Source organism: Phascolarctos cinereus, unplaced genomic scaffold, assembly GCF_003287225.1.
Source record: "Phascolarctos cinereus isolate Bilbo 61053 unplaced genomic scaffold, phaCin_HiC Scaffold_726;HRSCAF=1367, whole genome shotgun sequence".
Classification (NCBI taxonomy): domain Eukaryota; kingdom Metazoa; phylum Chordata; class Mammalia; order Diprotodontia; family Phascolarctidae; genus Phascolarctos; species Phascolarctos cinereus.
In genome coordinates this window covers 419,217,025-419,352,044 of record NW_027556098.1, presented here as the reverse complement: position 1 = coordinate 419,352,044, position 135,020 = coordinate 419,217,025, and the positions used below count along the sequence as shown (strand labels likewise).

At 43.5% G+C, this 135,020-nt stretch overlaps 3 protein-coding genes across 3 annotated transcripts; all 3 read left to right on the top strand.

The window, feature by feature from the left end:
• The first annotated feature begins 26,178 nt into the window (after positions 1–26,178).
• On the top strand, positions 26,179–45,966 carry LOC110219869 (uncharacterized). The gene is made up of 5 exons (XM_078146265.1): positions 26,179–26,310; positions 26,415–26,619; positions 30,568–30,737; positions 41,515–42,024; positions 45,163–45,966. The coding sequence occupies exons 1-5, from the start codon at positions 26,179–26,181 to the stop codon at positions 45,862–45,864; spliced, it is 1,719 nt and encodes a 572-aa protein (XP_078002391.1). The 3' UTR covers positions 45,865–45,966.
• A 10,622-nt stretch (positions 45,967–56,588) lies between these two features.
• On the top strand, positions 56,589–61,623 carry CABP5 (calcium binding protein 5). The gene is made up of 6 exons (XM_021003792.2): positions 56,589–57,122; positions 57,941–57,971; positions 58,475–58,618; positions 60,294–60,403; positions 61,019–61,166; positions 61,598–61,623. The coding sequence occupies exons 1-6, from the start codon at positions 57,060–57,062 to the stop codon at positions 61,621–61,623; spliced, it is 522 nt and encodes a 173-aa protein (XP_020859451.1). The 5' UTR covers positions 56,589–57,059.
• A 54,009-nt stretch (positions 61,624–115,632) lies between these two features.
• Positions 115,633–118,992, top strand: LOC110219870 (binder of sperm protein homolog 2-like). Its single transcript, XM_078146264.1, has 5 exons — positions 115,633–115,702; positions 115,806–115,841; positions 116,948–117,088; positions 117,931–118,117; positions 118,980–118,992. Exons 1-5 carry the CDS (start codon positions 115,633–115,635, stop codon positions 118,990–118,992), a joined length of 447 nt encoding a protein of 148 aa, XP_078002390.1.
• The last annotated feature ends 16,028 nt before the right edge of the window (positions 118,993–135,020 follow it).

Here is a 135,020-nt window from a genome sequence, read left to right as displayed (position 1 = left end):
GACTCCATCCAGAGCTAGGTTACCCTAAATTCCAATGAGGTGTTGCTGCTAGGACCATGGGCTTGATGCTTTAGGGTAGAATTCACCTAGGTTAGATTCTGTTCACGTTCTAAACAGAAGTAAGGTCTTCTGGTTGGGTGGGGTCTTGCCCCAGATTGAGGAGCATGTTCCTTGAGGATTTGGGCAATCTCATCTATCAGCAATGTCCTTCAGAGACTGACTGACTGACCAATAAGGGCTGGTTCTTGAATGAGGAAAAAAGGGAAAAAAACCTTAAATTGAATTTAATAATTGGTTATTAAGATAATCAAAAATAATTTCAGCTGGACATTAAAGAAAATCCCAGAGAAAAAAATTCTGGTACCAGATGGATTTAAAAGTGAATTCTATCAAACAATCAATAATTCCAATATATTATAAATTGTTTGTGAAATAGAGAAAGAAAAGATCTTCCCAAACACTTTCTATGAGGCAAACATGGTCTTGATACTTAAATTAGGGAGCAAGAAAGTAGAGAGATGAAACTGTAGATCACTATCTGTAATGGATATTGATTTAAAATTATTGAACAAAATTTCAGGCAAGGGGCATGTAGCTACATATCTTAATGATTAGAAACCATGACCAGGTTGGATTTATACCAAGAATGTGGGATTGCTCTAATATTAGAAAACTATAAATATAATAGATCATCTTAATAATGAAAACAATAATATCGCATGATTATGTAGGCACAGAAAAAGCTTTCCAAAATATAATGCTCCTTTATATTAAAAACATGGCAATACATCTACTAAAATGCAAAGATCTACTTAAGAGCAGAGGAAGAATAGAAGAATAATAGTAGTTAGTGATTGCCTTCCCAGGGGGTAATTAGAGCTGTTGGTTGATCTGATAACAATTAAGAAACCTATTATATTCTTGAGGGCATGTATCCAAGGTAATTCAGAGAATCTCCACTTATCAAAATGAGTAACAAATATCTATTTTTGGTGATTCATATGGACAGAATTAGTAGTACCAGAAGGCAACTAAGAAATATTGTCAATGCCTATGAACTCTTTGGCAAGAAACTGAATATTATAGGGTGTGGATTGTGTTTTCCTTACTGTTGCCTATTAAAGGAAAAGGGTGCAGAAGAGAAAATTGAATTTGGGAAGTGAACACCTGAGCAAGAATGGGGTATCTGAGATGGGATTTGGATTTCTGGATCACAGTTTATAATACAAGATTGAAAGATTTCTGACCAGAGGTAGAGTGCACCTAACCAAGGTTGGTAAGAATGTATTGGCCAGATAGCTTGTGAATCTAATCAAAAGGCTTGAAACTAAAAAGAATTGGAGGGGAGACTGCCTATTTATATTCTCTCTGTTAGCTAATGTACAGAGTAACCTCAAAGAAGGAAGAAGAATGGTGGCTGAGACACTCAATTTGCAAGAGACCAAAGATGTGGCCTTAAGTGCCTTTACTCGTAGGCTAATTCAAGGCCTAAGTCAATTTTTACTTCAAAGACGTAACGGAGTTAGTGGGAAGATACCCATTCCTGGACCATAGTTCAGAATGGCTATAATATTCAAGAGAAACAAGATAGATGGGGTGGGGTGGCATTGTATATTAGGAAGGTACACTCATGTGAGGAAATTTAGGAACCAGAGGGAGAAGCATGATGTCGAGTATTTGGGTGAAGGTCAGAGGAGGGACAGATAGAAGTGATTTTTATTGGAATCTGCTACAGACCACCTGTACAGAAAGAAGAACTAGATGAGGAATTTGTGAAGCAGGTTACAAGCCTGGCACAGAAGAATGGCGTAGTAGTGATGGGGTACTTCCATTACCCAGATATTTGTCTGGTGTACTCTTCTTTCCTCTCTCCACCTGTCCCTTTGTCTCCATGTCTCTTTTTCTCTCACTGTTTTTCTCTTTCTCTCCGCCGAAAGCAGAGCAGGTAATAACTTGATGCATCTTAGTGACAATTCCCTCCTTCAAAAGATAGCAAAGGGAAATTCTCTTCTGGACCTGATTTTCACTGTCAGGTAGGATTTGGTTTTGAGGGTAGAAGAGAACATTCCATTGTAGTGTTTGTGATAGGGGAAATGGAACCTGGGTGTTGAGGTTAGACATACACACTCAGTTTTATGAAAACTGACTCAGGGAGTTCAGAAGAAAGGTAATTATGATCCCATGCAATAATGTGTCTCAGGGGAGGTCAGCCCAAGAGAGATATGATTTGCTCTAGAAATTCTCAAGACTCAAAGGGAACCAATTTTGCTGAGGAGGAAAAGTGAGATTAATATGAAGAGACCAGTCTATATGCACAGAAAACCTGCACACCAATTTAGATTTTTAAAAATTTATTGCTTTTTAAAAAAAATAGCATTTATATAATTATCTCTGCTCCCACTCCCCTTTGTAACAAAAACGGTTAAGCAAGTGAAACTGACACACTTCCACATCCCAAAACCCCATCAACCTGTGAAAAAACATGTTTTATGAGTCTTCTGATTAATATTAGTTATTTACCTTAACCTGAATTTTTTTTTTAGTATTTTTCTTTCCATGAAACATGTCTCTTGATTCTGCTTTCTTCACTCTACATAAGTTCATACAAATCTTCCCTAGTTTCTGTTTCTTACGCAAAAAGAACCCACATGGGGCTTTCCCTCACCTCAATCCTTCTTTGACCTCATTTTGTTACATGCCTTATAGTAGACAGAGAGATGAATCAAAGGGTTCAAATAGTTTAGTGACTTTTCTCGAAAGTTCCAAATTGTTGTAATGGTTGGACCAGTGCAAGACTCCGCCACAAGTATGTATTAAGTGCTCCTGTCTTAAACAGCATCATTGCTTTTTTGTGTGTTTGCGATTTAATGTGAGTTGAAATCAGTATTGTTAAATGGTCATTTCTCGTAAGTGATTTCCTGCAATATTTTGTTTGTTAATAGCATTTCTTAATTCTGAAGATCATTTGTTCCTATCTTTTGAACACTTAGCTAGGAAATGGCTCTTATCTCATATTTTTGTATCAGTTTCCTATAGCTGATTTTATTCTGTTATTTAAGCTATTTTTCCCAATCTAGTTTCTTTTCATTTTGTTTGTACACACGTGTTTTCATTTTATACCTCTATCCTTTGGTTTATAATTCTCCTACTTATAACTGTGAAACTTTTCATTCTCCTGATCTCACACAATTATATGGGTGTTATTTTTTTTTAAATAGTAGGCTGAGAATCCATTTGGAACTTGTGGAAATAAATGCTGATCTAAACATTTTCTGCCAAACATATGATCAGTTTTCTTAGTAGTTTTTGTCAAATAAGGAGGGTCATGGTTTCAAAAATAGGTACTGAATGGATGGCCAGCATCAACTTTAAAAGTTATTACCAGAGTGGTGTTAAGGTGGGAATTGAAGCATCTCATTCCGGAAGTGAGAAAAGAAGTATAGCTGTGGAAATATATGTGGCAGCAATGGGCCTATATCATAAGACCTGGAAAGAAAGGTTCATTCTGGTTTTGAGAGTTTGGACTTAATGAAATGGTTTTGGAAAAATTATAATGCTCACTGTCCAGTTTCAAGTAGGATGCTTTCCACATCAAGCCTGCTGTTCTCAATATAGGGCTGGTACAACCATATAGATAAGAAGCTTAAAATGAGATACTGGTTTGGAGCATGGGTGAGCTCTTCCACAATGATGCATTTGAGGAGAATTTCCTTCTTGTACATTTCTGAAAGCTTATGGGAAACTTCACAGAAATAGGTAGTGGGCCATGTATGGAAAAGGGGTGTTTGATAATTTCCATTTCCATGATGGTAATTTTCTAGGTTACAAATTCCTTTAGTGGTTGATGTTAGCTTTTCCATTTTCACCTGTATGTTAGCTGTCCATGACTTTAGCGCCCATGATCCAGCCTGGCGCAGGCCGGAGAAAGTTCAAAGTAAAATCCCACCAATTTAGATTTTAAAAAGGCATGTACAGACGATAGAAGCAAGGCCAGCTAGCTGAGTGTGAACACAAGTGTGGCACACTCACACTGACACACAGTGTCAGGAATGCTAGGGCTCAGAATGAGCAAAGACTTTCAAAGGAAGTAAAGGGCAACAAAAAATGTTCTTACAAGAGTTATATTAAAAGAAGCATCAAAGAAAGGACAGGACCTTTGGCTGGGGTGGATGGGGGGGGCCATGACAACTGATAACAGACAAGGCAGAGATGCCTAATTCTGCTTCAGTTTCTGTTTCCCCTGCAAAGGGGAATTAGATTCATTAGGAATGACTGAATTGTTCAGCCCAGACCCACTGGGCATTAGTTGATGCCCAAGATAAGTAAGGAGATAGTAAGAGATTATTTAACAGATTATTCTAGTAATCTGGTCCAAATGATCTCCATCTTTGGGTCCTGAACAAAGCACCTAGCAGATGTGGTTGCTGAGCCACTGTCTGATTGACATTTAAACCCTCAATCACATAGAAAGATTGTCATACACTTGATCTCGCTGTTGCCCACAAACGTACCACCTGCAAGTTCTAGAATTCTAACATCCCCCTATCTGACCACTGGATGCTGACATTTCACTTCTTTCTCTCTTCTTTCCCTTACAAAACCCTACAAAACCTTAGTCCACACCATGGCCTTCAATCCCTTGGCCCTTCAAGTGCTTTCCAGGCCATCTCCCCTGCACTAGCCACTCTAGTTTTCTCCCCGTTTTGACCCTTTGGTGAGCCAATCCAACTCTCCACTGTCCTCCTTTCTTGAGTCCAAAGCCCTCATACCACATTTCTGATTACACCCAGGTAAGCCTCAATGGATGACTCCTGTTTGCTCCTACACACATGCTGCTGAATGAAGATGAAGAAAACCATGCAACTCTTCTGACTGGTTCCACTACAAATTTATGTTACCCAATTTCAACTAAGCCCTCACTGCTATTAAGCAATCCTATTATATCTCCCTTACCAACTGACTATCTCACTCTCTGCAAGAGCACAACCTCCCATGGTTCCCCTCCTTCCACTCTTAGCTGAGAAACTTGCCTTGTATCTTTAAATTTTTCAAAAATTTATTTATATATTTTAGCATTCTTTTCTTTTTAAATTTTGAGTTCCAAATTCTCTCCCCTTCCTCCCACCATCTTCCTCACTTACTGAAAAGCAAATAATATTGTAACAATTATATACACAAAATAATAGAAAACATATTTCCACATTAGCCATATTGCAAAAAAGCAAGAGAAATAAAGTGAGAAAATTATGCTTTGGGTTTTCACTCAGAGTACCTCATTTCTCTCTCTAGAGATGGAGAATATTTTTTCACTATGAGTTTGTTGGAATTGTTTTGGATAATTATGTTCAGCGTAGCCAAGTCTTTCATAGTCGATCATCATTACAACATTGCTGTTACTGTGCACAATCATCTCTCAGTTCTTCTCACTTTACTCTCCATCATTTCATATCATTCTTGCTATATTTTTTTCTGAAGCCCCCCCTTGTTATTTCTTACAGCATAATAGTACTCTGTTACAATCATATGCCACAACTTTCAGATCTATATTGGAAGGGTCCAAAATCCTCATTTTACAAAATGGGAAACTGAGCCCTGGAGAGCACTGGGCACTTTACATTTAAGTCAAATATGGAGTCAACGACAGAGCTAATTCTAAAACTAGAGTTTACTGACTTTAAGTCAGGGTGTTTTTTCACTACATGATGAAGCCACACCAAGATTTGGGGCATTCCTCTCACTCAGCTCTCTTTCTGGTCATCTGTTGCTCTCCTCGGAGAGCTTTGGATATGAGTGCAGGTTTGTTATTTGGGGGCCCCTGATCTAGGAGGGTTCATACTGTCTTCAATTACTCCCTAGTTTGGAGGACAAAGCCTCTGCACTTGTGGACTCTTACATAATCCCAGTTTGGTATAGGCAGAGGAAAGAGTTTGAGGAGAGGTTAAGTGGAAATAGGAAAATTTAAGTCCATGGAGAGGAAATTTTGATAGCCTGAATGGGGGAGCAAAGGTGAGATGTCAGAGTTCAGCTATGCTTTTGAATATGTAGGAGAAAAGCCCAAATAACTTCAGACATCTCATTTTAAACACTTGAAGAGCTTCCCAGAGGGAAGGTCTTGGCCCTTTCCTCTCAGTCTTCCATCCAATGAGTCGGGCCAGGATCCATGAAGGGATTCTTGAAAACTGATTTATGGGTGCCTGAGCTCCCTCCCTTGCCCTACTGAGAGTCAGCTGAATCCTTAGGAATGGGATTTTCCCATGGTCTGGTCCCATCCACTCTGGTCAATAGGTACGGTGTCCTCAAAGGGTCAGGGGATTCATCATTATCACTCCACAGCAAAAGACAGAGTCTTGGAAGACCTTAAAAAGACTGACCACCCAGAGCTTTCCATTGGGAGAAAAGTTCACCATTGTCATTTCTGACAATGAGAAGAGCTTCATCAAAGACTTAGTGGAGGATAGTAAGTGTTATTCCTTCTACAGTGGCAAGGCCCTATCCTGGGAGTGGAGACAAGGGTGGCAGCATCAATACTGCCCTGTCTCCAGCTTCAGTGTGCCAACATGTTCCCTGAAAGGTAGGTATTTGGAGCAGGAGAAGTATCCTGCCCCAGATACTGAGCTGGAAGGACCATCTAAGAATGCCTTGTCCAACCCCCTCATTTTTCAGAGGTGGAGACAGGGGATATTTAGACCCAGAGAATGCTTGGAATTGACTCACCAGAAATCACAGAACTAGACTAAAATGTCCTGAGATCATAGCATGCATAGGTTCAGGGGACCTTGATGATCATCTAGTCCAATGCTCTCATATTAAAGATGAGAAAACAGGCCAATATAGAAGAGACTTGCTCAAGACCATACTGGTAATCATGAACAGAGGTGGTATTTAAACATGGACCTTCTGAGTCCATTTCATATGTCTTTCTGGCATAACACCCTCTTTGTTCTCTCTTGTTCCTTGCCCCTTACTGATGTCACCCCTCAACTCTGACCTCAACTTTTCTTTCCCTTACGAAGCTTCCTCCCTTCGTTTAGAACATGGACAATCCAACAGACTTTGTGGACATGGACATGGGGAAGTACCACCAACTTTCTTTATCAGCATGGTAATGGATCCCTTCAGAATCTCTGAATATCAGGATTAAAAGGGACCTCAGAAATCCCCGATCTGACCCCTATCTGAGCAGGTCATCTAGCCTGTGCTCAAATACCTGCAGGGAGGAAGTGAGGAGCTTCCTACCTCCCAAAGCATTCACTGTTGAATGAATCTCATTGATTGAAATTCTTCTTTACATGAAATAAATATCTGCTTCTTTTCAATTTCCTTCCCCTTCCACCACCACCCTCCATTCCTGGTTCTGCCTTTTGGGGCCAAGCAGAAACATCCCAATTGATTTTCCCCATGATACTCCTTCGTATATTCAAGAATAGGGGACATGTTCTCCAATTCTCCTCCAAGCCTTCCTTAGGCCTTGAAGAATGAAAGGCCAGAAGGTGTAACTAAGGGAGTCTGAAAGGGGATATGGGAACAGCCATCCAATAGCTTTCATGAGTTAGTAGAAGAGAGGATATCTCTGAGTGATTGTGGATAAGGCTGGAGAAAGCTTAGGGATTGATTGACCATAGTCTCTGGGCTCTATTGGGAAGGGTTCATAAGAGGATCTCTGATCTGTTTTTTTTTCCAGAAGATATCAAGAACAAGCCTCCAGAAGGTATGAAGAATGCTGGCCTGTCCATCACCTCTCCCTCTCCCTTGGTTCTCCCCCCTCCCCCTAGTGTGGGACACCCAACTCACCCTTTCCTTTGATTTCAGTGAAGGGGATCCATTTGAGGTGATGGGAAGGGCATTTCCCCTGCCTCCCAAAGACCCCAATCAAAAGCTAACAAGCTATCCAAGAAAGAGTCCCAGATTGGAATACAAGAGACCTATGTTCTAGTCTCTGAAGCATTATATGTGACTTTGGGCCAGTACTTTCCCCTCTCTGGTTGGCCTCGGTTTCCTCCTCTGGAAAATGAAGTGGTGGAGGAAGGCTTGAGGATCTCTAGAAGCTCTTAAGTCTCCAGAGCCCTCAGGTGGGAGGCAAAATGGGTCTGTGGCCCCTCTTTGCAGACCATTAAGGCCACAGAAGAATACAGCAATGTCCATGGCATCCTATGGTGGATGTGGCTAAGCTCATTCGAGAAGCTGAGGCTCCCTCTGACTTCTATGACTTTGAAGGAGAGAAGGGGCCTGTGGTCATACTCTGCTTGATCCCAGAGGGGAGAATAAAGAACTGTGGGTGAAAGTTTGTAGAGGGGGAATTTAAGCTAGAAGGAAGTATTTGCCAACAGGGTCTGTGCTAAAATGTGATGTACTGTCCTGAATGCAGCGAATTCTCCATTACTGAGAGTATATGTATATGTGTGTATGAATGTGTGTATGCATATATGTGTGTATGTATGTGTGTATGCATATATGTGTGTATATATGTATGTATGTGTATATATATGTATATATATATATATATTTTATATATATATATAATATATATGTATATATTATATATATGTATATATATATTTTATATATATATAATAATATATATGTATATATATATAATATATATGTATATATATATATTTTATATATATATATATATATATTTATTTATATAATTTACCCCAAAATTACATGGTTTTTTTGTGGCCTGAAGCAGATTAAAATTTAATTGGGAAACATTTAACAAAATAAATAAAGGCACAATTAAACATAGATAACATCATACTTTAAAACCAAATCAATATGTGGGCTTGTAGGGATGCTTATAAAGGGTTTAATGGTCTTGTTTCTGTTTGAATTTGGTACCACTGCACTATATCACTGGCTCTGTAGGAGTAGTAATGATAATAATAATATACATTTTCATAGTGTTCTATAGCTTTTAAAGCACCTTCACTTATATCATCTCATGATCCTTACAGCATTAACTTTTCTCAAGCAATAGTATTATACTTTGTTTGTCAGAGGCAGTGCAGCACTCTGGAAAGAACATCTTAGGTTTGCCACTTATTTGTGCTTTTGTGACCTTGGGCAAGTAATTTAACTTGTCTGGCTTCAGTTTACTTGCCCGTAAAATGAGAAAGTTGAACTAGAGGATCAATGAGATTTCTGATGCTATATCTATTATCCTATAATTTTATCTCTCCTTTATACTTGACCACATAATTCTTAAAAATTCTATCCCCCTAAAAATTGGGGACTTTCATGATTATTTCATGATTATGAAATATTTGGTCAAATTTGCAGATATTGCAGAACTACATAAAAGGGAACTATATACCAAAATTACATGTTAAAACAATTTTAACTTTTTTTTTTAAAGGCTTTGAGTTCCAAATTCTATGCCCCCCTCCCCTTGAGACAGTAAGGAATCAGATATAGGTTATACATGTGAAGTCATATAAAACACTTCCGTATTAGTTCTTTTGTACAAGAAGACCCAAATGAAAAAAAAAGAATGAAAGAAAATGAAAACAGTATATACTTCATTCTGTATTCAAACACTATCAGTTCTTTCTGTGGAGGCAGATATTGTGCTTCACCATTAGTTTTTTGAGATTGTCTTAGGTCATCGTATTGCAGAGAATAGCTAAGTCATTCACAGTCCTCATCATACAATACTGATGTTACTGTGTACACTGTTTTCCTGGCTCTGCTCACTTCACTTTGCATCAGTTGATATAAATCTTTCCAGGGTTTTCCGATATTAACCTGCTTGTCATTTTTTTAATAGCATAATAACATACCCCAGCTTGTTTAACCATTCATCAAATGATGGGCATCCCTTTGATTTCCAATTCTTAGGCACCACAAAAAGCTGCTATAAATATTTTTACAAATAGATCCCCCCCCACCTTTTCTTGATGTCTTTGGGATACAGACATAGGAGTGCTATTGCCGGATCAAAGGGTACGCACAGTTTTATAGCCCTTTGGGCGTAGTTCCAAATTGTTCTCCAGAACAGTTGGATGAGTGTTGAGAGTCTTTGTTGTTGTTGTTCATCCTTTGCTGTGGAAGAGGACCATGATCGAAGGAAGGTGATGCCATGACTTGCAAGTGAATTGGATTTAAGTCAGGGAGGACTGTCCAACTCACTTTCTCCTCCAGAGCTATCTGGATCCAGTGGCAAGGTATACATATCAGGAAGACTGGAGATGACCCTGATGCGGTGGGAGATCTTGGCCTTTTTAGGTCAAGGTCTTTCGTGAGTCTCAGTTTGAGTGAGGCAATGCCTATTCAGTGATTAAAGCTAGGTAAGAAATGAGGTAAAAATGGCTTCTTTGACCTAGTTAAAAAAACATCAGTCTGGGAAAGGAAGACTCTCAGGGTTCCTGGCCAAAACAGAAATAAGCTGCCAGGGCCCAAACAATGGCCATTAAGTGGGGCTTAAGCTGAGACCTGTTGTTGGACAATCAAAGAGAGCAGGAGTGAATTGGGTTTAACTCATGGTCCTTGAGAAAAAAAAATCTAGCCTGCAAACCTCAAGATATATCTTGAGCTTATAGCAATAAGAATTTACATTCTTTTTGGCTGAGGACCTGCAAGTAAGTGTCTGATACCCTATGTGGGCAGAGGGAAAGGAAAGGAAAGGAAGGGGAAGGAAGGGAAAGGAAGGGGAAGGAAGGGGAAGGAAGGGGAAGGAAGGGGATGGAAGGGAAGGAAGGGAAAGGAAGGGGAAGGAAGGGAAGGAAGGGATGGAAGGGGAAGGAAGGGGAAGGAAGGGAAAGGAAGGGAAAGGAAGGGGAAGGAAGGGAAGGAAGGGGAAGGAAGGGGAAGGAAGGAGATGGAAGGGAAGGAAGGGGATGGAAGGGAAAGGAAGGGGAAGAAGGAGATGGAAGGGAAGGAAGGGATGGAAGGGGAAGGAAGGGAAAGAAGGAGATGGAGGGGAAGGAAGGGGATGGAAGGGGAAGGAAGGGGAAGGAAGGGAAGGAAGGGGAAGGAAGGGGAAGGAAGGGAAAGAAGGGGAAGGAAGGGAAGGAAGGGGATGGAAGGGGAAGGAAGGGGAAAGAAGGGGAAGGAAGGAAAGGAAGGGAAGGAAGGGGAAGGAAGGGATGGAAGGGAAGGAAGGGGAATGAAGGAAGGAAGGGGAAGGAAGGGGAAGAAGGAAAGGAAGAGGAAGGAAGGGGATGGAAGGGAAGGAAGGGAATGAAGGAAGGAAGGGGAAGGAAAGGAAGAAGGGGAGAAAAGAAGGGAAGGAGGGGAAGGAAGGGGAAGGAAGGGGAAGGAAGGGATGGAAGGGGAAGGAAGGGGAAGGAAGGGGAAGGAAGGGATGGAAGGGGAAGGAAGGGAAAGGAAGGGGAAGGAAGGGGAAGGAAGGAAGGGGAAGGAAGGGAAAGGAAGGGGAAGGAAGGGAAAGGAAGGGGAAGGAAAGGGAAGGAAGGGGAGGAAGGGAAGGAAAGGAAAGGAAGAAGAAGGAAGGAGACAGGGAGGGAGCTGTGTTGCCCAACCTGAACTGGCCAATTGGGTCCCCAGTGGGCCAGCTCATGCTACTCAAGGTTGTTGTTTGTCTTTCATTCTCAAAGGGATGCCCATAATTTGGTGAATGGTTAAACAAGCTGGGGTATATTATTATGCTATAAAAAATGATGAGCAAGATAATTTAGGAAAGCCCTGGAAAGATTTACATGAACTGATGCAAAGTGAAGTAAGCACTGGTCCTGAAGTCAAGAGGACCTGAGTTCAAATCCAGCCTCAGACACATAACACTTACTAGCTGTGTGGCCCTGGGCAAGTCACTTAACCCAATTGCCTCACCAAAAAAAAAGAATCTTTAAGTTAAAATGGAATGATTGTGTTTAAGAGACATTAAAGGGGAGAGTTCTCTGTGATTTGGGAAGAAAGAGTATCTCTGAGGTCCCACATCCTGTGATCCTGGTTCTTTGGGCTGCCATGAAGACAAGGTTCCAGAGCCAGGTCTCAGGACTCTTTTCTGAGTATTTCTCTCTTTATAAAGAGGGGGCAGTCCAGAACTGGATGCTTGATAACATCAAAGTCCTCTGTCTCTTTTCATGTTAGCAGTCATCAGTGAGATGAATACAAGATGTTCCACCTTTAAAACTATTCTGGTAAGCAAGTTTGTCAGTTGTTGGAGTACCCTAGGGCAAATGTCAGGAACACAAGGAGAAGATTATGAAAAAGAGCCATGCCCTGGCCTGCCTGGTGGCTTCTGCCAGGTGAGAGTCCTACCTGCAGAGGCTGTCCCCAGCGCGCCTGCTAGTCTTTGTGACCCTTTGATCTGTCACTTATTTGCCTGTTCAAGATGTGCCACTCTTGGTTAATTGTCTTCTCGGTCTCAGGGAACGTATCTGTGTCCTATTTAAACCCCTCTCCTCCCCAGCATCTCGTGCTCTGGCTCACTTCTCTATGTCACACTATTTGACCTGTACTGCCTCTAGTCCCAATACCAATAAATTGTGGGCTTTGCCCCAAGAATTGTAGTTTTCCATCCTGCCGCTGCACTTGATTCTAATGCAAGAATCCTTAGAATAAAGGAATTAAAAAGCATTTGCTACACGCTATGTACCAGTCAGTATGCTAAGCACTGGGGACACAAACACAAAAGACGATAGTTCCTGCCCTCATTCTTAGCTGTTTTTATGGCAGGTTCATAATGCATTTCCTGGGTCCTGTGGGAACAGTTTTTGAGCTGATTGTCTTAAGTCTTAAGGGTCATTGTGCCTTGTAATTATTCAGTGGGGTACATAACCAGAGTTAGCAGGGTAGGAACAGGAGTGCAGTATCTGGTTTGGTTAGAGAAGCACAGGAATTCAGGAACTGTTCGCATACGGGGAGATTTTGATGGATGGCTTTAGGCAGCAACACGTTAGCTTTCAGGTCCTTGGGAAATAAGGTGAGCTCCAACAAATCTAAATGGTTATTGATTAATATGAAAATCACAAATCCCTCAGTGAACACCTACTGCTGGTCAAAGCAATACATTCTGCCAGAGGGTGAGATCATCTAGAGTGCAAAAGATCGTTGTTATGCCAAGCTTAGGGCACAGCCTGCTTGCTGGGCCTTAGCTCTGGGAAACAGGGTATCTCTAAATACCTTGACATCTTCCCCTTTTGGCCAAAGGGGAGTAGGTCGGAAAGAACCCCTATCTTTCTAGCCAATAAATGAGAGGCAGGTATAAGTCAAGATGCCATGAGAGGCTGGTTGGTCCAGCATGAGATGCTGCTCAGGGGTTTAGTTCCTTGAGGGGACTTATTAGGGATGTGTGTCTAAAGTATCACTGCTAGCTAGTGTTTGCTTGCAAGCAGAAAAGAGACGGCGGCCAAGAATGTAGATGGAGAAAATGCCAACGCATGCTTGAATCAGGGTCTTGGTGGTTGGGCACATAACTACACACCCACAAGTTAGCAGCTGTGGGAGTAGTCAGAAGGACCTGGCAGATGCCCTTAGAAACAATGATTGAGTGCTGCTTAGTTACATTGTCAGGTAGAGATCACATTGCGTAGAGGGTTCACAATGGACTAGCTCTGAGAAGGCAGATTTACATGTCAGGAAGGTAACCAAGAGAACTTAAACATCATCATCAAATCCCATCTAACAGAGGCATGGAGCTAACCCAACATTCTCTTAGCCTGAGGTGGGCTGAAGCTGGAACAGAGCAGTTATGAACCTTCCGGTCTGTGGAGGCTACAGCCAAAAGAACAGGCAGGAAAAGTTGGTTAGGGGAACAGAGCATGCAGAAAGGGCAGTCCTAGATGTTTCATGTAGTTATCTGGTCCCTGGATATCTTTTCTTAGACAATATGTTTTATCCTCAGGGCAACTCTAAACGGGGCTCTGCTTCTCTGGTTATCAGTACTATATTTGTCTCATAAAAGGAGCTTGGTAAGATCCTTTCCTTGCCAATTATTCCAAATAATTTATTTAATATTGAAATTAGTTGATCTTTAAATGTCTGATAGGATTCACTTTTAAATCTGTCTGATCCTAGTGCTTCTTCTTAGGAAGCTCATTTATGGCCTGTTCTTCTGCCTTTTAAAATGATCAGACAGATTCTTTTAAAATGGGAAAATAATTTCATTTTCTGTACCATTGTCAATACAATTTATCTGTAAAATCCAATTAATCATTAATTAATAAATCCTTAATCCAATTTTGAGAACTTATTATTAAAACATACTCAAAGCCTGAATTTCCATGATAGATACATTTTGGAAGTTAGTCATATACCTCTGTATATAGTTCTTAGAGAAAACAGTTTAGTCCTATTACTTTTCTCAAAATTTGTTATTCCATTGGTCTAATCATTTCCCCTTAGGAGGATATCATCCTTATGTTATAATTTGACCACAAATATAGGCTAAAATTGTAAGATGTTCATTCTTGAATCCTATTATAGTAATTCAGAGATGTTCCAGTATCAATTTATTATTTAACAGATTTAGTATTGTACTTACAAAACATCTTGATTATCGAAATTTGCTGTAGAAGGTAAAAAGAAGGACATAGTTATAACAACGTCATTTATCTTAACAGGAGGAAAAGCTCTCTTAGCTCTGTTTGATTCCAGGCATGAATCATATCTGACAGCCAATTGAGTAGTCACAGGCAAGGCTTAGGATTAACCAGATGGGGAATTTTCCTTTTCAGGAAGGAAATAGCACAATGGGGAAATAGAGTCAGGAGGAGCATACCTAAGTCAGAAGTTGTCTCAAAACCTTTCCCAGGAGTAGATATTCACCTTTAGCAATTCACAGATTGCATCACATACCATTTTCTACTATTGGCTTCATGACAATTGAGACAATTATCCCAATAACAAAAGCTCAAAACAATAATGAATTACAATCCCAGGAATTTTTACCTTGAACAGCAAAATTTCACTAACTACAACCTATGTTTGAATATCTTTCCTGTTGTTTCCCTAACAGTTAACATTTCGTTAACACTGGGGCTTCAGACACACACTAAATACCTGATAGTTGAGTCATCATTAATATGTTGAAGCTACATCTTTAAACCACCTTACACTTTCATAATAGCCAAGATTTTCAAATTAAGATTTACTGTCATAGTAAATATTATTATTACTAATAGTAGCAATATTACCTGTTTTATAACAAAACATACCTCATCAAATATTTAACAGTTTTCAAATATCCAATTTTTTTCACACACTTTTAAAAGTCCAATTCATGTATAATAATATCTTGATTTAAAGGGAATTTTTATTTAACAGCATTTCTATTTTATGATGGTCTCTCAAATTTCACAATATAGATTTAGAAATACAATACAATTTAGAAATACAATAATAACACAAACAATAAACTTCAGATGATATCAATTGCATTTCCAAATTATCGTATACAAAAATTATTGATCTTATGACCTTTGGCATTTTAAAAGCACTTTAGAGTTATCAGGCATGGAACAATTACATTCAATTAAAGAAATAATGTAGTGTTTGGCATATGCCAGTCCCTGTGTTAAGCACTTTTACAATCATTATATTATTGTGATCTCACAACAACAACCCTGGGAGCTGGGTACCATTATTATTTTTCTCTTTACAGATCAGGAAACTGGGGCAAACAGAGATAAGGTAACTTGCCTAAGATTATACAGCTAATAAGTTTCTGCAACCAGAACAGAGAAGGATGGGCTCACCAAGGGCAGAGGCTGGCTGACTCACCCACTTTGTCTGCCATGCTAGGTCCTGCCAGGGGCACCTGGACCTTCCTAGGTAGGAGCTGGGCAGGGCCTGTTGAGGGCTAGGCCTGCCCTAGACACTGACTGATTAGGCTTTGGGGGTGGGGTGTGGCCGAGGGTACTGGGGTAGCTGGTGCCAAGACCTTCCCATTGGTGGTAGGGCAAAGCGAATTCTGGCCACGGGGCCTGACCTCTCCCCCCCCCCCCACAGGTGTGCTGCAGGAGGTGCTGGGGCTGGGTGTACAGATATACTGCATCTGGCTGATTCCCCCTGGCTTGCCTAGAGGTGCAGGCTGCAGGATGCCCAGGGGCACAGGGCTGTTATGTCCACTGCCAGTGTGGGGACCCAATGTGGCTGCTGCTTCCCCCCCCTCCCCATTCCAAGGTGTGGCAGAACATTATTCAAGTTTCCCTACTTTCTGCAGCAATCTCTTTTCTTAATCTGATCTGAGATGAGAGGGGTTAACAGAAAGACATGGGCTATATGGTCTTACTAGCAATCCCCACAATTGAGATATTCTCATGACTCTGGGGCAGTGGAGTGGGGAAGGCAGAAGGGTTTATAATTGAGAGTATGGCATCAGTGTCAACAAGAGCAGACACCTCCTGCCCCTTCATGAGCAAGGAGACATCTCCAATAGGAGTCATGGGAATAATGGGCATGGTCTGAATATCCCCTCTCCAGAACTGTGTCATGCTGTGTGGTTGGGGTTGTGGGGAGGGTCTTTTAATGCTTTCTGAGGTGCCTTCACTTTCTTCAGCATCTACCCTAGCCTTTATTCTACATTCTGTCTTCCAGTGGCCAGGTTTCTAAACAAACTCCTAGCTTACATCTCTTGTTGATTAAGGGGACCATGCTTTCCTTTCCCAATGGTACAGAAGGCACTTGTGGATCAGTTTCATACTCTTCCACTATCTGTGGCCTTAAGGGGGAACCTAATGTTAGAATGTTGACAATCAGAAAATCAGCTTAATTTGTTTAGAGATGGACAGGTGAACATTATTAACAAAATAAGATAAAAACTGACAAGTCAAGGAAGGGTAATAAGAGGTTGCTATAAAATGGAAATCATTGACCTATTTTTTTTCCCTTCATTCTTTTCATTCTGGGATTACTACTCAAGTAGCTTTCCTTCATGGCCCTAGAACAATGAGTCTATTAATATTACCAACTACTTAAAAAAACTTTTATAAGATTTAATCCTTATTTTTCCTTAAAATAAATTCTACAGAGTGGTACCTCCAAACTTACTAAGATGTTTCAGAAGGGAATAAGTTCCTGGAATTACTCCAAAATCTCAGGAGTTCTCTCTCTTATGATATTAAAATGATTAATTTCTAACCTTCTTAATGATTAATCTCCAAACCTCCAGAATCTGCTAACACGGTTTTAGTGGTTCTACAAACTTTGGTATCTGACTTTATTTCTGTAATTCCAACTTGGACAAATGTTGAAATGACAGAAAAAAGTGTCTCACAGTATTTTCTCTTTTCTTTCTTACAACCTAATCTCCTGTGGAAAGCCTAAAGCGGGAGCTAGTTCTGCTATTAAGAATCTCACAGTCTATTTAAATGAGGGAGTCAACATGCAAACAGTTATGCACAACAGGATTTAGACTTGAGAAGTTGGAGGTAATCTCAGAGGGAAGGCACCAACATCAAGGGAGATCAGAAAAGGCTTCTTGAAGAAGGTAGGACCTTAGTTGGAAGCTGAAGGAAGCCAGAGATGTTAGAAAGCAGAAAGGGAGAGGGGTTCATGGAGGACAGCCAGAGAAAATTCCCAGAGTGGGGAGGAGTGTCTAGCGTGAGGAACAGCAAGGAGACCAGCATCACTGCATTGAAGTATATTTTTGGGTAGAGTGGAATGAGTAAGAGACGTGGAAGGGGGAATGGCTTATAAAGTGCCCTAAAAACTAAACAGAAGATTTTCTACTGGATCCTGGAGGCAATAGGGAGCCACAGGAGTTTATTGAGTAAAGGGGTGACATAGTCAGATTTGTACTTCAGGAAGATCACTTTGACAAACGAATGGAAGATGGACAGGAGTGGGGAGAGACTTGAGTTAGGGAGACCAGCCAGCAGGTTATTACAATAGTCAAGGAGGGAGGATGTGAGGGTCTGTGCTTGGGTGGTGGTAGTGTCAAAGGAGAGAAGGAGGGCATATATAAGAGATATTACAAAGATAGAAATGACAGGAATTGAAAATTTATTGGATATGGGGAAACGAGAGAGAGAGAGAGAGAGAGAGAGAGAGAGAGAGAGAGAGAGAGAGAGAGAGAGAGTAAAGAACTAAGGATGACACCTAGATTTCAAGACTGGGTGCCTCAGAGGATGATGGTACCCTCTACGGTAATAGGGAAATTAGGAAGAGGAGAGGGTTTGTGGGGGAGACGTGAGTTCAATTTTTGACGTGTTGTTAAGTTGTCTGTAAGACATTCAGTTTGAAATGTTCAACAGGAAGTTGGAGATGGGAGCCTGGAAGTCAAGAGAGAGATCAGGGCTGGACAAAAAAATCTGAGAGTCATCTGCATAGTGATGATAGTTGAAACCATGAAAGTGGATGAAAGTAACAACTGAAATAGTATAGAGGTGAAGGGAAGAGTACAGAGCCTTGGGAGACACCTGCTGTTAACAGGAATGACCTGTATGAGAATCCAGCAAAGGAAACTGAGAAGGAATGGTCAGCTAGGTAGGAGGAAAGAGTAGTGTCACAAAAATCTGGAAAAAAAGCGAGTATCAAAGAGAAAAGTGTGAATGACAATGTCAAGAGCAGAGAGGTCAGGAAGGATGAGTATTGATAAAAAGCCATTAGATTTGGCAGCTAAGTAATCACTGGTAGCTTTGGAAAGAGCAGTTTTAGCTGAGCGGTCAGGTCAGAAGCTGGAATGAAGATAATTAAGAAAGGAATGACAGAACAAGACAAGGAGGCATTAACTGTAGACAGCCTTCCTTAGAAGTTTATCTACAAAAGGGAGACCAGATATCAGATGATATATTGCCAGGGGAGGTGAATGGATCATGTTAGGGTTTTTTTTTTTTAAGGAAGAGGGACACATGAGTATGTTTCTAAATAATAGGGAATGAGCCAGTAGACAATGAGATATTGAAGATCAGTGAGGGGGGATGGTAGAGGGGGCAATCTTCTGGAGAAGATGGGATGGAATAGGATCACCTCTATGAGTAGAAGGGTTGGCCTTGCCAGATAGGCTTAGCTGTTAGAGTTATTACTCTCTAACTGGGGCCATCATCACGAGTCATTCATGTTTCATGACCACCATTCCAAGGGCAGAAATACAACACACTTGGGACTGTTAGCTCTTGAGTCTAAGCCTGTTGCAATCCCCAGTGGTTTTATCAGCAATAAATCAGACAATAAGCAGGCATTTATAAAGAGCCTCAGTGACTGTCTTGCTGGCTTCCCCTGACATTTGAACCTGTCAAAGATAAAAAGGTCACCACCTGGACAATTCCATCTCAGGGTTCTTATTCACTTAAGATCAGGAAAGAGTGAACATAAAAGAAATAGAGGCAGCTGTGTGCTTACAGCTTGTGGCTGAGATGGGTGGATGCAGAGGACCCCATCTCTTCATTCTCAAGCTTCAAAGCTGGAAGAAGAAGAGGAGGTAGGGGATAAGTATAGTCCATTCAATTCCAGACCATGTGGTCTCTTGGACCGGACCCAGGTAGAAAATATCTGTGCATGCGGTAGGGGTGGTCCTCACAGCCCAGCACACCATCATTACACTAAAGCCCTCTGAAGCTGAAGTATTAGCCCTTAATTATGGTGGTGGGGGGAGGGGGAGAGGGAGGGTAAAGAGTCCTTATACTCTCTATGTGGATACAAAAGCAAATTCTTGGAGTGCCCCTTCTACCAGACAGGCTGGGAATACTATACTTTTCTAAACAAAAAAATCTCATAGCAAAGGGGAGATGAAAAGAAAAAGATGGAGACCCATGCGGAGATACAGCAGATGATGGACCTTTCTGACAGAAACAGACAGATAGACAGAGACAGAGAGAAACAGAGATAAAGAGACAGTGAGAAGAGACAGAGAGAGAAGAGAGGAAGAGACAGAGAAAGAGAGAGAGACAGAGACAGAGAGACACAGAGAAATGGAGATGGAGACAGAGATAAAGAGAGAGTGAGAAGAGACAGAGAGAAGAGAGGAAGAGACAGAGAAAGAGAGACAGAGACAGAGACAGAGAGACACAGAGAGAGAGAGAGAGAGAGAGAGAGAGAGAGAGGCAGACTACTTACCTTCCATGTACTTTCTATACGTCTTGTTCACACCTAGTTATTTTATATGTTGTCTCCTCCATCAGAATGTGGGCAGGCACCATTTTTGATTTCCTTTGTGCGAGTGCCTAGCACAATGCCTGGCACATAGTAAGTGCTTAATAAATGTTTATTTCCTGACTTGTGGGCCATACAAAATGTGGCAGCTTTTCACAATTGTTCACAATCATGAACAGTTCCAAACAAAATAATACATAAATAAACAGGAAAAGCAGTGATAGATTTATCAGAGGCCGAGACACAGACACTTTGAACAGGAAAGACAAGGGAGTGGGGAGGAAGAGAATAAGCACTGATGTAGTGCCTGCTGTGTGTCAGGCACTGTGCTAAGCATGCCTACTAATATCATCTCATTTGCTCCTCGTGACAACCCTGGAAGGTAGGCATTGTTATTATTCATTTTACATTTGAGGAGACAGAGAAGCAGAGGTTAAGTGACTTGCCCAGGTCACACTGCTAGTACATGTATGAGCCTGGATTTGAACTCAGGTTTTTCTGACTCCAGGACCAGTGCTCTATCCCCTGAGTCTCTGGTAGCCAGTGGGACAGACTCAAACAATCAATAAACATGTGTTAAGGCTTATTATGTGCTGTAATAAGTGCTAAAGATACAAAACCCAAAACAAACAAACAAACAAAAAGGTAAAAGAAGCTCACATCATAATTTAGGAGAAAACAATCCATTGTTAATTTATATTTTGTGTAAGGGAAGGGAGATTCATTGTTCATGTCTAGGCCTTGCCAGTATAATTAAAATGACAGTACTACATACATTGATTTACAAATCTAATTTTATACTAGTCAAACCATTAAAAAGTTATTTTCTAGAATAAATGGACAAATGAAAGAATAATTGATTAAGTGCTTGTTGCTAGGGGCTGAGGAGACAAATACAAAAGCAAAGCAGTCCTACAATTATTTGGCAAGTTAGTAGTTAGAAACGTGTCAACAAACTTTCCCAGAATGGTTTGGAGACTAGCCCAGAGCAGGGCACAGCGTCAACGCAGGGTGAGTGAGAGATCTTAGGTGAAGATGGGGCTTATTTTGGCTATCCAAGGGCTGCCTTATCTATAGGTCACAGGATTCTGTCCCTTCCTCTTTGGACCTTAGTCTGGAGAAGTTAGGAGTAAGACAGGCAAGCAGGGGATGGTGTTCTAGGCTCTCCCTTGGTTCTCACAGGCTATATATCCTGGATGGTCAATGAAGGCAGAATATTTCCATGCTGGAAGGAATGCATAAAATAGACATCCTTGCATCTCCTCTCCCCTTGTTGCACTGAAGAGAAAAACCAAGGAGCATGGAGGGAAGGGGAAAGACTTGCCCCATGTCACAGAATGAGAGGGTGGCAGATTTGCACTCCAATTCAGGTCTGGCTTCCAGCCCAGCTCTCTCTCTCTGATTCAAAGAGTCTTCAGATCAAAGTGAACCACAGTGACTTCAAAAGCCTAATGATGTAATGTGCCTCCTACTGATTGGCAGAGAGGTCATAGACTAGAGATGGAGGAGACATACATTCTGAGACAGAGCCAATATATTGATCTGTTTTGCTGGATTGTGAGAACGTGCGTGTGTGTGTGTTAGTGGGTAGAATATCTCTTATGACTCATTACTGAGTCTTTATCAGTCCTCTCTCACATTGGCAGTACCTTATCAGAAAAAGTGACTTCCCCAGGGCAATCCCCAGGGTTGGGCCTCTTCCTGGTGAAGTGGCTTACGAGCTTAGAAACACTTCTGACTCCCACTTTAGCTGGATCCTGCTCTTAGCCAGCGGTGGACAGGGAGCCAAAGCCAGCTTTGGTCAGCCAAGTTGAAGGGATAGTGAATGGGGCCACAGGGGAGCAGAGCAATCCACTCCATTCAGGAGCACTGGCTGAATTGCTTTGATCATGGTTCAAGGCTGCAGAACTGGAGTGAGGTTGGGTGGAAGTTGCCAAGGGGACAGCTGGAGAGTAGCCAGCAAAGTGAAGCATGGCTGGGCAAAAATGACATAAAATTCATCTGTAGGGGGTGGGGGGCAAAGGTCAAGATTTAATGTGAAATGATGAAAACAGTAGTGATGAATGTGTCCTGCTTTCAGTATCCACATTGTTCTTCAGGATGGGTAATCATTTCTGGCACATGAAGAAAATGTGAGATGTCCATAATGCCTTCCCTACTTTTTATGATGAGGAGAAAAGTTTCAAGAGTTTTTCATTCACCCATGCTTTCTTTTTTTCTTGATACATTTTATTTTTACATCATATTCATCTTTGAATATATATTCCACTCAATTCTCAGTGAGCCTTTCCTTACAACGAAGATTAAAAAAGAAAAAGAGAACCCCCCCCAACAAAATAGCTCTGCACAGCCAACCAATGTATCAACTGTGTCTGACAGTCTATGCAATGTAGCCACACCCACACCCCATTTCTCCCCACTTCTGCCATGCAGGGAGGAGCAATGCCTTTTCTCAACTCAGCCTGGGCTGGGCTTAGTCATAATTATGCAAATTCAATTTCATTTATTTTGTGATTTACATCATTGTATATACTTTTTTTTCCTGTATCTGCTTACTTCCATCTTCGTCAGTTCATGTTTTCCCATAATTCTCTTAATCCTTCTAGATCATCATTTCTTACAGCACAATAATGTTCTATTGCATTCACATACCCCAACATGTTTAGCCAATTGATTGGCACCTACTCCCATTCACCCCTCCTAGTTCTTTGCCAAAAGTACTGCTATTTGTATTATGGTGAACATGGGGGTCTCACTTTCTGTCTTTCATCTCCTTAGGAAGTATATGACAAGCATTGAGATTGATGGGTCAAAGGGGATGGACATTTCAGTAGCTTTTAAAAAGTAATTCCAAATTGCTATCCAGAATGCTTGTACTGATTTGTAGCTCCAGTAGCAGTGTATTAGTGTATCTGTCTTTTTCACAGCCTCCAACACTAATTATATCCTTCTGTCATTTTGGCTAGGTGTGAAGTAGAACATTAGAGTTGTTCTACTTTGCCTCTCTTTCATTATTAAAGATTTGGAGCAATCTTTCATAAGTCTGCCTATTCATTGCAATTGCATTTCCTTGTTTGAGGTAACCTTTTGCTCATATACTTTAACAATTATCCATTAGAAAATGGTTCTTGGTCTTATATTTGTGAGTTAATTCATATACATATATATAAAATTCATACATATACACATAAAGTATATCAGACCTTTACTATATATATTTGATTCAAAGATTTTTTCCCAATTGATAATTTCCCTTATTATCCTAGCTATTTTGATCTTGTTCATGCAAAAGCCTTCCAATTTTATGTAAATGAAATTTCCCATTTATTTTTGTGTTCTCCTCTATTACTTGTTTTGTACAGGATTTCTCCTGTAGTCATAGTTATGCAAGATCATTCCCTACATTTTCACTTATTCATTCATCTATTCATATGTTTGAGCATTTATTCATTCATTTATTTATTTATTTATTTATTCATTTATTTATTTAATTATTTATTTTTGTGAGGCAATTGGGGTTAAGGGACTTGCCCAGAGTCACACAGCTACTGAGTGCTATGTGTCTAAGGCCCGATATGAACTCAGGTCTTCCTGACTCCATAGCTGGTGCTCTATCCACCGCACCATCAAGCTGCCCTTACTTTTTTATTTTTTAAGAGTAATTTGTCAGTTGATAAGCATTTATTAAGTTCCTACTATGTTCCAGGCACTGTGCTAAGTATTGGGGATACAAAGAGGGACAAGAGACAGTCCTTGCCCTCAATGAACTCAATCACAATCTAATGGGGGAGAAAACATGCAAAAAACTATGCATGAACAAGCTACATATACAAAAAATAGGTAATAATTAACAGAGGGAAGGCAGTAGAATTGAGAGGGTTCATGTAGAAGATGGGATTTAATAGTTGGGATCTGAAAGATTTGAAAGAAGTCAGTGAAATCAGGAGATGGAGAAGAGGGAGCAGAGTGTTCCAGGCATGGAGACAGCTAGAGAAAATGCCCTGAGCTGAGATAGAATGCACCAGGTTAAAAAACAAAACAAAACAAAAACAAACAAAACCCCCAAACTACCAGGAGGTTAGTGTCAGTGGATTGCAGCTTATGGGGGGGGGTATGGGTATGGATGTAAGGTGTAAGAAGACTGAAAAGGAGAAGGGGGCTAGGTTATGAAGGGCTTTGAACACCAAACAGAGGATTTTGCATTTCATACTGGAGGCGACAGGGAGCCACTGGAGCTTTTTGAGTGGGAGAGACAGGGTGTGTGTGACCTGCTCAGATTTCCACTTTAGGAAAATCACTTTAGTGACTAAATGAAGAATGGAGAGAGACTTGAGGTGATGAGGGCCTACACCAGAGTGGTGGCAGTAACAGGGGAGAGAAGGGCATATTTGGGAGATATCAAAAAGGTGAAATCGAAGGCTTGACAACAACTTGGATATGGTGAGGTGAGAAAGAGTGAGGTATCCAGGATGACTCCTGGGTGGCAAGTCTGAGGCACTGGGAAGGTGGGTGCCCTTTACAGTAATAGGGAAGGTTGGAGGGGTGGAAGGTTTGGGGGGGGGTAAGATAATGAGTTCAATTTTGGACACATTGAGTTTACAGTGGTTCAGTGAATGCAGTCCCAGGCCTGTGCTCAAGAAGACCTGAGTTAAAATCTGGCCTGACCCTTATTAGTTGTGTGACCTTGGAGAAATCAATTAACCCATTTGCCTCTGTTTCCTCATCTCTAAAAGGGGATCATAGTACCTATATCCCACGGTTGTTTTTGAGGATCAAATGAGATATTTGTAAAAGAATGCTTAATACAGTGCCTGGCACACAGCACTATATGTCAATTGTTATTATTGTTATCATATCTACTAGACATCCAGTTTCAGATGTCTGAAATAGTTGGAGAAGTGAGAGTGGATGTTAGTAGAGAGGTTAGACCTAGATAGGGAGATTTCAGAATCATGATAATTATGTCCATTGGAGCTGATGAGATCACCAAGCGAGGTGGTTTAGAGGGAGAAGACAGGAGGGGCCAGGACAGAGCCCATGGTTACAAGGGGTGATCTGGATGAGGATCCTTCCAGCAAGGGAGGTAGAGGAGTGGTCAGACAGGTAGGAGGAGATCCTGAAGGAGAGAGTGATTGACAGCATCAAAGGCAACTGAGAGGATAAGAAGAACGAGCGAGAAAAGTCCGCTGGATCTGGCGACTAGGAGATCATCGGTCATTTTGCAGAGGGGGGAATGATGAGGCTGGAAGACAGATTTTAGAGGGTTAAAAGGAGAGTGAGAGGAAAATAACTAGCTCCTGATTGGAGAAGGTCTTGTCAAGAGCCAGATACAGGAAGACAGTTAAGTGGGTTTTTTCTGAGGATGAGGAAGACAGGGATATGTTTGGAGGTAGTACAGAAGGAGCCACCAGACAAGGGCTATGACCTTTTGCCATCAAAGTCAAGTATCTATCTGGAACATGTTGAAGAAATGTGCTACAATTTGTTGGCCTAATTTTTGAAGTGCTTTCCAGTTTCCCCAGCAATTCTTGTAATACAGGAAGTGTTCACTTTAGACTGGGGATGCTCAACCTTTTTTTTCTTTTGGTGATGTGGACTCTTTTATCAGCCTGGTGAAGCCTATGAACCCCTTCTCGGAACAACGCCACATTTCATTTAGAGATGAATGAAAATAAAGACGTACATTTCTGCTCTCTCCACAGACCCCAGGTTAAGGGTGCCTGCTACTAGTTCAAGGTCTTAGTTTGCCCGCCATCATTCTCCCTATCAGATTCTAGAATTCTCTTCTTGACTCAAGAGACTGTCAGATTCTGTACTGGTATCCCCAGCGCTTAGGGCAACAGTACTTAATGAATGCTTTTAAATTAGATTTGACTGTTTCTCATTCTTGCTTACCTAGTCTAGTCTACTCATCTACTTTATTAATGGCCCGAGGAGTTTGATGGTGACTGATTTTCAGTGTCATTTGAGGTCTGAAAGTGCCATTTCTCTTTCATTCCTATCATGTATATACACGTATATGTGCATATATGTATGCATACGTACCTATACCAATATATGTAGCTGTATCTATGTCTCTTCTATATCCTTTGAGATTCTAGATCCTGAGGTCCTCCAAGCATTTGAATAGTGCCATCTCGAGCCTCAGTTTCCCCATTTGTAATGGGGGGGAAGGTGACCTCGATGATCTCTAAGCTCTTTCCGATTCCGCATTCTATTATTCTGAAATCCCTTCTCCGCCTGGGCCTCAATTTCCCCATCGATAGAACAGGACTGGGCTGCCCTCGAGGACGTCTACGCGTCACCGACCTCGAGGTCCATTAACCAGTGACAGGTGAACCTGTCTGACGCTCCTGCACCGAAGCGGATGCGCCTGCGCACTGGCCCAGCTCCACGCTCTCAGTCCCCCGCCCGCCTAGAGCCATTGCTCGCATGCGCCTTGCGATCCCGCCGGGCCGGCGCACTGCAGTTCCAGTCACGTGGTGCTGTTAAGGCGAGCCGGGGAAAGCGGAAGTGTGGGCTGGCTAGAGAAGGGGGGGGGTCGTAGCGATTTGAGGGGGCCGCCGGACGGATGTGAAGGGCCGAAAAGGGGGGGTGAGGAGCAAGCTGGCGGCCACGGCTCCGGTGAGTCCGTCGCTCGGAGCCTCAGCCTTTCTCAATGGGCGCCACCCCTCACACAGATGGGAGGGCTTTTTCTGGGCCGAGGCCAGTGCCGGGAGTGGGCGAGACCATCTTCTCTGCAGGGGGGCGGGCGCGTGCGCCTGTACTGGGGAAGACCACTGTCCCGGAGTCGCGGGGGTGGGGCGCGGAGTGTGGAACCGAACCAATGAATGAGCAGGACGGGGTGGGCGCGCCCATTGGCTGGGGGGAGTGAAGGGAAAGGGACCAGTCGGGGGGGGGGTGAGGGCGTAGAAACCATTGTGTAAACGGGGTGGGGAAGTGAAGGCAGAGCTTCTGGGTACGTGGTGGGGCGCTGGACCTCCCCCTCCTCTTCCCCCCCTGTGAAATGCTGCCTAAGTGCGTCAGCGGGCCTGTGGAGGGGCGGGTCTTGGTGTGCAAGGATCGCTGGGTGGGATATTTCCATATATGGAAGTCGGTGGGCGGGGATCATTGCGGGACGGGGGGGGGGGTTGGGAGAGACCATTGTGGGCGTAGGGGGAGGGCACACCGCTTTTTACCCAGGAGTTAACTGAGACTCAACAGAGGGGAAGCTGGAAGGAAGGGGTGTTTTAAAGTTTGCAAGACGGGTTAGGAGTCTTCTTTACTGTGACCCATTTTACAGATGAGTAAACTGAAGCCCAGGAAGATGATATAACTTGCCCCAGATCTCACATCTGTTTAACATCAGGGACAGGATTCGAACCTAGGTCTCCTGGGATCATGGCTCTAGAACCAGGTCGGGTGGGGGGTGGGGGTAACAAGTCTCCCTTACATTACAAAGTAGGGGAGGCCACACAGGCAGGGAGTCAGTAAACACTGATTAAGTGCCTACTGTGTGCTAGGTGCCCAGGATACAAAAAGAGGCAGAGGACAGCCTCTGCCCTTTAGGAGCTTACAATCTAATGGCATGAAATAGCAGGGGTGGATTTGAACCCAGGGCCTCTGCCTTTCCCCAGTTCCCCCTCTCCAGTCAAGTCGACAGACATTGATTAAACACCTGCTGTGTGCGAGGTTGTGGCAAGGAAACCCAAGCAGCCGCCCTGTGTCTAGGGCCTGGCACACACTAGGTGCTCAGGAAGGAAGGCAGGAGCAGCCTTCCCGCTGGCATTCTCTGCCTCGTCCTCCCAGTTGCTGGAGGTCCCCATGCTTGGTCCTGCGGCCGTAGAAGGGAGGAGCAAAGACAAGCCAGGGTCCTGATCTGTGGCCGTCCCTCTGCCCATCCATCGCATTAACAGCCACAGTCTGCAGGCGTATCATCATCATCCCCACTTTTTGGATGAAGAAACTGAGGCTCGGATGCCTTGCCCTGGATCAGGAGTCTGACGAGTGTCAGAAGCTGAACTTGAACTGGGTGGGGGGCAGCACTCTGTGCCCCGTGGTGCCCCTAGCTGCCGTGCACAGGTTGCTACCGAGAAGGGACCTGAATCCGCCCTCTGTGGGAGTGGGGGGCCCATTGTACAGACTAGGTGCGAGGCCTGGGGTCCAGCCTACCCTGCCCTGACACTTCCTGGCCTCAGTTTCCTCCTCTGTTGAGTGGGGCTCATGACACCTGCAGGACCCACTCCTGTGTGGGGAGTGCTGCGTGACAGATGCGGGTGCATCGGTCCTCCAGGGCCACATCCACACAGGTCTTGTTCCACTGCTGATTGATTGTGATGAAATGTAGTCACTGAAGGTGCCCAGGGGGACTCCAGGCTGGGAGGAGTCTTCCCCCAGGGGTCCCTCCTGCTGCTTTGACGGCTGCCCCAGTCATACACACATGGGAGAGGGGCGGGTTCCGGCAGGTGGAGTCCAGCCCAGAGCACTGTGGAGAATCAGGCAGAGCTGCTGGGGGGCGGAGCTTTAGGTTACAGGGCTTCATGGAAGGTACTGGGGGACCCTGAGAGCTGCGGAAGGGCTGTCACCTGGGACAGGGACTAGACTAGACTGTTTGGGCCAAGAGGGCGGCACCAGCAGCATTGGGGTTGGGCAGGTGTGGACTGAGGCAGACTGACCTGACCACGGAGCTGTCCGAGAGTAGCCTGGCCTATCCTGCTGGTGCTTGCATGGCAGGCCACCGAGATTCTTGTTCCAGTCTGGGTCACAGTAGGGGCTTGCTGCTGGGAGGTTGTAAGATCTGGGGGAGGGGCCAGGTAGTCCAAGTGGGAAGAAGGAAGAATGAGCAGGGTGTGGGTCAGTCAGAGATGGCCCAGCTGAGGACCGTGGCAAGAGAAGATGGTGGCATCGGAAGGAGCAGGGGTTGGCTTCCCAAGCACAACACTGTCAGGTGCCTTGCCGCCTGGCCTCTGGGCCAAAGATGAAACGAGTCCCCGCCCTAAAGGAGCTCATCTCTGTTGGGAGATTCTGCTGTGGATGGAGACGTGGGCCAGGCCCCCACAGAGGAGGCTGGAGCTGGGCCAGGCTCATCAACGAGAGCTCCAAGGGGCTCCAGAGGGGAGAAAGCGGGCCTGGAAGAGTGAGGGGACATGTCCAAAGGACTGGGTGCCCTGAGTAAACCTGGCACTTCCCTGTCCAGAGGCGTGTGCTCTGCCCTGGCCTTTGGGCGGCTCCTCCTGCGTCCTGAGCTCCAAGGACAGCTGGAGAGGTCCCAGGTCTCTGAGGGTCTTCAGTTGAGGCTGGGGTGGCCTGGTACTGGGACCAGAGTGGCTCAGGACAGGCCTTATGGAGGGAGGCCCTGCTCAGGTCACACCTCCCTTGATGGGGCCCTGGATCCTAGGGCTGGCTGGCCCATACTCGTCATCATTGCTTGGCCATCCCAGGGGAACATGGTGGGCTTCCATGTGTAAGAGGCCCCAGAGGAACAGACCAGTAGTAGTGTGGGGGGGGGAGCGTCATGGGCGTTGGGGGGGTCAGAATCAGACCTCAGCTGGAAGGGCCCACCCGGGCCCTGGGCCCTACCCTTCCCTAACCTAGAACCCTTCTCCAATCCTGGCTCACCCAGCCATCGCTTTAGAGCTGGAAGGGGCAGAGGGGCCATCTAGCCTCTGGTCAGAGGCCTCCAGAGGGTGGGGTCCCAAGGCAGAGGCAGAAGGATGTGCAGAGATCTCTGGGCCAAAGATGACGTTTCTTAGCCGCATGACCAGGGCATGCTGCTCCTTTCAAGCCTCAGTCTCCTCATGAGGAAAATGGGGGTAATAATAGCCTCATGACCACCTTTTCTGGGATGCAGCATTATCTGGGAAGTTTTTTGCAAGCCTTCCATACTGTGGAAGGTTCCACTCCTGTTGCCTACACCCAGTTAGGACCTGGGGTCAGCCCTTTGTGTGTGGGGCAGCTGGGGAGGGTAGAATGCTGGAGGCTGCAGGACTGGGTGGGTCTGGGGGTGGTCAGGGGCGTGGATTTCCAGAGAAGTGAGGGGCAGCTTTTTTGCGGGTGGGCTCTTTGGAAGGGGAATCAAAGTAATGACTGAGATCCATACGAAGGGAAGAGCCGAGGCGAGGCCCAGCTGCTGCCGGCGCTGGAGAGACCACGCTGAGATGGACGGAGGGCTGGGGAATGAAGGGAGCTGTCATACTAGGGTCACTGTGAGGGGGAGCAGGAGCCCTCCATGGTGCACAGGGAGGCTTCCTGGGGCAGAGGCCCTTGCGTCCTGCCCGCTTCAGGCTACAACAGGGGAGCAGCTGCGGCCCAGAGAGGGGCAGAAACCTGTCCTCCCCAGTTGTGCCCCAGGGCCTCCAAGTGCTGTTCCTTCCGTGTCTTCTCTGAGGCGCTTCATTCCTTCCCTGGCTCCCCAGACTCCTCATTCCTGTCTTCCCAGGCCTGAGCCATCCCCAGCGAGGGCTTCAGGCCTGTTCCTGGACAAACCCTCCTTTTCCTGACCCCTTCCTCCAGGTGGCCTTCTGGGTTTCATTCTGCCTGCCTTTACCTGCTTCTAGCCCCCTCTAGGATTCAGATTTCTCTTCTCTCTTGCAGACATGGAGTATGACTCCACGGGCCAGTGCAGACAGCTCAGGGAAGGTGTGAGCGCTCTACTACCCTGCCGGTCATCTTGGAGGCATCACCCCATGAAGGAAGCAGGTCCCCTGGACACCACTCCTGGCCAGAAGAAGGGCTCTGGGGCCCTGGAGGCCCTGAAGGCCATGGTAGGTGAGAGGTAACTTTGCTATTCGTTCCCATCCTGGCCTTGGCCGGGTCCAGGGGTATACATTCCCATTTACAGGTCCTGTGTGGGACAGAGTCTTGGGAAAGGTGAAGCTTGGAGAGGAGGGGGACTTTCCCAGGGTCACATAGGTAGTGGAAAGTAGGGTCAGGATTAGAACTCAGAGCTTGGCTTCTGGGAATCTAGTCTAGTCCAGCAAACCTTAATGAAGTACCTACTGTGTGTAAGGTATGGTGGGCACAAAGACAAGTGGAAAAATTGTGCCCTTGAGGAGCGTTTATATCATCATCATTGCTAACGTGGCGCCTACTGTGTGCCAGGCACTGTGCTAAGCACTTTACAGTTATCTCATTGATCCTCACAACAACTGTGGGAGATAAGAGCTTTTATCATCCCCATTTTACAGATGAAGAAACTGTCCCAGGTTTATGCAGCTAGTTAAGTGAGGCCAGATTAGAAATCAGGTCTTCCTGACTGAGGACTGTTGTGCCGCTTAGCTGGGAAGTCAAGCTGTAACCAGACCAGCAAGGCCATGGAGATTTGGGGCATTGGCACCAACCAAGGGGAAGAGGCAGGAGCAGCTTCCTGTTAGGAGTGGGGAGTGAGCTGAGAAAGCATCCCAGGCATGGGGACAGAGCCAAGCAGGGGTCTGGAGGCAGGAGAATGACTCCAGTGTAGAGGAAGAGCCCATGGTCTGGCACAGAATTTGTGAAGGGCACCAGGGCATGAGGCCAAAAAGGCAGGAAGGGGCCAGGGTATAGGGAGCTGTGAAGGGCCACCCAAGGACTTTGTATTGATCCGAGAAGCAACAGGGAGCTGTGGGAGACCCTTGAGCAGGGCAGTGGCTTGGTCAGATGTGAGCACTGTGGAATCATCCTGGTGGCTGAGGGAGGGTGGGTCAGAGGGGAGGTTGAGTGCTGGGAGACCAGGAGAAGGCTGTTGGGGTCAGAGTGGCACCAGGGCAGTGGCCGAGTCAGAAGAGAGGAGGGACTTGGCTGGGAGGGACAGGGGTGACGCCTGGCTTCTGAGGCTGAGTGCCTGAAGGGTGATAGTGCCATTGACGTTCATAGGGAAGTTAGGAAGACAAGAGGCTTTGGGAGGAAAGATCATGAGATCAGTTTTGGACACGATGAGTTCAGTATGTTTGTGGGCCATCCATTGCAAGATGCCCAGTAGACAGTTGGAGATGTGAGACCGGAGGTTAGGAGAGAGGTCAGGGCTGGACGAGGAGGTCTGAGAGTTGAACCTATGGGAGCTGATAAGATCACAAGCAGAAGAGGACTGAGGGAGGAGAGAAGAGGGCTTAGGACTGGGGGCCTCCTACAGTTAGTGGCCATGCCCTGGAGGACGAGTTAGCTGAGAGGACTGAGGAGGAGTGGTCAGACACACAGGAGAAGCAGGAGAGAGCGGGCCATCAAATCTCAAGAGAAGATGGCAATTGATCGTGTCAGAGGGTCAAGAGGTACGAGGACGGAGAGACCATTGGTCACTTTGGAGATAACAGTTCATCTCAATGATGAGGTCAGAAGAGAGATCGTGGAGCACTGAGGGGAGGGAAAGAGAGAGAAAGAGGGAGAGAGAGAAAGAGGGAGAGAGAAGGAGAGAGAGGGAGGGAGAGAGAGGAAGAGAGAGAGAGACAGAGAGAGAGAGAGAGACAGAGAGAGAGAGAGAGGAGAGGGAGAGGGAGAGGAGAGAGAGGGGAGAGAGAGAGAGAGGGGGAGAGAGAAAAAGAGACAGAGAAGAGAGAGGGAGAGGAGAGAGGGAGAGAGACAGAGACGAGGCAGAGACAGAGAGAGGGAGAGGGAGAGGGAGAGGAAGAGAGAGGGAGAGGGAGAGGGAGAGAGAGGGAGACAGAGAGAGACAGAGAGAGAGAGATAGAGGGAGAGAGAGGGAGAGAGAGAGAGAGACAGAGGGAGAGAGAGAGGAGGGAGAGGGAGAGACAGAGAGACAGAAGAGAGAGAGGAGAGGGAGAGAGGGAGAGAGACAAGAGAGAGACAGAGGAGAGGGGAGAGGGAGAGGAAGAGAGAGGGAGAGAGAGAGAGGGAGAGAGACAGAGAGAGGACAGAGGGAGACAGAGGGAGAAGAGAGAGAGAGGGAGAGAGAGAGAGGGAGAGGGAGAGAGAAACAAAGAGACAGAGAAAGAGAGAGGGAGAGGGAGAGAGGGAGAGAGACAGAGACGAGACAGAACAGAGAGAGGGAGAGGGAGAGGGAGAGGAAGAGAGAGGAGAGGGAGAGGGAGAGAGGGAAGAGAGAGAGAGAGAGAGAGATAGAGGGAGAGAGGAGAGAGAGAGAGAGACAGAGGGAGAGAGAGAGAGGGAGAGGGAGAGAGACAGAGACAGAGACAGAGAAAGAGAGAGGGAGAGGGAGAGAGGGAGAGAGACAGAGACCGAGACAGAGACAGAGAGAGGAGAGGGAGAGGAGAGGAAGAGAGAGGGAGAGAGACAGAGACCGAGACAGAGACAGAGAGAGGAGAGGGAGAGAGAGAGGGAGAGAGAGAGAGACAGAGAGACAGAGACAGAGAGAGACAGAGGGAGAGGAGGGAGAGAGAGAGAGAGAGAGAGGAGAGAGAAAGAGAGAGAGAGAGAGACAGAGAGAGAGAGAGAGAGAGAGAGAGAGAGAGAGACAGAGAGAGAGAGAGGAGAGGGAGAGAGAGAGAGACAAAGAGACAGAGAAGGAGAGAGGGAGAGAGACAGAGACCGAGACAGAGACAGAGACAGGAAGGAGAAGGATGGAGGGGTGGGGGAGGAGATGCCGATTTCAGGTGGCTTTCTCAGAGTGTAGCCAAGAAGCAGGGAAGAGGTGTGCAATGGCAGCTAGCAGGGTTGGATGGGGTAAGGGAGGGTTTTCTGAGGATAGGGGAGACACAGATATGGTTGCAGGCAGTGAGGAAGCCACCAGTAGAGAGGGAAAGATGAATGGTAAGTGAACCAGTAGGGAGAGGGGCTAGTGCTCCAAAGGAGGCGGCATGGGGTGGGACCACTTTGTTTAGGCCTGTTTAGGCATTTGCCTTGGCTAGAAAGGCCACTTCATCATGAGACTGGCAGAAAAGGATGTGGGGGAAGGCATCTGAACCATGTGAAATGAGGAGGAGGGGAGAAGATCAGCTCTTGGTGAATGGCCTCCAGTTTTTCAGTGAAATTGGAGGTGAGGTTCTCAGCTGAGGGGGTGGGAAGAGGGGAGCCTTGGGAGGTTTGAGGAGGATGCAAAGGCTTGGGACAGCTGTTGTGGTGGGTGGGATAGTGAACAGATTAGAACAGGGGTTGGCAGACTTCTGCAGACGAAATCCAGCCACCACCTATTATTGTATAGTCCCTGATACAATAGTCAATTGCGATAAAAAATAATAAAATTCTGTTTAAAAATATAAAGATCATTCTTCGCTTGGGAAATAGACAAGAACTGGGAGACAGACCACTGGCCACGGTTTGCCAGCCTCTGGCTTAGAGATCTGACAGAGGCTTGCCTTGTGCAGTGAGGGCCCAGTTCAGTAGCATCTGAATAGGGGTGAAGGCAGCCCGTGGTGGGAGGGACGCAAGGCTGAGGCTTGTCAGGGCAAGATTAGCAATAGGCTAAGGGAACAGGGGACTCGAGACAAGAGGACAGTGATGAGTTGAAGTGATTCCCCAAGCGGTCAAGATGGAGAAAGGAGGCGAGTGTAGCCATTGCAGTGGTGATGGTCTGGAAAGAACCAAGGGGTGGAGGGATTGAGGTCAAGGTGAGGACAAAGAACGGCATTAGGAGTTGTAAAGTAGAGATAAAGATGGAATTATAAAATGGTGGGATCACAGGAGGGGATTTCAGAGTTCACGAACACTTGTGTGTGGCTGAGGTGAGGTGGAGCAGGAGGTCATTGAGGAACTGGCCGGTTATCAGTATGCAGGCTGAAGTCTCCTAGTATGAGGAGAGTTGGGAAGGAGACACTGAGCCAGATACAGCTCACTGAGGAAGAAAGGAGAAGGTCCTGAGGGCTGGTAGATAGCAGCCGTGGGAATCTTAATTTGGTAAAAAATATGGACTGAATGAACCTCAGAGGAGGAGAGTCTACTGAGTGACCAGGTGAGGCTGCAGGTGGTAGTGGGGAGCAAGGAGCATTCCGATCCCCCACCGTGACAAGTCAAGCTTCTCTTCTGCTCTGTTTGTAGTCCAAGGTGCGGGTTGGTAAGGAATGACTGCTGATAGGACAGAGGAGCAGGGGATTCTAGGGTGAGGATTAGGAATGGGGCTGGGTCTGTGTGTCTGCTTTTCTGTCTGTTGGGAGAAAGGAGAAGCTGAGGAAGAGTGGACGATAGCTGCAGAGCGGGGAGGATGACAACCAGGCCCTTCTTGTCGAGGGCTGCTCGTTACTCGTTTTGTTTCTGCTTTCTCTCCCAAGGAGAGGGCTCTTTGCCTTGGAAGGAAAGATCGGAAATGCCCACCTGGCCTTGTGAGGAGCTCGAGTCAGAGAGCTGCCCATTGCCGTGAAGGAACCCAAGTCCTCGGCTGGTGCAGCAGCTTGATCACAAGTCCTGCTTTCTTGTATTCATCTGAGGCAGAGGGAAGTTTGTTCCAGTCCCTCGATTTTGTGCTGTCTTTATTGTCTATTATATCTTTAATTTTTCAGTTATGTTTCTTACAAGTAGCACATTGTGGGCTTTGTTTTCTTATCTAATTGTCACTCTTGTTTTGTTGGGTTATTTAATCCATTTCTATTTAAAGTTATCAGAATTAGGTTTATATCTTCCTCCATTTGTCTCTAATATATTTTTTTTCTGAATTAGGATTTTCTCTCATTTCCTCTGTAAAGACTATTTTTTTCTCCTTCAATTATTTTAGCTTAATCCTGTGTTAAAGCAGCCCTGTTCTCCTTGGCTCTCTTCCTCAAACCCTCAAGCCCCTGCCCCACTCCTGGTTGTTATCCCCTTCCCTAGTTTTGACTAACATAATTAGTTTCTTTTAATCTTCCCCTCTTTTTTCTCTGTTAGATAAAATCTTTCTCCCCTTTCCTCCCCTTAAACTAATTTTCTTTTAGGTTTTAAAATTCATGTTCTGCCTGTTTTTCTAAGAAGGATTTCTTTGCTCTATTCTCTTTATTATTTCCCTTCCCTTTCTGTGGCTACTAGTCTTTCACCCTTTGATTAACGATGCTAACACTCATTTAGTCCTTTCTTAGTCTCTGTCTTTCTCATGGAAATTAAACCTGCGAAGGCACCTCATCTGAGTTCCCTCTTCTAAACCGTTTCTATGAGATTGTCTTGGTGATCTTACCCCAGTCCCATTTATGTGTTGTGCCTCTCTTTTAGATAAACCAGTTACTGTAGTTCATAGAGAAGATATTGCTCTGTGCTAGGCATTTTTCTTTGTCTCTAATTGTGCAGTTCAACATTAACCTTTGTTCTTCCTATGCCAGTTTTTTCTCCATGGTAATTTTTTTTTGTTGCCATTTTCCATGAAATCATTTCCCTAAGTCCAGGCACTCCCACTCTTCTGTGTGCCGGTTGTTCCCAGGAGCTCTGATTTCTGTCCTTCTGAGGCAGGATGAGTGGAGTCTCTAAGCACCAAAGCCCCACAGATTATACCGACTGTAAGATCCCCATCTCCGTGTCTCTTCCCCCATGGTATAGCCTTCTTCAGTGGGATCCCTTCCCACTATCGGTTCAAGGTTCCTGCCTTCCTTTCCCCCGTTTCAATCCCTTTGCCTCTTTGCCTGTTCTCTGATAGACTTTCTTTTTTTCTGAGAAACTACAGAAGTTTTTTCTCTTCATTGTTAGACTAGATCACATTCTCCTCTATCTTTTTCACCTCTCCCCTTTTATGCTTCCTCCCATTCTGTAATTTAGTCCCATGAAAATCACTGATTCCCTTGTAGACAGAGTGTTGGGAGGCTTTGCCCATGACATTTTGGGTCTCTTTCTCCACCACCACTTCTGTTTGACTCCTGCTTTCATCCTTGTCTTCCTGTGGAATTTTTAGGAGGAAATTTCTCAGTGGGCTCCCTGATGTTATTTTGTTTTTGTTTTCGTTAATTTCACAAGTATATTTCCCTTTTTGTTTATTTTTTCTTTTTTTAACCCCAGGGTAATTTATTTCATTATCTGTGCCTTCCTTGTACCTTGCTATATTTGTTTACTTTTCTTTTATTTCTGTTGTTAAGCAGACAATTTGTTTGGGTCTGGTTTTCCTCATTGGAATGTATCAGATGTTCCTTTTTACTGAATATCTACCTTTTTCATGAATGGTTAGCTTCAGGGCTCATTACCTTGAGCTGCATCTGGAGTGCCTTTGCTCTTCTGACACATCATATTCCATTCCCTCTTGCAGTTTCTGGTGCGCGCAGAATAGTTTTGTTACTTGAATTTCCTTTCTTTTATATTTGAAGGTCTTTTCCCCTGGTCAATTGCAAAACGTATTGTTTGGCATTGGAATTATTCAATTTAACCACTGCTTGTCTTAGAGTTTGCAGTATAGGGTTGGTTTGTTTTTCTAGAGGTGACTGTGGATTCTTTCACTTGGCGGTTTGTTTTCTGTGTTCAGAGGTTCTGGGAAGTTTTCTCATATTGTGTGCTGCATTGTGCTGTTCCGGTTTTTTGACTTGTATGTATCATGTTTTCTTCTTATGCTGCTGCTTTCTTTTTGTCTTCTTCCAGATTGTCCTTCACTTCTTGCATTCGCATTCCCAGTCAGTGGTTTTCTCTTGTTTGTTTTTTCAGTAACGTTAGCCACCGAGGAGTCAGGTTTTTCAGTGCTGTCTTTTATTCCTGCTGTGCAGGCCAGACATTCTGCTTTTACAGTTCTGATTCCCCAGCCTTCCAGGGATTCCTCAGGAGGCTAGACCTCCTTACCTGTTGATTCATTTTCCTTTGTCAGCAACATTAATTAATAACTATCTGGACTTTTTAGCTGTTCTTAATATCTTTCCTCTTGGTTTATTTATTTTTGTCACTTTCAGTTTTATTTGTTTTGACATTAATACATTTGCAGATTACTTCCACTTTGGGAGATATCTTTCATAATGAAGCAAAACAGTAAGTAAAACTAAAAACCATGGTGACCTCATCTGAAAGTGCATGCACCATTTCACATATGTAGCACCGCCCCCCACTTCTCCTATTTTAAAAAAGTTAACAGAAATATATTTTCTTTCACTTCTACCTTCCCATCCCATTGAATAAAAAAAAATTTCTGTGATAAATATGCAGAATCAAGGAAGCAAATTCCTCCAGTGGCTGTACACAAAAATATATGTTTCATTCCCACCCTAAATCCTTCATCTCTCTGACATGGATAGCGTGTTTCATTATCATTTCTCTGTAATCTTGAATGGTCATTGCACGTCATGGTATTGGTCAGAGTACTGCACAGCTTTTTTTTTTTACCATATTGTTGTCAGTGTGTAAATTATTTCCCTGCTTCTGCTCATCGCATTGTTTAAATTTTAGTTTAAAAAGTCCTCAAAATTGTTCAGTTTTAAATGTTGATGTTTAGAGTCTAAATTGTCCTGGTTTCACGCCCCCTCTGCATCAGTTCATACAAGTCTTTTTGTATCTTTTGAAACCCCGTTTCTTCATTTCTTATGGCACAGTAGTGACCCATCACATTCACATACTGCCACTTATTCAGCCATGTCCCTGTTGACAAGCATCCCCTTAATTTCCAGTTTTTTGCCATCTCAAAAAGAGCTGTTATGAATATGTTTTGTACAAGTCGGACCTTTTTCTCTGTCATTTGTCTTTTATGGGCCTAGGCCTAGCAGTGGTACAGCTGGGTACCATTCCATGTTGTTCCCTTGAATGACCGTGCCCATTCACAGCTCCGCCAGGAGTGCATCATTGTTCCTGATTTCCCACAGTCCCTCCAACATTTACCATTTGCCTTTTTGATCATCTTTGCCCCTTGGATGGGTATGTTAGAAAAATCTGAAACAAAAATCTACTACAGTGAGTGAGTGAAGGAAAGTCTTTATTACGCTTCTCGTGAGAGAAGCGGGCACAATGCACTTTAGTAGCACGCGGGCACTGGTTCAGTGGTAGAATCAACTTTTAAACCGTTAGTAAGATCCATACTCCACCCATCAGGGCTCCTAGTTCATTTGAGTTATACCCTTCCTGGACAGCCCATCACATGTTCGCCCATGTTCTGTTAACTCTGCCCACTTCATGGGTCCCATGTTCAAAAATGGTGGCTATCTCTGCCCTTGGGATGTGTCAGTTCTTATTCAATAAGCTTATTAAGCAAGCACAGTGGAGAAAAGCCTTTGCCCTATCAAGGCCTCATCCTTGAACCCGACTGGTTGCAACTGGCTTAGCCTCTAGGGTTCTTTCTTAAGGAACTAGTTGTTTATAGAAAAGTTTGGAGTACTTTCTGATTGGTTGAGGGACTGTCCACAAGATCTTGGAATTTCTTATCCTGCTGTGGCAGTCTAACCCTAAAATCTTTCTTACAGGTATGGGAGCAGGGACTCTTTTTGCCTTCCTTCACGTCCCCAGCACTTAGCCCAGTGCCTGGCACATAGCAGGCCCCTAAAAAGTGTTTGCTGACTGAGTCTGCTTTACCTTCCTGGGGTTCTTGGTATCCTGTGGAAGCAGCTGAATCACCTTGTCTCTTTTGTGGCTAGAGAAAGGGTCTTGGCCTTCATCTTCTTGAGCACGTGTCCCAGAAGTCATATTCAAGTCTTTAGATCAGAGCCCCCTAAATCTAGAGCCAGAAGGGGGTCTCAGATGGCATTCAGGCAATTCCCTCATTTCACAGATGGGAAAACTGAGGCCTTCTAAAGGGAACAGACTTGCCTGAGGTCACACATAGTCGGTGACAGAGCTGGGACTCAGGTCTTCTCCAAAGCCAAATCCAGTATGAATTCTGCCTTTGGGTGCCGAATGAAAGACCAAATGGGGGAGATGACTGAGGCACTGCCAGTGGCCTCTGAAAGGTCATGGAGATGGCGAAGGGCAGGGTGGAGCGAGTGAGTTTCACTTCAGTTCTTGTGGAGATCCTCTGACGTAGGATCAAAGGGGAGGGACAGTATAGCATCATGGATAGGGAGCTGGCCTTGCAGTCAGGAGGAGCTGGGTTCAAGTCCTCTGCCCGTCCTGTCCCGTCCAGATGGTCCTGGGCAAGTCACTTCAGTGCCCCTGGCAGTGAAGGAGCTGGTCTGAAGCCCTTCCTGCCAAGTTCCCCTAGGCTGATGCGCTCACAGGTCAGGTTTGAAAAAAGACGTTCTGTGAAGGATGGTTGTGAGCACCCATTTACAAAAGCCAGCAGCAGGGCTCCCTCAGGATCCGGGGAGGCCACACGAATCTCATCGTGTGCTTGCGTGATCTAGGGAAGGGACGGGAATAAGCATTGATTAAGCACCCTGCTGTGCCATTCAAGGGAATGCTATTGTGTAGTTTGCCTAATCAGGACTGGAAAAGCTCTTAATTAACCACAATGCTGGGGCATATTAGAGCAGCAAAACTTAATAGAGATAAATAGAAAGGTATTTTCTTGGGTTCAGAAAGTCAGCTTCACAGGTACATAATGGGGAGCCTTGACAATCCAGCAGACTGCAAATTCAGTGTGTCAATCAACAAACATTGATTAAGCACCTTCTGTGTGCCAGTCACTGTGCTGAGTGATGAGGCTACCGAGACCAAAAACAAAGGAGCTGAAGGTCTGGCTGACAATAGGGTGGGCTCCTGTCGAGGGGCGTAGGGCTGGGCCCGTGGTGCTCTGTCCCGGCAGCTGCCTCCATAGCAGGGGCCCAGTCCTCGTGCCCTCTTCTTCTTTTCTCCTCTACCTCTGTCTTCACAGAAGTACAGAGTTAGAGAGAGGCAGAGCAGCGGGGCAGCCCTCCAAAGCCATCTCGTCAAAGTCTCTTCCACAGCCTATGGGCCCCATGAGCACCAGCATCTTGGCCTTTGGGGATGGCTCATGTCCTTCTCTGAACCTGCCTCCCTCCCTGCTGCCATGCTTTGCTGCCACTTCTACCTTCTGGGGCCCTTAATAGGTTAGGTCAACAAGCATTTATTAAGCATCTACTACATGCCAGGCACCGTATTGAGTTCTGGGGACACAGAGAAAGGCAGAAAACAGCCCCTGCCCACAAGGAGCTCATACAAACAAGATCTGCAGAGGACCAATAAAAAATAATTAAGAAAATGAAAGCACAGAAATTAAAATTGGTAAAGAAGGCGAGAGGCTGGGGCTTGAAGGAAGCCAGGGGAGCGAGCAGGCAGAGGCAATGAGGGAGAAAATTCTAGTTGTGGGAGACAGCAAAAAAAAACCCAGAGCCAGGAGATGGAGGGGCTGGGGTCACTGGATGGAAAAGGACAGTACATGTTGGGGAGGGAGGCAGAAGGAGGCTGGAGAGCTGGGAGGGGCTTTCAGTGCCAAACAGCACTTCGTATTTGGTCCTGGAGGTGATGTAGGGGGTTGACATGTTGAGGAGGGGGTGACTGCACTTTGGTGGCTGAAGGGAGGATGGACTGGAGTGGGGAGGGCCCACAGCTATCGCAGTGGTCAGGCTGTGAGGTGACTGGGCCTGCAAGAGAACAGTGGGGGCGGTGCAAGAGGAGAGAAGGGGGTATATTTTGAGAGGTGCTGCAGAGGTGACACCATCAGGCCTTGGCACCAGCTTGGCTATGAGGTGAAAGATAGTGAGGAGTCCAGGAGGACTCCTAGGAGGGTGGGGGTGCCCTCAAGAGTCACAATAACGTTTTTGTCCTTGGCTTTCCCAGGGACTTGGGTGGACTGACTCTCTGGCCTGTTTCGGATTTCATTTAAGCCACAGTTTCTTCCTTTCCCAGGAGCCTAAAGTGTCCCCAAAGGAAGAGGAGGAACAGCCAGTGGCAGCAGTGGAGCCAGAGCGGGAGGCTGGTTCCATCCGGGGCCTGGTCCATCTCATTAGTGATGATGGGGTCCACTCTACAGCCCGTCTCGTCCGAGGCAGGACAGTGGCCGCCACTACCAGGGTTGTGGCTGAGGCTTCTGGAGAGGCCCCGGCAGAGGAGGAAGAGGCTGAAGCAGAGGCAGAGGAAGAGGAAGAGTCAGAGGCAGCCCTGCCCGGCTCCCGGGAGGGCCTCATGGAGGGTAAGCGGTTCCTCTGTGTAGCCTGTGGCAAACACTTCAAGCGGGCGTGGGAGCTGTTCAGCCATGAGGTCGTCCACAAGTCAGCTCGGCCCTTCCGCTGTGACCTGTGTGATGCCGCCTTCAAGCGTCATTCTGATTTCAAGAGTCACGGGCTGGTCCACAGTGAGGAGCGGCCCCATACCTGTGAGGCCTGCGGCAAGGGCTTTAAGAGAGCCAGCAACCTGCGGGTAAGCCAGGGGAGAAGGGGGACAGGAGAGCTGGGAGGGAGTGAGAGAAGATGAAAGAGAGAGAAAGGCAAAGAGGAGGTGCTGGGGAAAGAGAGGGAAGGAGACACATTGAGAAAGAGAAGATGGTGAAGCGGGGGGGAAGAATAGAGCAGAAGGGGATGTGGTGGAGAAGACATTGGGGAGGGGAGGAGGAAGAGGAGACATTGAGAAAGAAGATGGTGAACAGGGAAGGAAAGATTAGAGGTTTGGAAAGGAGGAGGGAGGAGAAGGGGAGATGTGGAGAAGACGGGGAGGAGGAGAGGGTGGGCAGACAGGCTGGACATGGAAGGAGGGAGGTCAGTTCTCTCCCTGTGTCCCTCCAAGGTCATCATTCCTGCTCTGGTCTCATTTTCCTCCTTTCACAGACTTGATCCTAGGGTTGGCCAGGTAAACTTATACCCTGTCCTCTTTTCCTGAATCCCTTGCCCCCTCGTCCTCTCAGAAGCCACGCCTTGCCAAGCCCTGGCGTGGGTTACCGTCACCATCTGTCTTCCCTGTTCCTAATGCTGAACTATTGGGTAAAGTCGAACAGCTGTGCTGACCACAAACACTCACTGTCATCTTCACTGAGCTCCTCCTGCTTCTCCTCGTTCTCTGTCCCTTCCCAGCCCAGAGGATGACGAGGCCCTTCAGGCCAAAAGTAGCCGGTGACCCCATTTCCTGCCCTCTCCTCAAGGAGCTTGCCTCTTTAATCATTTTCCCCTCCTGTCTTTCATCCATATTAAAATTCTCTTTAGCTATTGCCTGCTTACAGATATGCCCAGTTCTCTCCCGGCTTTAGAAAAGCTTCCCTTTCTCAAGACACCCCTTCAAGTCCTTGTCATATATTTCTCCCAAACTCCGGTCGGTTATTACTGACTTGCTGCTGGGTGTCGCTCATCCGTAGCTGTCTTGAGCTCAGCACTTCTAAGGTGGAACTCATCATTTATTCTTTGAGATGTACCCTTCCTCGAGTTTACCCCCGCCCTCCTTCAAGTCGCCTGGGCTCCTGATGACTTTTATTTACTTCCCACGGCCAATGAGCTGTGAAGTCTTTGATTCTTCTTCTTCATTATCTCTCAACCATCTTGCACAGGACCAGGGCTCAGCTTCAGACCCACTCTAGCTCATTCTCTGAGCAGCTGCCAAAGCCACTGTTCCTAAAGCACATGTGTGACCACGTTACTCCCTTGCTCAAGAATGCCCAGTGGCTCCCTACTGCCCCCAGCGCCAAAAACAGACTTTTCAGCCTGACATGTAAAGCCCTTCCCAATATGGTGACCACCTACCTTTCTAATCTTCTTTCACACTGTTCCTGGCCTTTACTCTTGGTTTTAGGCACACAGACCTACCAGCTACCTGTCCCCTCTTCACAACATTCCCTTTCCTTCTCTTGGTCTCATGCCTCTGAAATGCTCTCCCTTCTCCTCACCTCTACCTCTTAGATTCCCTAGCTTCCTTCGGAATACAACCCTGGTGCCTCCTGCATGAAGGTCTTTCCTGATCTCTCATCCATCTTGAAATTAAGCAATCTTGTACATAAAGTAAATATTTTATATGTGTTTGCATATTTATATAAAGCACAGTAGGGTCAACCACACTTATTTGTAGGTCACCCCTTATCCTGCTTCTTGACTCATTCCCATATTTCCTATTATTATCCCAAGCTCTATAGCAGGGCTCCCCAACCTATTTTTGTTCAGTACCATTTGGCTTTTCAGTAAACCTTTCCCTTTCCTCTGCTCAGTGTGAAAAGAAGCATATTCTAGTGTCTACTATGCATTTGCACATAAGAAACAAAAAGAGATTACTTTTTATTCTCTAAGGATAATCCCAACATTTTATAATTTCACTAGTTGGAATAAAATTCAGAGTTTCTAGAATATTTCAATAGAATAATTTAGTTATTTACCTATCTTCCCCAGGTTCCCTTGACAAACTTCTCATACATTCTGCATATCCCTGATTGGGAATGCCAGGGGTATTTTGGGATATTTTCTTTATCATTATTAATAAAATTTCAACACGTTTCTCACAAATTAGATTTCATTTCCATCCCAAATTCATGAAATATTATTTATTTAATAAACCAAAGGACTTTCCCAAATAGTAATTACTCATACTTCCTTTTAAACCAAATCAGTTGTGTGTGATTAAATAAATGTTAACATTACTAAATATAAAATTTATCAGTAAATGAAATCAATAATATACAGAAGCACGGTAATTGTTTATAGTATTTTGGCCATGAGAAAAGTCACAGCCAGAGTCGCCTCAAATCCTCACTGTTAAAGCAGATGACTGATTTCTCTTCACTGCTGGAAACCTGAAGCCACCGTTCAGCTCTTCAGATACTGATTAAAGCTTCTCAAGAAGCCTCTTCCTATTTCTTCTCGAGAGTTAAATTCAGTGTCTTCGGAAACGTTATATTAGTCATTTTTCCCTCCCTTTAGCCAGCACAAAAAAATTCTTTCTAGTATACACTAAGTGCTAATTCCTCAGACTCTTTACAGAAAAAAATGCCCCCATAACATAAATGTTAAGACAGTTCTCACAAGAAAAAGTTTATCCTTTCTTCTCTTTGTCCTCCCCCCAGTTTATCTCACAAATCTTCTAAATCCAATATAACAACACACGCAGTCTCCCGATTTCCTCGCAGCAGGGTGTTTTCAATGTAGCGCCTAAACGTCAGGTTCAGATGTTTCATCCACGACACTGTATTTGGCTCCTAAAGATCCAGTGGTAACAGTATCCGTGGTGGCCGGAAGAGCCCCGCGGGCCGGCACCGCATCTGGTTTTGCATTCTCTTAGCCGCTCCTCTCGCTCTCCCAGAGCGATAAGATCCCCCGGCTCTTACAAAATGCTGGGCACGCGGGATGCACTTAATAAATACTCGCTCAACGAAACTGATGAGTTGACTTGAATTGAGAAGGCCAAGGGTAGGAACAGAGGGGGCCGTGTGGAGAAAAGTGAGACGGGAGGGAGGGAGAGCAGGGGGCGAAGCGGGCGGGGGGGCGAGTAAAGGGGGAAGCAGGGAGCGGCGGGAGGGGGGCGCAGGCCAGGCAGCTCCGCTGCGAGCGCCCCGTCAGCTCCGCCCTCTCCTCCCCTCCCCTCCCCCAGGAGCACCGCCGCATCCACACCGGCCAGCGGCCCTTCCCCTGCCCGGCCTGTCCGAAACGCTTCAAGTCGCCCTACGAGCTGCAGCGGCACTCCTCGCAGCACGCCTCGGCGCGGCCCTTCGCCTGCCCGGACTGCAGCAAGGCCTTCGCGGCTGCGCCCGCGCTGCTGCTGCACCGGCGCCAGCACTGCGAGGACAAGCCCCACGCGTGCGGCGCGTGTGGCAAGCGCTTCACGTACGGCCACAGCCTGCGCGTGCACGAGCGCGTGCACACCGGGGCGCGGCCCTTCGCCTGCCCGCTGTGCGCCAAGGCCTTCAAGCAGTCCAACGCGCTCACCTCGCACCGCCGCGTGCACTCGGGCGAGCGCCCGTACCCGTGCGCCACGTGCGGCAAGGCCTTCAAGCAGTCGTCCTACCTGGCGGTGCACCAGCGCTCGCACACCGGCGAACGGCCCTATGCCTGCTCCACGTGCGGCAAGGCCTTTGCCCGGCCTTCGCTGCTCGTGCAGCACGGCCGGGTGCACAGCCCGGCCCACCCTTTCAGCTGCCGCTACTGCCCCAAGCTCTTCAAGGACGTGGCGCACCGCGCTGTGCACGAGAAGGTGCACGCCGGAGACGCGCCTTACAACTTCCACGTCTGCGGCGAGGCCTTCACCCACCCCAGCAGCCTGCTGCAGCACGGGAAGGTGCACAGTGATGGCTGAGGCCTGCGGAGGGAGTGCGAAGGACAAGAGGAGGGAAAGGACCCCGCCCCTTGACGGAAGGACAGCCAGCATGCCGAGGCCCCGTGGCAACGGCTGGAGGTGGCCCAGGCCCGATGGACAGACCTCCCCCCGGAGGGCTGCAGTGCAAGGGAGGCTGCCTGCCTGGGTGGTACCTGTAGAGGTGGTGGTGGGTGCGGTGTGGCCTAGCTGAAGATCTTCCAGAATGTGAGCAATAGGCCCCAGCATCCGGCAGCTGTGGGTTTGCCAGGGTTTGGTCCTTCCAGGAAATGGGGAGAGGAACGAGTAGTTGGGTCTTCAAGCAGGTCCTACTTTATGGGGGACCCAAGGAAGACTGGAGGTGCCCTTCCAGAGCTGTTAGCATGGCCTTTGTGGAATCTAAGGGTGGAACGAGGAAGTGGCAGGGCCCCCGCTACGTTTGGACCCCAGGCTTCTGCCACACTGCTGCACACATGGGCTTTCACCGATCATCCTGGAAGCCCCAGTGTGTCCAAAGTGCAGGAGGACCGTGTTTGGGAACTGTGGAAATGGGAATACTGGAGCATGTAGGGATGGAGTGAAAGGGACTAGTCAGGAGGCAGGGCCAGCTGCTGGGGGCATCATTTCATGGAAGGGTCTAGGCTAGATGTTGTGGGCGAAATGATTCCTTCCCTTCCTTTCCTGTTCACCCCATATCTGTGTTCCCTGGGTGATACAGGGATAATGCATTGAATGACCTCTCTATTCTGTGGGAAACCCGACGGGAATGCTATTGGGACTTTTGGGAAGCTAACAACGGTCCCAGAGTGTCTGGAGTGGAGGAGTGGGGAATACCATGTTAGTCCAGGAACGACTTGTACCGGCTCCCAATGCCATTCTGGGTTAGGGTGGGAGGGGCCAAGTGAAGACCCCACCCCCACCCCTTTCCCCTGCTGACAGCGGGGCAGTGTAAAAGTAGGTGGAGGGTATTGGCTTGTTTAGGAGGGAAGAGGTGTAAAGGAGCATTTCAGGTGTGGGAGAGGTTGACAAGACTGTCCCTCTGCCTCTGAAACAGGTGGGGATGTTTCCCCCCAGCAGGGCCCGGCATCAGCCCAGCCCTTTGGCCCACTTCCTTTGTCTCATGAAGTGTTTGAAGGACTGTCCCGTGGAAGAGAGATGGGCTTGTTGTGTTGGCTGCAGAGGGGCAGGCTGAGAGTGGTGGGCAGAAGCTGCACAGAAAAAAGGAGAGGCTTGATAGCACTTAGCAGAGTCAGTGGGGTGGCTCTCTCCCTGTCACTGGCCCCAGCCTTTCCTGCTTCTCAAGACAATGGAGAGGGAAAATGGCAAAGACATCACCACTCACAGCCCCTTCACACCCAAACTACTTAAGGTGACTTGCCCAGGGTCACACAGCTAGTAAGTGTTATGTGTCTAAGGCTGGATTTGAACTTGGATCTTTTTGACTCCAAGGCTAGTGCTCCATCCACTGTGCCATCTAGCTGCCCCGAATATATACTGCAGTTGTGAAATCTCTCCCTAACTCTTCCCACTCCCACCTCACCTCCACCGCAGCTGTCTTTCTCTGCCTCTTTCTCACTTTCTCTCTCTGTCACCTCCTCTCTGTCTCTTCCCTCTCTTGTTACCCTTTTTACATTGCATTTGAATAATGAAGCAGAGGTTAATCATGCAGTAGCTACTCACCTTTCTCTTAGAAAACCAGATTTTGAAACAAATGGGAAACAGGAAGCAAGCAGACTTTTAAGAAACAAAGTGACAGGGGCAGCTAGGTGGTGCAGTGGATAGAGCACCGGCCCTGAAGTCAGGAGGACCTGAGTTCAAATCTGGCCTCAGACCAATCACTTGACACTTACTAGCTATGTGACCCTGGGCAGGTCACTTAACCCCAATTGCCTTAAAAAAAAAGAAACCAAGTGACAGACACATGTTCACGTGAGGAGAATCAGGGTGAAAGGAAGGGTGTGAAGAATTGCCATCCTTGGCCTCAGCAGCTTTGGCAGCCTCCATACCTGCTCTGTGCCTCTGGCTCTTAGCTCAGTAGTGCTGTCCCTGTCCTGGGGTTCTCAAGGCTGGTATTCCCTCTCTACTGTTTCCTGGTGGGCTCCTTGAAGTCCCAGCCTTTCCTTTTGCAAAGCTTTGGCTGTTTGGACTCCCACCTCCACACCCAGAGCCTGTGGTGGGAAGGACTGTCAGAGTTCCATCAGCCAACATCCTAGGCAGAAGGCAGAAGAGAGGAACCCTGGAGGATTTCCATCTTGGCCAGCAGGAGTTCAGTGGCCATATCTCCTTGGCATCCCCCAAAGATGCTACTTAAGGAAAACCTTCCAAGCAATTAGAGCTGTCCATCATGGGAAGAACCAGAAGACCTGGGCTCAACACTTCTTTTGGAGTCAGTTCTGCACATCATCTTTGGCTGGTCACCTCCCCTCTGTGGGCCCAGGGGTCTGCATCTGTGATGTGAGCGTATTGGACTAGGTGGACTCCAAGGTACACAATAGGTGTCAAAAAATACAGAGTGAAAGGAAGAGAGAGAGAGAGGGAGACAGAGACACACACAGAGAGAAGGAGAAAGGGAGGAGAGACACAGAGAGAAGGAGAGACAGACACAAAAAGAGGGATAGACCCAGAGACAGAGACGGACACAGAGAGAGAAGGAGAAAGGGAGAGGAGACACACAGAGGGAGATAGACAGAGAGTGAAAGAGAAAGGGAGAGGAGATGTGTGCATACACAGAGACAGAAACAAACACGGAGGAGAAAAGGAGAGGAGACACACACGTACACACACAGACAGATAGAAGGAGAAAGGGAAAGGAGACACAGAGACAGACACAGAGAAGGAGAAAAGGAAAGGAGACAGAGACAGACACAGAAAAGAAGGAGAAAGGGAAAGGAGACACAAACAGAGACACAGAGAGAAGGAGAAAGGGAAAGGAGACAGACAGACACAGAAGAAGAAAGTGAGAGGGGACACACAGGGAGACAGACGCAGAGAGAAGAAAGTGAGAGGAGGCACACAGACAGTGAGAAGGAGAAAGGGAAAGGAGACACAGAGACAGACACAAGGAGAAAGGGAGAGGAGACACAAACAGAGACAGACACAAAAGGAGAAAGGGAAAGGAGACACAGACAGACACAGAGAGAAGGAAAAAGGGAGAGGAGACACACAGGGAGACAGTGAGAAAGAGAAAGGGAAAGGAGACACAGGGAGACAGTGAGAAGGAGAAAGGGAAAGGAGACAAGAAGAAAGGGAGAGGACAGACACAGAGAGAAGGAGAAAAGGAAAGGGGAGACAGACAGAGAGAAGGAGAAAGGGAAAGGAGACACAAACAGAGACAGGCACAGAAGAAGAAAGTGAGAGGAGACACACAGGGAGACACACAGAGAAGAAGAAAGTGAGAGGAGGCACACAGGGAGAAAGACAGTGAGAAGGAGAAAGGGAAAGGAGACACAGACAGACACAGAGAGAAGGAGAAAGGGAAAGGAGACACAAACAGAGGCAGAGAGAAGGAGAAGGGAAAGGAGACACAAACAGAGACAGACACAGAAGGAGAAAGGGAAAGGAGGCACAAACAGAGACAGACAGAGAGAAGGAGAAAGGGAAGGGAGACAGAAGAAAAAAATGAGAGGAGACACACAGGGAGACAGACACAGAGAGAAGAAGAAAGGGAGAGGAGACACAGTGAGAAGGAGAAAGGGAAAGGAGACACAGACACACACACACACACACACACAGCATTTATAATATTAAGCACTTAATTATGTGCCAGGCATGTGATGGAAATGCACATACAAGCAAAGCAAGATATTCTGCCCACAAGGAGCCAACATTTTAATGGGGGAAAACAAAGAGGAGTTAGTTGGATTAGAGAGGCAGAATTCTTGTGTCAGCATGGCTTGGAGTTGGTTGAAGACTCGTTTCCAAAGGAGGTAAAGTTCTAATGGGGAAGAGGTTGGGGATGCAAAAAATTGTGTTACTCCCATCGATGTCCACAAGAAATCCACTTTGGATCATCATTGTGAAGGAAATACAGAAGGTGACTCTAAGAGGTGAGAACACCACCCAGAGTTGAGGGGTGGGGTCATCAGCCATGAAAATCAGGGCTAGAGAAGCCATCAGGGTTGTTGGAAAGAACATATCATCAGGAATCAAAACATCGGGGCTTGACTTCTGGCTGTATAATGGGGGGGGGGGAGTGGTTTGTCAGAGTTCCACGGGCCTAACGGTAGAGAGAGGAACCCTGGAGGATTTCTGTCCTGGCCAGCAGGAGTCCAGTGACTCCTGCTTCCCAGTCCCAAAGATTTCTTAACCAAATAGTCCCTGCAATAATAAGACTTCTGTGGAAATTGGGCAGGTTGCTGATGTCCCTGAGCCTCAGTGTCTTTCTCTAAAAAAAAAAAAATTGAACTAGCTGGTCTCAGGTACTTCCCAGCTGAGAATCCCATCACCCCATGACTTTCCAGGCCAGCATCTTCCATTGTCTGGGTCTTGGCGTACCTTTTTGTGAAAGGGCAGGTGAGATATTTCCATTTCATCCTTCCAGCTCTGGATGTGTCTCCTTCCCCCTCCCAGCTTCAAAGCACATGCTACCTTTCTTTATCACAGCCTTGATGGGTTATTTCTCTTACTGGGACACTCTGGGGCCAAGTCTGGATGGTGAGGTCAGCCAGCACCAGCCTCCTACAGGAATCATAGCGAGTTAGTCTTTGGGACCCATTAACCTAACCTGAGGTGTGCCAACCCCAGAGACCCATTCTTGGCTCTGCCAGAGAGTTTGAGTGGGGGTGACTGCCCTACACTAGTCTCTACATGGCAGAAGTCAGTACCCAGGATAGCTCAGAGGAAGAGGGACAGAAGTCTGGCTCCAGGGCTTACACCCCTGGGGGATTGTCCCTTGGGTCTAGGAGTATGGCTGAATGCAGTGCATTAGAAAGAACCCTGGTTTGGGAGTCAGAGAATTTGGGTTCAAATCCTACCTCTTCCACCTGTTCCCTGTGTCACCTCAGGCAGATGATTGAAAATTTCCCTCATTTTCCTTCTCTAGGAAGGAGGGGATTGGTGAAACTCACTGTCCTCTGAGGTCCCTGTGATCTGATGACCTGTGACCTAACTCTCCAGCCTCACTCTGTCAGCTTATTCATGAACCCTCTTTCCATCCCACTGGGACTGGGTACGTGCTGGGTTAACACTCTGTGCCAGGGACTCTGACAGCAGAGCAGTACTCCCCCTACCCCTGAACCAGGAGCTTCTAATAGTGGGCTCCACATCTCCCCACTCAGACTTGGTGTACCTTTTTGTTCATGACCAGGACTTTCCTCAAGGTGAACCAGAGGTTCCCCAAAGGTGGTGGTCAGACTTCACTCAGTTTGTGGGTGTCTCGTGGTGGGACAATAGTGGGAAGTTCCAGAGGGAGAGGCAATGGGGTGGGGTTGAGGTTGGTCTGTGCAGTGGAAACCTCGGGTTGAGTCCTTGATTTGCCTGATGCTGAGTGACTTTGGCCAAAACACTTTTCATCCCAGGGCCTTAGTTCTCCCTTTGCAATGTGAACATTTTTTAAGCTAGGCAATGTGGTTAAGTGACTTTCCCAGGGTCACATAGCTGGTGAGTGTTAGGTGTCTGAGACTGGATTTGAACTCAGGTCTTCCTGAATCCAGGGCTGTTGCCCTATCCACTGCACCACCTAGCTGCCCCACAATATGAACATTTCTAACGATCCTTCTGGTTATAGACAGCAAATGTATTTTAAGCACCTACTATGTGCTAGTCACTGTGCTAAGTGCTGAGGATACAAATATAAGCAAAAAGTTCTTATACAGAAGGAGCTTGCATTTTAATTGTGGAAGACAACACCTACAAGGGAGCTTAAAAGTGTGTGTGTGTGTGTGTGTGTGTGTGTGTGTGTGTGAGAGAGAGAGAGAGAGAGAGAGAGAGAGAGAGAGAGAGAGAGAGAGAGAGAGAGAGAGAGAGAGAGAGATCCCTGAACAGAAGGCTACGGGCAAAGTCTATAGACTGAACATGGCCAGGAGGGGAATGATGCACAGTGAGCCAAGTCTGTCCTAAAAATGAGGATCCAGAAAGAACTCACCATTGGGAATCAAGGGACCAGAGATGAGGGATGTTGCAGGGTGAGAATAGCCTCAGATCCTGCGGGAATTCCAGGACGAGAAGACAGCGATCTTGGTGGCAAAGTTCAGAGTATCAGAAGCACAGCTGCAGAGCTGGGAGTGAATGAATTCTTGCTCTGCTGTCCTAAGGCAACTGGAAGAGTGGTCTCTGTCCATGGTGCTTAATGCCTCCCATTCATGTCCCCACTCCAGACAACCAGACTAACCATGCCCACTGATTAGCTTGAATGAGAGAAGAAAGGCTTTGTTGCTAACAGACAACAAGCATGTTTCAAGCACCTGCTATGGGCCATCCACTGTGCTAGCAGTGTTAGAAAGCCCCACTCTTCCCCAAAGACTCTTCCCTGGCCTGCCGCTCTGCTACCAGCCCTCATCCGCAGGGCCACTTTATCTCCCAGATTTACCCCAAATGCTGAGTTTGATAGTTTTTTTAGCTATTGCATTATAGGAGGAGGAGGCAATCACAGGGGAGGGGAGAGGTTGCCCTTGGATCTCTGAGTACCAATTTTGTCCTGAGGTAAGGAAGAAGACTTCCTAACTTCCTAAAACTAGATCAAAATTGAACAAGCTGCCCTGGGAGGTGCTAGGTGGCCTCTTCCTAGAGGTCTTCAAGCAAAGAATGGATGGTCGCTTGTTGGAGATAGAAAGAGGCTTCTGTTTAAGTGCAGAATGGATTAGTGGCCTCAGAATTCCTTCAAACATTGACAGTCTAATTCCATGAAAGGACAGATCACTGATATGACCTTTATGCCTTTATGCCTTCCTTTCCTTGAGTTGAATCTCCTTTTCTGGCCTAACCATACTGCTTAAGGGGCCTAGAGGGATGGCAGGTCCCCTGAGGTAGTCTCTTGAGGATTACAGATCAGGTCAGAGCCATGGATTGAATCTGCCATTGTAAACCTGTCTTGGAGAAGATGTAATGAGAGTCTTTATGCCTTTATACCTCCATCTCCTGTGAGGTGGAGAGATGATGGCTGGCCTGGAATCAGAAAGGACTTGGTCCCCCCAACTCCATGGAAGTCTCCTGAGATACTCCCATCTGATTAGAGGGTAAATTTGGTCTAAGGAGACCCATTTTATACCCCCAGGGCTTCCAATCTGTCTTTCCAATCCCAAAGATTTCTTAACCAAACGAGGGGTGTGATGATCTCCCCAAATAAAATAAATTATTTTGTTTACATGAAGAATGGAAGTAACCAACTGGCAAAACCAAAACCAAAACCAAAACCAAAACTTTGCATCACTCATCTCTGATATGGGTCTGGCAGCCAAGATTGTTAGGGAACGAGTGAATAAAAGAGTAAGAAGCATTTCCTCAGTGGAAAAATTCTCAGCACCAAAGTCCTCGACCCTGTGTCAAACCAGTATGATTTATTTAATGGAAGTGACGTTAGAGGAGATGCACTACTGTTTGATTGGCCATCATACACCGAGGACCACAGAGGCCTTCTGTCTGACTTGGAGCTGAAATGCTCACATATGCTGTCTCCCCACGGTGGGCTGTGAGCGCAGTGAGGGCAGAGTCGGCTGGCTTTTCTATCTCTGGTGCTTAGTGCAGCGCTAGAGTGGATTTGGGGGAGCTTAAAGCTGCGTGTTGAGAGCTGACATATCTGACTCCATTTCATCCTACATTTGCCCCTTGTTGCTAAGTGAAGCCTTAGCCTGTGCTGCAGGGGCAGCTTAAAGCAAGCTGTCTTCTTTGATATTTCCCTTCCTCTAATTACTGGGTGACTGAATTGGAGGACTCAGAGGACTTTGAGAGTTGAACTAATTGGCTTCTCTTTATCTTAACTGATAAATGAGGTGTTGTTCTCTTTGAATTAGTGGGAATGGCATTGCTAACAAGGACACTTTCCTTCTCTTGTAATTAGTGATAAACATCCTCTCTACTGATCAACAAATATGTCTCCTAGTTCATTACTCTTCTTTGGCTCTAGTAAGCACTGGGGATATGAAGACAGGCGAAAGGTAGTCCGTGCTTTCAAGGACCTTGAAATCTCATGCGGGAAACTATGCTAACACCAATGTACAAACCAGCTATACACAGAAATTGTGGGCAGGGGAAGCAAGGAGAACCTTCTAGGCCCAGAAAAGTGTTAGCATCCATACATGATGGAGGAAACCAAGTCCTACTGAACAGAAAGGAGCTGTCTCAGGCAGCAGGGGATGGAGCTAGGTCAAGGGCCTTACTCCCATCCTCATACAGCTGCTGGCTTTTACTCCAAGGGCTGGTCATTGAAATACCCTCGTATCGGCTCCTCTGACCCAGTTAAGTGGTTAGAACTGGTCCCTGCTAAGGTCAGGGCTAGCTGCCACTGCTGTCTTGGCTCCCATAAGATCCAAACCTTATGATTCTCTGTGCAGTCCTGAGTGACAAGGCTAGCCCGCACTCCCAAACACCAGTATTACAAGTTCTTCCCTCTTCACCTTGTGCCTTCCAAACTCAGAGTCCCAGGAGAGAAAGACACAAAAGCTAGAGGAGACAGCAAGATACAGAGAGGGACAAGGAAATGAGGATATAGGGAATTACAAAATGAAACGTGTAAAAAATCCAGACATAGCCTAAAAGAGTCAAAAGAGACAAAGTGATGCAAGAAGACAGAACAGCCTGAGGAAACAGAGCTAAATCAGTCAAGCAATACATCGTGTACTTATTAAACACCGTCTGTGTGTGAGGCACTGTGCTGCATGCTGGGAATACGAAGAGAAGAGTGAAATAATTCCTGCCTGCAAGGAGTATACGTTCTGTGAGGGAGACAGCATCTACATCTGGAAGTGTATATATACTGAACAAGTCCAAAATCAATGCAAGATAGTTTAGGGGGGGAGAGAACTAGCAGTTGGAGAGTCAATTGAGGCTTCTCTTAGGTGGTGATTGACTTTTTGTGGTAGCAAAGAATTGGAAACAAAGTCGATGACAATGGGTTGGGAAATGGCTAGTAAACTGGCTGAGGAATGCAATGCAGTATTACTGTGCTATGAGAAATGATGACTGATGAACAGAGAGGTGCATGGAAAGACTTGTGTGAATGGATGCAACAAGTCAGTAGAATCAGGGAGGCAATATACAACAATCTCAATGGAAAGAACAATGTCAGCAAAGCAGTTGAAACTGAATCTTGAAAAATTCTGATAAACTTATCCCTAAAAGAAGAAATATGAGAAGGCACTTCTTGTCAGAGATGGAGGACTTTGGAGGTGGAACCCTCTCCCCATCTCTGCCTCCTGGCTTTCCTGACCTTCTTCAAGTCTCAGCTGAAGTCCCACATTCTACAGGAAACCTTTTTTGGTCCTACTTAACCTCAATGCTTTCTCTGTCTTGATCATCTTTGATTTCTTCTGTACGTATCCTGTTTCTACATAATTGCTTGCATATTGCACCCCCAGGGGGCTCCCTGAAAGCAGAGGGATTTTGGGGGACTTTTTATTGTGTTCCCAGTGCTTAGCACAGCGCCCAACACATTGTACTTGATGAAGAAACGCTTCTTGACTTAGATCCCACCTTGTTGTGTCAGACATTTTTGATATGTTGGAGAAGGAGAAAGGGAAAAAAGAAACATTTATGTAACCCCTACCATGTTCCAGGCACTGTATCAAATGCTTTTACAAATATTACTGTATTTGATTCTCACAACAACCCTGGGAGGCAGGTACTGTTATCTCCATTTCACAGATAAGTAAACTGAGGCAACAGGTTAAGTGATTTGCTTAAGGTCACGTAGCTAGTAAGTATCCAAGTGTGCATTTGAACTCAGGTCTTCCTGAGTCCAGTCCCAGAGCCCTTTGCACTGAGCTACCAGCAGCTTCCATGTTACTTGGTTTTACAAAAATTTCCCTCTTCCTCTTTTAAAAATTCTTTATCATAAAAGAGATGGCTTTCTGCTGGGGGATCAAGTAAGAAATGTGGGTCATATAGAAACAAAAGTTATCAATAAAATTTTAGAAATGAATATGATGCTTTATCTGAGTCTTGGAAGTCTTAGGAAGTGTGTGTGGGGGAGTACAAATATGGGAGACAGCCTGTGTGAAGGCACTGGGGACTCTAGCCATCTAGTCTAGTCCCTTAATTTTATAGATGAAGAAACTGAGGTTCAGATAGATAAACAAGGAATCATGGGGGGAGAGGGAGAGAGAGAGATGGAGAGGGGAGAGGGGGGAGAGAGAGAGACGGACAGACAGACAGAGAGACAGAGACAGAGAGAGACAGAGAGAGAGATCCTTACAGGAGACAGGGACAAAGATACCAAAGAGGCAAAGAAACAGAGAGAACCAGAAGTGACAGACAAATATAGAGATGCAAAGAAATAGAGGAAATAGAGTGACAAATGGACCAATAGGGAGAAAAGGACCAATATCAGCATCTCTATTTCTGGATGGAACATCTGGCTCACTGTGTCTATCTGTCTATCGCAACAACTGCCCCTGAAGAGGTCTAAGATGCCCATGCCATAGGATATCTGGTCAATGAGGTCATATTGTATAGGCAGGAAAACTGAAGCTATACAAAGTCAGCCCATGACCTTCTTAGGATGATTTGATGAGGCCATGCCCCTGGCTCTTCACTTACGGTGTCCCTCATGCCAAGTCATAATCGCTCTGCCCAGGAATTCCCTGCCACAAATCTGTTCTGGGGATGAGCCAAACTGGGATGACTTCCTGCCTTGAAGCAGATGGAGAGGCCAGGCCCACCTGTCTCTCTCCTCCTCCCCCAGGCCCCAGGGGAGCCTGGGTCCCAGCTGTCACCCTTCTCCCCCCTCTCCCACGCCAGGAGAAACTGGGTCCCAGCTGTCACCCACTGGATTCAGAGACTAAGACTGAACAGAGACAGAAGCAGAGACAGAGATAGAACAGACTGAGAGAAAAGAGATAAAGAGGAACAGAGAAAGAGTGAGAGATATACAGAAACAGACAGATTGACCCACCAGAAGACAAAGCAGACAGACAGCAAAGAGGATATCCAGAAACTCAAGGGGGGAAAAACGCAAGAGAGAGATAGGGAACCATAAAGAGGCAAGAAGAGGGTTGTGAGCTGTGGGGCCTCCACAAGATCCTGGATCCTGCTCCCTCTTAGGCCCCATGCAGTTCCCCATGGGACCAGCTTGCATCTTCCTGAGGAAAGGGATTGCGGAGAAGCAGAGGGTGAGGAATGGATGGGGAAAGAAGAAGGAGGGAAGGGAGAGAAGATAGAAGGGGATGGCATATAGATTTGGAAATGGAAGGCACCTCCAAGGCCATCTCATCTAGCCCCTTCATTTTATAGATGAAGAAACTGAGGCTTAGCTAGATAAAATGAAATATTTGTAAAGAGCTTTGCAAATCCTAAAGCACTATATACATGCTCAATATTATTAATGGAAAAAAAACTTGGCTGGGGTCTTATAGGTGGTGGGTAAGAGAGGTGAGATTTGGTCTCAGGTCCCCGGATCTTGCCCCTGTTTCATGCTGGAAGGGGATGGAAGAACTCAAGAAGAGAAAGGAGAAAGAAGGAGGTAGACAAGAGGAAAGGCTAGAAGAGAAGTAAAGTTTAAGAAAGCATGAGGAAGAGAACAGAGGAAGGAGGAGAAAGCAGCTAGAAGGAGCTGGAAGGTTAGAAGAAGCAGGAGGAGGAAGAAGAAAGTTGAAGGAAGGAGGTGAAAGAAGAAAGTAGGTGGATGGGATGTTGGGGAGAAATTCTCATCCAGGTGAAGGAAGAGAAAGGAAATGGAAGGGGAGAGAAGGAAGAGATTGTCAAGGAAGGAATAGGAAAGAGCAGTCGGGGGTGGGGCAGAGGCTGAATGAGCGCAGAGAGAGGGGTTGCCAGGGGCAGCCAGGAAAGAGGGTATGAGACTGTATGAATGGCCGCCAGCTCCCTCTTTCAGGACCCTGGAGAGAGCCCTGAGGGTCACTGAGTAATCCTGAAGAGGGCCACTCTTGTCCCTGCCTCTCCCCATCATTCTTTCCTCTTGTACCTTCTTCAGGATCGTCCACTAGGACCCGATGAGATTGAAGGTAACCTCCTCCTCCTCCTCCTCCCTCCCCTGCAGACCCTCTGAGGCAGTTCCACCAGACCCTATTCTACTGCCATATCCTCCTCACTCCTACTCTAACAGTGCCCTCAAGGAAACTAATTCTTGTGATAGCAATCTCTACCCCTAGTGTCCCCAAACTCAATCTCTCCTGGTACTTTCAAGTTCCTACTTATTTCTTCATTGATGGTTTTGAGATCTACCCATCTATTTCCCCAGCGATTTCAAGGCCTCCAATTTCAGCAATTTTCCGTCCCTGTTTACCCCCATCCATCTCTCCATGGCAGTGTCAGGAATTCCCAACATTCTTCCATTGGTTCCAGGAATCCCACCCTTGCTCACCCCTGGCTAGTTTTCAGCAAGGCCTCTTTCAGAGGCCAAGTCCTGTTCCCAGAGGCTTTCCCAGGAGGGGATCTAGCTTTCCCACACTTTGGTGGTTTACAGGCTCCTCATAATCCCCTTCCTGCTTCCCTGCCTTTTTCCTAGAGCTTCGGGAAGCCTTCCATGAGTTTGACAAGGATCGAGATGGTTTCATCTCCTGCAAGGACCTGGGGAACCTGATGAGGACCATGGGCTACATGCCCACTGAGATGGAGCTGGCAGAGCTGGGACAGCAGATCCGAATGAACCGTGAGGGTTGGGGTGTGGCAGGGGAAGATGGGGAGGGCTAAAGACAGAATGATGATGCTAACACCTTACGTTTCTACAGCTCTCAAGGTTTTCAAAGTGTTTTCCTATCAGTAGGCAATGCAAGTATGGTTTTCACCATTTGACAGACAGGGAAACAGATTCTGTGAGAGAAGTGGTTTACCCAGGGGCACATAATGTGGAATGGAAGAGCTGAGATTCAAACCCAGGCTTTTTGAATTGGAGTGAAGGTTTCTTTCTGTGACTTGAGGAAGAGAGGTCAATAGGTCAAGGAAGTAAGTGAATGAGTCAAGTCAATGGTACAAGGAAGACGTTGGGCTTGGATCTGGAGGCAGGATTAAGGAAGGCAATGAGAAGAGAAATAGAGATTGAGTTGAGAAGGAAGTGGGGAATGGTGATTAAGGGGACTGGGTTGTGATAGAGATGTGAGAAAGCTACTGGGAAATGTGTTGGGTTCAGTGGTGGGGCTGGAGAGATGATAGGCTAGGGCTGGGGGAAATGGTGAGTATGGGGAGAAGTTTGGGCTGAGGCTGAGGAGGTAGTTAGCACAGGAAGATCTTCCTCTGTGTTTTGGGGCTGAGCAGATGATTGGGTGAGGACGTGCTGGGGATTGAAGACGAAGGGTGTGGACTTTGGGAGATGCTGTGACCAAAGAGATCAGGAGGCGAGGTTGAGGAGAAGATGGGGCTGAGGAGATGATGAAGTAGAAATGTTGGGATTGGGAATTTGATGTCGGGGTCAGGATTAGGGGGATTATGGGAACAGGAATATAGAATAGGAAAGGACCTGAGGCCTCCCACTTCATTTTACTTATGAAGAATGGGAAGCACAGGAGGCTAAGTGATTTCTCCAAGGTCACAAAGTAGTGTCAGAGGTAGTATTTGAACTCAGGTCCTCTGACCCTAGGGTCAGCACTCATTCTATTCTACTAGCATGCTTCAGAATGAAGGAGATAGACTTGGGGAGGTGATGGGGAGGAGAGAGTATGAGGAGAGTGGAGGAGATGACGGGGCTGGAGATCTGCTATGGTCCAGAAATGGCTGGAGGGCCGCCTGCTTGCTGTATCGCATGCATCACATCCTGTTTTCCATCCCCGTGTCTTCGCACGAGATGTCCCTCAGGCCTGAAATGGTGGACCTTTTCATGAATGGTTCTGTATATCTCCAGCTTCCTTCAAAGCTCAGCCCAAGTTCTGCCTTCTACATGAGGCCTTCCTTGATTTCCCTAGTTCTTTGTGTCCCCAGAAATCACTTTATATTTATTTTGTGAACATTTTCCATTTGTTTATATGTGTGCACACAAAGTTTCTCCCTATAGAATGTAAGCTTTTTGAGGACAGAGACTATTTTGTTATTATCTTTGTCTCTCCTGTGCCTAGCAAAGTGTCTGGCATGTATTAGACAATTATTAAATACTTGTTAATTGACTGAGTGATCAAAGATGCAGGTCAAGAGCCAAGCCAGGGTTGGTGTTGTGGGTGCTAGGTGGGGTATACTCTTTGAGGAGCCTGAGCAGAAGCTCTTGGCTGGGGTAGCGGAAAGAAGGGGTCCCCTGACTCGCCCCAGGGCATGTGGGAAGGGGGGGAGTCTAGGGATCTGGATCTCAGATTCAGTCCTTGTCTTTTCCTCTCCTTGTTCTTAACTTCTCCCATCCCTAGTCGGTGGCAAGGTGGATTTTGAGGACTTTGTAGAGCTAATGGCACCCAAGCTGCTGGCAGAGACAGCTGGGATGATCGGAGTGCAGGAGATGCGTGATGCCTTCAAGGAGGTGAGCATGGAGAGGGAGGGCTGCTGGACTGCTGACTCCTGGAGGGGTGCCCTCTGTCACGCTTTCTGGGCCTTGATCTTTCCTGAAAGGAGTCATTTGGCCTGGAAGATCAATGAGCTCGTTGAATCTTGGTAGTCTGCAGGGTCATAGTCACTAAGCATCACGGGTAAGGTGCAGGGGTGGTGAGGGAGGCCGGGGTCACCCTGGAACCCCTTTGCAGGGCAAAAGGGGTATTTAGAGATCAGGGAGCCCACTTTGGCCATTTAACAGACAGGAAAACTGAGAGAGAGAGGGAGGGGGGGAGGGAGAAGGAAAGAGAGAGAGAGAGAGACAGAGAGAGGAGAGGAGAGGAGGGGAGAGGAGGAGAAAGAGGAAGAGGAGAAAGAGAGGAGGGGGAGGGAGAGGGAGATACTTGAGGAGGCTGAAGGAAGCTATCCTCTCCCACCTCAGAACTCTCAGCTGGATTATGGGTAGGGAGGAGTGCACAAGGAAGGCCCCCTCCCCCAGGCCCCAGAGCCTCTTCCCCTCTGCCTGCCCCACCAAGAAGTCTTCCCAGATTAATCCTGATGCTCTCGTTGGATTTCCTTCTTTGTTGCCGGGCTATGGCTGGGGCAGTTTGATGCCAATGGAGATGGCTCAATTACCCTGGTGGAACTTCGCCAGGCTATGCAAAGGCTGCTGGGGGAGCAGCTCAGTGCCCAAGAAATTTCTGAGGTCGTGCAGGAGGCTGATGTCAATGGAGATGGCACAGTGGATTTTGAAGGTGACATAAGGCCCCTCCAATCAGGGCTGGCCCCCTCGCTATAGGCCTCAGTTCAGTTTCTGCATGCTTAGGTTTCTGGGAGCTATAAGATGCTTAGAGATCCCCAAGTCCATCCCCACCTTCTCCATTTGAATAGGGGACAATCTGAATCCCAGAGAGGGGAAGGGACTGGCCCCAGGTGAGGAGAACAAGAACTTGGGTAGCACAGAGGGGATGGACTTCTTAGAAATCATCACCAACTCTAACCAGTCCTTTTCACAGCTGGGAAATAGGACAAGAGAGGGTCAGGGAGTTCTCCAGCAGCTGGGATGGAAGGGTGTATTCTGTGGGGATGGGAGTCTAGGAAAATCTGAAGAACTGGTTGGGGTGGGGAGATCGGGACAGGGACTGGGAAGCATAGGCATTCACTGGTCTTTTCCTTTCCTTCGCAGAGTTTGTGAAGATGATGTCCCGCTGAAGAGGCATCCCCAGCCCTGTCCTGCCCCCACCTTGTTCTTCTCCCGGAGATGCTTGGAAATCCTGGGGGGGGCAGCATGGGGAGAGCTGGGGCAGGGACCCTTCTCACCCTGCCCTGGTGGGATCAGAGGGTCATAGCATTATAGGATCACAGGATTTAGAAATGGACTAGAGCTTAGAGATGATTAAATCCAATTGCCTAATTTCATAGCCCGAGGAATAAACCCAGAGAGGGGGAGGAGAGATTTGCATAAGGTCACACGGCGATTCCCCAGCAGAGCCTGGGGTGGGAGGTCTCCTGACTCTACTGAGCGATCTCTTCAGTAACGTCAGGCTGGGAGGGATGCTTCCTTCTTCTCTTCTTGTCCTGTTCTCCTCCCCCACCCATGGCTCCCTTTAGTGTTTTGTCTTTCTTTACCCTGAGCCCCAACTCTCACAGAGATGGAGTTTAATCCCCAGATCAGATGAGCAGCCCTGGTCCTCTGGTTCTTCCTGAGAAAGCTGATCCTTGGGCCGTTAATCCTCTGGAGAAATCCTAGCCCAAGGACTAGTCTCTTGGGTCCCCTCACTCCTCTACCCCCTAGCCTGGAGTGGCCCCACCCAGAATTCTGTCCCTCTGAGTTATCTGGAGAAGTCAAATCTGCTGATCTGAGGACTCCAGGAGCAAGAATGCTGTTGACACCGAAGGTTAAAAAGCCTTTTCTCTAGTCCAACTTGTCCCTCTCCTGCTGGGATCAGGTTCCCTGTTCTCTCTCTGTCTGCTGTTTCTCATCAGGGTCATAGATCTAGAACATAAAGGAATCGTAGAGGTCATTTAATCCAACACACTCATTTGGGGCCAATAGAGATGAAGTGACTTGTCCAAGGTCACACAGGTTGTAAATTCTTGGTAGATGAGGGATCCAAATGTGGGTCCTTTGACCCCAAAAATAGTGTTTTCTTTGTCTTGTGCCACATTGTTCCATCAATGCAGAATTTAAAAAAAACCCATAATGAGCAGTTTAGGAAAAAAATCCATGGAGGAGAATCTTTTTAAAGAAGTGAGAGATGAACATATTAGGAATATAAAACAAGCTGAAGTGGAAGAAAAAATGGTGGAAAGTGAGCTAACATATGCAGAGTGGAGTGGGTCACTGAAATCTGGAGCTTGGGAGGGTGCTTAGAGGTCATTCAGTCAACCCACCTTCTCCAAGTAAGAGACCCTGCTACATCTTCCCTTCGAGACAAAGCATTATTCACCATCTACTTAAATACCTCCAGTGATGGGGAACTCACTGTCTCTCATTTTCAAGCATGTCATGGCTTCTCCCATATCTAGACCTCCCCCTTGTGTCTCTTGTCACCCTTCTCTACCCTCTCCCTCATCTCTCAACCTAGTCCTCTGCTACTGTCTGCCATGTTACTTGTGAATTGATTCCTTCTAGATTCTATAAACATTTCTCATTCACATCTCTGGCCTGTGTTTGATCTCTCCCACAACCCCTCAGACCTAGGGCTCCCTGCTGCCTAGCCATGCCTCCCCCATTCCAGACTTGTGACATTGATTTTTTCTTTAAGTCCAGGTATAAAAGTTTAAATTTGGCTCACAGAGACCCTCAGATAGCAGGGGATCAGGGACTGTCTGAGAGAAGAATGAATCTTAGGATCACAGATTTATTATTTATTTATTTTTTTAACTTCATTTTTTTTATTTTATTAATTTATTTTGATTTATCAACAATCACTTCCATATGCTTTTGAGTTGAAAATTTTTCTCCCCTTCCCCCCCCCCCAAGATGGCACACAATCTGATATAGGCAGGATCACAGATTTAGAGCTGGGATGGACTTAAAAGGTCATCAGTTCCTTTCACTTTGCAGATGAGGAATTAGAATAATGGTGGAGTGGGGAGGGAGAGGGGAGAATCACTTTCTAGAGATTATATGGGTCATAAATGGCAGTGATGGGAGTGAACACAGGTCCTCTGATCTCCAGCCCTGTTACACTGAACTTGTGAGAGAAGACAGGTCCAGGGCAGGGATGGCACTCAAATGATCAGGAAGAGAGATGCCTGTTTAAGTGTGGGTCTTATTTGCCACCACATCTTCCCTGGGGCTGAGCAGTGAGGAGTCCATTCCACATGTGCAGAATTTTATTGAATTAGATACATTAGGGACTAGATTCATTTTCAGACTGAGGTTGGAACTACTGGTCTGTGAGCTCTCTGAGGGGAGGCACCATGTCTGTATCCTTCTTCCTTTGTAAATTCCAGCATCACATTCTGGGCTTCTGCAACCAAGCCATAATTGATCATTTCTTAAGCCCCCGCGTTTTAATCCAACCACGGGGGGGGGGGGAACGACGGAACGACACTGTGCTAAATTCTGGGAATCAAAGACAAAAGTGATGCACTTCCTGCCCTCAAGGCACTTTCATTCTATGGGGATAGACACCACGTACACACAGGCAGAGTAAATACAAGGCAATTTTAAGGGAAAGGCACTGGCAGCTGGTTGAGGGAGGCATCAGGAATGGCTTCGTGTAGGGGGTGGTGCTTAGTAGGTAACAAGGGATTCTAAGGGCAGAAGTGAGGAAGGAGTACATTCCAGGCATGGAGTAGGGGCATCATAAAGGCGTGGAGAAAAGAAATGGAGCGTAATGTGAGCAGAACAGAGAAAAGGCAAATTTGACTGGGCTGAAGAGTGAGAGTATGGAGCAATGTATAATGATGCTGGAAAGGTATATCATGACCAAGTTGTGATAGGCTTTAAATCCTGAACGAAGAAGGTTGTATTTGAGCCTAAGGGCCATTGGGAACCATTGAAGTTTATTGAGCAGGGGCAGGAGGAAGGTTATGGTCAGAGCTTCACTTCAGGAGAATCACTTTAGTTGTGTGGAGGTGATGGGAGGACCAAATAGGAGGCTATTGTAATAGTCCAGGTGAAAGGTAAGGAGAATTTGAATAAAGGGGTGGCTGCGTGAATGGAAAGAAGGAACTTACCTGAGTAATTTTGTGAAGACATAGAACTAGAGCTTGAGGTCATTGTTCCAATCCCCCCATTTTACAGATGAGGAAACTGAGGCTCAGAGATGTGAAATGACTTGCTCAAGGTCATAGTGGGTCAATCCTGGATTATCCAACTGCTTTGCCTTCCACTTTAGTAGTGTAATTGCCAAGATCTTTCCATTGATTGGGTATGGTGTGACATGAAATTTACCCTCAACTTGGCTTGAATTAGGGTTTAAGTTGAGTGTGAAGCAATGCTTAGGACTGGAGTTAGGCTTAAGGAGAGGGGCAGTGGCAAGGAAGGGCCAGGGATCAACAGTTCTATATTTTGATGGGTTTGTGATCTCCTTGGTTGGCAACCTCTCTCACGCCTTCTGATCCTGTGGGATTCTTACCAATGCCATTCCCCCAGAGAATCTGTCCAGTGCACCAAAGGCCTTCTTTCACCAAAGTGCTATCCCATCCTGTGGGCACCATCTGGCCCTGGGCAGGCTGTCCACCTGGTCTCCTTCAAGCTTGTCCCAGGACAGATATACCACCCTTTTTTACTCTACATCTCTCAGATGACTCTATAATTTCTAGGGAGCAAGCCCTCATTGGTAATATGGCACAGCCTCCTTATATGCCCCTCACTGATGGTTCCATGGTCCCTAGCCTTGTCATATCCCCAGAAGCCTCACTGTTGTTGTTCAGTTGTTTCAGTCAGATCTGACTAGTAGTGACCCTATTTGGGGTTTTCTTGGCAAAGATGCTGCAGTGGTTTGCCATTTCCATCCCCAGCTCATTTTACAGATGAGGAAATGGAGGCAAACAAGGTTAAGTGACGTGCCCATGGTCACACAGCTAGTATGTGCTTGAGGCCAGATTTGAACTCAGTAGGATGAGTCTTCTTGACTCCAGGCCTGGCACTCTATGCACTGTCCCACCTAGCTGCTCAGAAGCCTAATGGTATGCAAATTTTTGTTTCATGGAGCTGCAGCTGAAGATGGTAGAGGGCACAGCCCCATCTCTCCAAGACAATCCAGGCTTCTTTCTCCCTCTTGGGCAAGTCTGGACCCAGCTTGCTTTCCATCTGCAATACTTGTCCAAGAGAGGTAGGACAGCCTAGCAGAAAGAGCACCAAACCCAGATGGAGCCAGAGACACCCAGGTTCAAACCCTGTCTCAAGTGCCACCTCATAGTTTTATCCTGAGTGAGTCACTGAGCATCAGTTTCCTCATCTGCAAAATGAGGATGATGAGTCTTTCACTATCTCATTACCTCCCTACTCTCACAAACTGCAGGGTGGTTTTGAAGGAAGCACTTTCAAAATGTGAGGTCTATTATTATTAAGAGTCAGTGTGGTTGTAGTGGCTAGAACACTAGCTTCAAATCTGAGTCCAAGTCCAAGTCTTACCTTGGACACATGCAGGTTGGGTGACCCTGAGTGAATCACTTCACCCCTCTATGTTCTAAGCAGCTAATTCTCCGTGGTTCACTTGGTGACAATAATAAGAATGTGGTTAAATGCAATGATCTCTGTCACTGTATTTATTCAGGATCTGTATGTTTGTTACTCAACATTAAGTATACCTTAGTGCTAGTCCTAGGGTAAGGAAGACATCAATTTAAATCTGGCCTCAGACATTGACTTGCTGTGTGACCCTGGGACAGTCACTTCTCAGCCTGCCCCAGTTTCCTCATGTGCGTTCCTTGAAGGGCTGTTGTGGGAATCACAATGAGATACTATTCATAAAATGCTGAGCATAGTGCCCAGCACAAAGTAGGTACTTAATAAATGCTTACTTCCCTCTCCTTCCCTTTGCTTGTTGGAAGGGAGCCTTTAAGGTGGCATTTTGCCATGCTGAATCAAATGCTTTTAACAACAGCAGTAACAGTGATAAATATAGCAGGATCTTGTATTCCCACATACTGTCAGTCATCCTTAGCAATCTAAAGCCAAATAGAGTAGTTTGTATTTTGATTTATAGATGATAAGGCATCTCTGAAACTTCCTTAGCAAAGAATGATTTTGGAATCTGTGCGTAGATTGCAGACAGGAAAGGCTGGAAGTTGGGAGATCCATTAGGTGCCTTCCACACTGGTCCAGGTGGAAGGTGATAAGGGCCTGAACTAGGATGGTGAGTGTCAAAATGGAATTCATTAAGCACCTACTATGTGCCAAGTACTGTATTAAAGCTTTACAAATGCTATCTCACTTTATCCTCAATGCAACCCTTGGAGGTAGCTCCACATTTTACATCTGAGAAAATGATGGGGGGGGCAAACAGAGTTTAAACAACTAGAGAGTGTCTGAGGTTGGATTTGAATGCAGATCTTCCTGACTCTTGGCCCAGTGGTCTATCCACCATGCCACCTAGCTGCCTGTGGAGTAAATAGGACATATCTGAGAGTTCTTGTGAAGGTAGAATTGACAAGAATTGGCAACCAATTAGATCACGGGTGACAGGGGTGACAGATTGGGGGAGAGGGAAAGGTCACATATGACCCAAAAGTTGTCATTTGGGTGCCTGAAAGGATGATGGTGTCCTGCACACAAATGGAGAAATGAGGCGAGGTTGGGGTGGAAGAGGGGAGGAAGGCTGAACAACAGTGAATTCTGCCTGGGCCATGTTTGTGGAATTTGAGAACCTGTGATGGAATTTCCAGGCGTAGCTGTGCCACAGACAATTGACACAGGGACTAGAAGGAGAAGCTAGGACTGTATATGAAGAAATGGGAGTATGGAGATAACAATTGAACCTATGGAACGTAATACAACCACTAAAAATTCATTGAGACAAGAAAAAAGACCCGAGGAGAGCCCTGGGGACCCTTACAATGAAGGAAAGGGGCAGAAATGATGATCCAGCAAAGGAGACTGAGAAGGAAAGGGTGGGGATGAAGGGCATTTTGCTCACAACAGAACAGCAATTCTAGAGATCACAATAAGGGCAGGACAGCTGAGACGGGGATTCTGGAAGGGCAGAGAGACTGGGAGTCATAGCAAGGGAGGGTGTTTTTCACCTAGGCATCTGGGGACTGTAAATCCCTGGATTAGTAGATGAAAGGAAAGAGATTTCCAGCAAGAGGATGGATTAGTCAACATCTCTAAACTATTTCCACCCTCATTGCTTAAAAAGGAATTATGCACCGTATGTAATGACAGCTAAATCCAGAGAAGAAGACAGAGTTCCCAACAAGGTAAAATTCTTCCCAAATTAATACTAGAGAACTGTAATATTTACAGTGATCACCCCGGACTCCCTGCCCCACCAGCCTCCATTTGACCAAGACTGGAACACAAGCAAACCCCCAGGCTTGTATAGGGACATCCCACTGCTGCAGTAACTAACTCTACATGAATACCTCATACCCTCACATGTGACAAGTGTCACCATATATATCCGTAAGGAGGAACTGCTTTGAGGGAAGTACCATGCCCTAGTCTTCTCCTAGTTCTCTCCCTCCCCCTTTCTTCTTGGCCAGAGGAGGATCTTATGAACAAGCTTCATTTTGGAGATATTGGAGGATATTAGACTTCCCATTTTCCCACCGGTATCCTAGCAGTGTCCCCAGCAATGCTAATAGTATTTGCATGAGAAGTCAAGGACAGACTAGACATAAATTCGAGATTCTACCAAGAGCCCAGCAGAAAATTGTGATAGCCAGAAGGGAACATTTTGAAGATTCCAGCAAAAGAGCCTTCCAGAAGTGGCACACTATCTCCTTGTGGTCTAAGCCTGAGCCCACATTTGCCTGGACTCTGTGAACACTTGCAGGAGAATGTGTCACACTCTCTGATGGGGAGAGGCGGTTGTTTTGTACTAACCATTCTTAGTCCACCATCATAGTAAATAACCCTTTGTGAGAGCTAATTCAGTCTATCTGTCTAATTGATATCACTGATAACCAGTGAGGGTGGCACTGGTGGGAGCTCACAAATTATGGCATTAGAAAAAACAACTTCCAACTCCTTGGAGCTAATCTTAAAGCTCTGGGGGGGGCACATTAGTGACTCTCTGGGGAACCAACTTGTCAGTATGAGCAGGAATTGGGGCAGTTTCCTCATAGCATGTGCTACAACAAAAACCATGTTATTATTGTTTAGTTGATTAGTTGTATTCAACTCTTTTTTTTTTTTGGCAAAGACACTGGAGTGTTAGCCATTTTCTTTTTCAGCTCCATTTACAGATGAGGAAACTGAGGCCAACAGGGTTAAGTGATTTGCCCAGGGTCACACAGCTAGTAAGAGTCTGAGGTCAAATTTGGACTCAGGTCTTAGTGACTTCAGGTCAGGCACTCTATCCATTGTGCCACCTAGCTGCTCATGTCCTAGCCATAGGATAAGGATGTAGCATGATTTGACTAGACTTCCTACCATTAGGAATATTGAGATGATTGAGGCCAATGCCATAGAATCAATTCTCTTTCAAACACCAGGGACATTAGATTTAGAGTTAAACAATGAATCCCTTCATGAAATGCTGCCATGTTTTGGAGGCTTTGGCCAGCTCCAGAAGCACCACTTGGTCTGCGATGAATCCCAGCCAAGTGTGGAAAGCATTGGTATGCATTGAAACCCAGTCAAATGTGGAAAGCATTGGTATGCATTGAAGCCCAGTCAAATGTGGAAAGCATTGGTACGCAATGAAGCCCAGCCAAGTTGGAAAGATGTCTTCCATTTGTCTCTAGCCCTAGCTATTGTCTGATGGTAAACTCCCTGTAAATAAATTGGCTTCTGGAGATGGGTTCCTGTTCTTGCCAAGATATCTGAGATGAGGGTGAGTGGATCCAGTTTGGATACTTTATCTCACAGAGCCCCTGAGGTCCCCCAAATCCCCAGGCCTTCTTTGATGCAAAGACAAAGGTACCTCCTACTGAAGCCAGGGGTTGTTGACTAAATAACTCACTTGTGTTCATTTAGGGCTCATATTTTCCTGTAGGTTTAAGTAATTGTCTGAGCTTCAGTGCTCTCATCTGTAGAAAAGGAGATAATAATCCCTGTGATACCATCTTGAAATGTCAGCCGTGGTAATATTCTGGAGCCCACTTAATTCTATCCAAAAAAGCATTTATTGGACATCAATTATATTCCATTCACTGGGTTAGGTGCTGGAGGTATAAAGACAAAAATGAAACAGACCCTATGGCATACAGACAAGCCATCATCATCCACCTTGTTTTTCCTGGGAATTCCTGGGCACATGTATATTCAGAAAAGTAAATATAAAATTATACAAAGTAATTGTGGGAGGAAGGTGGGAGGCACTAACAACTGGGGGAATGAGGAGTAGTCTCTTGTAGAATGTGAAAGGAACTAGGGGTTTGAAGAGGTAGAAGTGAAAAGGTAGAGCATTCCAGGCATGGAGGGCAGCCTGAGCAAAGGAAGGGAGACAGAGAGTGTAGGCACAGCAAGTAGGGTAGTTTTCCTAGGGTATAGAGGGAATGAGGGCAGCTAGTTGGTGCCATAGTGCATAAAGCACTGGTCATGGAGTTAGGAAGACTCCTTTTTGTGAGTTCAAATCTATCCTCCGACATTTACGAGCTGTGTGACCCTGGGCAAGTCATTTAATCCTGCTTGCCTCAGTATCTGTAAAATGAGCTGGAGAAGGAAATGGCAAACTACTCCAGTATCTTTGCCAAGAAAACTCCAAATGGGGTCTCAAAGAGTTAGACACAACTGAAATGACTCAACAGCAAAGAGGAGATGAATGGGAATAGCGTGTAATTGGCCTGGAAAGATGGCCAGTTTGTGAAGGGCTATAAAGGCCATGCAGAGGAGTTTATATTTTACCCTGGAGGTAATAGGGAGCCACTTGAGCTTCCAGAGCAGGGGAGTGACAAGTTCAGCCGTCAGGGAAACTGCCATTAAGGGGAGGAGTCAAAAAAGTAAGCAATAGAGAATATAAGGGAAAAAAGAAGACCTAAGTTGCCAAAGATTTCAGAAACAAGAAAACTCAGACTAATCAGTGTTAATTCTGGGTCATGTGAGTAACAAGATGAAGGATTAGACATTTTCTCTGCTCCCTATGACCTCCTGAACCTCTTCGAAACAGAGCTTGTATACCAAAGATAAAGCAACTTCATCTCTTTCCATGGTCTAGGACACCCAGAATACTAAAGAAGGTTAACAAAAAAACCCAAACCCATGACCTGATCTCACTCGGAACTGAGCTGACTCAGCACCCCCGGCCTACATCTTGCATTACCAGTAGTGAGGTTGCATTAACGTACTCAAGGACATGACACAAAACCCATCCCCAAACCTGATCCCCCCTTTCCTATTTCCAGTGCTGTGGATATCCCAGCTCTAGGCTGTGAAAGTTTGTCCTGGCTTTGGCAGAGAGCCAGTGTGGCCTCAGCCTTTCAGTAGCAAAAACCTGATGGGTGCCACAACCTTGTAGCGCTAGCCCTGCAAAGCTCCCAACTACTATTGCTGGACCAAAGAACTAAGGAATAGAGGGAGCAGAATAATAGAACACCAGAACAGGACACCAAGGGTGTCCATGAGCTGGGGAATGTGTAGCACTCCACTAAGCCTGAGGGAAAAAGCAGAGCATCCAACTGGGGCCTGTTCTGACCACTTAAAAGTCACAGGGCAGAGATGTAGCCTGCTGAATCATGAATTGTCCACCATGGGAAGAGGCTGAGACCCTTTGATTTCTGTCCCCCAAGGAAATCACAATCAGTGGAGAGGAGCCAGAAAGTGAGCAATAGGGGAAAACAGGTGGGGAAAAAAGACAGAAGTTACCAAAGATCTCAGGAAGAAGAAAACTCAGGGACCTTGAGCATAAGCAGACAAATCAATAGGAAAAACCACTAGCAAAGGAAGGAAATAAGACCTCCAGATATATTAATGGGTGTATGCATCTGTCTTTGTGGGGTTCATGAAGTCAGCAGACCCTGTGAAGATCCAGAGTAAGGCTAGGATGCTCCACTGTGTACAACAATATAATATCAGTCTATACATTTACCTCCAGGGTAAATTACAAACTCCTCTGCTTGGCCTTTGTAGCCCTTCACAGACTGGCCACATCCCATCTAGATTGCTGCACCTGTTGAAAAACTTATCAATGCTTTGTGGGGCGGGGGTGGGGAGGTGAATAGAAAAACAAGGTGGATGAAGATGGCTTGTCTGTATGCCATTTTGTCCAGGACCTGAGTGCTATCAATAATTTTGTCATTTTGAGAACCCTCGTGGTCCCAAATTCTGCTTCTGTTATCACCAACATTCCTCACAATATGAAAGTGAATTCTGTTATTGACTTGTGTGCCGCTCTTTTTGGTGTTTCCCTAGACCTGGATTCACGATGTCTTTAACTTTGCTTGGAAGGGCCAGCGATGCGTGTGGATTAGGCTACCCTAGGGTATGGTGAATCTCCCACAGTATTCACATAAGCTTGTCAAAGACCTGCAAGATATGCACCTGGCCCCTGGGGCTGCCTTGATTCAGTATGTAGATGACTTGCTGCTTGCCTCTCCTTTCCTGGAGCAGAGGGAGGAAGATGCTATTTTCCTCCTACCTTGCCTTTATGAAAAAATCCACTGAGTCTCCCTTTTAGAGTTACGGTTTGCTCTTCCCTTAGTGTGGTCCCTGTAGGAATACGAGCTGGGCCCTGGCATTAGGGCCTTGTCTAATAATAGGATCCAATTCCAATGCCAAAACCAAAAATGAAACACCACGGATGTGCCTTGCTGAGAACTGCAGGAGGCTGCTGCCCTTGGATTCAAGCACTAGGAAACCACACCAAATAACTCATTGCTTCTGTAGTCCTTCACACCCTCAGGGGCTTCCACAGAAGTGGTTAGACAGGTGAAGCAGGTGATGGCCGCTCCACAAACTCTGGGACTGCCCAATTATGACAAGTGTTTTTCCTTTTTTATATACTTGAATGCAGAGGGGTTGCATTGGGGGTCCTCACCCAGAGGTTGGGGCCCCATCACAGACCTGTTGGTTATTTTTCTTGTTAACTTGATCCAATGATGTGAGGTGCTGTGGGGGTGCCTTCAGGCCCTCATGATCTCTGTTGAGCTTGTGAAGAGTACCAACCCCCTTGTCCTTGGCCACTCATTGACTGTCTAGGTATTTCATAGTTTCCTGCCATTTTACTCTGGCCTAAGACCCAAGCCTTGTCCCACCAGGGGGTAGCTGCTTAGGAGGTATGCCTTTAGTCTGACCCTAATCTCTGCATTCAGCATTGTGCTATCTTATATCCAGATACTCCCCTTCCTGGCCCCCTGAAAGAGGTAGTTGAGATAGTGGAGAGCCCATGGCTTGACCTCATAGATGTTCTCTTGAAGGAGTCTGACCTCACAGTGTTCACAGAGGGCTCTTCCTTTTATGAAAATTGGGGATGGGGGAGGGAGTTGTATCTCCCACAGCTATTGACTGGGTGACTGGGCTGTCTGATGGACTTGGGGCACAAGAAGCTGAGTTCTGACCATGGTGTGGTCACTTACCAGGGTATGCCAGAGGCGTGAGGGGCTCTGAGTGAACATTTACACCAATTCTAAATACGCTTTAAAATTTATTTATTTTTATTTTTATTTTTTATTTTTAGGCAATCAGGGTTAAGTGACTTGCCCAGGATCACACAGATAGTAAATGTCAAGTGTTTGGTCTGAGGTCGGATTTGAACTCAGGTCCTCCTGACTTCAGGTCTGGTGCTCTATCCACTGTACCACCTAGCTGCCCCCCAAATATACTTTTGAGATCTGTCATGCCTCTAGGGCCTTATGGAAGTAGTGTGGCTTCATCATCACAAACAGTAAGCAATAGCTCATGCCTTTTTTTTTTTGTGAGGCAATTGGGGTTAAGTGACTTGCCCAGGGTCACATAGCTAGTGAGTAGCATATGTCTGAGGCTGGATTTGAACTCAGGTCCTCCTGACTCCAGGGACGGTGCTTTATCCACTGTGTCACCTAGCTGCCTCTCATGACTCACTTATTGACCAACTCCTAAAAGCTATTTTGCTCCCCAAGGCCATTTCTGTGATTTAGTGCCCAGTACATACCAGAGAACGGTCATTTTTGCAGGATGGCAACCAATTTGCAGATGAAACAGGGAAATGGTCCCTCTAGGACCCTCCTGAACTACCAAAGACACTACTTACACTCTGTGCTAGCCCACCCACTAACTATTCTTTTTTAGTCAGAGGTTGACATCTAGTTGACTGAACCTGAAGTCATTCTCTGAGGTGGTTGTGTGAGTTGTACCAGATGGGCATCCCATTGCACCTAAAAGATTGTTGTACCTCCTGTGCCAACAACTCCAGGCACAGGGACATTTGGGAAGTGAGGCCCTGGTACTACACATTTGCTGGTTATGATTTCCTCCTGGTATTTATGTGGGGGCTCTTTGTTTGGCCTCTAGATGCCTTTTTTGTCAACAGGTCAACTCCTTGTGGATTAAAATTGTGATGAAGGGGTGAGAAAGTGGGTGACCCTATCATTTGAACACCTGCAGATTGACTTTATTGAATTGACAAAGTCTGTGGGCTACAGATATGTTTTGGTGTGTAGAAACCACCTGAGTCATTGGGTCATTGGCCTTCCCAGAGACACATACCACAGCAAACACAGTAGCAAGACATTTGATCAAGGGCCTCATAGTACTGAATGAAGCCAAGGGCCACACCTTACCCCAGAAGTAACTAAGGAGCTTTCCAAGTGTTTTGGGATAACCCTGATCCTGCACAAATATCAGGAACAAAGTAGCTAAAGAGGGAAATACAGATCCTTTGGGGAAAACTATTCCAGGAAACACAGTTGAAATGGCTCTGGTACTTCCCCTTTGTTCCAACTTAGAAATAGCAGCAGGGAGGATTGTAGATTGCCACCCTTTGACATTCTGTTCAGTAGGCCACTGACTCTGGGTAGGCTCTGGAGACAGAGCCTGAGCCTGGCCACAGGGCATGAAAACCTGATGAGATATGGAATCTCTGTGTAGTTCTCTTTCACAGGACTGGAAGGAGGCAGCCTTGACACAAACTCAACTTTTGGAAGAGCCAGTGCATTCCTTTGGGCCAAGAGACTATGTGTAAATTCGCCACTTTAGGAAGACGTCTAGCCTCCAACCCTCTTGGAATGGACCTTTCTAGGCCCTGTTGACTAGTCATCCTGCTGTTAAGGTTGAGAGCAGATGACCTGGATACATCACTCCCATGTGAAGCCTGCTGTGATTGACCTCAGCCCAGCAGAGAAAGCAACCCCTGATCAGTTCCTAGACTGAGTGAAAGATCTCACCACTGATCAGGGGTTTTTGGCCACTTGTTTGTTTGATCCTAATAATTAGGACCCAATGTCTCACCTCCTATCTACTGTGCATTTGTTGTTTGTGCTTTATGCCTTGCTTGGTGGTGGGGTTGGGGTTGGGAGGACAAGAGAGTCCAACACTTATATGGGTTGATCCAACACGGTAGCTGAGCCTTTAACTGGACAAACTGCCAGATATATGCTCTTGCCCATTTGTCCTTGGGGGAAGGGATGTTGCAGTAGGCATAGGAGCAGACATCCAGGAATTGTGTGATTACTATTTTGCAATCAATAAGGCAAACTTTATACAATACCAAATTGTATTGCTATGAGCTAGAAGACTGAGTCCTCCTACTCATTCACATTTTTTTAAATTTAGTATTTTATTTTCCCCGAGTTACATGTAAAAACAATTTTAACAAGTGTTTTTAAAACTTTGAGTTCCAAATTCTCTCCTTTCTTCCCTCCCCAACCCCTACCCTTCATCAAGAAGGCAAGCAATTAGATATAGGTTATACATGTGTAGTCATGCAAAACATATCCATAATAGTCATGTTGTGAAAGAAAGCATAGATTAAAAAACTCAAGAAAAATAAAGTTAAAAAAAAAGTATGCTTCAATCTGTATTCAGACACCATCAGTTCCTTCTCTGGGGGTGAAGAGCATTTTTCATCATAAATCCTTTGGAGTTGTCTTGGATCATTGCATTGCTGAGAATGGCTATGTCATTTACAGCTGATCATCTTACAATATTGCTGTTACTTTATACACAGTACATTTCACTTTGAATTAGCTCACGCAAATCTTTCCAGGTTTTTCTGAGAGCATCCTGCTCATCATTTCTTATGGTACAATAGTATTCCATCATAATAACATACCATATCTTGTTCAGACATTCTCCAATTGATGGGCTTCCCCTCAACTTCTATTTCTTTACCTCCAGAAAAGAGCTGCTATAAATATTTTTGTAAATGTAGGTACTTTTCCTTTTTTTTTAAATCTGTTTTTGTATACAGACCTAGTAGTAGCATTGCTAGGTCAAAGGGTATGCATGGTTTTATAGCCCTTTGGGAATAGTTCCAAATTGCTCTACACAATACTGGAATCAGCTCACAACTCCACCAACAGAGCATTAAAGTTTCATTTTTCCCACATCCCCTCAAACATGTGTCCTATTAGCCAATCTAATAGGTATGAGGTAGTACCTCAGAAATGTCTTAATTTGCATTTCTTTAATCAATAGTGAGTTAGAGTATTTTTTTCATATGGCTACAGATAGCTTTGATTATTTCAACTGAAAACTGATTATATCTTTTGGTCATTTATCAGTTGGAGAATGGCTCTTATTTTTATAAATTTGACTCAGTTCTCTATATGTTTGAGAAATGAGGCCTTTATCAGAGAAATTTGCTTCAAAATTTTTTTTCACAGTTACTGTTGCTAACCGTATTTCCCTCCATCCTATTCTCCCCGTTTATTCTATTCTCTCTCTCCTTTGACCCTGTCCTTCCTCAAAAGTGTTTTGCTTCTGATTACTCCCTCCCCTAATCTGCCCTCCCTTCTATCGCCCCCACTTCTCTTATTCCCTTCCCCTCCTATTTTCCAGAAGGGCAAGACAGATTTCTATATCCAGATGAATGTGTATGTTATTCCCTCTTTGAGCCAATTGTGAGAATTCACTCCCTCTCACCTCCCTGCTCTTCCCCTCCACTATAAAAGCTTTTGCCTCTTTTATGCAAGATAATTTACCCCATTCTACCACTCCCTTTCCTCTCTCACCCCTTAATTTTATTTTTTAGATATCATCCCTTCATATTCAACTTACACCTGTGCCCTCTGTCTATATATACTCCTATCTGCCCTAATAATGAGAAAGGTCTTATGAGTTACAAATATCATCTTCCCATGTAGGAATGTAAACAGTTTAAAATGATTAAACTCCTTATGATTTCAGCCTGTGCTGCTCTCTCACCCTGGTGCAACAGACTTTCCTGATGACCTTCCAAGTTGTCTTGAGCTAGAAATCTGTTTCACTCTGTCTTTTTGTGGGTTCTCATGCTCTAGAATTTGTTGAGAGTCATTTTTAAAGGTATTTGGAGGGATTTTTGGGAGAGCCCAGGTGAGTCCCTCCCTTTGTCCCGCCATCTTGGCTCTTCCTAGTCTCATTCACTTTTAATTGGGAAAGTAACTGTTAGCAATTCTTGCACTCCTTGAGCTTGTGACATATCATCAGGCCACCATATCGGCATTATGAGCAAAATGGGATACGAGGTCAGGATGTAGGATGGCAAATGGGATGTAATTATACCTTTTCCCTGACATAAAATGTGACCATTCAGGGAAAGAGCCCTGAGAGAATTCTTCTTAAGCTGGGAGGCCTGGCACATATGAGTAGATTTTTGGATAGCCCAGCAGGAATTTTGCTTCCTGTGTTACAAAAAGGCTAATTACTAGCTCCCCTCAGGGAGCCATGCAGGTGTGGGTTGAGTGGGTGCTTTTTGGCCTCCAGCTCACACCTACCCTTTCTCCTAGCACACATTTCCAAAGTAAGCATGTAGTCATCCAAGTTTCTGCTACACTTCCGCCTTTAGTAATACTGAACACACCTTTTCCATCCTATTATCCATGTATGGGGCTATATGCAGGATAGTACTATTGAATAAAATGAACAAATTTTTGCAAGGTTTTGTTAATGCAACCATAGGCACAGTGGAAGCATGTAATACTGTGACTCCCAAATTCCACTTCAATGTGAAACAAAAACATACTGAGGCACTCCATTTTCAATTTATTTGGGACTTCAGGGGTCCCTAATCAATTGGGTCCAAGATCTTCCTCATGATCAGAAACCATCCCCTTGGGTGCTAGCTACTTTTATACACTTGGAAGAACACTAAAAATGGAATGAAACATAGAATTTCATGACTGGTTAACACCAGAAGCAGAGAACATTCTGATTGGTCAAGGGGCATGTCCATCAATCATAACCTCTTTGTCAATAAGCTTTTTAGTCATTAACTGCAAGTTTTTCACAGTAAAGGCTTTCCCTCTGCCACCTCAGCAAGGGTTTTCCTAGGAAGTCAAACATCTGGCATTTTGGTCAGCAGTATCCTGAGTTAAGAAAGCGGTGGGTGAGATGAAGTGTCAACAGGGATAGTGATAATGTTCATAATGGTGAGGGTGTTAATACTCCTATAACAAGCTCCAGGGTCAACTATATGTGCTACTCTCTAACAGGCAGTCATATGATTTTTACAATTTACAGTTTACTGCAGTCTACAATTAATGTATAATATCAATATCACTCATAACATAAGAGGGTATTTGGTGGTAACATATATAACTCTTATTCTAACAGCATTAGCATACATAACTAACTAAAACTTCATCCTACTCTGCTCAATTCACTAATACAATCACTGATACCCATCAAAACACAATGAACTGAGTAAATGCTGATTAATTAGGTAGGGAATATCAAAATTATCAGCACAATGCTGAGGTCCAGGCACTCTGGGCTGTGGCCTTACAGAATAGGCTGGCTTTAGTTTTCCTCCTCCTGTCAGAGATGGGAGGGGCATGTACCCTCATAGGCCAGGAGTGCTGCACATGAGTTCTTGACAACTTTGATGAATTTCATACCCATATTGGTTCAGAAAGCCTGGAACAAGTTCCAGGAAGATGGGAAGGAACTCTGGTTCCCCTGGGAATGGCTAACCTCCTACTTCCCAATCTCTCAATAGATTAAATATCTATTTCAGGATTTCCCCTTGTGTATCTGTGGGGATTGAAATTATCCAACCTATAATAAAAGAGATTAAGGCAGAACTGTGAGCCAATGGCACTTCATTATGAAGTAGCCTTCAGATCTTCCCCACAATCTGAGATGCCTCCTTCTTCTAGGACCTTCTAGATTCCTGTATCCTTTGTTTCACACTGGACTGGAATTTGGGGGTCACAATATTAAACTCCTTTATAGAGTTTGATACCCAAATATGCAAAAGAGGCATGGGAAAATACAGAATCTCATTGGTTGATAGACCTTGCTTTTGAGGGCCAAAAATGACATATGAATGGGTAAGGGGGGTTTCATAGGTTCGGCAAAACATGGGGCATATGCACTGACTAAGTGGTCATAAGATGGTTACAAGATGGTTATCTGCTCATTTTGGACAAGACAGAATGGTCTGGAGGTACAAAAATAAATTGGAGGACTTTCCATGTAGTTGAGTCACCTCCACCACACTGGGCTTGGTCACCACGACAAAATAAAACACAGGTGGAGGGCCTCTAGCTGGCTTCCTTTGATTAAGCAAGTGAACTTACAATCTGCAGCTCACAATTGTGGGGCCTAATATACGGAACTGTAATCACTACCCCTATGGAATCATATCAAGCTGATTGATACTGATTAGAAGAGAGTAGGAGTCCAAATGAATTATTTCTCACATATCCTCCTAGGGCTTGTGTGTTGGTTAGGTTTACAGTACCCCTCTTGAGGCAAAGAACTGATTCCCCAGCCAATTTCCAAATTAAAAGCAGCAGAGAGTATGATACAGTTGAGGATAGATATAGGTCTGATTGTGGTGCTGTTCTGTGTGTATGGTGGCAGCTAGGTGGTGAAACAGAGTACTGGGCCTAGAATCAGAAAGATTAATCTTCTTGAGTTTAAATCTGGACATGGATACTTACTAGCTGTGTAACCCTGGTTAAATCACTTAACCCTGTTTGCCTCAGCTTCCTTAACATGAGCTCGAGAAGGAAATGGCAAACCATGCCAGTATCTTTGACAAGAAATCTCCAAATGGGGTCATGAAGAGTCAGGCATGACTGAAATGACTGAACAACAACAACAGCCATCAGTACGGTTAGCACCAAAGTAGAGATTGTGCTGAATCAGCTATTTGTGCAGAGTGAGTCTGAGTGAACCCATGTTTAAACCTTGCTTAGACTTTGGGTACATACACAACCAACCTGTAGGGATGGCAGTCAGGAAAACTCTTGAACATGCTCACTTAGGCATAGGGAAGTTGCTGAGAGGGCACATAACCCATCTCCTCATGATATGTGTACCAACCAACATACTTTTGCCATTCATGGAAATTGATTACTTTTGTCTATAAAAAGCAGCAGAGCAGTTTGAAACCTATGCCTGCAACACCCAATCGCTTGCTGCCTTAGTGTGTTAATGAAAGACCTTTACCTTTCCTCTTCTCAGTTTGCCTTACTGACCAGGGCAGAGCCTGAATCTAGATTTCTTTTAACAAAACAACACTTGATGAGACAAGGGACCCTGTGTAATTTGGGGGGAACATGGAACCATAACACACTGTCCCTGAGTGGTTCAAAAGAGAAATGAGTATCATGAAAGCAGAATTTATCATTTGCACAGCAAAAACTGCAGGCAGAAGAGGGAAAAAAAATGAATCTGCAATGGCAAGCCTCACCAAAAAAACAAAAGAGAGAACAATAGATTGAGAATGCAAATACACAGAAGTGAGGACAATCTAGAAGAAAAGAAGCAAAAAAAAAAACCCAACCCCACAATACTATTAAAAGAAAATATGCTCACTATGCAATTAAAACATACTGATCTTGAAGACAGGCTGTGTGGAGAGGACCTAAAGATCATAAGTCTCTCAGAAGAAAATGAGAGGACAAAAAACCTTAACATGACAATGAAGGAAATAATAGAACTTCTGAACATGGAAAATTAGATATTAATGGAAAGAATTCATAGATCACCTTGAGAAGAAAACAAAGGCTGCAAACTGCAAGACACATAGTACTGAGATGAATGAAAAGTCTGAGGGATAGAGTTTCTGGGTAATTTATAATCAATTTATTAGTTAGACTAGTTAATAATCAATACATTGATGGTCAATGGTTTCTCTTAGTAACCAAAGACAAAACCATGAAGATTATGGAATGGTTTTAAATACCTTTGGAAAAGGGGGTGTGCTGACAGGTGAAAATCAACCTTGATTGGCGAGCAATTAATGAGAGGGTGGGCATATTAATGAGGAGATGGCCTGAAAGCCCTCAGCCCCTCCTGCTGAGAATGTGGCCTGATCATGAGACTCGGTCACCTCCAGCTATCTCAACAAAGGAATCCATCTCTATCCAGAGCACTGTGGATGGCTTTCTCCTTCAAGAGCTGAGTTACCCTAAACTCTAATGGAGGGGAGCAATGACTGGGCTTATTTCCTAAGGGCAAGAATTCACTTAGATTAGATACTTTAAACTGAAGTAAGCTCTCCTAGTTGGGTGGGGTCCTGCCCCAGATTGAGGAGCATGTTTCCAGAGCATTTGGGCAACCTTATTTATCAGCAATGTCCTTCAGAGACTGACTGACTGACCTACAGGGGCTTGTCTCTGAATGAGGAAGTAAAAAGGGAAAAAGTAAACACCCTTAATCCTAATTTAATAATTGGTTATTAATATAATAGAAAATGATAATTTCTTTCAGTAGTAAATTTAACAATTCAATTTTTTAAACAATAGGTTCCGCAAGTGATCAGGAAAAAGACCCTAAAATGTAAAGGAAAGAAAACTCAAATAATGCAAGTCTATTCTGCACCCACCCGAAAACACAGGATGAAATAATGTGCTGTAAAGCACAATGGCACTTAGGAGTTGCCCACGGCAGCCTACGTGCAAATCTGATCTTAACTATTGTCAACCATTGCTGAGTTCATTCTAAGAAGGACAAATGAAATTAGGCTGCAGGTGCATGCTTATTTGTCTCAAAGCTGGTGGAACACGCAGATAAAGATATGCATGGGAACTCATTGTGGAAATGAGCCCAAGGACAGATAGACAAAGGGGACCTTATGTCTTCAGAGTAATTCCCTTTCACCTTCTAGCTCAGGATGCTTATGTCAGCCAAAATTATAGTCTCCATATGTATTAACCATAATATGGGGAAGGAATTGCTTAATAGGATAGATTGTAAACACAATAAGAGAATGTCGAGGTATCAGTTAAAATGATAGATCCAGGATATCTGTGTTTCTTATATGATTAACGTGACTATATATATAGCATAACATAGCATGTGTATAGAATACCAAGATAAGAAGAAGTGACATTACTCAAGACAGTGTCTGGTCATAGACAGTCATAAACAGAAGAAAGCTCCGGTCAGCTTCATCTAGCCTTGGAGTTGCTGACACAGGAAAAGGCATTTTGAGTTCACTCAGGGAGCAAAGTGAAGCATGTCTATTATGCCAGAGCTCACAAGGCATTATGGTAGGGTAAGCTCAGAGAGGGCCAAAATCTCCTGATTGGTCAGTCCAGGTTTTAGACCTTTCTCAGGTCCTGGGGGTTCAAAATAGTTTGGGAAGGGCTTCATCCTATACATGGAAAAAGATGAATGTTCAATAATAGAGGCATTTGAAACATTTTTAGAAAGAAAACCAGAACTAAAGTGATTATTTGCTTCTTGGACACCTCAAAAAACAGAAATGCAAGAGGAGGGGGTAAATGAAGATAACAACAGCAATAGAATGGCAATAGAAAGACCAGGAAGACTTCTTTTGAAATGTACCCAAGGAGACAAGGGTGAAGGTAGAAATTTGGTAGAAGAAATAGTGAAGAGGTGGACAGAGAACATTATGGACAGAACCTGGTGACACCCTGTCTCCAGGCGAATCGATGTTTTTGGTGGGACTACATTATAACATGGGACATGAAAGGGGGTAGAAGAGTGGAATGGGATGGATAGAGAGGAATGTGTGATGTGTGTGGGTCAAATCAGGGCTAGCAGTGAGGAGTAGGTGGCCTCTGTGGAATCAGAAAGAGAAAACCCACAGGGGAGTGGGTGAGGGAGGAAGGATTAAAAAGGGAGGAAAGGAAAGAGGTCTTGTATTGGTGGCAGGAGAGGAATCTGATGATGAATCCTCCTCTGGATGAGGAACTAAGATCTGTGAAGGAAGATGGGGACCTTATACTAGGTATGGCCTGGGGAATTTGGTATTTGAAAAGCCTACTCATCCTCCATGAGAAAGGGGGAGGAAGGAGGGGCCAACCATAGGGCAATGTCCTCTCTGACATCCACATTAATTGTCATTGTTAAAGGGGAAATCCATGAAGTAAGCCCTACAAGCAAGTGGCTAGAGGAGAGGACCTAGAATAGACACTTTGGGAGTTTGACTGAATAAAAAACATAGAGAAAAGAGAAATACCAGATAATCACAGGGGTCATGAATCAGAGAATGGGGCTCTAGAGTAGACAGAAAGGAGGTATAATGAAGATAGTGAGAGGAATCCTTTTTGAAAAAGAATGAAAAAAATTTTAATTAAAAAAAACCCTAATGAATACAACTAGTTAAAGGGGAGGAGAAGAAGGGGCACAATGCCTAACTGAGAGGGAAGAAATAGAGGGAAGAAATGTTTAAGCAGAAAATCAGGAAAGAAAAGGAACCGACACCCAGAACCACAAAGACAAGAGTGAACAAGTAAAAGGAAAGGATTGGAGTGAGGAGAAGAGCCAGTGGGGAGAGGACCACCTTGAAAACGATTAAAGTAAAGTAACTGAAGGAAAACGATGCTGTTTAGAGAAGAAGAGGGGGGAAATCATAACTTGGAAACAATCCAATAGAGACAGAGGAAGGAAAACACAAATGTAACTCTTATAATGGGAAATGTGAATAGATTAAATAGTCCAATAAAATGATTGAATTGAAGATTGGATAAGAAATCAACCCCCTGCAATCTGTTGCTCACAAGAAACACATATAAAAAACGAAATAAAATAAAACTGAGGGGATAGAAAAAATTACTATGCATCTAGTGAATTAAAAAAAGGTACATATATACCTCTTACTATGGTGTTCAGTGCCATACCATTTTATTTTTTGTTTTTCAGTGCAAATTGTCAGGTTACCTGCTTTACCTCTGCTATATTTAAGCATTTGAGAGACAGAAAGAAAGCTCATGTTCCTATGGTTAAAGTGCTTTCCTCACAAGAGTAGGTAGTCTTAAGTGTTACTACTCCAATTTTACAGATGATGAAACTGAAGATGAAAGATTAATTTGTCCAAGGTTACATGGCTAGTAAGTGTCTGAACTACAACTTAAATCTGGATGTTCTGGTCCAGTATTTCTACTATACCACCTTGCCTCTGAGTGTATCTCTTATAAGGACACCTGAACATGAATTGTTTCAGTATTACATTGCGTGAGATCATCTCTGTGATTTTCTGTAGCATTTCTAAATGCCCTATACATCTTAATTTCAATTAAGCATAAAAGCTGCTGCTACTATGTGCTTGAAACTTTGTAATTCAGGTTACAAAGTTATAGTGATACAGTCCTTAAATTACCTCATATTGCCTGCTACCTTATTAACAAGTCCCCCCGGTGCCTGGCTGTATCCTAGTCACAATGTTCCTGTACCCTTTTGGCAGAGAACATTCAGAGAAACCTAATCTTGCCATATCCCTAGGATGTTAAGAAGTGTTCATTGTGACTTAGGCTTCTCTGACCTAAACTTGTGAACTCCAGCTTCTACTTCTGTCTTGGCTTTCCCTTAGGAATGGTTGCAGGAGTCAGAGATGCAAATCTCAGAACTACAGTAGCCCCATTTATAAGCCCTATTCTATCTTAGTCCTAGTATCTTAGTTCTGGAAGACAGTAAAAAATAGGCTGGCCCAACCTCATGAACAATTATTATGGACCCCAAGCATTGTACAACTTTGTAGCGGGGGAAGCCAGGTATATAAGCAGTGACTTACTGATAAGACCACTTGGCCTAGCATTCACATGTTTTTTCAGAATTTTCTTAATTCAGCAGAACTTTAAATACAGTAACATATTACTGAATTTAAACTACTTCACATCAGTATTTGGGAATGAAATATTCTTTAAAAATTGGATGGTATTCTATTTATTTCCTTTCATTGACTAATTTGGAATTAGGCCATCCTTTAGATCATTTCTGAAGGGAGCAACGGTTGCTAGTTCATAGCACTTAAATAAATGCCAAGAAACAGACCTAATAGTCTTCTCCCCTTGCTCTATCAATGGTACCCTCTTCTAACCTAAAGACTGCATGATGTTTGTACAACAGAACCAATAGAGTGTAACCTATGAATACTTTCAACACAGAGTATGAAGTTGTCCCTATAGTCAAAAGGGTGACTATTAGTTACTCTGATAATGAATCTCAAAGTTTTATTTTATCAGACAATCTTGAATTTTCAAGTCAAAATCCCAAGATAAAGCTGGTGGGACAGGGAAGTAGGGGAAAGGTCTTCCTTTTTCTAAGGCCTAGTCCACAAATTAATATTATGAATTCAGAAAAACAAGTTGCTGCATGTGATCAAAAGGTTTATAGGTTGAAATTGAAGGTTTATTCATTTTTTGTATGTATCCTGCTTTCATTACAAATGAGAGAAATAGGGTGATCTGATTGGTTATTTGAATTACAAGCATCACCGTAAGTTCAAACATTTAATTCCTGCTTAAAAATTAACCCCCTTAGGGGCAGCTAGGTGGCACAGTGGATAGAGTACTGGCCCTAGAATCAGGAGGACCTGAGCTCAAATCCAGCCTCAGACACATAACATTCACTAGCTGTGTGACTCTGGGCAAGTCACTTAACCCCAATTGCCTCATATAAATAACAACAGCAAAATTAAGTCCTTTAAAATAACCACGTAAATATTTTTAAAACATTTTATAAGATTGTATAAATTTATAGTTAATGTCTTTTTACAAACTGATTGCACCCAGTTTTCATCTTTATAACACTGGGCACGAAATTAATGGGCCATAATTCACACACTGGTGGATCTTGGTCCTGAGTAATGCTAGCCACTCAGATTGCAGATTTCTTTCTTCACTGAGGAATCACTTACTTTATTGGGAAGGCCATCTGATGCTGTAGTCTTTGTTACTGTTACATATGAAATGTTTTGTTTTTGGCAGACTGTGGTGCTTTGATTTTAATAAAAAAAACTTGAATGAATGTTTTAAAAAAAAGCAAGAGCTGCAATCATGTTAGCTGACAAAACAAAAACAGACATTCTAAAAACAAAAAGGGAAAAAACAAGCTTTATTATGTTGAAGGGAACTATAGACCACAGACCAATATCAGTGATAGAATTATACCCTCCAAATGCCTTAACATGCCTTAAAAAAATTCATAAAGGAAACATTATCTGAGCTATAAGAAGACATAGAGAGTAGCACAACAGTGACAAGAAACTTCAATATTCTTCTATTAGTTTTGGATAGATCCACAGAAATATAAACAAAAGAAAAATGAATGTAATTAAAATTACATAAAATTATGTAAAAATTATGTAACTAAACAAATTACTGGAGAGACTAGAGTCAAAAAGAATTAGGGCATCTATTAAATGGGATAGCAAAATAATTTACATACTTCTCTGCACCACACAGAACTTTTTTTGGGGGAGGCAATTGGGGTTAAGTGACTTGCCTAGGGTGATACAGGTAGCGAGTGTCTAAGGCTAGATTTGAACTCAGGTCCTCCTGACTCTAGGGCCAGTGCTCTGTCCACTCTACTACCCAGCTGGCCACCACATGGAACTTTTACAAAAATTGACCATATATCTGGGCACAGAGATATTGCAGACAAATGTAAAAAGGCAGAAATAGTTAATACAGCAGTTACAGACCATGATACATAAAATTAGAAATTGGTTCAGAAATCATATACACAAAAAGATACAGACCCAAAGGGAGACTTAACAGTGAAACCTTCAAGAATGCACGTGTCAAAGAACAAATCATAGAAATCATTAATAACTATGTAAAGGAAAATGATAATGATGAAACCGTACACCAAAATTCCTGGGATGCAGCTGATGTGGTCCTCAGAGGGACAATGATACCCGTACAAACATACATTAACAAAATAGAAAAAGACGGGATTAACAAACCAAATGGGCATTTTAAAAAATTAGAAAGCCAACATAATATACCTAAAATAAGTCCAGATGAGGACATATTGAAAAATAGAGGGGAAAGAGATAATTGTAAACAAACAAACAAACAAAAAAACCAGAGATGATAAATAAAACTGAAAGATACTTCTTTGAAAAGAATGATAAAATTAATAAAACCTCAGTTAATGTGATTAAAAAGAGCAGAAAATCAAATGAAAAAAAAGCAACTGAGCGAGGTGAAGTCACAACCAAATTGGAAGAAAGAAAAGAATTATCAGAACATATTCCACAGAGCTACATGCTAAGAAAACTGACAACACAAAAGAAATAGAAGGGTATCTTCAAAAATATAAAATTAAATAATTCAGCCTTAGAAAAGGGAATCAATTTAATTGTAAAGGAACTACCAAAGGGGTGGATGAGTGGGTGGGGGCAACTCCTGGTCTTGATGTATTTCCAGAAAAACTCTACCAAAAATGTTAAAGAACAGCTAGGACCTATGTTTCACAAATTGTTCTCCATAATTATAAAAGGAAAAAAGCCGCCCTCCTTGAATCATTTCAAGAGACAAATATAATCCTAATACCTAACCCAGGGAAAGAGAAAACACAGAAAGAAAAATATAGACCAATGAAATGCAATTAGACTAAACATTTTTGAACAAAATCCTATTGAGCAGACTACAATGATTTGCCCCAAAAAATCATCTCTTGTGACCAAGTGGGATTGAGATGCAGGGAGGCAAGGATGGCTAAAGATTAGGAAAATAATCAACATAATCAATCATATTAAAAACCCAAACATCACATGTGGTTACATGATCATTTCGAAAGATGCAGAAAAAGCCTTTGGGAAAGTATAACCTTTTTTAATGCTAAAAACGTTTGAAAGAAATTATTATTTCTCTGATGTTAATAACCAATTAATATTCAAGGAGGGTGGAATCCAGGTTTTTCCTTTCTATTTCCTCATTCAAAGTCTAGCCTCTCAAGGGCATTTCCCCTGCCCAAAGAATTCACCACACCCAAACCATTTTATCTGTGTGGACTTCTTACTCCATTATTGTTCATTGTTCATTGACTGGGTGGAAGATAGATCCTTCTGTATAGATTGCCCAAGGCAGGAGTGGTCAGGCTTGAGATAAGTTTCTCTTTGTCCCCGAGTGACATAATCAAAGTGGGTCCCAGCCCCTCATTAGAATAAGCCCACCTGTCATTATAATATTCATTCTCTCATTAATAGTTAAACAATCAGAGTTGATTTCTACCTGTTGGGAATAACCACTCTTCCAAGAGCATATAAGCATTGAGTAGCCTCCATAATTTGTCTTTGGTTTATAAGAGAAAGCCAAATGACCACCATTTTATTAATTATCTGCTAGCCATAATTAATAAAAATTGATTATTAATCACCCCAAAATTAAGTTTCTTAGACTTTTCATACATCACACCCTACAAAGTATAGACATAGAGAGGCCTTTCCTTAATATCATAAAAAGAATCTCTATGAAACTGAAAGCAAGCATCATATGCAAGAACCTTTCCCAATAAATATGGGAGGGAAGCAGGGATGCTCACTCTCCCCATTATTATTTGATGAAGTTCTGGAAATGCTGACAACACCAATAAGTCAAGAGAAAAGAATTAAGAGAATAAGGATAGGTAAAGAAGCTGCAATATTATCTCGATTTGCTGACCATATGATGATTTACTTGGAAAACCCCAGGGATTCAGCAAAGACACTAATTGAAACAGTTAACAACTTCAGCAGTGTTGCAGGCTACATAATAAACCCTCAATAACTGGCAGTCCTAAAAAATGTTGAATATTCGGATGAAGTTAAAGTATCAGATCACAGCAGATTGTAACAGTATATATAACCTGTTACTGAATCCTGTCTTTAGGCATTTTGTCAATGTATCATTTATATTTAGCATTGATATTATATAGTACCTCTCCCATGCCCAACTCATATCTTACATGAGCACCTTTTTCTTTGCCCCTTTTGGGAAGACCTAATTATAAGTCAGCAACCTAAACCTTAAGCAATTTTCCAGCTGGGCTCCAGAGTGAGGGGCTTAATTAGTTGAAGAGTGTGAAAAAGAAGAGGCCCCCTCCCCCTTATTAGAGGCCAGGGTCCCTCAGGAGTGGACCCAACTGGAACAAGTATGAGTCCAGAGAGCTGGAAGAGACCCCTTAGGGGAAGTAGGTTATCATACCTATTGTACAGATCAGGAAACTGAGGCTCAGAAAGGGAAAGTAACTGCCCAAGCTCGCAGGGCTAGCAGTAGTTAGATTTTAAAACTCTTTGTGACTGTTTCGTTCAAAGATTAGTTTAGGGATCTGTGATTCAGTTGATGGGGTTACCTCTGATACAGATAACAACCTCTCTATCACTTAGTCAATGGACAACTAAGGTGGCTGGGGCCAAAACCTGGAGATGAGGAGGTAGTGAGCTCTCCATCCCTGGATGACCATGTGTTAGGTAACATTACAGGGGAAATTTTGGCTCAGCTTGGGGTTAGATTAGCCTTCTGAAGTTGCCCTGTAGCTTTGACCCTTTGATAAGGTCTGCTACTACCTGTGTGCCCTTGGACAAGTCCCTTTCCCTCTCTGGGCCTGTTTCTTTCTGAGTAAATGTAGGGACTGGACTAGAGAATCTCTAAGTACCTTCTCACACTCTCTTAGTCTATGATTCCACACATCCCTTCTAGCTCTGGAATTCTGTGATTCAAAGCACCTTCCCTGCTCTGGGCCTCAGTTTCTCCAATAAGGGATTAAGTTGGATGAACTTTTGACATTGTCTCAGCTCTAACAGCTCTCTGGCTCTACATTCCTTGTCTTCCCTCTCTCTTCAAAAAGAAAATTTGCCTGGACGATCTCTAAGCACTCCTTCTGGTTCTGTTGTTATGTGATACTAAGGCCCTTCTCTCTGATGGGCTCAGTTTCCTCATTTGGACAATGCAGAGAATGGCCTAGATCTCCAAGAACTCTGACTAATGAATGTTCAATGCAGTTAAGACTCAGCCTTGGCCCTGAGGGCAGGAACAGTCCATTCTGCAACAAAGTTTTCCGTTCCTGGGGCCAGCACAGACTGGGCTGAGCTTACTGCAAGGCTATTGGTTGTCCTACCACTGACGGCCTAGGAGCCCTGAAGCCCCCCCCCCCAAAAAATAAAAGAACTTCTTGGCCTTGCTTGGAAGTGAACCCCTTGTCTTCATAGGAGTTGCCCAGGCAGTACTGGACAGCCACCACTTCCCAGATGGGTTGAGGACAAGCTTACTGCCCAGGGGTAAGGCACCCTCAAGGAACCCTTTGAGTCTTTTACCTCTGGGATTCTTCTGGGACAGGCACATGTATCCACCTCCCTCCCCAACTTCTCTCCCTTCCCTTGCCCAATCATGGATTTTCAGAGTTAGAGATCACCAAATCAGAATCCAAGAATCAAAGCTGGAAGGGCCGTCTGTTTCAAACTACGTGAGCCAGAATCTCAGTAACATCATAGAGGAGAGGTTATTCAGCCTTTACTTGCAGACCTCCACGAATGGGTAGCACCCCACCTCCCAAGGCAGCTCCTCCCACTTTGGGACAGCTGGCAGCTTCGGGAGTATCCTTCTCTGCTTGTGGCTCCTGGTTTGTGCCCTGTGGGTCCAAACAATCAAGTCTGACACCTCTTGATTTACTAGCCCTAGAGACTGTTCCTGCAGAAAGGACCGAGGACAGGAATACAAATGAGCTTGACTAGGGTCCTGTGATCGGAGACTGAGCATACCAGAAGGGCCTGAGGGAGGAACACAGTCAAGGAACACAGTCAATCTCCCAAATCCTTGATCTGGGGCGTTCTTCCAGTGTCTAACTCCCTCATTTGACCTATGGGCTAACTGAAGCCCCGAGGGGAAGGGACTTACTGAAGTCCACACAGTTGGTATGTTTGGGAGCTGGAATTCAGATCCCGGCCTCCTCACTCCAAAACCAGAGCTCTTAACTTGACAAGCCTGAGACCTTATTGTTTCCTGGGCTGGAAGTTCCTCAAAAGAAGGCTGTAAAGCTTCTGTATCTCGCATCCCACTGTAACAGCCTGGGCTGTGATGATGGAGGACATTCCAGGGGGGGAGGTACCAGGATGAATTTCTTTGTAAAAGTAGTTTCCATTTCTCAGTGGCTTCAGACACTCACTTCATAGGAATCCCACCAGATCATGGTGAAGTGACTGACAGTATGTCTTGTCAAGTTTCCCCAACTCTCTGAGCCTCAGTTTTCCACATGTACGATGAGGATGTTAATAACTGCACTAATTGCTTCCTCAAAAGAGGAAAGCATTTTGTAAACCTTAAAGCTCCATATAAATGAGAGCTACTATTATCCCCATTTTATGGAGAGGTAAAGTGAGGATCAAAGAAGGGGAAGTGACTTCACATAGCCAGGAAGTATCAGAATATGGCCTCACTGAATTTAGAACTAGAGTGGACCTTAGAAGCCCTTCCTTAGAAGTCACCTTAGAAATCATTTCCTGCCCCTTACCCCATTTAAAGATGAGGAAACAGGCTCCAGAGGGAAAGGGGCTTGTCTAGCTTCAGACAGGTGGGAGGGGTTTGAGCAATGTTCAAGGTTCAAGTGGAATTTTGAGGCATCAGCTCCTCTACCTACCTGTTCTGAGGGGGAGGGTCCTTCCAGGACAGTGCTTGGCCCCCAGCACTAAGAAGAGAGGGTTGATGGCAAGCCAGGAATTTGGCTGGATTTGTGACTGGCCAAGTGAGCCCTGATGCTTATCTTAGTGAGCACTCTGTGGGAGTTATTGTCTTCTCTTCTTCCAGCCTTTTGAGAGTATCAGAGGGAGGCTGGGGCCCACATGCTGCTTGGGGGAGGAAGGGAGTGGTGGTGGGCGGTGAAAGATGGGAATGTAAAACCCATGACCTTTGCTCAAGGTGGAGCACAGAATGGCCATCAGGATGGGGCCATGTTCCTCTGGGTCTGCAAGGTCCTAAGTATGGATGGCTGGAAGGTGAGGTGCAAGAGGCCAATGGCTGGACCAGGAATGTGTCAGACCCGATGTAGACACTGGTATAGGGGTCCCACCCCAGGTCAGCGCCAATGCTTAGGATTGAGATGTGGTACCTGGCTCGCAGAACTGGAAGGTGTCTTTGAGTTCCTTAAGTCCAACCCTTTCATTTCATAATGAGAAAACTGAGGACAATAATGGAAGAGATATGTGAGGTAGTCAGTTCACAATTCATCACCAGGTGAAGCTTGCAGATGTGAATTATTGAGGGAGCTCAGAAGAGGCAAAGGCAAAGGTACACAGGGATCCTGTGTATCTGAAAGGCTGTCACATAGAAGAAGCATTAGATTGGTTCTCATGGGCTCCAGGTGGCAGAACTTGGGGCAGTGGGGATGGGGATAGAGACAGGGAGAGACTTCCAGGAGGCAAATCTAGGCTGGATGTTACAGAAAAAAAAATCCTAATATTTAGAGCTGTCCAAAGTAGAACGAACCACCCGAACAGGTAGTGAGTTTCTTGTTACTGAAGGCATTCAAGCAGAGGCTAGATACAACTTTTGGGGGCTGCATTACAAGAAATTTCTGCTTAGATGTGTGTTAAATCACAGGTCTCTTCCAGTTCTAAGCTTCTCTGTTTGATGACTTATTCCTCTATGAAAATGAGATATTTGGCAACGCAGTTTCAGAGGAAGGTGTTTTCCTCCATTAAAAATGAGGAAAAGAGAATTGCTTGAATACCTCTGCTTGGGATTGCTGTGGCTCCCTGTGGTGGAACATCTATGGTTTCTAAGGGATGTCACCCATTACTGAGTTTGTTCTAAGAAAGACAAACAAAATCAGGCTGCACGTGCATGTTTATTTCTCTCAAAGCTTGCAGAGTATGCCTGTAGAGATACACATGGGAATTCATTGTGAAAATAAACCCAAGGATGGACAACCAAATGGGACCTTATGCCTTCAGAGTGATTCCTTCTTACCCCTCCCTCCCTCTCTGACTCAGAATGCCCATGTCAGCCAAAATTATAGTCTCCATAGGTGTTAACCATAATATGAGAAAGGAATTTCTTAATTGGATAGATTGTAAATACAGTAAGATAAGAGAATGGTAAGATGTCAATTCAAATTATAGATCTAGGATGTCTGTGTTTATTATTAACATGAATATGTATCTATATCTATATCTATCTATCTAATCATAACATAGTATAACATGTATCCATAAAATACCAAGATAAGAAAAAATCCCATCATTCAAGATAGTGTCTGGTCCAAGGCATCCTGCCCTAGACAGTCATAAACAGAAGAATTCCCCTGATCAGCTTCATCTGGCCTTGTAGTTACTGCTACAGGAAGGGACACTTTGGGTTCACTCAGAAAGCAAAGCAAAGCATGGCTATTATACCAGAGCGTGCAAGGCATTATGACAGGTTAAGCTCAGAGTGGGCCAAAATGTCTCTGCTGCTCAGCCAGTCCAGGTTTTAGGCCTTTCTCAGGTCTTGGGGATTCAAAATGGTTGGGGAGGGGTTCACAGGGATGAACTCTGGGCTTTGAGTCTTGACTGAGTCTTGGGGCTATTCCTTTCTATGCTTGGGGCTATTAACAGGATTTTACTAAGTCAGTCCCTAACAGCAGACCAGAAACAAAGTGCCAGTAATCAGGTAGCCATTTAATTAATTAGTTTCATTATGAAGAACAGATTTGCAAATCGGGAATTCTCCCAATCAGAATTCCACCTTGCTGAAGTGAAGACAGAGATTATATAGGTAAATCACAATGGGAAAGGAGTGGGGAGGGGGGGGTTAGCCAGATCAGTTTCCCAGCTTCCCACACATTGAAGACAATACAACAATTCTGGGGGTTGATGGGAACAGGTCCTACAATCTTTGATTCTCTTCACTCCAAGTATGCAGTGATTGTGAGCTTTGTCAAAGTTAGATTGATCATTTTAAACTGCGTTGTGAGCTCTGACTCTTTAAACTGGAAAAGGAAATTCTTGAGAATTCTAGATTATTAGTATATTCATTACACATATAAATTAATATAAAAATCACAATTCCACAGGGGCCTTGATGTTCCCATTTGTGGATAAGGAGGCTGTAGATGAGGACTTTCCAGCCTCTGAGCTCTGTGGGGGCAGGGCCTACACATCAGCCAACTTTTGTGTCTCTGGAACACTGCTTATGTGTCTCTCTTCCACACACACACACACACACACACACACACACACACACACACAGCAGAGACTTCATAAATGTTTGTTGATCAATTCATTGATCTCAAAAGTCACACTGAGCTCATAATCCTACACTCCTGCTCTTTCATTTTTGAAATTTAGATGACAGTGTACAATTTTAGAATGCAGCCATTTAAATAAATTCAGTAAATATGGGGGGGAGGGGCTTGGGGCAGATGGTTAGCACAAAAGTTGCCCTTCTGAGACTATAGGCAAATTGCATCTAGCAAGACACTGAAGTGTACCCTAACCCAAATAGCATTTTTATGAGGGGTTCTCTGGGGCCCCATGAACATGAACTTTTTATAGGGCTAGAGGAATTTTTCTTTCTTGAGTTCCTGTTTGCTTCCAGGTCTTAGCTCTGATCAGAACAACATAGGGTAAACAGATTCATAAGCCCATAGGATTCCTAGATCTAAAAGTCAAAAGGACCTTAGGAGCTATCTACTTTGACCTTCCCATTTTACACATGAGGACATGGAGGCACAGGGTCACTAAGTGACTTGCGTAGGGTCACAAAAACAGTGAGTTAATCTTTGAGGCCATTCTCCTTTGACAGCAACTGGCCCATAGAAAGCACTTAGTCAATGATTGTTGATTGGACAAACATTTTAAATGAATACTTACTGTGTGCCCAGCACTAGGCTCAGGACTGGGGGAGATACAGACTTGATAAGCCAAGGTCCTCTTGGAATTTACTGCCAAATGGGGCTGGGGTGGCATGTGTACCCCCAGACATGGAAAACCATATCAGCTGCTGTTCCTTAGTAAGTGTTACAGAGAGATTCACACCAAGTTCTCAGGTGCCTCTCACAGGGAGGAAATTACTGAGGGAAAATGGGGTGGGGGGAGTCTGGGAAGGCTTCAAGAGGATGCAATAATGGAGGGGTGGAGCCATGATGGCACAGTAAAATAAAGGACTCGTCTGAACACTTCCCCAAACCCTTCCAAATACCTATAAAAATCACTCTAAACAAATTCTAGAGCAGTGGAACCCACAAAAAGAGAGTGAAACAAATTTCCAGACCAAGCCAACCTGCAAGGTTGACAGGAAAAGTCTGTTGCACCAGGCTGAGAGAGGACCATAGTCCACTGCAGGCCATGCCAGCATAGACCAGGCCACAGAAAACCCAGAGCAGGTCTCAGGGGACTGAATTATTGGTATCAGTGGTGATTTCCAGACTTTTCAGCCCCCAAACACCAAAGACAACTTAGAAGGTCAGTAGGAAAGGTCTGTCAGACCTGGGTGAGAGTGGAGCACAGTCCAGGCAGGTCATGCCAACACAGCCCCAGCAAACCAGGAGCAGACCTTAAGAGTGACTGAAACAGCAGCAGCAGTGGCAGCAGCAGCAGCAGTGGCAGCAGCTGCTTCTGGAGCACTCAGCCCACAGATGGTAAGGGGATCAAAGAACTGGTCAGAAGGAGATTACAGGAGTCTCTTTGCTAGCACTGAGTCAGGACTCCGTTGCTTTACCCATATTTGGATCTGGGTCACAGTCCTGGGGTAAGGAGGAGCACTGACATAGCAGAGCTTGTGGCAGTAGTGGAGAGAGAACCCTTCTCACAGTTCCAGGGCAGACAAGAGTGCTTGTGGTCACTCAGACCAGAGCACAGACCAGGAGAGGAATAAATACCTCTCCTTAGATCCTACCACCTTGGAAGAACTGAAAAATTACAGGTCCCTAGAAGTACCTCTGAAAACAGTTATGCAAAACACCTAAAGCTTGGGATAGTTTGCCCTCCATACTGGAAGCAGAGCCCGACCTTGACAAAGAGTTAAAAAATTAAGTAATAGGCTGGGAAAATGAGCAAACAATGGAAAAACTCTGATCATAGAAACTTACTTTGGTGACAAGGAAGATCAAAACACACAGAGAAGACAACATAGTCAAAGCTCCTACATCCAAAGCCTCTAAGAAAAATATGAATTGGTCTCAGGCCATGGAAGAGCTCATAAAGGATTTTGAAAATCAAGTAAGAGAAGTAGAGGTAAAACTGGGGAAAGAAATGACAGTGATGCAAGAAAATCATGAAAAACAAGTCAACAGCTTGGTAAAAGAGACTGAAAAAATACTTAAGAAACTAACACCTTTAAAAAAAATAGACTAGACTAAATGGCAAAAGAGGCCCAAAAAGCTAATGAGGAGAAGAATGTCAGAATTGGCTAAATGGAAAAGGAGGTATAAAAGCTCACTGAAGAAAATGACTCCTTAAAAATTAGAATGGAGGGGGGCAGAGCCAAGATGGTGGAGTAAAAGCAGTGACTTGCTTGAGCTCTCCCCCAAACCACTCCAAATACCTGTAAAAAATGGCTCTAAACAAATTCTAGAGCAGTAGAACCCACAAAAAGACAAAGTGAAAAAAATTTCCAGCCCAAGACAACCTGGGTGGTTGATTAGAAAGGTCTATCACGCTGGACAGAAATGCAATTCAGCATGGGCTTGCAAAGGCCACACCTCAGTGAACCTGGAGCAGGCATCAGGGGACTGAATCACTGGCAGCTGTGGTGGTTTCCAGACTTCTCAACCCACAAACACCAAAAACAACTTAAAAGTCAGTGGTATGGTGGAGCTTGTAGTGGTGGAGGAAAGGGAATCCTCCTCAAAACTCCAAGGCAGAAAACAGCGCTTGTGGTAACTCATAGAGCACAGCACAGGCCAGGAAAGGAGTAAACACCTTGCCCTTGATCGTAAAACCTTAAAAGAATGGAAAATTTATGGGTCTCTAGAAGTATTTCTGAAAACAGCTGAAGGGGCAGCTAGGTGGTACAGCGGATAGAGCACTGGTCCTGAAGTCAGGAGGACCTGAGTTCAAATCTGGCCTCAGACCAAACACTTGACACTTACTAGCTGTGTGACCCCGGGCAAGTCACTTAACCCCAACTGTGTAAAAATTAAAACAAAAAACAAATAAACAAACAAAAACAAAAACAAAAACAAAAAATAGCTGCACAGAAATCCCAAAGCTTGGGACAGTACATTCTCCACACTGGAGGCAGACCCCTACCTTAACAAAGAGTTTACAATGCAAGTAATTGGCTGGGACCATGAGCAAAATTTGCAAAAAAGGTCAGACTGTAGAATCTTTCCTTGGTGATAAAGAAGATCAAAACATACAACCAGAAGAAGACAACAAAGTCAAAGCTCCCACATCCAAAATCTCCAAGAAAAATATGAATCAGCCCCAGGCCATGGAAGAGCTCAAAAAGGATTTTAATAAGGAAGTAAGATAAGTAGGGGAAAAACTGGGAAGAGAAATGAGAGTGATGCAAGAAAGTAATGAAAAACAAGTCAACAGCTTGCTAAAGGAGATCCAAAAAATACTGAAGAAAATAAAAAATAGCCTAACCCAAATGACAAAAGAGGTCCAAAGAGCCAATGAGGAGAAGAGTGCCTTAAAAAGCAAAATTGGCCTAATGGAAAAGGAAGTCCAAAAGATTACTGAAGAAAATATTTCCTTAAAAATTAAAACAGAGCAATTGGAAGCTAGTGACTTTGTGAGAAATCAAGACATTGTAAAACAAAACCAAAAGAATGAATAGAAAACAATGTGAAATATTTCATTGGAAAAACAACTGACCTAGAAAATTAATCCAGGAGAGAGAATTTTAAAATTATTGGACTATTTGAAAGCCATGATCAAAAAAAGAGGCTAGACATCATCTCTCAAGAAATTGTCAAGGAAAACTGCCCTGATATTTTAGAACCAGAGGGCAAAATAGAAATTGAAAGAATCTACTCATTACTTCCTAAAAGAGATTCCAACAAGAAAACTTCTAGGAACATTGTAGCCAAATTCCAGAGTTCCCAGGTAAAGGAGAAAATATTGCAAGCAGCCACAAAGAAATAATTGAGGTACTGTGGAAACATAATCAGGATAACACAAGATTTATCATCTTCTGCATTAAGGGACCAGAGGGCTTAGAATATGATATTCTGGAGGGCAAAGGAGATATGATCGTAGTCAAGAATTACCTAACCAGCAAAACTGAGTATAATTCTTCAGGGGGAAAAATGGATATTCAGTGAAATAGAGGACTTTCAAGCATTCTTGATGAAAAGACCAGAGCTGAATAGAAAATTTGACTTTCAAATACAAGACTCAAGTGGAACATGAAGAGATAAACAGGAAAGAGAAATCATAAGAGACTTATTAAGGCTGAACTGTTTATATCCCTGCATGGAAAGATGATATTTATAACTCATCAGACCTTTGTCAGTATTAGGGTAGTGGGAGGGGAAAATTATATGTATGTATAGAGAGACAGATAGATAGATAGATAGATAGAAAGATAGATAGATAGATAGATAGATAGATAGATAGATAGATAGATAGAGGACACAGGGTGAGTTGGAGATGAAGGGATGAAGGGGTGATATCTGGAGAATAAAATTAAGAGGTGAGAGAGGATTGTACTAGGAGAAGGAGAAAGGGAGAGGTAGAATGGGGTACATTATCTTGCACAAAACAGACAAGGAAAGGTTCTTACAGCGGAGGGGAAACAGGGGAAGGTGAGAGGAAATGAGGGAATCTTATTCTCATAGGATTTGGCTTAAGGAGGGAATAACATACACTCAATGGGTATGGAAATCTGTCTTACCCTACAGGAAAATAGGGGAGGAAGGGGACAAGAGAGCAGGAGGATGATAGAGAGAAGGGCACATTGGGAAAGGGGTAATCAGAAGGAAGTACTTCTGAGGAGGACAGGGTCAAAAGAAATAGAATAAATGGGGTGGGGCAGGATAGTATTAAGGGAAATAAAGTTAGTTTTTCACAACATGTCTACTATGGAAGTGTTTTGCATAACTGCACATGTATGGCCTGTATTAACTTGCTTGCCTTTTCAATGAGGGTGGGTGGGGTGGGAGGAAGGGAGAAAATGTGGAACTCAAAGTTTTAAAAACACATGTTTAAAAAAAATGTTTCCAAATGCAACTGGGAAACAAGAAATACAGGAAATGAGGTACAGAAATCTATCCTGCCCTACAGAAAAATAGAAGGGGAAGAGGATAAGAGAAGGGGGGGGAGAGATAGAAGGGAGGGCAGACTAGGGGAAGGGTTATTCAGAATGCATGCCATCTTGGGGTGGGGGAGGGGCAAAATGGTGTGAAAATTTTGAATTCAAAATCTTGTGGAAGTAAATGTTGAAAACTAAAAATAATAAATTTATATTAAAAAAAAGAAGAGAGAATTCTGGAAGCCACTGCAGCTGCCTACAATTCAGTCCTCTGAGGCCCGCTGCAGGTTTACTGTGGCCTGTGCACCCATGCCAAACTGTGCTCCTCTACCAGCCTTGCATGACATATCTTTCTGATCAACCATCCAGGTTGTCTTGGGCTGGAAATTTGTTTCGCTCTGTATTTTTGTGGGTTCTGCTGCTTTAGAACTTGTTTAGAGCCATTTTTATAGGTTTTTGGAGGGGTTTGGGGGAGAGCTCTAGCAAGTCACTGCTTTCACTCCACCATCTTGGCTCTGTCCCCTCATAGCAATATTGTTTTAAGAATGTGTTTGACTGAATAAGTTATTTTGTGTATTATAAATTTCCAAATTAACTATAAAGGACATATGAAGAAAGATGCCATCTGCATCCAGAGAGAGAACTGATAAATAGAAGTGTGCATAGAAAAATTATATGTATATAAGTTTATATGTACATGTATATATGCATGTATACATATACACATATATGTGTATGTATGTGTATGTATGTGTGTTTATATGTGTGTGTGTGTATATATATATTATACACACACACACACACACATATTTGTGTCTAATGGTAGCCCTCTCTAAGGTGGGGAGTGCAAGGGAAGAATAAAAAAGAAAAAAAATCTTTTGTTGCATATTTGAAAGGAATAGCAAGTTGTTATAGTAGATTTTCAGTTTCACATACAATTGTCTTTTTTATTGTACTATGTTCAAGAAATGGTTGTTTTATTCCATAAATTAAAAATTTTTTAAAAAAGAAACTCATGATATGAATCCCTGTCAGTTCCAGGTCTCATTTTAATTAACTGTATGCAGCTTCTCCACCTTTGCCTGCAAAGTATGCAATCAATCTGATTTTGATGTTGATAATGTCCATGTGTAGAGTTGCCTTTTGGGGTGTTGAAAAATTGTATTTGCTATGACCATCGAGTTATGAGCTGTCTTGAGAAAATACTATTATTTTCTGCCTTGTTTCATTTTGTACTCCAAGGTCAAGCTTGCCTGTTATTCCAATTATCTTTTAATGTCCTATTCCTATCAGCTATGATGAATGTGACATCTTTTTTGTTGTTATTTCTGGAAGATATTGTAAGTCTTCCTAGAATTGATCAACTTTTACCTCTTCAGCATCAGTGGTTGTAGCATGAGTTGTATTACTGTGATGTTGAATGGTTTGCCTTAGATTTGAATGGATATCACTGTCATTTTTGAGATTATTCCCCAGTACTGCTTTTCTCACCCTTTTATTGGCTATGAGGGCCACTTCATTGCTTCTAAGGGATTCTTTTCCACAAGAGTATATGTGATGATCGCCTGATTTAAATTCACTCATTCCCATCCATTTAAGTTCACTGTCACCCAAGTTGTCAATGTTTAAACTTCCCTTTCCATCTCCTGTTTGATCACATTGATTACAGCTTACTTTGGTTCATAGATCTTACATTCCAGCTTCCTATAAAATATTGATCTTGACAGCATCAGTCTTTCTTTTCATCACCAGACACATCTACAACTGAGCTTCCCTTTGGCTTTAACTCCACTCCTTCATTAGTACTGGAGCTACTTGTAGTTGTCCTCTGCTCTTTGCCAGTAGCATGTTGGACACCTTCCAACCCGAGGGACTCATTTTCCAGTGTCATATCTATTATAATTTTGATTCCTTTCATTGGGTTTTCTGGGCAAGGATACAGGAGTGGTTTGCCATTTTCTTCTCCAGTGGATCACTTTTATTTTTTTCAGAACTCTGCACTATGACCTGTCTACCTTGGGTAAACCTGTACAGCACAGCTCATAGTTTCATTGAGCCCCTCCACCATGACAAGGCAGTGATTCAGAGTGGGCTTATACATATTAGGTGCTTAAAGGTTGTTGTCCCTCATACTGGAAGAGGACCAAAATGACATCACTGTGGTGGGGTCAAGGTACAATGTGTTCAACTATGGCTGATCAGACCAATAAGATCTCACAAGGCGCTATCACAGGTTGGGGACAAATAGTCCATATGAACATTGAGAGTGGAGATGTTTTTAAATTTGCACATCTCGTGTTTCTTTTGAGCTACTGCAATTCTGCTCTGCTTATAGAGCACAGCACCTTCTCTGATGCAGGCACACCGTGCTGGGTAGCCCTGTGCCAACATTTCTCTTGTCTCACAATTGATTCCGAAGTTCTTCAGAGAGACTTTGAGAGCGTCCTGGTATCGCTTCTTCTGACCTCTATGAGAGTGCTTGCCTTGTGTAAGAGTTGGTGCATGACTTTTTCTTCACAAATGATTGTGCACTCCATGCAGCCTCTGAGGCTAAGTAGCAACAAAGCATGGTTTGATTCTCTGCTGCTTGTGCTGATTTTGGCCTGACAACTAACCCCGAGAAAATAGAGATTCTCCACCAGCCAGTACCACACCATTCCTACATGGCACCATTGGTTATAGCAAATGGAGAACTTTTAAATGCCATAGCTAAGTTCACTTACCTTGGCAGTACACTTTCCAGGGAGGCACACATACATGATGAGGTTTATGCACAAATTACCAGAGCTAGCTCAGTGTTTGAGAGGCTCCTAAAGGAAATATAGGAGAAAAGAGGTGTTAGGATGCCTACCAAAATGATGGTTTATAGAGCTGTTGTGCTGACTTCATTGCTGTATGCCTGTAAAACCTGGACAGTCTACCAGCAACATGCCAGGAAACTGAATTGCTTCCATTTGAATTGTATCAGGAAGATTCTGAAGGTCACTTGGCAAGTCCTTCGTCAAGCTGAACTGACAAGTGTTCAAAGCCCACTTCAGAGAGTGAAACTCCCATGGGCTGGCCACATTGTCCAAATGCCAAGGTGCTTAATACCTGTTGTCTAATTGGATTTAGGCAGAGGAGGATTCCTTGAATGACAGCTCAGGGGACTGAGAAGAACCCAAGGAGAACTCTCTCCTCTGGTGAAACTTGATCAGAGGGTCATAGATTGAAAGCAGAAAGGTATCTAAGAAGTCACAAAGGTCAATCCTGCCACCCTTTACATTTTACAGAGGAGGAAACTGAGGACAGCAGAATGGAAGCTAATTTTCCAGGTCACATGAGTTGCAAGATTTGAATACAGCTTCTGTGACTCTAAATTCTGGACTCTGGATTTATGCATGAAATTTGGTTTGGAAGCCTGATGAAGTCAGTATGGTCCTGAGAGGCATGCAGGCTTCCTGGGGAACCAGGGCCCCCTGGGGATTATGGCCATTCCTGAAGAGGATTGAAGAGGACATCAGCTCCCCAGCAGAGACCAATATAACCCCATCAGAGGGCAGAAAGATCTTGGTCCTGAGCATAGAGTACTTGACTTGGCCAGGGACCTGAGGGATGGCTGGGGGGCACCCATTCCCTGCCCCCCTGGATCAGTGTCCCACTAGTGATCTCCATGTTTTTGTCCATGCTAGTTTGAATCCTGAGAATTTCAGGACTCTTCTTGCTGGTTTTTGAGGCCCTCCATAATCTGACCCTTCATGGCCATTCTAAGCCTTCCTTGCTTACCACACTGTACTTCGGCCAAATTAGATGACTGTCTGACCCATCCCCCAGGTCCCGTATTTTCCCACATCCATCTTTGGTTACTTTGTTCCCTTCAATATAACAGACGTTTATTAAATGCCTACCGTGTCTTGGCACTGAGAGGCAAAGATAAATGTGAGACAGTCCTTGCCCTGAGGAAGCTTTCATTCTGCTGGGGATAATGACACATACCCAGAAAAATAAATCCAAAGCAAACTGGGAAGGGAGATGATACTGATACCTGGGGGAATCTTAGAAGACATTACAGAGGATGTAACATTTTTCTAAACTCTGAGTGAAGTTAAACTGGAAGGGACATCTGATGCCACCTGATTCAATTTCTACCTGACCGAGACCTCCTACTACAAAATCCCTGACACGTAGTCTGTTAGCTCTGATGAAATACTGTCAGGAATGGGGAGCTCACTGTTTCTCCTCAGAAACATAGACCCTCAGAGCTGGAAAGGGATCTCGAAGGCCATCTAAGCCAACTTGTAGAAAAAAGATTTAGAAGATTGTTTTCATTTGGATGTTCCTTGGATTCGAAGTGTCTCATTGCATACTTCTTTGTCTCACTTCCTCAATTCCATGTGGGCCTAGTCATCTCTTAACTATTAGATACAATGGCCTTTTCTCCAACTCTGTCTTTCTTGATCTCTGTGCAGCCTTTCACACTGCACACCACCTTCTCTTCTTGGGTATTCTCTCCTTTAGGGCTTTTTGAATCACTACTCTCTCCTGGTTCTTCTCTTCCTAATGATAATAATAGCTAACATTTGTATAGCACTATGTTAAGCGCTTCACAAATATTATCTCACTTGATTCTCACAACACACCTGGCAGGTAGTGGCTATTATTATTCCTATTTTACAGATGAAGAAACTCAGATAAACAGAGGTTAAGTGACTTGTCCAGGGTTACACAGCTGCTAAGTGTCTGGAGGCCACATTTAAACTGAGATCTTCCTGACTCCAGGTCCAGCTCTCTACCCACTGTACCACCTAAATGCTCCTGCTTGTTTAACTGCTCCCTCTTAGTTTCCTTTACTGACTTATCATCTATGTAATATCCCCTAACTGTGGGTATTCCCCAAAATTCTGGCTTGGGCCTTCTCCTCTTCTCTCTTCACATGTGCTCTCTAGGTAACCTCATCAGCTCTTGTGGATTAAACTATCAGGTCTCTGTAGGCAACTCCCAAACCTAGGAATCCAGCCTTCTTCTTTTTCTTGACCTCCAGTCTTACATTTCCAGCTACGTGTTATTCATTTCCACAAGGAAGTCCTTGTAAGTATGTCAAATTGAGCACATTCGAAACTGAAATGTCTCTCCCTCACCTCCCTCAGCCAACCCCTCTTTAAGACAGCTAGGTGGCATAGTGGATACAATCCTGGACCTGAAGTCTGGAACATCTGAGTTCACAAATCTTGCTTCAAACATTGACTAGCTTACTTAACCTTTCTCAGTGTCTACTTCTTAATTTGAAAAACGGAGAAAATGATCACACCTACCATCCAAGATTGTAAGAATAAAATGATTTAACATCTGTAAATCACTTTGTACACTTTAAACCTCTGTATAAATATTATTATTATTAAGATCAAACTGCAAACCTTGAAGTGTTGTATAAATGCTAATTATGATTATTAGTACTGTTTCTGTTCAAACACGGCCATCCTGCCAGTCAACAAGGTTTACAACCTCAGGCATCCTCCATCTCCTTCACCTTACATGTTGAATCATGTGCCAAAACTTGCCATTTTTACCTCTAGAACACCTCTCACATTCATTTCTATATCTCTTTCCTTACACAACCACTCTCATAGTTCAAACTCCCAGAATCTCTCACTGGTCTCCCTGCCTCCAATCTCTCCCCTCTCCCAACCACCTTCTGCATGTTCACCAAACTAATAGTCCTAAAATGCAGGTCTAACCATTTCAAGGTCTAATGGCTCTCTGTTGCCTTCAGAATAAAACACAAACTCCTCTCTTTGACCTTTAAAGCCCTTCATAATTTCATTCTAGCCTATGTTTCATCTATATGCTCTTCACCTTCACACATTCTATAGCCTAGCCAAGTTGACCAACTTGATGTTTCCCATATGTGACATTCCATTTCCCTTCTCTTTTCCTTTCCACAGGTGTCTCCCATGACTGTAATACTCTTCATCATAACCTCTGTCTCTTGCAATTATCTCTTTCTAGGCTGAATGCCATCTCCTTCAAGAAGTCTTACCTCATTTCCCCAATTAATGCTGTCTGCACCCTGCCAAAATCACTTTCTGTTTGTGTATTTATCCTCTGTACAACCCTATACGTATATGTATATGCATATATGTGTATGTGTATGTGTGTGTATACATGTATGTATATATTATCTTCCTAAGATGTAGAATCACAGAAACTTTGATTATTAATTTGATACCTTTAAAGCAGGGATTCTTAACCTGAGGTCCATGGACCCCCAAGAGGTCTGAGGATAGATTTAGGTTATTAACTTAAATGGGAAAAGCCTCACATCTTTATTTTTCATTAAACTCTAACTGAATTTTTATTTCCTTCAATTAGTATTAAATTTTTTAAGGAAGGGGTCTTTAGGTTTCATTGGATTGCCAAAGGAGTCCATGGCACAAAAAAGTTAAGAACTCCTATTTTAGAGGATCATAGACTTTATGAGGAGAATAGACTATTCGTGGCTATTCTGAGGATAAGGAGAGTTCATTTTATTCCAAGGTTCCAGTGGCCTTGATAAAGAGACAAATTTTAGGGCAACAGACAAGGAAGGCAGGGAGTCAAAATCAAGACACAAACAGATGAGCCTGGACTTAAGAGTAAATGGCAAAAAGCCAAATATAAGGCAACAGTGACCTGGATTGGAGAAGAGACTGAATGGCAGTTAGTATTATGACAGCTGGCAAAAGGGGTTCTAGTCAGCAGTCCTTATCTGTCCCTTCTGTGAGGTAACAGCTTGAAGTTCCATTGTGGCATGTTATTGTTTTGATGATCACTTGTTCTGATTTTTTTGTGACTCCATTTGAGATTTTCTTGGTAGAGATACTGGAGTGGTTCTCCAGCTCATTCTACAGATGAGTGAAACAGGATTAAGCGACTTGCACAGGGTCACACAGCTATTAAGTGTCTGAGAGCAGATTTGAACTCAAGTCCTCTTGACTCCAGGGCTGGCAGTCTATCCCCGTACCACTTAGCTGCCCATTGAGGTCTATTCTTAGTTTAAATGTTTTTCTATTTTTTTTTTATCAGTAGACACTAAAAATAAATTACTTCACTATTACTAGTAATTTTTGTCTAAGCTGGTAAATTTGAGATTTGAGAATGAGAGAAGGTAAGGTAGGCTACATTTTGGTTGGGGCAGAGCCAACTAGAGATTTTTTTTTTTATTTCGGCAATTTCTGAAAATATTTGGAACATGACAACTAGATTTTCTTTGAACCTGGTGAAAAAGAACTATTAAGGAAATGAGCCAGTAGCAGATTGAGCAGTTAGGGTTTTGATGTGTTTGCCCCAAAGTACCTGAGAGGCATTAATCATACCCTGCATCCCACACTGGAAGGAAGATGTGCACATACACACCCATACTCCCACATACTGTATTTACATATCTGTGAGCATGTTGTAGAATTCTTTCTTCTTAAGAAGAGAGGCTATCTCACATCTGTATTTCTGTCTTTTGCATAGTACCTGGCCTGGATTTTACCATTTATGTAGTTCCTAGTGATATATTTTATCAATGTATTTGGACATCTTCCCTTCTTCCTACCTTCCCTCCCTTTGTTGTGGGTGGATTTATAAGAATTGAGGAAACAAGGTCTGAAGTATTTGATTTATTAGCAAAGGATATATAGTAAACCAAGTCCAGGGCCCCTCAGTGGGCACAAAGACCTTGAATACAGATTTTGCACAATTTATACACTGAAAGAAAACAATAAATAGAAAACAAGATAGGATGTGGTATTAGGTAATCTGATTTCTTGTTGAAAGATAGATTTGGGACATTCCAAGTTAGGAAGGGGTAAGCAAACGAGGGAATTCCCCCAAATCAGATGATTTACAGGACAAACTGAATTCTCAAAATGGAGGCTGTTCACAAAATGGAGTCACACAATTGCCTCCTTTGATGCTTGGGAAGGCCAGTCTTCCCTCCCTTCCTCAAGGATCACTATGTATAAGCCATTATATATGGCAGGTAAGAGAAAACAAACAAAGCAAAAACATTATGAAATAGTATGGGGGAGGGGCAGGTTTCACATGGGAGCAATGTACCCAGGAATCCTTTTCTCCAATATTAATCATAGTCAGGGTAGTCAGCAGTATTTGGAGTGGGCCTTCCCAAGTGAGTTGAGTTTCTATGGTCCACTGGAAATTTTTGATATAGACTTTATCTCCAGGGTGAAGACCATATAGCAAAAAGCTAAAAGGCCCATGCTAGGTGGTATAGTGGCTAGAGTGCTGGATTTGGAGTTAGGAAGATTCATCTTCCTGAGTTCAAATTTGGCCTCAGATACTTAACTAGCTGTGTATCCCTGGCCAAGTCACTTAACCCTGTTTGTCTCAGTTTCCTCATCTGCAAAATGAGCTGGAAAAGGAAAGAACAAACAGCTCCAGTGTCTTTGTCAAGAAAACTCCAAATGGGGTCATGAATAGTTAGATATGACTGAAAAAAGACTACACAAGAAATGTGACATAGTATAATGGGCCAAGAACTTTAACTTATCAAAGACAATGAGCCATTCTCTTATTCTCTGCCTACTTATACTGGGTTTCAGTTTTCTATTTGCCATTTTTCTTCTCTTTTTTATTTTTCAATTTTAAAGTTTCTTAGATGAAAACCCTGGGCAAGTCATTTAACCCCGAATGCCTCAAAAGAAAAGAAAAGAAAAGAAAAGAACATGTTGAATTTATCATGTAATCCCCTCTTTTCTGTACTACTTTATATATTAAAATGTTCTCTTTTGCTGTTTGTTAAAATCAGAATAAAAAAAAAGCCAAGGACCCAGTCTGTACTGCCATGCCCCCATCATAAAGTTCCTTCAGTCTGTTTTGTAGTTTTTGTATATAAGAAGCAACAAAAGCATTTCCTCCCAATAATGATGTATATATTGGAGAGAAAGGGCTTACTTTTATAAGAGGATGGCCAAAAAGCATTTCAAAAGGAGAGAGGTATAATTCCTTCCTTGGTCAGCTAGAGGCAGAACAATTCTAGAGGGAGCACATCAGGCCATTCAAGGTGTGTTTTGGTATACAGTTTGTCAGTCATGGTCTTGATTTCTTTGTTCACATATTTAACCTCATTAGAACTCTAGGGGTGACAAGGGTAATGAAACCCAGGAATCTCCCTGAGACAATTATAAATCTGGAAGAGGATCATATCAGTGAAATGAGACCACCTGTTGACTCAGTGTGAGCAAGAGGGCCAAAATCGGTACATTTCTTTGAGAATAATTTTAACCATGAACCTTCTTGTGGCCTTAGAACTAGGAAACTCTCAACTCAATAAGCTGATTAGTAACAATGAGGCAGAATCTACAGTGGCCAGATTTAAGCATGCTTATGAAATCAATTTGTGAATGCTGAAAATGAATATAAGCTAGAGGGTAGCCACTGAAAGCAACAGCACAGAATGCATGTTGATAATGTGTCTTAGAGATGGATGAACTATCCTCCTGGTAAACTCTATGGAGTTCTCATTTTTCAGTCAGCAACTTCTGAATTTCCCCACCATTTTTTTTGTCAAACCAGTCTTGATGTTTTTGAGTGTTCTGGCCCAGATGAATAAATGTGGTGCTGTACAACAAATCTCTGAAAGTTGCCCACGCGTTTTCTGCTCCACTGTTGTCAACTACGTATTGGCTCAATTTTCCCTCTAAGTTAGCAACTATCTGTTCAGTCATGGAGAAGTGCTCTAATCTGTTGACAATAAGTCTTCTGGTAGTTATCCTCCCTTGGGGCCACTGCTTTTGTTAAATGCAAATGTTGTTTGGAGAGGATAAGTCTATAATTGGTCCAGCACTCTGTGCCACATATTGCCTTTAGCACTCTCACATCCTATCTCTCTCTTCTCCTTATGATAACATAGTATAAGAAATGCCAATGTTTGCTGCAAGGGTGCATCAATGAACTTTTATTGTGCTTAGGTAAATGGAAGACAGTGTTGGTGAGGAGAAGCTCATGAGATGCACAAGTCTTTAGTAGCAAGCGACTGTTACTCTTTCTGACTCCATTTCTCAAGCACTCCCTGCTGTATCTGTGCCTACTCAAGCATTAAAGTCACCTAGAATCATAAGCTTGTCCTCTTTTGGCACATTGATGATGAGTGTCTCCAGGTCTTTGTAAAATTTTTCTTTGGCTTCATCATGGCTCTTCATGATGGGAGCATATGCACTGATGATGGTGGCTTGGTGCCTTCCTGCAAGTGGCAATCACATTGTCATGAACCTGTCATTCACTCCTTTTGGGAGGCACACACACTTGTTGGCTAGATTAGTTTTGATTGTAAAACCCATGTTAATGGCATTCCTGTTCACTATGTCTGCTGCAGAAAAGCATGTGTCCATCTCTGATTTTGGGAAACTGGCCTTCATTTCGCAGCTTTGTTTTACTCAAGGCTGCTATTTGGATGCCATACCTATTATGTTCTTTTGCAATAAGAGCTGTTCATCTTTCTAGTCTATTGGATTTCTCATTGTCCATAATGTGTGTGCACATTCCATGTATCAATGGTGAGTGGAATCACCTTTGTACAAGTATTTGTACTTTTTTGTGTTTTGACCACAATGTAGGATGCCTGCCTACTGGGGTAGACAGGACAGGATTGGGTAAAGCAGATCTTGGTATCTTTGATGTCTCACCACGCTTTAAGCATTCCACAAGACCTGCTTCAGCCACCTTTATGGCCATTGGAACAAATTATTCTTATCTGCCCATCCCACTGGGGGAAGTTTTTGTATGCTCAGGGTAGATACCCATCTGCTAATTCACCAAAGGGTTTGAGACCCCACCCGTCATGACAAGCATGCCAGGATTGGGTGAAGCAGATTATTTTTAGGAAACTTTTTCTAGCCCCTTCTTCACACCAAGAGATTAACAGGGTGGTCCTTTAAAAAGGCTGCTTAGGAGTAGCTAGGTGGTGCAGTGGATAGAGCAATAGCCCTAGAGTCAGGAGGACCTGAGTTCAAATCTGGCCTCAGACACTTGACACTTACTAGCTGTGTGATCCTGAGTATGTCACTTAACCCCATTGTATAGTAAAAAAAAAAAGGCTTCTCAGACACTCAGGGCACTGCTGAATCCCACTGCTGCTTCAGTCCAGTGAGAAGCCTACACTATGGCTTGGGCCTCCTGTGTGCAGGGTTGTGACTATAATTTCCAGTATATCCACACCTGCTGTTTCATCACTTGCCTATTACCACAGGCCTTTGAGGTAGGTAAAAATGGTAAAATGGTATGGATGCTGTCTTTTGACTCTAGTGTAAGTTGGATTTAAGTGAGGCAGAGTTGCTTAAAGTCGTCAGCCTCACTCTCTCTTCCAGAGTCATCACAGTCCAGTGGCATGACAGAGCCAAGATGACCGGTGATGACGCAGGATGCAGTCTTGGTGTCTTTGGTGTCTAACTAAGCTCTAGAGCTCCAGCAGGGCCTGCTTCAGCTGCCTTCATGACCATTGGAGCAATTGTCCTCATCTGCCCATTCCAAAGTGGGACATCTTCACATGCTCAGGGTAAACAACCCTTTGACTCACTGTTGGTTTGAGATCCCTCAGTTACCCTCAATCTGGTTTAGCCTGTCTGCCAAAACAGTTCACTGGGATGTGGCCCCTACTTATGCCACAGCTACTTGGAGCCACAGGTGAGAGTTCAGTGGATCAGGTGGCCACCAAAGGTGGAAAGCAGCCCTCATATCAGAGATACTGGTCTTCCATGAATACCTTGCACCCCTTTCTGGTGATAGAAAAGCTAAAGGAGGAATGCTTTGCCTTCTGTAGTCACCCAGATCACAGATGCCCACTTGGCATGAAAATTCAGTTTTCCCTTTGCAATTTTAGAATCATTGTAAAATAGAGAAAAGTCAACATTATCAGAAACAGAAAGATGAAACATATGTGGGGTCTTCAAGGGCAGCAAGTTTTACAGCAGTATTGGCACAATTTTTACCTCTTGAAACACAGTTGGTACCATTAGTGTAGGCAGGACAATGGACAGTAGCCACAGCACTAAGAAGCCATGAAGTGGATAGAAGTTCACCAATGTATTGTACATTCACAATGACCTTACCAGAAGTGAAAAAAAAAACCCTTTGCAACTATAACATTCTGATGACTTGATAAATGTCAAAGGTATGACAGGAAACAGTACAGATGGTTGCACTTTGCCTGGAAGCTAGATGGCAAACTTGTGTAAGTGCAATCAGTTGGACAGCTTGGGCACTGAGGTTAAATGGCAGAGAGGCTGCCCAAACAGTGACATGGTCAGAACTCATGGCAGTGCCTGTGTACCAGATGCCATCTCTCATTAAAGAGGAACCATCAGTATATAGGATGTAGTCAGGGTTCTGAAAGGGGGTGTCAGAAAGGTCATTGAAGGGTCTCTTTCCATAGCTACTATAAAAGAACAATTATAAAGAGGCTCTCTTGAGATACATATATCAGGAAGTAACATGGCCTGGTTGAGAAACAACACTTTGGAGTCACAATTTCTTTGCCCAATGACATAACTTCAAATTTAGCAAGTCTTTGATCAAAGAAAACTTGAGTGTGATGTGTCAATAAGAGAGCCTCAGCCTCATGTGGGCACTGCACCAGAAGTGGGGCTTCTAAAACCAAATCACACAATAGGAGACCATTAAGGTACTGAACCAGAGAGGAGCCATTAAAAGTTATAGAAGCTAAATCCTGCAGTAAAATCTGAGAATAGTGTGGGTATTCCTATATACCCTGGAGGCAGATTAATTCACATCCATTGTGTGTTCTTCCAGGTTAAGACAAACAGATACTGACAGTTGGGGTGAATGGGATTGCTAAAAATAAAAAAATTGAGCAAAGATCTATCACAGTAGAACAGGTAGCTTCACAGGGAATTGAGGAGATTATGGTCTCAGGACTGGAAACTGTTGGGTGTCTGGATATAACATAAACATTAAAATCAAGTAAGTCTTGGTGCAGCGGATAGAGTGCTGGGCCTTGAGTCAGGAAAACTCATCTTTGTGAGTAAATCTGGCCTCAGATACTTATTGGCTGTGTGACCCTGAGTAAGTCACTTAACCCTGTTTGCCTCAGTTTCTCATCTGTAAAATGACATGGAGAAGGAAATGGCAAACCATTCCAATATTCTTGCCATTAAAACCTCAAATGGGGCCATAGAGGTCATGGGGTCACGACTAAACAACAACAAACTTGTACAAAGTGATAAACAGGTTCACCATCAGGGCCTGGCTTGGGTTTCTTAACAGGAAGGATAGGTGTGTTACAAAGGGATTTACATGGAATAATAATACCCTGATCCATCAGAATAATGGGTATAATGCCTGTAATAACCTCCCCAGACAAAAAATATTGAAGTATAGATGTGGGGGTGGGCTCCCTTAGTCTTAACGATGATGGGGACAGTGGATTTTAACAACCCTACATCTGAAGATGAAGTTGGCCACAAAGAATCAGGTATGTTAGATAGGATATATAGACTACCATCAGGGGTCTCTTGGGCATCCTGAACCAATACAGGGAACAAAAAGAGGAAGTCTTCAGGAAGTTGCAAGGACAGATATCTATCAGGGCAACAGGAAATAGTGCCCCTAACTTTACAAAAGAGATCATGGCCCAGCAGGATAAGGAGACTTGGGCATAAGGAGAAAAGAATGCTCTACTGAGGAAGAACCAACAATAACCACATAGGGAGACAATTTAGAGATGCTTTGTTGAAACCCCAACAACATTTAGAGATCTGATAGAAATACAGCCAGAATCTGGTTTGCTTATCAAAACTCAATTAGAAGCTCCAGGACCTAATAAGCAATTCTAAATCATGTTAACAATTTTAAGGGAGACATGGGCTTCACTGGCATAGGAAGAAGTAAAGACTGGGATAGTTGACTTAATGAGCTTCTCCAACCTTATTATTCCACCAAAACTGTTTTATCCAAAATTGCCAATGATTTCTTAGTTGCCAAATCCAACGATTTCCATTCTCCGTGACCTTTCTGCAGCTTTTGGCACTGCTGATCATTCTTTTGTCCTTTACACTCTCTTCTCTCTAGGTCTTTGTGATTCTGCTCTCTCCTGGCTCTCCTACATCCTTATCCAGATGACACCCTAAAGCCCATAGGTGTCCCTTAGGATTCCATCTTGGGAACTCTACTCTTCTTCCTCTACACTACTTCATTTGGTAATCTTATCGGCTTCACTGGATTTAATTATCAGTTCTATGTAGACAATTCTCAAATTTACTTATTCAGTCTTAACATTTCTGCTGGTCTTCAATCTCCCATATCCAACTCTCTTTCAGATATCTTGAACTGGTTGTCCCATAGACATCTTAAACATAATGTGTCCAAAATGGATCTCATTATCTCCCCCCACCAAACTCTTCCCCTCTACTTCCCTATAAGTGTAAAGTACAACATCATTCTCTTGATTCTTCAGCTTGCAACCTCAGAGTCAGCCTGAATTCCTCACTATCTGATCTGTTGCCAAGGTTTGTCAATTTCACCTTTGTAATATTTCTCAAGTACTTTGCCTTCTCTGCTCTGAAACTGCCACCATTTTGATATAGGTCCTCATCATCTCATGTCTGGACTGTGCAATGGACTCCTGGTGGGTCTGCCTGCTTCAACTCTCTCCAGTCCAAGCTCCATTAAGTCACAAAAGTGATTTTCCTAATACACAGATCTAATCATCTCATGCCTCTCAACTCAATAAACTTCATTGGCTCTCTATCATCACTATGATCAAAAATAAAATCCTGTTTCACATTCAAAGCCCTTCATAACCTAGTTCTGTTGAGGTTTAGAGGTTTTGGACCCCAAAATCACAATACGTGCATCTTGCCCAAATTAATTTGACCGAAGCCTTCTTTCAGTCAAAGACAAGGTTTATTAGAACATCGATTGGGGGTAGGTGAGATTTAAAGAATCCACCATAGTGGACAGACTCTTAAGGAATCTAAGCATTTGTATCACTAATGCGAGTGGGCCAGATCTTAAGAATCTGAGGCCTGGGCCAGACTCTTAGGGAATCTGAGCATTGGTCAGATTATAAGAATTTCAGCACCTTAATGGAGGTCAAATGGACCTTATGTACAGAAAGACTGTGGGAGGGATCTAAGAGTGGCTAAGTAGTCTGAGGTGAACTCCAGGGACCTGAACCAAGTGGCCAAGGGAGAACAGAGCCTAAACAGGATTAAGGGTGGGAAGTGGGGGGGCAGTGCCACAGGGAGATAAGACAATAGAGGGCTAGAGAATTGGGAGATTAGGCATAGGCAATAATGAAAGGCCAGTTGATAGGATTTTAGCTTCAGGGGAATGCCAGAGATTTGGCCATGTGAGAAAGTCCAGAGCTTTTCCTTTTTGGGGTCCAGATCCCAAAGACATGGTACATTCCTTTTAGGGATTCAGATCCCATCTCCATCAGTTCCTTTCTACCTTTTCAGTCTTCTCATACCTTATTTCCTGACATGTGCAGAATGGTCCAGTGACCCTGTCCTACTGGCTGTTACATTTCCCAATTCCAGACATTTTCACTGGCTGCCCTTCATGCATGGAATGCTCTTCTTTCTTATCTGTGCCTACTGCTTTTCCTGGCTTCTTTCAAGCGCCAGATAAAATCCCAAATTCTACAGAAGGCCTTTCCCAATACCCCTGAATTCCAGTGCCTTCTGTCTCTTATTTCCTATTTATCCTATAAGTAGCTTCTTTATTTACCTCTATTAGATTGTGCAATCCTCAAGGCAAGGAATTGCCTTTGTCTTTCTTAATATCCCCAATGCTTATAGTTCCAATGCCTTGCACATAGTAGGAGATTAATAAATGACTTTTTAATGGACTGATTGACAAAATATATCTTCTCAGGCCCAACTTCATCCTCATTTCCTTCTTCCTGTAAACATTATGTCCAGAAGAGCCAGGTTCCAGCCCAGGTCCCCACTCAGAAGACCTGGCCAGCCCCACTATGGAAGGTTTGCCTGTCTCCTCTCTCTCCCCCTCCTAGAAAGGCCCTCCCTGGCTGTTCTATGCTTGATTCTTCTATCTTCTACTTCCTTGAAGTATGATAAGGGTGAGAATAGAACTACCACATGTCTCCATATGGAGTGGATTTCAAGGGCCAGGATTTCAAAGGCTTTACATTTCTTGAGATTTCGAGTTGGAAAGGACCTCACAGATGAGGTCCCCAATCCATCCAAAAAGAAGCACGTGGTAAGCAAATACCATGGATCAGGTACTGTGTTCGGTGCTTGGGAATAGAAAGACAAAGATGAAATATTTCTTGCCCTTAGAAGTCTTATATTTTATAGGAAGAAATGAGATATCAGTTTACTCCTTTCACTTGACTACTGAGGAAAGTGAGGTTCTCAAAGGAGAAGGTGCTCACCCAAATTGAGGGAGCTGGGAAAAGATAATCTAGTCCCATCCCTTTTTGCAGATGGGGAAACTTAGACTGAAAGCTGAGATTTGAACAATGTCACATAGTTGCAGTACTGTGCCCAGGTCACCTGACCTTAACTCTGAGGCAATTTTCACTGGTTCCCCTGGTTATTTGGGCACAGGGACGGATAGGCACGCTAATGGGGAGGAGAGAAGGAGTGGGAGGATTGGGGGAGGGACTGGAAAGGCTTGTGGGGATAAAGCTCAGAGCTGGATTAGGACAGAAGACTGGCTTCCATAGGGTTTCAGACTGAGATGATTCTGGAGAGAGGGTTGCTGGTGGGCTGGGTGTGCCTACCCTTCTGCCTCCATGGGGCCAATGCAGGTGAGGGAGACTTTGGGGTTAGCTGGGAGATGGGAGTGGGTATATGGATTGTTATGGAAATGCTGTGAGAAATAGATTTATCCACTTCCTTGTTGCATTTCAGGCTTGACCAGATATAGAAATATTCGACCCAAGCCAGGTAAGGAGAAAACTGTGGACTTGAAGCTTGGGGACTGAAAAAGACTGCAACACCTCCCTGTATGGGAGTGAGTAGAACTGGGTAGGATCAGTTATTTGAGCAAAGAGAAAAATTCACAATATTTTCAGCTGGTGGAGACCTTCAAGTCTAATCTTATTTTATAGATGAGAATGCTGAGATCTATAGAAGTGATGTGATGTGTTCAAGGTTATACATATAACAAGAGGCAGACCTAGGATTTGAATCCAGATGTTCTTTCATCAAATTTAGTATTCATTAAGCTCTACTATGCTCCCTTCCAAATTAGGATGAACTTGGAGGGGGGTGGGGGGAGTGGCTCCTCCCCAAGATCAGCCTGATTTGCCCTTTGTAGAGCTGTGGGGTGTTATGCTGAATGTCTGTATGAGGGTGTTAGCCCAATTCTCTGGCCTCCCTGGACACTCCGGAGGGTGTTCTAAAGAGAATTCAAAGCAATCCAGCTGTTCTCAAGCTGCACAGGAAGAGGCTGGGGCTAAAATAAGGAGGAATGGAAGGGTTATGTGTGTATGGAAAGAAGGCACAAAACTGGGAGTCAGGAAATCCTGGATAGCATTAGATTCTCTAAGGCTTCTTCCAGCTCTGATATTCCCCTTGTGGAATGGTCTAAGGTTTAAACAGGACTTTTTGTTGCGACCCTGTTTCTACAAAGTTAAATGATTTGCCCATAGTCACACCTGGTAAATATCAGACATTAGCTTCACACTGGGGTCTCCTGACTCAACAACTCCCAATACATGAGATTTTTCTCTGGTTCTAAGTTCCTTCCTTTCTCTCTGGGCTGTGTTTTCTTCATCTAGAAGAGGAGATAGTGAGGCTTTGTCCCCACCAAGTCTTACATACTCCCTCCACTTCAGTAAAGCTCTCAGATCCTGTCACACCTGGACCCTTTCTGAGTGTGTGCACATTCAAGGCTTGGCTAACATGATGGTCTGCAAGTGGGGTATGAAAACAAAGGGGGCTGAGGAACTTTGGGGTAGTGGATAATTGAGAACCAGATGCCTTTGCCTTCTGGCTTGTGCCCCTCCCTCACCTTCTCCCATTCCAACCAGCACTGATCCTTTCTCCAGAAACGATCCTCAAGCCATATGCCTTTCCATTCATCTATGAGAATGTGAGGTATGACCACTGCACAACAGTGAATAGCGACTATGCCTGGTGCTCAGTGGAATCCATCTTCAATGGGAAGTGGCGCTATTGTATTAGTGCAGGTGAGTCACTCTGGCATCATCCAAGTGTCCTGTGCCGCTCTGTCCCCGATTTTCCCTACCATGTATTTCCAGAACAGAGCCATCATTTATCTGGAACTGAGAGGATTCTGCAACTGAATGTGTTCTACTTGGGTTTAAAAAAACAACTGCACATGTGTATTTGGGGAATGTGTGCCTACAGAATAGTCCTTGAGAAAACAATCTGGGGATCTTAGTGGACTGAAAGCTCAATACATGTTTCCAGTGTGAGATGCTGATGTCCCAGAGAAAGCCAATTCCATATTAAGCTGCTGGAAAAGAGAGTTGCTCAGAAACGAGGAGGGTGACAGTCCCTCTGTCCTCTGCCCTGGTCAGGCTATGTCTTTGGTATTACATTCGGTTCTAATCCATCCCCCAACCGACAAAAAACCTTTAGAAATATCATTGACAAGCTGCAGAGGGTCTTGAGTCCATATCATATGAGGAACTAGGAATAGTTAGCCCAGAGAAGAGATTTTGGAAGGATATTTGTCTTCAAGTATTTAAAAGGCTATAGGGTAGAAGAGGGATTATACTTGTTCTGCTTGGCCCTGGAGGGCAAAAATAGGGACAATGAGGAAGAAGGGCATGAGTAGAAATGCAAAGAGGCAGATCCTAAAAATTAGAAACTAAATGAACCACCAAGTGAGTCAGGCAGCCACATCACTAGAGGTCTAGAAGCAAAGGCTGCCTGATCACTTGGACAGGGGAAATATGCATGCTGGACTAGGTGGCCTCATTATTCCCTGCCAAAAGGAGCCTTTGGTCCATAGAGCTCTCCTGAGCATATGTTCACTCCATGCTAACCCCTTGGGCCTTCACAGACCCTCCAGCATGTAAGTTTCCATTCCTCTTCGGGAAGAAGCTGTACCATGACTGCACGATGGATGGGTATGTGCTGGGCAAGACCTGGTGTGCCCTGACCCACAACTACAACATGAACGGGTTGTGGAAACCATGTTCACCCAATGGTGAGGGGGCAACAGGGGTGGGAGCCCCTTTATCTGAAGAGTACATTGGAGAGAGAGAGAGAGAGAGAAAGAGAAGGGAGGGAGAGGAGGAGAGGGAGGGAGGGAAAAAGTAGAGAGGGAGAGGGAGGAAGAGGAGGGGGGAGAGTGGAAAAGGGAGAGGGATCAGGATAAAGAGAAAAAGGAAGGAAGGAAGGGTACTTATAAGGCATTTATTGGATTCTGAGTGCTATGCTGAGAGCTGGAGAGAGAGGTATAAATGGGAGGCTGACTTTTCTCTCAAAGGATTCACACTCTAAGAAGAAGAGGCATTCTTCATTGGAGTGAAGACTTTATGGAGTAGATAGCATTTGCATTGGGCTTGCACAATGAGCAGAGCAAAAGGACATTCTAGGCAACCCCAGGGCATCTCTCACCTAAACCAGCCCCATCCATGGACATAGGTACTTAGTATAAGGGAGGAGAGGCTGAGGGGACCACGCAGCACTGCATCTGAGAGGAAGGGCCTGTGAGACCAGGAGTCAGGAGATCTGGACTTGGGCATCATCTCTGCCACAAACCACCACAGGGAATGTGTCTTCCTCTCTGAGCCTTACTTGCTCCCTCAAAGTCCTCATGACTAGGTGTAGAAGGTACTGGACTTGGAGGTTGGAAGAACCAAGTTTGAATCCCACCTCAGACACTTACTAGCTGTGTCACTCTAATCAAGTCATGTCACCTCCCTGTACATCCAGTTCTGCATTTGTAAATGAGGGAGTTAGACCCAATTGCTTTCAAAGTCTCTTTTTGCCTTAAATCCACGATCCTCCAAATGTGAAGGTGGCATACTTTGGTTTGAATGGCCTATCTAGCTCAGAGTGTCTTTGGGTCTATGTCTCTGGCCCATCCATTTCTGTCTCCCAAAGTTATGACCCATGAGCCTGTCTCCCAAAGATGCTTAGGGAGGAGCAGAGCACCAGCCTCTGTGAGGAAAGTCATGATTTGGGCTCAGACTTGGCTAGAGCAACATAGGTAGGCCCAGAGTAAGCTTAATACTCCCACTCTCTTCTCCCTCCTAGATTTGTGAAGAGGAGACCCTTCTGCCATAGCTTGCTTTCCTGGAAGATCCTGGCACCTCCTATAGTGATGAGTCCATGGAGTCCCCAGCTACTCCCTGTAGGTCTCCTTTAAGTGATACAGGCTCCCAGTCCCCCTAGCATCAGGGGAAATTCTGGCCCATGAGTTCTGTGAATACTCCACTAAGTAGATGAACCCTGCACTCTGGTGTCCTTTCTCTGGCTCTTTTCTTGCCTGACAGTACTATGGCTTTCCTTTTGCCCTCCTTTCCTCTTGTCCTGTCCTGCCTACCCCCAGGGATTCTTTGAGCGCATCTGCAGGGTCAACAAATTTAGGAAAAGAGCAGACCTTAGAGACCACCACTTCTCTGTCCTTGGTTTTACAACAGGGAAAACTGAGGCTGGAGAGAAAAATATCCTCATTGGTTGCATGTTAAACCTATCTATGTCCCTAACATTACCCCTTACCCTAAGAAAATCCCTCTCCTTAATCCCATTCCCATCCCTAACCCCATCTCCCTCTCCCTTGGTTTTATTTCTGTTCAGAAGCCCCTTTTTGAGATCTACAAGTAGTAGAGGGGAAGAGAAACTTAGGTCTAGGGAAAGGACTTCTAGGTATCTGATGCCTCATTAGGGCCAGAATGCTCTGTTAACTTGGGACTTGGAGTCCTTAAAGAAATTAGGACTTTGGGGCCCAGAATTATCTGTCTCAGACAGTGTGTGCTGACTTTACCTCAAGGTGTGGAAGTGAGTAGAGTGAGGGGACCCCCTGCCTACTTCTTGAGTATTCACTGCCTGGAGAAATACTACTTCAGTAGTCATGAGGTCTACCTCCAGTAGGGGATCAAATGCTTGGGAGCTCTGGGTTGGAGCCCTGGCTCAGAGCTAAAGCTAGTTAGGAATTACATGCCCCCCCTTTTAAAGCAGACAGCGTAAAACAAAGATTCCCACTTTCATAATCATTCCTCTATGCTTCGCAGTGTGTAGTGATGCTCATTTTTGTTCTTAAGTTCAGAATAAAAAAGAAATTAAAGAAACTAAACTTCTATCATGTATTTCTTTTTCACAAAGTTTATACATAGCATGACATAACAATACTGCCATATTTGTTGGGGTACTTTACTGAACTTCCTTCTGTTTCTTCATTTTAAAATGTCTAATCAATGGTCTTTTCTTTCTTTTCTTCTATTTTCTGTACTATCTTTTCACCTCTCACTGACTTCCCTAACCCAATAGAAACCCCAACCTGTTAGAAGAGTCAGCCCAAAACAATTAGTCAACAACACATGGTTATGACTGTCAATGTAAGTCTCCTGCACCTCTAGCCCCTCTTCTCTCTGCCAAGAGGTGGGTAGCATTCCCCTCATTCCATTAGTCACTGCATCCATGAGAGCCATGAAGGTCTTCAGTTTTTTCCCTCTTTACATAATTAGTATGGCCATTGCATAAATTGTTCTCCCAGTTTTGCTCACTTCACTGTGTATCAGTTGTGACTTTTCTATTTCTCTTTGCATTTTTCACTTTTTTTCATTATTGTTTTGGGTTTGTAGAAGGCCTTCTTGCAAACAACAAGACAATCAGTGACAAGCTTTGTAAAACACACACACACACACACACACACAACAACAACAACAACAACATAGAATTGACTAGTTAACTTGTTTCACCATGGACATGGAAGTATGGAAGAGTGTTAATTACTGAATAGCCAATCTGATAGGTGTGAGGTGGTACCTTGGAGTTGTTTTAATTTGCATTTCTCTAATCAAAAGTGATTTAAAGCATTTTTTACATGACTATAGATTTAATTTCTTCTTCAGAAAATTGCCTATTCATATCCTTTGACCATTGGGGAATGACTTATATTCTTATAAATTTGACTCAGTTCTCTATATAGTTGAGAAAGGCCTTTATCTGAAACACTGGCTATAAAAATTCTTTCCCAGCTTTCTGCTTTCCTTCTAATCATGGTTGCATTTGGGTGTATTTATTCAAAAATGTTTTAATTTAATGTAATCAAAATTATCCACTTTGCAGGAAATAGGGACTTTGGCTAATACTCCAGTAGATTTTCTAGGGATAACAAATATAACTGGAAGGAGAGGTTGTGTGTGTGTGTGTGTGTGTGTGTGTGTGTGTGTGTGTGTGTAAATTGGGTCAATGAAATCACTGCCCCTCCCTTATCTAAAGTAAATGATAAAATGCTAGGTCCTGATACTTTAATGAGGTGGGAACATGCCTTGAATTAATCAGATGAACCGAAGGTATATAGAGTCTCAGATGAGTCATTCTGTGAACTGGAAATGTCTCTGTATGGGAAGAATGTGTAGAAAGGCTAATTTGTGCCTGAGAGAGATTTGAAATTGAGCAAGCATCTTGTGGCTGAGAAGAGAGTCACCTCTGAGAAAGGATTGCTTGGTAGGGAGGGAGAGAGTCCTTTGGCTCATCCTCGGCCTTCTTCCTCCTTGCCTTCACCATAATAGGACCCTTTAGATTTTGGGGGTGTGGGTAAGTACTCATAATCTCATTGGTATCCTACCAACACCCCTGGAACACCAAAGGGCAGTGGTTGCATCATGAACTGAGGACAGACTGGACTTAGATTCATGGCTCCACAAAAAGCCCAGCAAAGGACCTAACCCATGCCTCGGGAGAACATTAGAAACATCCCGAAAAAGGAAGAAAAGGACTTCTAGAAACAAGGAAATGTGAATTACCCTTTTGCCAAATGTTTAAGCTTAAATCATCATATTTCTGAGAAGAGCTAAGTCTAGACTGGACATGAGCTGGTAGGAGAGTACATCGAAGACTTTTCGTGGGATGTCTTGTACCATGCCTTCTTACTATAACACCTTAATAAATATGCCTTCCTCTCAGCTAACTTCATCTGGCTAATTAATATCAACTGACAGTCATGGATGGAACCACACAAATGGGGGCTCATGAACTATGATATTAGATAGGATACCCTTTTGTTAGATATGTAGGTTTGAGGGGATGAAGTGGGGTACCCTGGGAAACTGACCTGTGAGTGAGAGTGGGGATTGGATAGTTATTTCAGAACAATAGTCTACAAATATATATGCAATACATGTATGAATTTAGTACAAAGGAGTTTTGGAAGGGAGTGGCCTAACACCTGGCTGGAGATTAATAAAGGCTTTGTGTAGAGGATTGTGCTTAACAGAAGTGTTGAAGATCATAGATTCCAAGAGTTAGTGCTGAGGAAAGGTACAATGGATAGCAGAAGAGGTGCCCTGGTAGAAACCAAGGTGATGAAGAGGGTATTGGCTGCCATCTGCTGGAAGTTGAGACTTTCAAGCAGAGTAGCATGAAGGCCTCAACACGGAAGAGAGATTCTGAAAGTCTTGAGAGAAATCCACATAAGGGTTTTTTCTGTGAATATTGTAAGCATTACATTATTACAATACTATAAGTAATACAGTGAATACTGTAAGAAGTGAGGTTGTGTAGTCAGTCAACTAGCATTTATTATACATTATATGCAACAAGCACTGTGCTTATCCCTGGGGATGAAAAGGAAGGCAAAAAAGAAAGTCCCCATTCTCAAGAAGCTCATAGTCTAAAAATGGAGACAACATCTAAACACATATGTTCAAACAAAATATATACTGACAGTCCATCCCTCAAAACCAACACTTCAACTCTCATCTTCATACCTTTCCTTTCCACCTAAAATGCTGTCCCTTCTTCATGTCCACCTCTTAACTTTCCCTGGTGTCCTCCATGACCAATTTCAAAGCTCACTATATTTGAGAAGTGTTTTGCTTTCCTGTCATTAATGCCTTCCTTTTTAAATTCACCTATCATCCACTTTGTACCTATCATGTACATTTATAGTTGTTTCCATGTTGCCTCCCCCATTAGAATGTATGCTTGATGAGGGCAGGGACGTTTCTTACCTTTATTTTTATCCTCACTCTTTAGCACTTTGTAAGCTCTTAATAAATGTTTGCTACCTGATTGATTTTCAATTTCACATTCCAATAGAAATGAGAAAAATGGTGACAATATTATCCACCTTGAAATCACATAATGTATGTAAAATGCTTTACACAGGTAATGATCTGTTCCCTTTGAGATTTAGTGAAGCTCAAGGTTGCAAAAAGCAATTGACATATAAAAGAAAAGTGTTTCAGATCTGAAGGTAATATTCCACACCTTAGAAAGAGTCTCAGGTATCAATGGCTCAAATGCACTTGAAGAGGCCAGCACAGACAATGAAGTGGTGTCTAGAGCATTCCCACTTTTGTTCCTAACTGTGTGTCCTCACTAGATCCCAACAGGAGTATGGCAAGTGTGATTGAAATTATCAGGGCTGATCATCTTAAGCAAAGGTAGAGCTTCTTGCTGAGACAAGCTCTTGTTTCAAACTAAAAAGATTATTGAATAGGGCATATGAGGCTATTCCTGCCTCCTTTCTGGATGTGAAAAAAAAAGAAACCCTACACTGAGGCTCTGGTGGATCCAAAAAAGAAAAGCTTTTTCCAATACTGGGTTGAAAAGCCACAGTACCATTATTGAGGAAAAGGGCACTGTTAAAAATCAAGAAGAGAGTCTGTGAACACCAACTGGCTGAAGGTATGAAAGAATGCTACTGCTATTGCTACTACAGAGTCTAGCAGAGACTTTGTGCCCTGTGAAGAGCCCAGCAAAGCAGCAGATTGACCTATCCAGCTAAGATACTATGCCTTTCAAGGAGCAAATTCAGCTGAGCAATGGAGTGACTTCTGCATCACTTATGACATGCCCCTCAGAAAACTTGGAGATGATGCTTTGGGGAATGAAGTGATACTGAGGCCCTGAAAACCACGATTGTCAGTTGTCTTGATTTTATGTGCCTTCACAATGTGAGCCTGAGTAGCATTGTCTAGTAAGCTCACATCTATCCTCCATTTGTGTTTGTCAAAGTGTGCAACAGAATGTTGGGGGAAATTCTTTGGAGCTTTCTATCTTTTATGTCATTTGAGTAATTACCTTTATTAAAGAACTTAGTGTCCCAGATGAATATTAAGGGAGATCAGAACAGTGGGGGCTCATGATAATAGGAGGATAGCTACCCACAATGTTACCTCTAAAATTCAGTAAGTAGTAGCAACAAATCTTCTGGGGAATTATTCTCTCACTCCCAGTGCAAACTGATGAAGTAAATCCAAAGGAGGTGCTATATCCAGATAAATATCAGGTATTACAATGATAATTATGGCAATGAAAACAATTATTGTCTTAAAATCCCAGCTGTTTGCTTCTGATAACCTAACACACGATCAATTTTTGTGTAGGTGCCATTGAGAAAAGGGCATGTTCCTTTCTATTCCTATTCAATTTTCTTCAGAGGTTTATCATACACATTCTTCTAAAATTCTGTTCATCTACTTACCTTCTTTTTTGTTTGTTTGGTAGATTTAGCTAGTTCTGAGTGGTGAAGGTGAACTAACCCATAAGTATAGTTTTACTATTTCCTCCTGCAACTCTTTTAACTTTTCCTTTAAGAATTTTGGTGGAGGGGGGAATTCTGGGAAGATGGTGGAGTAGGTCAGAAATTTCCAGGCTCTCCAAATTTTCTCCACAAAAATGCAGAATGTCATCACAAAATGAATGTAGCACAGCAAAAATAAAAGGAGTAAAGCACTTATCATCCTAAGACATCATGTTTTTTTTTTTTTTGCAAGGCAAATGGGGTTAAGTGACTTGTCCAGAGTCACATAGCTGTTATGTGTCTGAGGCCAGATTTGAACTCAGGTCCTCCTGACTCCAGAGCTGGTGCTCTATCCACTGCACCACCTAGCTGCCCCCTCACTTAAGACATCTTTTTAAAAAACTTTTAAATGTTCATTTATTATTATTTTTAAAATTTATATTCATTCCTTTATTTTAAGTTTTCAACATTAACTTCCACAAGATTTTGAGTTATAAATTTTCTCCCCATCTAGTCCCTATCCAACCCCAAGACAGCATGCTTTCTGAATACCCTTTCCCCTAATCTGCTCTCCTTTCTATCTCACCCCCTCTTTTCTTATTTCCTTCCTCTTCTACTTTCCTGTAGGGCAGGATAGATTTCTATACCCCATTGCCTGTATATCTTATTTCCCAGTTGAATGTGAAAACAATTTTTTAACATCTATTTTTAAAACTTTGGGTTCTAAATTTTCTCCCTGCCTCCCCACCCACCCTTATTGAAAAGGCAAGCAACTCAATACAGGTCATACCAGTATAGTCCTGCAAAACACTTCCATAGTAGTCATGCTGTGGAAAACTATATTTCCCTTCATCCTATCCTGCCATTTATTCTATTCTCTCTTTTGACCCTGTCCCTCCTCAGAATTGGTTGCTTCTGATTACCCCCTCTCCCAATCTGCCCTCTCCTCTATCATCCCCACACTCTGATATTCCCTTGCCTCCTATTTTCCTGTAGGGTAAGATACCTTTTCATACCCTATTGAGTGTGCATGTTATTCCCTCCTTAAGTCAAATCTGATGAGAACAAGGTTCACTCATTCCCTCTCACTTTCCCTCACTTCCCCTCCACTGTAAACCTTTTCTTGTCTGTTTATGAGATAATTTACCCCATTCTACCTCTCCCTTCCTTCTTCTCCCAATATAATCCTCTCACCCCTTAATTTTATTCTCCAGATAACACCCCTTCATCTTCAACTCACCCTGTGCTCTTTATCTATCTATCTATCTATCTATCTATCTATCTATCTATCTATCTATACATGTAATTTTTTTTCCCTCCAACTACCCTAATACTGACAAAGGTCTCATGAGTTATAAATGTCATCTTTCTACGCAGGAATGTAAGCAGTTCAACCTTTATAAGTCTCTTATGATTTCTCTTTCCTGTTTACCTCTTCATGTTTCAATTGAGTCTTGTATTTGAAAGTCAAATTTTCTATTCAGCTCTGGTCTTTTCATCAAGAATGCTTGAAAGTCCCTATTTTCACTGAATGACCATTTTTCCCCTGAAGGATTATACTCAGTTTTGCTGGTAGGTGATTCTTGGTTGTAATCCTATCTCCTTTGCCCTCTGGAATATTATATTCCATGCCCTCTGGTCCCTTAATGTAGAAGCTGCTAAATCTTGTGTTATCCTGATTGTGTTTCCAGAACACTCGAATTGTTTCTTTCTGGTTGCTTGCAATATTTTCTCCTTGGCCTGGGAACTCTGGAAATTGGCTACAATATTCCTAGGAGTTTTCCTTTGGGGATCTCTTTCAGGAGGTGATTGGTGGATTCTTTCCATTTCTATTTTGCCCTCTGGTTCTAAAATATCCGGGCAGTTTTCCTTGATAATTTCTTGAAAGATTATGTCCAGGCTCTTTTTTTTTTTTGATTATGGCTTTCAGATAGTCCAATAATTTTTAAATCTCTCCTGGATTATTTTCCAGTCAGTTGTTTTTCCAATGAGATTTCACATTGCCTTCTATTTTTTCATTCTTTTGGTTTTGTTTTAGAATGTCTTGATTTCTCATTAAGTCACTAGCTTCCAATTGCTCCATTCTAATTTTTAAGGGAGTATTTTCTTCAGTGAGCTTTTGGACTTCCTTTCCCATTTGGCCAATTTTGCTTTTTAAGGCATTCTGCCTCTTTGGCTTTTTGGACCTCTTTTGCCATTTGAGTTAGGCTATTTTTTAAGGTGTTATTTTCTTCAGTATTTTTTGGGTCTCCTTTAGCAAGCTGTTGACTTGTTTTTCATGATTTTCTTGCATCATTCTCATTTCTCTTCCCAGTTTTTCCTCTACTTCTCTTACTTGCTTCTCAAAATCCTTTTTGAGCTCTTCCAAGGCCTGGGACTAATTCATATTTTTCTTGGAGGCTTTGTTGTCTTTTTCTGGCTGTGTATTTTGATCTTCTTTGTCACCAAAGAAAGATTCTATGGTCTGACCTTTTTAGTGAAGTTTGCTCAAGATCCCAGCCAGTTTCTTGAGTTTTAAACTCTTTATTATGGTACAGGTCTACTTCCAGTGTGGAGAATGCAGTGTCTGAAGCTTTGGGGGTTTTATACAGATGTTTTCAGAGATACTTCTGGGGACCTGTAAGTTTTTGGTTCTTCCAAGGTGGTATGATCAAGAGAGAGTCTGTGCTCTAGTCTATGAGCTCTATGTGCTCTACTCTAAGCACTCTTTTCTGCCTTAGAACTGTGAAGAGGGTTCCCTCTCTACCACCACTACAAGCTCCACCATGTCAGCACTCCTCCTTACCCGAGAATTGCCACCCAGAACAGTGACCCAGATCCAAGCACAAGCAAAGCAAGAGAATCCTGCCTCAGCACCAGCAAAGAGATCCCTCCGATCCCCCTCTGGTCAGTCACTTGATTCCCCCTTAGTCTGTGGGCCACAGTTGCAGAAGCAGCTGCTGCCCTGGGGCTGTGCCAGGACTGGGTCTGGGATTTAGCTTCTCTGTCACCATAGTCACAGACTTTTCCTACTGACCTTCTAAGTTATCTTTGGCATTTGTGGGTTGAGAAGTCTAGAAAACACCACAGCTGCCTGGGATTCAGTCCTCTGTGGCCTACTGCAGGTTTGCTGAGGCCTGGTATTTGCTTGCACGTGTACCCACGCTGAATTGCATTTCTTTCTCAGCCCAGCATGATAAATCTTTGTAATCAACCATCCAGATTGTCTTGGGCTGGAAATTTGTTTCACTCTGTCTTTTTGTCGCTTCTTTTGCTCTAGACTTTGTTTAGAACCATTTTTTTTACAGGTGTTTGGAAGAGTTTGGGGACAGCTCAAGTAAGTCACTACTTTTACTCCACCATCTTGGCTCCACCCCCCTGTCTTAAGACATCCTGAGAGGACCTCAAAGAAGACTCCAGGGGCTGAGATTTGGTCTGAATGAAGTATTAACACCTCCAGGCCATCTCCACTGAATCAGCAGTGGGCGCTGAGGGTGGGAAGACTTGGCCTCAGGAAATTTCACCTCGGCATTCACCTCACTTGTAGCTCCAAAGGGATTCACCTCAGGAACTTTTGCATTGTAGCTTGAGGAGCTTTCACCTCTCAAACCTTTGCCTGGCAGGTTTTCATCTAGGAAACAGCAGATGGTTAAGATAGAGGGAACTCCACTACCCCCTGCTCTTTCCAAAAGCTGGGCCTAGTGACACTGAGCAGAAATGATTCCGGGATGTGGCTATGGGTAAGGAGGAGTGAGCACACACCTGGTGAGTATGGTACCCCAAGGATCAAGAATAGCATGGTTAAAGCCCCAACTGTGGCTTAGAAGAGGAGAAGAGTCTCTGATATTGAGCTCCCAGACAGAATTCAGAAAATAACAGTAAGGAGGACCTGAGGCCTATGACAATATTACACATAACTGGGGATAGAAACTTGATAATAAAAATATTAAGCTGCTAAAAACAAGACAAATTAAAAGTAAAAATGAGTACACAAAGGAAAATGAACCCAACCATAGAAGGCTACTTTGGTATAAAGAAGATTTGGGTTCATATTCAGAGGAAGATAGATAGAGATAGGTAGTAGTACTATAATAGTAGGGGACTTTAGTCTTCCCCTGTCAAAACTAGATAAATCTAACCAAAAAATGAACAAGAAAGAAGTTAAGGGAGTGAATAGAATTTTAGATAACCTACATATGATAGATATCAGGAGACAATTGAATGGAAGGAATATACCTTTTTTTCTCAGCAGTTTATGGTACATTTACAAATAGCGACCAAATATTAGTACATAAAAATATTATGGCCAAAAGGAAAAAGCAGAAATATTAAAAATATCATTTCAGATCGTAATGCAATGACAGATTAAAAACTAATTGGAAATTTAAAAATCTAATCTTAAAGAGTGAGTAGGTTAAAGAACAAATCATAGAAACAATTAATTTCATTAAAGAGAATTACAATAATCAGATATCATATCAAAATATATGGGATGCAGCAAAAATAGTAGTTTGAGGAAAAATTATGCCTATAAATGTTTACATCAATAATTACAGAGAAAGAGCAGACTAATAAATTGGGTATGCAATTAAAAGAAAAACACTAGAAAAAGAACAGATTAAAAATCCTTAGCTAAACACTAAATTGGAAATCCTAAAAGTTAAAGGTGAGATTAAAAAAAAAATGAGAGTAAAAAAGCTATTGAATTAATGAATGAAAGTAAGAGGTTTTTTTTTTTATGAAAGCCTCCCAATAAAATAGATGAACAATTGGTTAATTTGATTTTTAAAAAAGAGAGGAAAATTTAATCAATAGTATCAAAAATGAAAGGGTGAATATACCAGTAATGAAGATCAAATCAAAGCAATTATAAGGAGTTATTTTGATCAATTATATGCCAATAAGTTTAACAATTTAAGTGAAATGGGAAAACAGTTACAAAAATATAAACTGCTTAGATTAGCAAAAGAGGAACTAGACTATCTAAATAGACCTATTTCAGAAAAAGAAATGAGCAAGCTATAAATGAGCTTCCAAAGAGAAAAGCACCACAGCCAGATGGATTTACAAGTGAATTCTATCAAACATTTAAAGGGTCACTAATTCCAATATTAAATAAATTATTTGGAATAATAGATAAAAAAGGAATTCTACTAAATTCCTTTTGTGAAACAAATATGATACTGACACCTAAACCAGGAAGAGTAGAAACAGAAAAAGAAAATTATGGACCAATTTCATTAATGAATATACACGCAAAAATCCTAAATATAATACTAGCTAAAAGATTACAACAATATATTACAAAGATTATACATTATGATCAATTGGGATTTATACCAGATATGCAGGGATGGTTTAACATAAGGAAAACTATTAACATAATTGATTACATCAATCATAAAAGTAAAAATATGATATATCAAGAGATGCAGAAAAAGCTTTTGTTAAAGTTCAACATTCATTTTTATTAAAAACACTTGAAAATGTTGGTATAAGTGAGTTTTTCCTTAAATTGCTAAAAAAAAAAACCCCATTTATCTAAAACCATCAGCCAGCATTATTTGTAATGGGGACAAATGAGAAGCCTTTCCAGTGAGATGACATGATGGTATACTTGGAAAATCCCAGAATCAACTCAAAAGTTAATTGAACAATTAACAATGTTAACAAAGGAGAAAGATATAGAATAAATCTACATAAATTATCAGCATCCTATACATCACATACAAAACTCTGCAGGAAAGGATTGTAAAAAATACCTCAGTTAAAATAACTTTAAACAGTATGAAATATCTAGGAGTACACCTGCCAAAATAAACCCATGAATAAAATTATGAAAAAAAAAACTTTTCATGCAAATAAAATCAGATTTAAATAATTGAAGAAGTATTAATCGTTCATGGGTAGACAATTTTAGCCAAACTAACTTACATATTCAATGCTATCCCAATTAAATCACCAGATTTTTTTTTACTTAATTAGAAAATAACAACAAAATTCGTTTGGACAAACAGAAAGTCAAGAACGTCAAAGGAAACAATAAAAAATGTAAAAGAAGGAAGTTTAGCAGTACTAGATCTTAAACTATATTATAAGGCTGTACTTATTAAAAACTATCTGGTACTGGCTAAGAAACAGAAAAGTAGATGGATGGAACAGAGTAGACATACAATTTTCTGTAACAAATAAATGTAATAACCTTGTAAAGACTTAAGATTTTCAGATAAGAATTCATTATTTCATAAAAATTGTTGGCAAAACTGCAAAACAGTGTGTTAGAAATTGGGCAAAGACCAATAGTTGACACCATTTATGAAAATAAGGTCAAAATGCATACATGGCCTAGATATATAAAGATATTTTATAAGAAAATTAGAAGAACACAGAACATATTACTTATCACACTTATGCATAGGGGGACCATTTATAAACAAAAAAGAGATAGAGAATAAAGTTAGGTATAAAATGGATACATTTGATTACCTTAAATTAAAAAGGTTTTTTACAAGTAAAACAAATATAGCCAAGATAAAAAAGGAAAGCAGAAAATTGGGAAAATTTTTCACAAGCAGTTTATCAGGTAAAGGTCTCATATCTCAAATATATAAATATAAACTTTCTTAAATCTAGCAGAATACAAATCATTCTTCAATTGATAAAAGTTCAAAGGATTTGAACAGAGAGTTTTCCAATGAAGAAATAAAAACAGTTTATAATCATGTGAAAAAATACTCTAAACCATTAGAGAAATGTAAATCAAAACAACTTTGAGATATCATTTTATACCTACCAGTTGACTAATATGATAGAAGGGGATAGTTTCAAATGTTGAAGAGGATGTGGGAAAATTGCATTGTTGGTGGAAATGTGAACTGATTTAACCATTTTGGAGAGCAATCTGCAATTATGACCAAAGAGTTTATTAAACTACCCATACCCTTTGGCCCATCAATACCACTACTTGATCTGTTTCTGAAGATAATTAGGAAAAAAGGAAAAGAATCTATCTGTACTAAAATGTTTATAGCAGCTTTCTTTGTGGTGGCAAAGAAATGGAAATTGCAGGCATGCCCATCAATTAAAAAATGGTTAAACAAGTTGTGGTATATGATTGTGGTGGAATACTACTGAGCTATAAGAAATGAGGAGCTCAATGATTTTAGAAAAACATGGAAAAAGTTGCATGAAATAATGAAGAGCAAAGGTTCAGAACCAAGAGAACATTGTATACAGTAACAGCAATATTATTTTAAGAATGACTTTGAGCAACTAAGTAATTTAGACCATTATAAATACCCAAATTAACTACAAAGGACATATGAAGAAAGATGCTATTTGCATCCAAGGAAAGAACTAATAAATTGAAGTATGCATAGAATAATTTTGCATATATATACCTATTTGTATATACCTGCTTAATGGTAGCCTTCTCTGGGGTGGAGGGGGAGGAAAAAGACAATTTATATAATAATTTAGTTGTATATTTGAAAGGAATAGCGAGTTGCATGTAGTAGATTTACAGTTTCAAATGCAATCATCTTTTTTATGATACTACATTATGGAAATACTTTTTATTACATAAATTAAAATTAAAAAAAAGTTTTAAAAATAATTTAGATTTGGTTTAAAAAAAACCTTTCATATTTTAAATTAAAGAGCATTCATTCTTTTTCTTCCTAAAATCTTCCCTAATCCCCACTGAAAAAAGAATAATAAACCCATTATAAATGTATACACAATCACATGAAACAAATTCCACACAGTTCATGCCCCCAAATGAATATCTCATTCTTCATCCTGAGTCCATCATCTCTGACAGAAGGTGGTTAGCTAAATTTATAATTGGTTTTCTGTTATCATGGTTGGTGACTGAATTCAAAATAGTTTTTCAGTCTTTCAAAGTTGTTTGATTTTATAGTGTTTAATATTGCATAAACTATTCTGTTTCTGCTCATTTCACTCTGTGTCAGATCACACAAGTCTTCACAGGTTTCACTGAAATTATGTTACCTAGTACAGTATCTGGAATATGGCCAGTGCTTCATGAATGTTTGTTAAATTGAATACATCTTCTCTTCTCTCTACTTTCATTTACTTCCACCTTAAAATGGCACTTGGGGGAAAAACTGACCAACTAGATTATACAATTCCCAAAATCTCTTCCACCTCTGACATTCTGCCACCTAGATTAACACTGCAAGGCAGCCATCATGGGCATATTTATAGATAGTAGGAAATTAGCCAATAAACAAGAAGAGATTACAAATAATATAAAGGGGGCAATCTGTTGGAGCAGAAGTGATGGAAATGGGTTCCTTTGACTGAGGAAACACATTAACTTTGTTAAGGAGTAAGGACACTTCATCATGTGAGACAAAGATGAAAGAGGAGATAGTGACAAAAATCACCTGAGTGATAGGAGATAAATAAGAGGGGGAAAGAGGGAGTGAGACGTTGGTCTATACCTAGTTTCTGCCATACCGTTTTACAATTTTCCCAGTAGTTTTTGTCAAATAATGAGTTTTTATTCCAATTTTTTTCTTTGTAAAATATGAGGCAAGATTCTCAGGTGAGAGAGTGAGGGAAGGAGAAGCCAAGGGAGTTGGAAGAAGGATGAAAAGTTTTGAAAGAGCCTCTGTGGGACAAAAGACTTGGCAGCTTCTACGTAAAATGAGAGGGGATCATGGAATACAGTATTCCAAAAGGCAAAAGATATAGGCTTTCAACCAAGAATAATTTGCTCTGCCAAGGTGAGTAAAGGTGAGTAAAATACAATATTGCTATTACTCTGTACAATATTCTCTTGGTTCTGCTCACTTTACTTTGCATCAGTTCATGTAAGTGTTTCCAGGTTTTCTGAAATCATCCTGCTTGTCATTTCTTATAGCACAATAATATTTCATCACAACCATATACCACAACTTGTTTAGCCATTCCCCAATTGATGAGCATCCTCTTGATGTCCAGCTCTCAGCCACCACAAAATTTGTACAAATAGGTCTTTTAACATTTTTGGGGTGTCTTTGGGACATGGGCTTAGCAGTGATATTGCTGGATCAAAGGTCATGCACAGTTTTATGGTACTTTGGGCATAGCTTCAAGTTGTTCTCCAGAATGGTTGGATCAATTCACAAATCCAGCAACAGCGTATTAGTGGCTCAATTTACTCACCTCCCCTCTAATATTTATCATTTTCCTTTTTGTCATATTAGCCACTCTGATACGAGTGAGGTGGTACTTCAGAGTTGTTTGTTTGCATTTCTCCAACCAGTAGTGATTTAGAACATTTTTTTCATATGATTATAGATAGCTTTGATTTCTTTGTCAGAAAAATGCCTCTTTACATCCTCCAACCACTTATCAATTAGGGATTAACTTTCATTCTCATAAAGTTGACTCAGCTCTCTATAGATTTGAGAAATGAGGCCTTTATCAGAGATACTTGTTGCAAATTTTTCTCTTGTTTTCTGCTTTCCTTCTAATTTTGGTTGCATCGGTTGTGTTTGAGCAAAAACTTTTCAATTTTGTATATTTGAAATTATCTGTTTCATGCTTTGTAATGCTTGCTGTATCTTGTTTTGTCCTAATTCTTCCCTTATCCATAGATCGGATAGGTAAACTATTTCATGATCTCCTAATCCGCTCATCATATCACCTCCTATGTACAACTCCTGTACCTAGTTTGACCTTACCTTGGCGTACAGTGTGAGACGCTGGTCTATACCTAGTTCCTGCCACACCGTTTTACAATTTTCCCAGTAGTTTTTGTCAAAGAATGAGTTTTTATTCCAAAAACCTTGCATCTGTGGGTTAATCAAGCACTAGATTCCTGTGGTCATTCCCAATACACATTATGTACCAAATTCGTTCCACTGATCGACCACTGTATTTCTTACCAGTACCACATTGTTTCGATAATTATTGATTTGTAATACAGCTTGAGATCTGGTATGGCTACATCATCTTTCTTCACATTTTTCCATTGATTCCTTTGATATTCTTGATTTTTTGTTCTTCCAGATGAATTTTGTTATTATTTTTCTAGCTTTTTAAAACAATTTTTGGTAGTTTGATATAGCACTGAATAAATAGGTTAATTCAGGTAGAATTGTCATTTTTATTGTATTGACTTGGTCTACCCATGAGCAATTGCTGTTTATCTAATTGTTTAGATCTGACTTTATTTGTGTGAAATATGTTTTTAATTGTGTTCATATAGTTCCTGTTTGCCTTGTCAGGTAGACTCCCAAATATTTTTTGTCTATTGTTATTTTAAATGGAATTTCTCATTCTATTTCTTGTTGCTGAACTTTGTTGGTAATATATAGAAATGCTGATGGTTTATGTGGGTTTATTTTATATCCTGTACCTTTGCCAACATTATTAATTATTTCCACTATTTTTTTAGTTAATTCTCTAAGATTCTCTAACACCATATCATCTGTAAAAAAGTAATAGTTTCCCCCCTC

Bases quoted from the DNA above. Each gene is read 5' to 3' on its own strand.
- LOC110219870 (XM_078146264.1), top strand. From the start codon at position 115,633: ATGATTCTGGAGAGAGGGTTGCTGGTGGGCTGGGTGTGCCTACCCTTC. The intron at 115,842-116,947 runs GTAAGGAGAAAA...TCCTTTCTCCAG, and splicing joins AAATATTCGACCCAAGCCAG to AAACGATCCTCAAGCCATAT. The intron at 117,089-117,930 runs GTGAGTCACTCT...GGGCCTTCACAG, and splicing joins GCGCTATTGTATTAGTGCAG to ACCCTCCAGCATGTAAGTTT.
- CABP5 (XM_021003792.2), top strand. From the start codon at position 57,060: ATGCAGTTCCCCATGGGACCAGCTTGCATCTTCCTGAGGAAAGGGATT. The intron at 57,972-58,474 runs GTAACCTCCTCC...CCTTTTTCCTAG, and splicing joins AGGACCCGATGAGATTGAAG to AGCTTCGGGAAGCCTTCCAT. The intron at 58,619-60,293 runs GTGAGGGTTGGG...TCCCATCCCTAG, and splicing joins ACAGCAGATCCGAATGAACC to TCGGTGGCAAGGTGGATTTT.
- LOC110219869 (XM_078146265.1), top strand. From the start codon at position 26,179: ATGATCTCTAAGCTCTTTCCGATTCCGCATTCTATTATTCTGAAATCC. The intron at 26,311-26,414 runs GTCCATTAACCA...CCGCCCGCCTAG, and splicing joins TACGCGTCACCGACCTCGAG to AGCCATTGCTCGCATGCGCC. The intron at 30,738-41,514 runs GTAGGTGAGAGG...TTCCTTTCCCAG, and splicing joins TGGAGGCCCTGAAGGCCATG to GAGCCTAAAGTGTCCCCAAA.